The 144,179-nt window shown below is 39.5% G+C and overlaps 4 protein-coding genes across 4 annotated transcripts; 2 read left to right on the plus strand and 2 right to left on the minus strand.

Annotated features, from left to right (window-relative positions):
* Positions 1-10,037: 10,037 nt before the first annotated feature.
* On the minus strand, positions 10,038-90,548 carry ctnna1 (catenin (cadherin-associated protein), alpha 1). The gene is made up of 18 exons (XM_085290364.1): positions 90,237-90,548; positions 88,616-88,733; positions 88,181-88,376; positions 76,850-77,016; positions 76,368-76,487; positions 74,023-74,292; positions 67,854-68,057; positions 50,523-50,603; positions 50,081-50,233; positions 44,242-44,334; positions 43,564-43,720; positions 42,496-42,696; positions 39,140-39,291; positions 34,276-34,386; positions 29,917-30,098; positions 24,133-24,238; positions 12,861-12,995; positions 10,038-11,845 (listed from the first exon to the last, which is right to left on the minus strand). Exons 2-18 carry the CDS (start codon positions 88,718-88,720, stop codon positions 11,555-11,557), a joined length of 2,724 nt encoding a protein of 907 aa, XP_085146490.1. The 5' UTR covers positions 88,721-88,733; positions 90,237-90,548; the 3' UTR covers positions 10,038-11,554.
* Positions 53,926-65,934, plus strand: lrrtm2 (leucine rich repeat transmembrane neuronal 2). The gene is made up of 2 exons (XM_085290372.1): positions 53,926-54,617; positions 55,301-65,934. The coding sequence occupies exons 1-2, from the start codon at positions 54,614-54,616 to the stop codon at positions 56,935-56,937; spliced, it is 1,641 nt and encodes a 546-aa protein (XP_085146498.1). The 5' UTR covers positions 53,926-54,613; the 3' UTR covers positions 56,938-65,934.
* A 21,621-nt stretch (positions 90,549-112,169) lies between the features above and the next one.
* Positions 112,170-114,176, minus strand: LOC146582055 (uncharacterized). Its single transcript, XM_085247962.1, has 3 exons — positions 113,596-114,176; positions 113,134-113,450; positions 112,170-112,925 (listed from the first exon to the last, which is right to left on the minus strand). The coding sequence occupies exons 1-3, from the start codon at positions 114,150-114,152 to the stop codon at positions 112,570-112,572; spliced, it is 1,230 nt and encodes a 409-aa protein (XP_085104088.1). The 5' UTR covers positions 114,153-114,176; the 3' UTR covers positions 112,170-112,569.
* A 22,290-nt stretch (positions 114,177-136,466) lies between these two features.
* On the plus strand, positions 136,467-140,466 carry mchr2b (melanin concentrating hormone receptor 2b). Its single transcript, XM_085290384.1, has 2 exons — positions 136,467-137,206; positions 139,256-140,466. Exons 1-2 carry the CDS (start codon positions 136,803-136,805, stop codon positions 139,893-139,895), a joined length of 1,044 nt encoding a protein of 347 aa, XP_085146510.1. The 5' UTR covers positions 136,467-136,802; the 3' UTR covers positions 139,896-140,466.
* Positions 140,467-144,179: the final 3,713 nt, after the last annotated feature.

Here is a 144,179-nt window from a genome sequence, read left to right on the forward strand (position 1 = left end):
TATTTCCACTTGGTTTGTATCCAACACCACAGAGTTATAATAAAAACGAACCTTTTTAACAGCCAAAAAAGTAATAGCATTGGTTTGTGTGAAGTAACCCCATCCCTCACTATTACTACCAATATCCCAAAGAGGAAAAACAAACAAATGAAGAAAGAATTTCCTCTTTTACTCAAATTTTGTGCAGTCGATTCATTTCAGTGCCGTGTGCGAGTCTCTAGTGCATTCTGCAAGCATTTATGCCTGTGCTAGTTTCCTTCCACTGCTGTCACTGTGTGTGTGTGTGTGTGTGTGTGTGTGTGTGTGTGTGTGGGGGGGGCACAAAGCACAGCACAAAGCAAATTAGAAGACAGACAGAAGAGAGAATAGCTCGTTAGTCTACAGTAAGCGCATCAAAATTTTTCCAACAAATGCTAATCCATCTAAAACCGAAGATGGACCAATTTCAGCCAACCACAGACATCTGCAAGTCCAGCGGTCCCCAACCCCCGGGCCGCGAGAGTTGAGGCTTGGGTGTGAAATGTATGGTTTTCAGGGTTTTTATCGGTTTTCAGCGTTATTTTGTTATCGTTTTTATCGTTAACTCGGTTTTCCTGGGTCTTTTCACGTGTGTTATGAATAAATCTTCTTTTTTTCGGTACTGGTATTGGTTTTATTTTGTTGTATTTATCCACGACACCTTAAAGGCCGGACCATGAAAATATTGTCGGGCATAAACCGGTCCGTGGCGCAAAAAAGGTTGGGGAGCGCTGTGCAAGACTGATAATAGAGATGCACTGACACACACACCTTCATACATCAAGGTACTTTTTGCACAACTCACCATCATTGTTGCACTTTTCTATTGCACTGTTGCGTCTGCACTGTCTTGTGGCTGTTTCTTTTGTAATTTTTGCACACTTGCACTTTATATAGTCCTATGTTGATTGTCTGTTATATGAAGCACCATTGTTGCCTTGCTTCACTGTACCATTGCACATAGTTGAAATGACAATAAAGCCACTTGATTTGACTTGACAAGTCCTGGTTATAGTTCCCCATTGTGGACCTTGTACCTATGGCTTAATTTGCGAGCTCTGGATACAATACCGGCTGTATTTACTTAAAATTTAAGAATTACAAGGTAGAGTAAATAATCTATCATATCAATCCAGTGGTTTGCTCCCCAGCTCCTTCAGTCTGCATCTCAAATCCTTCGTAAGCGACTGAACCCCGAGCTACCCCAAATGCATCCACTGGAGTGTGAATGTTAGACAGGGTGCTTAGGTATGGACAAAAAGCACTTGTATCAATACGTGTATGATTGGGAGAATGAGGCTGGCGGTAAAAAGGGCTTTGAGTGCTTAGTCAGAGTAGGAAAGCGTTATGTAAGTACCAGTCCATTTAATAAATCACTACGAATATCAGTGCTTAAAGGCACTTCCCAAAGCCTGCAATATTTCACATTGTAGCCCAGTCTTTACCATTTTAAGCAATCCTGAGGGGCTGAGATGTAGTGATGCCTGGCATGGTGATGGTGAACCCCTTCTTGTTTTTGGCTAAAACAGCTGCAGACTGTAAAAAAATAAAAGACTCAGCTCAGCAATCACAATAAAACCTCTGACCAGCCAGTAGATGAATGCTGAGGAGACTGAAAGCCCCATGCGCCATCACTAATTACACTTCCACGAGGAAAAGAAAAATGAAATCCCCTGTAGGACAATACTTATATTAAACATGACAAGTGGGTTACTGTGCTACTATAAACCTGACACAGAAGGCCAAAATACAATGCGGTAACTTACAATAGCTACAGTTTCTCCTGCTGGCCCTTGGGTGATTAATATTCTTTCAGATTCCCCTCTTTCCCAGCCTGTACGTGTGGTTTAGGTGAACTTGCGGTGCCCTTTTTTGTGTCATCTTATTAATGCGAGAGCGTCAGTATTAATGATGCTCTTAGAAGGTTGAGCTCGTGAGGTCAGGATCACTGATGGAAGACCTTGAAACTAGATTAAACACATCCCGTTTGTTTCCAGAGTTTTGACTTTGCTCGGTTACCCCCACAGCTTAACAGAGAGGAGATCTGTCACTGCTCTAACTGTTGAGAGGCGTGTTTGAATAAACAGACTGTGATCCCTCGTGGTTTTAGAGTGTACAACTGAAACCTTCACCTGTCAAATTATCCCACTACAAAGTAGCCTGGCACTAAATAAAAGAGCCTCTCGGTGTGTTTGCTGGCATTGGAGAGCATTCACAAGTTCAGAGTGAATGACCGTCTCCCCAGGTGTCCCTGCTGGACTCAGTGGGCTACTGAATTCTGTGTAAGGCTATTGACATTTAGCCGGGTTAGCCGAGACTACCTTATTTGACATGATTGTACACTGGCATCTGGATGATGGGGTTCACAGGCCCTTTCAGCCAGTCATACATTTAACATTTATACTCCAGATAACAGAGCCAAATCTGAGACATCCACTGACAGACTGACAGCCCAGCATCCTGTGTTTATTGCCAGTTCTCTCCCACTTGGTTCAGGGCTAATACTTCAGAAGTCCCTCTGTTCCTTTGTTTATGTACTGCATCGCTCGACAGCAATAAGTTCAACTCAACCATTCCCCAACAATCTGCTACCCCCCTCCTCCTTCACTCTGCCTCTCCACACCCCCACAGCGCCTTTCCTCTGGTTTTAAAATAATGCGAATCTCTCGGAAAACGTACCCTATTGATTAAACTGTCATACCTGACCGCCGTGATTGATAAAAGTTCATTCACACATGTCATGCAATGACAGCAGCCTGAATGATACAGCAAATGGGGGGGAAACTAGCAGCAGGGGGTTTTGACATGACGAGCTGCTCAGCGGTGTCACCTTTGCATCATATCTGCATTCAAATGCCTCATGAAAAAGAAACATCCTGCACTGTTTCACTTTACAAGGCCTCGGCAGATTTAGGTGTCCTCCTTCACGTCAGAGGAGAATCCGTTCTCCTATTAACTGTCAACGCTCAGTCTCTGGAAAATGGGCGGCCATATTTACAGAAATATATTTGCCTGGGTTAACAGCAATGAAACCCTAGACAAGGCTTAGATGGATGACTGGCTGAGCTTAACCTCAAACCAAAATGCTTAAGATTCAGTCTAAATTACATTAAAGATAATCATACTTTGTTCTGACCAGGGGCGTAATTTCCAGGGGTGTTAGGGGGGCTATGACCCCCCCAATAATCAGACCCAGCCAATATAACCCTCACAATAAAATTATAAATTATCTTGCATAGATAGGCTGTTAATTTTTTTTACTCATTTCAGTTATTACCAGCAAAACAGTTGCATGTTTAATCATCTGATTTATTTATTTACTTAGACAGAGATCTTGACCCACCCCAGTGTTAAGCACAACGTTACGCCCATGGTTCTGACCGATCATATTTAGTAGAATTTAGTAGAACATGTTAAGGAGACTGCTGCAGCTCACCTGGAAACCAGGAAATCATAATATAAATAAATATGTAACTGCACATACTTGTAATACAGACCTTGCACACCTTTAATATCGGCACATCCTCCACAAAGAAAATAACTGTCAGTTATATAATGTATAATATATGATGAGAGGGGCACCTCAACTTCAACTTTATTTCATATTTAATTTTCTGTAATATTTTGCAATATATTGTATTATTTAATATTCTCATTAACTCTGACTACATTATTTCCTCTGGAATTAATAAATTATTCTGACTCTGATTCTGATTCATTTCAAACGGAATTTTCGTTATTACTACGACCTGCCTGCAGTAACTTAGTGGCCCATCAAGAAGCTCCGGCACACACTTTGGAAATCACTGATCTAAGGTTTGAAACTATGTGTGAGAATAGTTTTAAAAGGTATTAATTTTGAGTCTAGATGGAGACAGCCTCGACCTCCTAGTGCATTGAGTTTTTCCATCTTTCCACCTGTTTGTTTCACTGTTCTCTCGGACCTCCACACCTGTATCAGTGTCACACTGGCTCTCCGTCAGCTTACCCGCTGTACGGCTGATGATCCAGTATCTTTTATTTAGAGTGAGTAAGGATGAACACTGTGTATCCTTTGGTCTGGTTCTATGCACAAAAACACTGAAGACTGCTGATGTCACAGTTATCCAGACGTTCCCTGCTGAAAAAGCTGGCTGTTCACATGCACACTGCTGTATTCAAAGTGTGTTAATAGAAAGTTGATGGTAGGGAAGCAAAAGGGATGATGTTAGCGTTAGGGTTAGGAGAGGATTGCCAAGAAAAGTCAATTCGAGGAGTGGACTGAGGCTCGTGTGCATCAAGAGTCAGCACACACGGGCTTCTTCAGGAAGGGAGCTATGAATGTCGCATTCCTAATATCAACTAGAGGTGGGAATCACCATACATCCCACGATACGATATTATCGCAATACTTAACGCACGATACGATATTATTGCAATTTTTTAAAATATCTGCGATATTCAGATTCTGTACATAAAGGTAAACTTTATCAATATTCATTTTATCTAATATCAAAGTCTCACACTCAGTCTTTCTCTCATTTCAGTCAGTTTTAATGTTGACAAACTGAACGGTTTGTATTACAGTCTAGTCCAACTTAACTGAATGCAACCATCTGGTACAATTATAGCTGTTCTGAACTATGCAATTTATGAAAACTACGCAGCCCATTCAGCAACTGAAGAATTTGAAAGTAAATTAAAACAAAATATAATTTTACATTAAATAAAAAAAGTTTTAAACTTAATTAAAATAAAACATGTCTTAAATTAAAATAAGTAAGCTGTCATGTTTATTGCTGCCAAAAAAAAAGTTAAACACATTTGGGCAGTGAAGGAATGTCAGGATTCTTGCTCAGAAAAAGGATCAACATGCTCTGAAGTCAGAGCACAAAACCTTTTTTTGTAACAAAATATCGATTTCTGCTGTCCCTGTATCGATACATTATTAGCAAACAAAATATCACGATACTACACAGTATCGATTTTTCCCCCACCCCTAATATCAACCCACTCATCAACATCAGAAGCATCCTAGGTAGGATGGAAGGAAGGAGACTTTGTGCTCAGTTTGCTCAGCCGGTGGTGTTTGGTCCACTGTGTTTTATCAAGTCAAGAGTCAAAGCAGCATCTACCAGGAGATTTTAGACCGTCATGCTTCCATCAGCTGACTGGCTTTGTGGAGATGCTGATTTGCTTTCCTGGACTCAGAACCTGCTCACACGGCCAAAAATACAATTAAATGGCTTGATAACCATATTATTATTGAACTTGATTGGCCGGCAAACTTGCTTGAACGGAACATCGTAGACAAGTTCAGTGAAACGCTCGACCCAAAACTGCAGACGAGCTGAAGGCCACTATAGACCTCAAAGCACTACTGTATTTTATGGTAAAGCACTTATATATATGTGTGTGTGGAAAAATGCATACAGAAAGTCATGTTTAACCTCCTGAAGATGATGAATTTTCCTCCACTTAATGTATTTAATTACTTTGAACATTCAGGTTTTCAGTGAAGACATAAGAACACCTGTATCAGTTTAAGGTCCTGCATCCTGCTTTGTGGAGAAACACAGGTGGAAATACCACCCTAATGCAGTGTGATGCATAAGGCAACATCAGCACAGGACTGATGTGAGGTTTATTATTACCAATAACTGATGTTTACGGTTTCAAAATTTACTGCTTCTTCCTACAGCCTGGCTAATTCAGGCTGCCCTGGATCTTTTAACATTAAGGGAGCAGATTTATTCCTCATAGCTCCTCATAATAGTGCGGGTTTATTTTAATATAAAGAGGAAGATTTATACTTTAAGTACTTCTTACAATGAACTTAGGGTGCAGGCCCAAACTCCAATGAGAAATGTAACCCTCTGTGAAAACCAAGGCTGCCAAGACAGTTTTCCTCCTACTCATTATTATGTGCAAGGGACGGCATACTTTATGACATGGAAGTTCCCCTGAAGATGCCAGTGAGTCGGATAGATTCAAATTTATTCATTTATTTTCAGATACTTTAGTGAAAGTAGCAACACAAAAGCGTGATAAAGTTCTGCACTGAAAGTCTTGCAAGTCAAAATTCTACCCAAAGCTACCCTTTGACTACCAAAAAGGATTTAAGCCTTACAAAAAATAATAATAATAATAATAATAAAATAATAATACGACCCAGCTCTCATTCAGGTGACATGGCTCATGTCGTCATGACTCACGTCGTCATGGCTCCCATTGTGGCCCATTTGGATGGACAGAAAGGTTCAACCTTGATGGTTTCAAGGCCAAAAGTACAAAAACATAACTGTATGAAGAAAGGCAGAAAGTAGCACGTGCACAGTGAGCAGGATAATAGCGGAACTGAACAGAAGCAGAATAAAACCGCGGGGTAAGAATAAATAAGTTTCACTCACCATTAGATAAAGTTGAAAGTGTTGAACCGTCTCTGGATAATATCCCTCCAGTCATTAGTGCACTTGGCAGGTAATGCTTCTCTCAAAGGTCAGATGGACTCCCAGCGAGGCTTCTAACTGGTCTTTCAGTGTGTAAAGCATGACTTGCCGCTAACACTTGAGTGCCATTTACCATTGTGAATCTCACTAGGTGTTGCCACACATTGGTTTGATAGTCCTCCCTCCCTGACTGCCACAGAACAGCAGAAATGAGCAGGAGAAGAGAGAAGATGGTGGCTAACATGCTGCACCCGACCAGAGTCAGCTGGCAAAGTCAGCTGGTGTTAACGGGTTCATCGTTTGGGTTATTGCATGAAAAGCAATCGCTAACACGAAATTCGATTAAGTCTGCGGCTGCAGTAAAAGCCAGGCAAACTATCAAGGGAGGAAATGTAGCAGTTGGTGACATCCATGATTCCCAGATTGTAGGCAAAGCATTTACACCCAAGTATTAAAATCAATTCTTGTGTTTCTAATTGTGAAACTTAGTCCAATTATATTTGGGCCTGTGAACATGGCAGCACTACATTAAATGCTATCTTTTTTGCTTCATAAGGGGGCTGCACTTGCAGGATGTTCGGCCAGTACATTTAAAACTAGGCTCAAAGCAGTTATCGGATGGCAATTATACACCTGGTCTGGGTTGACTATACTGTTGGCCACTGTCTTTGTCCACTATGACTCTGCTGAAGCAACAACAGCATGCAGAGGTTACCCTTTGCGCACGCTTGAAGCTGGAAACGAATCAGCGCTCTTCAGTTCCTGTCCTCTGAAGGAGACTGTGTAAAAATCCTGCATTTGCAAAATGGTTAATTCACTATTTTTTCCTTAAACCACTGCTGACTTTCACAAGTTGGGAGCATCGTGTCATTGCTCAACTTATGGAGGGGACTGTATTTCACTTTGACGCAGCTGCCCACAGTGGGGTATTCGCAGCCATTATTGTGACAGTTTGTAGTCTTCTTTTCACCAAGTGGGAGATATATCACAGCTACCAAAAATGAACGATGGCTATCTTCAGTTGGAATAGCTTTGCTGGGACGCTTAATGGAACTGGGCTGTCATTACTCTCATTAATTCCACCTATGCTTCTCCCCGATCTGAAGCGAATATGTCTGCTGTGACAAAAGCTCATTATATCCTTATTCCATATCTGCTGTTCTTTGTTGTACCTTTCAGAAAGTTCCAGGTACAAATGTGTGAAGCACTGACCCAATTTGCTGGGTCCTCCTGCACCCTTTCAATTCACTATCCTCTTGCGCTTTTTTCCCTGCAGCTGTATGTATATCATGTTGTTGTCTGCAGTGAGATGAAATACCGTAATTGTAAATTTAACACGTCACACGGTCACGAGGGATTATATGACCTATAATCTTGCCCAGGGGGTCTTTTTTCCCAAAAGACCTTTAATTCCAACCCATGCGGAAAAATGTGTGTCAGTAGATACACAGCAGCGGCCCCACTTTAAGTCTTACTCTGGCTTTATGCTGACTTAGACACTTTTTATATAGTTACATTTATAACTTTTTAACTGAGATGTACACTCACTGCCCACTTCATCAGTTATCCATTGCTAGTTTCATATTGGACCCCCGTTTTCTCTCAGAACTGCCTTAATTTTAATGGCATAGATTGCTTGATTGTTGTTTTGAACAGGTGCGCCAAATGATTTTTTTAAAATTTATTTTCCAGCTATCACCATGCATCAACCTTTTTAGTCTTTCTATTTAATGTTCCATGTTTGCCAATGTTTTTTTTTTTTAAGTAAATGTATTCACATCAAATCGTATACAAGGAGCTGGAAAATATGTATTCTTTCCTAATGCAGCTTTCAAAAACAGTATAATTACAGCCATCAGTGATATGGAAATCTTTTACTGCATCCATTTTTGTGTGGGTTTTTTCTAAGCGATTCTGGGAAACTATATATTTTATTAAGTCGATTTAAATGAGGTACAGTAAAAAAACAAAAAAACTGACGGACACACACAATCTTGCAAATCACCATACTTAAACTGACTTTCATATTTAAAAATTTAAAAAAAAAGGTGGTTTTGTCTTCTCAGTGTCCTTACAATGACCCAAATATACTCTGATGTGCGATTACTGCAGCAATATAAATTCTTGGCTGCTTCACATATTGCAGTCCAACTTCACTGGCTATTGTTTAATAAGCACCAGCACCAGGCTAAATATAGTGTTTGTTAAAAGCTGCACTTTTAATAAACAACAGCAGCAGGACCCAATGTATGTTGCAAAATAATGAAGTCTATATGGGAGGCGTACAACATAATTATACAGAGCAGCACATTAGGCGGCATGCTAAAGCTTGTTTTGAGAGCAAACATTACTCTTCTGGGCTTTCCCCCCCCACATACTATAATGTGTTACTACAAAACAAATTAAAAGTGGTACAACAGGGGGGGAAAGTATGTAAGCATGGTTCAAGTGAGGGGAGAAATAAAAATAAATTAAAGGAACGTGTTAATCAGAGTGTAGCATCATGTCAGTTAAACTTTGTAATTGATAGGTCAGTTAAATATCAGAGGGCGTAATCAGTTTCAGCTGCTTTGTTGTTAATGAAATTAACAACAGGTACACTAGAGGAGCAACAATGACAACCCCCAAAAAGGAATGGTTTCACAGGTGGAGGCCCCTCACATTTTTCCCCACTAGTTTTGGTTAGGGTCAGTATCATTATTGGTGGCATGATGCAAAACCTGGACCGTCGTCCCTACAGAGGTTGCACAGGTAGTCCAGGATGGGACATCTATATGTACCAGAAGGTTCACTGTGTCTTCCAGCAAAGCCTCAAACATGGAAGAGATTCCAGTAGACAGATCGTTAATCAAGCAGAGCTGGACAGGAACATAGGTCCATAACTCATTGGCAGGACTGATATCTGGTCTTTTGTGCAAGTAGGAACAAGATGAGTACTTTGAGCTACAAAATGACCTCCAACAAAACACTGGTGTGAAAGTCTCTGACCAAACAATCAGAGGGACAGTAATGGTCTGATGAGGCTAATCCATTTGAAGCATGTACAGCCTAGGCAACAACACCCCGACTTCCATTAGTTATCGAGGATGAAATTGTCAGACCCTATGCTGGCGCAGTGGTTCCTGGGTTCCTCCTAGTGCACAACAAAACCAAGCCTCACATGTTGAGTCAGTGGGCACCTCCTGGAGGATAAAGGACCCCGTCCTCACCTGACTAATTCAGTAGAACACCTCTGGGATATGTTTCGGTCCATCAATGCTATCAACTGGCAACTTAGAGTATCCAGGGGCTCTGGCCCAGATGTGGGAGACCAGGACACAGTTTGATAAAGAGTGTGCATTCAAGCATGTGGGGATCCTGCAAATGACTCTACCAATTTGTAATTCTGCAATAGTAATTTCAGCAAAATGGACTGGCTTCATATTCTTCCACTTTGATTTTTGGGGTGTCTTTGAGTTCAGCCATCTGCAGGTTGGTAATTTTAATTTCCATCAAATGATGATTTGTTTTCAAAGTGTTTATTTAATTGTTTTGAGCAGTGCACATTACTTTAGTCGGCAGTGGTACAAAGACAAATTACAAAATAACAGATTAGATTCACTTTAAAGTTTATTAAGATATAAAGCAGACACATTACATTTATCAAGTGTCCACTAATATGTCAGCTCTCAATAACAAAACAATCCACAGCAATGTAGTTTGATATCCACTCAAGACTCAAATACAGCAAAAGGTTAACAGTAGGGAGGGAAAAAAAACCCTAAATAACAAAAACGTTCAAAATGCTCAGTTCCCTAAAAAACATGCATGCCCATCCTGCTATGGTTTACAGATGTCAAATGAGCAAAACAAATTCAGTTCCAAGATCAAAACAGCAAGATTTAAAAGCCTTGCTGCAAACCAATGCACCACCATACATGTCTGCAAACCACGCTGCTAACAACTTCTGCTTTTATTTGAACTCTGTAAAGTCTAACAAGCAGTTTGCGTGTTTTCTTAAAGACTGTGCATTAAACTAATTAAGATTTTATATATAAAGGACAAGCAACACAATAAGAGTTAAGAGGCAGATAATCATTTCCATACCTTGCCAACTTCTAAGATGTGAAGAGAAAAACATTGATCCCTCAGTTTGGACATGTTGAGAATGTAGTGGTGTTTGGTCTCATTGACAGCTAATGAAAGCTTGTGGGCTTTGGACAGTACCAACAACTGTGTATTCATTCTTTAGCCCACTGGCTTCTCTTAAACACAGAGGAGTTATTGCTAATTAACAAAGTTTGACTCAACTGCTGGAGACCTGTGCCTTAAAGTGTAGGTTCACACAAGTAGATCAGTTATGTAGCAAAAGAGAAGGGTAAGAATAAACCGTCACCTTTGGTTTCTGAAGACAATACAATAACAACAATAAAACTCATTCAAATACAATTTGAGATGGTTAAATTAAAAGGAAAATATCCTTTGACAATCAAGGGGTACAAATGGATCAAATTGTATGGTGCTGACAATAAAGTTTAAAGTTGGTCTGATTTTTTTTTTTTTTATAGTGTCATAACAAAATACATAATGGCATAAAGAAAAACGCAGGCACACATGGAAATATCTCGACTTGGCTGAACCAAAACATGTTTAAATCCTACCAGTTAGACTCCCACATCCAAATTAACTGCAGTTATGCCTAAAGGTAAAAATAAGGCAGTTGAAATTTTGCATAGCTGATATCTGCAGTACAGAACGCATTTTGCCGTAATCAAGCCTTACACCCTGGAGACCCCACAGTTTTATTCTGAAACTGGTTAGGATACAAAATAACCACAAGCCCATATCCATTAAATTCACCTACTGAATAACTTTGTCCAGTTGATTTCCCTTTCTGAAGAATAGACACTTGATACTAGACAAGAGTACATTTGAGCTGGTGGAATAAAAATGAGGCAGTGGAGGAATATATTGGGTCAAACAGACAAGCGGTCTATGGAAAGATAGAAGAAATATGCTAAAAGCTTCTCTCTTTGATAGAGTGACATGCTCAATCTATAGAAAAACTCATTGGTCAAAATCCTTTGTTATTTTTAAACAATAAATGTGTGGGGTTGGAGGTCAGGGGTCTAGATGCTATCCATAGCTTTGAATTCACTCAAAGCCTGCACAGGGTTCACGTGCTTCCTTTGAGAAGATCTCTTGACTCTGTTGGTCTGGCCATCATCCTGCTTCTCTCTTTTCACCAGAGGCTTCTTCTCAGGAGCTTTCATCTTCCAGGAAACAGCGGGCATATTGAGTGCCTCCATGCCCTTGTTCTTCTGGTACTTGGTAGACGCCACATACGACGCCTTGACAGTGGACACCACGGCATTCATCAGGTTCTTTGCTGCTTGAATGAGTGACATGGCGCTGTCCAACTGATACAGTGGAGGAGATGTTGGAGGGGGGGGGGGGGGGGGGGGGGGGGGGGAGAGAGAGAGAACAGGGTCAGCTTTGTAAAATGATAAAAGTAAAGGCTGATTAAATCGTCTTTAAGCTCATATCAAGTTAAAAATGAACTAAATCCATCTTTACAGCTTTGTGGAGAAGAGTTCAGACTAAAGCATTAACAACCAGTCCCTTGTCTGAAATACAAACACGTGTGACAAAATTTTGAATATGTAAAAAGGTCACACCAATTTAATCCCCACACTTAACAGCCCCAGAGACGCCACTCACACTTGACTCAAAGTAGTAGAAGGATATTCTCATTTCTGCCCAACAGAAAGGAGGAAGTAATTCATTATTCCCTGCACAGATATTTAAATGAATTTAACTGGCAAGTAAGTGGTTAATTAGTGCTTAAAGGACTTGTAATTTTTTTTTATTGCAAAGTGCTATCTGAGGTAGTAAAAAGGTTAGGAAACATCAGGGCAACATTAGTCCTTTCCAGCACAGAGAAAGCCACTAAATGCTGTTATGTGTTTATTCAATTAAAATTTAAAATTTAAGCTGCAACTTATAGTTCAGAGAATAAATCATTAAGTAATCACAACCAGCAGCCGGTGTCATTAAGCCTCTGTATTTTTAATTTATTTGGGCAACAACAGATAAAACTTTTAAAAGTAGCTGTGGGATTCTATTGATTTAAGAACTGTTGTAGAAATTAAAGGCATTCCTCTGAGATTTCACTATACACAAGTGCAGTTCTGTTTACATTGATTATCCCATGAAGCTGACAACAAAGCAGCTCAAGTTTCCTGAAACCTGCACAGTTTGCACCACTACTCAGTCTCTTCATTCTTCTCAATTACTGCCACTTTGCCCACATTTGAAGCTGCATCACTGTCACCAAGTTTTACCAGCCTGCAATCTTCAAAACAAAAATCCGATCTCAAACTCAAACTATACAACTTAAAGTGCTTGAGGATAAAATGAAAAGGCTAAACTTACCCCAGAGACAACCAGCTCTCCTCCCAGGTTCTGAACTTCGGCCTTGACTTTACTGCAGATGTTAAGCTGGTGGCAATACAAGGCAATACGCTGCAGGTAGGCGTGCAGGTCCTGCTTACAGCTGGAGTCAGGACACTATGAGAGAAAGACACACACACACACACACACACACACACACACACACCCTTGTTATGCACAGCTTTCTATCAATAATATTACCTGTTTGCATGTAGCTGCTAATCAGTTAAGTCACTTGCTGGCACTGTTAAATTTACTATGAATGCAATTATGTTCAGCTTTATCAGGATGAGATGGTAGCATGTCTGTGAAGGTTCTCAGTCATCCAGGTCATCATACTCTAAGGAGCTTGGAAAGAAAAGCGTCTGGACTTCTTTGAGTTGCTTGAAGACGTTTCACCTCTCATTCGAGTCCAGACGTTTTTCTTTCCAAGCTCCTTAGAATAAGATAGTAGCAGTGTGACAGGTAAGGTAGACACGCACAAAATCAAAGTGCTCTGAGCAAAAATGAAAAACACACGCCCACAACCTGGTAGATAACTCATTTTCACAAGGTTAAATATGATCAAGTCACACAGAATGCAAATTCTAGGAGGCGGCAAACATTGCTGTCAGTCAATTAGTGTTGATATGAATGTTGTGTGAAGTCTTTTTTTTTTTACTGAAAAAGTGTAAACCCAAGCACAGTTCATTGATTGTTTTCAAAATGCCTTCAGTAATTTGAATTCTTAGAAGAAAAGAGTTTGAAAAGACCTTCATGCCAACAACTTAAGCAGTGACCTTGGGCGTGAAAGTGCAAATAAACTTCTCAGGGCTGGAAAAGCACTCAAACAGGCTTCGGTAAATACAGTCTAATATGTGAGTGAGCATGTAATAGTGCAGAGAAACCTTAAAATGCACAGTTAAGCAATTTGAAGACCATAGGTTCATGTAGGTTAAAAAAAAAAAAAAAAAAGTCTTACTTTTGTTCCCAAGGCCTATCAAAAGCCAACCAAAAGCACACACACACACAAAAAAAAAAAGAATACACTGAAGCATTAAAGTTATAAACGCTATTTCGAAGTGAAGAGCTTCAAAAACTGTATTCTGTTTAGCACTGGCAACCTTTTTGAAGTATAGCATCGTAATTACACTTGCGCTCTACCTGGTTTGCTAAACAAGCCCCCTGCTACCAGAGTAATTAGGCCACAGTACTCTTAGCTGCTCATCAAGTGAAGGATCTAAGCAGTCTGATGGGGCTCCGATGCTTTACATCAGATCATTACAGTGACTTGAGTCACAGCTAGCATGTCAGCGACAATCAGACTGGCTATGCTATACGATCAAAGGCTGGCAATTGTCAACATCACCTAGCAAACACAAAATATCTATGAAAATATTTGGGATGACCATGTCTGTGAAAAATGTCAGAGGGAGGAGTCCTTTGGTCCTGTTAATTTTGAGTGCACAGAAAAGGTGAAATGGAGATAATTAGGGCCAATCTTTTAATTGATAAAAGCTCTCTGGGACAGAGCTTGTGAGGTCAGTGCTAAAGAACACGAGTGTAAACGAGTGCTTGCTTGTCTTGGGATAAACAAGAAACACTGTATATAAGCATGTAAATGACACAGCGGGGCATAGGGGTATCTCCCACTTGGCTATAATGGCTTTTACTCCTCTTCAAGTGCGTCAACCTAACCAAAGGCAACAAAACCCCGTTTTCGTTTCTGTATCAAAGGAGGGAGGAAGAGGAAACATAAGTAGGATCCTGATTTTTGGACACTTCAAACAGACTAGGACTTATGATGCGTCTAATCCTGCTGAGCGCATCAGTATCCCTAGTGGGAGAACAGAGTGCACGGCTGAGTATAGTGCACTCACTCCCAGCCATACAGCCATGCATGCATGAATTTAAACACCATCCCACCCAGTACAACTGTACTCATTCATACGTGATGGGTCACCACAGCAGAATAGAACATACAACCAACGCATCCTTTAACTACTCAAATAGACCTCATCTACATATAGGACACAATCCTAAAGCATCTACAATTACAATTTATTGACAGTTCTTTAGATATTCCATGTACATTTTAATAACAACATTCCCATTTCCTGTATTATCACCATCTACTGCTGACTAATAGGACAGGCTAAGCAGAGAGGACAAATTAAGTGTTGACATTCTATTAAAAACTGTATGGAAAAAGATGATGATCATTGTACAGCAGAGGACTAATACAAGGCTGTGAGACCACAGAAAATGGTAGAAAGAGGAAGGTTTAAAAAAAGAAGAAGCAAAGGGGGAAAAAAAGAAAAATAAGTAGGAGAAAAGACAGGGATGAAGAGTGAGCCAGAGGGGGAACAGAGTGGAGGAGTAAATAAGAAGTAGAAATCCAACTGGGGAAAAGGAAGGTAGACGAAAGGATTCAACTGTAGTTGGGAGGGGCATTTAAGTCAGAGAGAAACAGAGAGAGAGAGATGCAAACGCAAAGACCTGGGATGAGGCTGAATGCAGCAGCCATGCTAATGAAGGCTTGGGGAAGTATTCAGATGGCTGGAAGCAGGGCACTGTGAAAGCATCACTTGTGCTCATACTCAGCTCAGCTGCTGGCTTCACTTAGCACTCAGGAAACTCTGCAACGCTGCTCTGACTGTGACATGTGAATACATAAGTTGCAAAAAGAAGAGACAAGAGCACCTTGAATTGTTTAGGTGCTGCAAATGGAAATAGAAGTGCAATAAATGCAGGTGGCAAAACTAAGGTAGCTCAATAACTACCCGCACTGTTACGTCAACGCTTCCCTAAAACCAGGTGGATCAAAGGGCAACATCTCTGCTTTTAGACTTTATGCTATAAATAATTAATACTTCAGGTGTAGTTTTACAACCTAAATGTTATTGCATCTGCAGGCTGTGCAAGCACTTTCCCTCGGTAGTCAAGTTAATAATCTAGCCTGTTATTGAAACGGTTCACTCAAAATCTGCTCTTGCGTGAGTTTTTAACTATTAGAACACACCACTGCCTATTTTTGTCTCGTCTGTGTGCTGCTCTAAAATTGCATACAAGCCTTTTTATGTAAACTTTATGGCAAGGATCTTGCAAAACTTTAGAATTATAAAAAAAACTTAAGGATTTTTATGTACCACTCACTGGATGTAGTGGATTAATGTTATTCTTAGGAGATTTAGTGATTCGGGTTAGTAAGACAATGTAATGTTGGGAATGAGTGTATATTATCTGGTGTTTGGGAACAAACTTATAAGCTGTGGGTAGTCATTTGTCAAATTGAGCTGCGCAAAAGCCATCTTGTACATGATCATATTGGAATTTGTATTTTAATTTATTAGTGAATAAACTGAAATTAAAAACAGTTGTTTAATAGGACAGTCAACTTTGCCTTGCCAGCTACTGTGGAGAGATGGCAAATCAAGAATAGGTGCACTAGAGAAGGACAAATCTTTTCAAAAGCAGCCAGACAAATCTTTTCAAAAGCAGCCAGCAGTACAGGCAGAAATGTCAAAGATTCTAGTGTAGTTTTGCCTCCCCTTCACTTCTTGAAGTACCTTTTAAAGAAAAAGAAAGGTGAAACAATGGATGACATGGGGACAATGGGTACCAGATCAGTATTCTAGTTTGCTAATTGAATCTCTTCAGTAACAATGCCTTACAAGACTTTTAGTGTACTACACATTTATGTGGGTCTGAAAAGAGTGGGTAGCTATTTCTTTCCTTTGCATCAAAGCTGTAGCTCTAGAGAAGCTCACATCACAATCCAATCAAAAGCAAAATGTATTTCTTTCCAATCCACTGCACACAAAAAACAGGAAATGTGGCAATAAGAATGACAGTGCAGGATGCTGAACAAAGCTCTCTCTGTTACTCAACACAAAGCACACAATCTATGATTTAAATAATGATCGGATGGTGAGGTCCCATCATTGGCGAGTGCTATTCAGTTCTATTATACAGAGCAGAGGCAGAGCCACAGAGCTGCCACCGCCCAGCGCTGACCTTTCCGGACGCATCACCCAGAGGAAATGCCAATTTCCAATATTTACTCACGGTGCGGCATTCTAATGTGTCTGCCAGCAACCTGTTGGGGCGAGCCATGCAACAATGGGACCCAAGAAGCGTTTTCTGTTATGTTTGCTTTTCAGTCATGAGAAAATCTAGTCTCCACTGTCCTCAGGCAATTGAGTGTTTTCTCTTACTGTATTTATTGGAGGGACCTGTTGCTCTAGTCTCTAAATTTGGACTGCTTCCTGAAGTCTTCCTTCCAGTTATCTTGTTTACTCAAAAAGACCCATTTATACATTCATTTAGATCAGATGACTTAGTTGTAGGTGCAATTAGAAAGTTAAACAAGAAAAAAAAACTGTACTGATAAAGCATCTTTCAACCCTATAAAAAAAAAAATAAAATAAAATAACAAAAAATAAATAAATACAATAAAACACCAATAGGTAATTTGTTCTCCAACAGTTGAAAGGCAGGCTTAAACACTCAAACATTTATTCAAGTGAGTTTGACAGTCTGGTGTTGTGGATGCATTTTAATAGCTTCAATGGGGAAAAAATAAATAATACAATACAGAACCTTGCCTGTTGGTATGCTTGTCTATAAAGAATTACTGCTCAGATATACTGGAGACAAAGGTTAAGTCTGTCCAGGCTAAATTCAGTTAGCTTTTTAAGTCAAAATAACAAGCTTTGCTGCAAAAATGTTTATGCACTACCAGTGTATACTTTAAATTTCATATACAATTAGCAAACTTTTGCATACAAGTGTAAAAAATGGTAAATGGCCTGTATTTGTATAGCGCTTTACTAGTCCATAAGGACCCCAAAGCGCTTTACACATCCAGACACACACACACAGGTGATGGCAAGCTACATTGTAGCCACAGCCACCCTGGGGCGCACTGACAGAGGCGAGCAACTACTCCTGGGTGGAGGAGAAAAAGAAAAAAAAAAAAAAAAAAAAGACCAAGTCTGTCTGGTAGAAGCTTCTGGATAATTAACTATGCCTAACATAACAAAGGACCTTCAGGACAACCAGCCGCTGGGCACCTTTATCTGCGATTACACCTCAAAACTGCCACAGGGGTTGCAAGAAGAGATGAAAGAGATAGAATGTGCTTATAGCCACGGGAAAACAACAAAAAAAGGGGGAAAAAAAGATTCATGGCAAACTCTTCTGGAGATACAGGAAACAAAGCGCTGAAAAGACCATTCTGTTTTCTTTAGGGGAGAACTAAAGTACGAGATATGGCTAAGCAATGACGGGAAGTGATCAATTTCCAGCTATAGTCTGTGTAGACATCTCAAGATAACGCAACAACATAAACAATGCTTAGTATATGATATGGGGTTTAAAACTTAACAAAACAGCAGCAAAATGTACAATAGTGAAAAAAATGGGATGGCTTCAAAAGCATACAAACTGAAAAACCTCAGCAGTAAGAAATTCAAAGCAGCTTTACTTGTGGATAAAAACTAGATGGATTAAAACTTCCCAGGACTCTAAAGTGTAACCATTTAGGTCTCGCAACCATACAACCATAAACGTGCCATGTAAGACAAAGATGAGATATGCATTTTCCCATTGGTATGCCTGACTTGTTGTGACATAATACACTACAGAGGTTTCACCAACCTTATAAACAACACATTTGCATAACATTGCACCAATGACAAACAATGGGCTGTGAGATCAGTTTCATGATCATTACTATCCAATTGTCATGACCATTGATCAACAACCACTGATCAAAGTCCATTTGTCAGTGGTGCTAGTTTCAGTCATTATGTTTATAGGGCTGGGAAACATTCAGTCAGCTGACTGAAGAAGTCACTTGGATGAGTGATGAAACGTTTCTCCCACTGAAAACGCTACGTCCAGATGAACAGAATCAACTTTTTGGGATTTAATTACCTGGATGATTGAGCACTAGGGATGGGCATTGATAAAATTTTCATGATTCCGATTCCATTTTCGATTCTGTTTAACGATTCGATTCTTTATCGATTCTCTTACCGATTCTTTTTAAAAAAAGGAGAACACTATGGTCGAATAGCTTAAAACTTTGTTTTATATCTTCTCTTTGAACAAGATAGAAATTTAGGAGTAACATGGCCTTACAAACCCAACAGTGAGATCTTAAGAGATCCAGCCTATGGCTCTTCAATGGGGTGTCACAGGGTCCCCAGGAAAAAAAAATTGTAAGTGTAAAATAATAAAAGAAATATTCTTCTGTAGCAATAACAAAGTATAACATAAATTATTCTGTAGCAATTACACAAGAATATCCAGTAATGTCCCTGCCTACAATTAAACACATTCACTTACCGAAAATTGGGGGCATCTGCTGTGGCAAATGGGTGCAAGCCTTTTACCACAAACTTAGTCACTGCTCGGTGACATTCGTCTATCCTGGCCTGAAAGGAGACGCTACCGGTAGACTGCAGCGAGAACTACCAGCATCTGAGCCAGCCAGACTCTGTCTCTCTCATCATGGTCACCTAAATGCAGCGCACAGTCATGGCAGGTTTTGTAATAAGGCAGATTGTATTAACGGGAGAGGACGTGCAAACGTTACCGCTGCTGCTGGGTTGAGATTCACGAGTCCGGAGCAGAATTAAAAACACGACATTCATTTAAGGTTATCGTGTGTTTTGTGAGCAAATGCTTTTGCATATTCGTAGTGTTTCCTCCCTTAAATGAAATCTCTACTTTGCAAGTATTGCAAGTTGCCCTGCTGTCATCCGTTCTCGTAAAGTATAATCAAACTTTTGAGCGTTTGAGCTGCCATGTTTACTGCCAGGTAAATGACGCTCCGCAACGTGGTGACGTCATTCGGGGCGACTGGAATCGATAAGGGAATCGTTTGCAAAAAATGGCAAACAATTCCAAGGAATTGAAACAGTGGTTCTCAACAAGAAACTGTTTTCGATACCCATCCCTATTGAGCACGTATCAAGATAAACGAACACCATGAAAAACAAATTAAAACACTGGACTCCATCAGTATACTGGTGGTGTATTATCCTGCAGCCCTGCATCTTCTTTGCAAGACCTCTGATCAAGTGGATATTCCTTTGCTTTCTGTTCACAGAAATCTTTCCAGTAAAGGTTAATTGTAATGCCCATTCTTTTTTACTTTACCAAGCTAGTGCTGATTCTATTACTAATGAGGGTCAAGAATAAATCTTCCATGGGCAACCAACAGTTCATTTTAAACTATGTGATGATAGCTACATTTCTTAACTGCAGCTGCTAAAAAGAAGCTCCGTATTTGGTTTGGGCTGATTCAATCACACTGGCACTTGGGAATGTTAATGTGACATTGAAGCAGACAGGAGAACATCAAGCTGGGAGCACACCAGGAAGAGGAAAAACAAACAAACAAACAAAAAAAAAAACAAAACAAAACAAAAAAAAAAAAAAACCTGTCGAGGTAACCACAGGGACCAATTAAAAGGTCCTCATCAATTTTTAATGTTCACACTTCACCTGTCAGTCAGGCATTTTACTGTCGGACTTGTAAGCAAAACTGATAACTTAGCACGGCCAGAGAGAGTCATGTTAAAACACTTACATTTAACGTTGACGCTCTAAAGCAAATAGTTTCTGGCTCTGAATTCACAATAGGTGTGAATTCAAGTGTGAATGGTTGACCGTTTTTTCCTGTGTCGGCCATGCAACCTGTCCTCGATGTACCCCACCTCTTGCCCTATGGTAGCTGGGGAGCAACCCTGGGAACTCTGAAATGGACAAGTGCAACATATGGATGGATGAAAATAATAAAATGCAACTGAATGGGAGCTGATGGTGCTTGGTTAGAAAAAAAGAAATCCAAAAAAGAAATCTTCATTTGGTGGTTGAGTTGAGAATTTGTGGGCTCTCTGGGCGACTTTCCTTCTTCTCTGCAGTAGGTAATTTATAACCCTGCCTGAGTACAGTGTCTAGGACCGGAGCCTGGATCAGACTGTGACCAGCGACAGAGCCAGTGGATCACCATAAATCTTTACTGATTGAATGCAAATTGGAAAAGTACATTATGTATGTCAGTAAACATCAGGAGAATAAAGCTTGCGCAACAAATGCATACAGCATGTGCATGCCTATTCTCCAAATATGTAAGCCTTATTTTATGTGCTCGTGTTTGCATGTGTACATGCAAGTGTTGGTAAGAAGGCAAGCAGCTGCAATTTATAGGCTACATAGCGGCTAACACATTTGCATTATAAATCTCAATTACATAGCATTATTTGCTTACTGGCCCCTCAGATGTAATTCTCATAAGGTGCCCTGCAGAGGAGGGTCATAAATTCTTAATAAACTGCAGTGCAGACCTTTGTACAGCAATGACCTAAATCCTGCAGCTCATCTCAGCACTACACTCATTTCTTTAAATTTTAATAAGGCTCCATTACACATATTTAACAGTTTCTCAAAAACCCCAACCTAGACCATGTCCACCTGCACAGTTCTTTTGAACACAGCACTCGTGTACCAAGCATATCATGACACAGTTGTACAAAGAAGAAATGTGGGGTGAGATGCTGTGCTATCAGTCTGGGACCATCTGCCAATGTGTTTTATATGAGGAGCAAACCCTCACAGGCCCTGCAGGCCAGAGGCACAGAGCGCAAGTGATTAATATGCCTAGGTTAATGAGCAGTCCCAGCTTTGCCTTTGCTTCTCAGACTCTGTCAGTCTATGTGCATCCTGGTAGTGATTCATTTAACCACTGCTGATGGAGTATGCAGACCATCCTATAGCGCACTGCCTTTGCTGCAAGTGGGCCTGTGGCATCTCCTGCTTTGTTAAAGATATGGCCCTAAAAATAAACAGCCTGCGTGAATAAATTTTTAAAAATGGCCACCTGGCAATTATGCTGCTAATTAAAAGGCGAAGCACTCTTAATAGATTCATCTCTCAGGAGAGACATACCTCTCTCAACGCAAATGCAATGCCCCCTTTCTCTCTCTCCCCCATCTCCATCATTCCCCTCGTCTCTACCCCATGTCCATCCCTGGGAGCCTTGGCTGATGTGTTATGGGAGAGTGTCGCCTGATCTGCGAGTGTTTTGGTCTCTGCTGAGAGAGAAAGGCTAAGAGGGACAGCTGGATGGGTTCAGAGGCTGAAGGGGTCCTCACTCTTGGCAAAGACTTCTGTTTCAACAGCCAAAGCTCTTCATTTATTCATACTTTGAGTGCCTCCAACCCCAAAATCCTCTCATAGTGTGTACACATAACCAAAACACACATACACAGAAAAGAAAGAAACAAGTACCTACAATGAGTTTAGTACATAAATGCAAAATAGGTACCTGAATCTATTACATCCACACACACAGACTGCCAAATGGAGAAGCATGTCAGTCAACAGACATGATTGCATGCAGGCATGCACACACAGATATGCACACTCACACCTGCACAGTTACCCATCTGTTTTCTTTGGGGGATAGCGCTGTTTTCCTTAAAGTGAATAAGCATCTTTAAAAGCAGCACTGAGGCATATAAAAGTCACTTTCCAGAGCTTATTCCCTATTCAGATGATTCAAATGCAATTAGGTCAGTACAGGTAGTACTGTTACTTTTTGATAGACGTGGGGTTGTAATATTAAGGATCTGAGGCCATCTTAAATAAAACATCAGATATGCAGGGTATTAGGAGGCCAGCAGCTCATTATGTCAGACCATAGGGGGGTGGAATCTGCTTAAAGCTGAATGCAGATGTTTCTGCTACAAGAAGGAATAACCACGACCTCTCCCTGTGCAGGAAATATGGAAAGGATACTTGAAAAACCTCTTCCCATTTGAATCAGGGAAATAAAGGTTACAGGAATTGGCAGTTCGCCACTTAAAGTACATGTATAGTAAGTAATTAGAAACGGATAAATCCCAAATCAGCTTGTAAACTTATTGCCCTGAAGTATTTAATTTAAACTCTAAAAGAAACAAACAGGCTTCTACCTTTTGCAGCATTTCACCTATATTATCAGCTGTAAAAGAAGTGTTAAAGTTTTGATAAAACTCGTTGGCTTCGACATCTAAAATGAGTGAGTGCCTTTCTGAGTGACTGTGTTCTTGAATACAAGTTGACAAAACCCACAGCTATTATAGTCAAACCACAAAGAGCAAGTGATGTATTTAAGGGAGAAAGCCTCAAACTGACAACTGTGTCTTGTTAAAAACATAACTAAACTCTTCCATGATTTCACACCAAAATGTATACATGTTGGAGAGAAAAAGGTAAGCCCCAGCGTTAGAGACGGCACATGAATAAGTTGGGGGATAAATCATGTAACATGTCTCCCTGTGGAGCGCTACAGTGCAAGTATTTAAGTGAAATATGAGGCCATGGATAATTGAATGTGTGTTTCCTGATGTCAAGGACCATAGTCACTGGGGCAGGGAATAGATGTGAACAAGTGATGGAAGTGGGAGGGGGGAGATGGAAGAATGAGGGTTTAACACTGAAAGAAATGGTAAATACTGGTAAGGATTGCATCACAGTCACACAACACTTTGCAGTTAATGTCTGAAAGGACCCCACAGCGCAAGCCTGTTTCTTTGATTTGCTTCTAAATAGACAAAAGAACAAATAAAAGAAAGAAGTATTGGGGGGGGGGGGGGGGGGGGGGGGGAGTAATTCATGTAGTGGATGTTTTCTGTTTTTGTCTGTTAAAGTTTTGTCAAAGGAAAAAAAAAAAAGAAAAGCTTTGCAAATTCAGGTAATGAAAACCTTGACAGTACACCACCATGTAACTTGAAACACGAATTGTTATGTACTACTGTTATTTATTTATTTTTTTGAACAAAACAAAAAAAATAACTTTAGAAGACCTGATCACAGGGTGCCAAAGGAACTCTTCGGGGAGGGGTTTGAATTGCCAAATGTTGTAATGCACGGAAAGATGTGGTGATATGAATGAATAGGACTTTAGAGAAACTAAACAAGAGTATTCCAATGCCAGCAGGCAGACCTTTACCATTTTCAATTAAAATTGTGTGTGTTTGTCTTTAAATTATGAACATCTAATCTAATTTGTAGCATTAGACAAACTAATCAAAATGTTAATAATTTTCCATGTAGTCTGAAACATGTGCCACTGATCTGAGATTGGTCCCATTTTACATTATGTATGAGTTAAAATGTTCTGAAACAGAACAAAATCTTTTATGTTACTACCTTACGAAGCTAAACATACTCTGATGTTAAGAATGAAGCTGTAGTCTACAGATTAATATTAACTTACATGGTCAGCGATGGTGCGGCCCAGCTTGTCCATTCTTGATCCTGCCTCAGCAATTTTCTTGGCAGCGCTAATGACATCAGACGTATTCTTCAGCGGCCCTTTTCCCCTGAGGAGAAGACGTGGAAAGATCAGTGACTGTTTTTGATATATTGCAAGCTCATTCAATATGCAGGAGCAGCTGTTTGTTTTAGAGACCTCTTTTTCGGTCAGAAGCAAGAATGTATCGTGAACCGGGAACACCTCAGGGAAACTGCACCAAATTCAAAGTGCACGCTGGTACACACATGTCCATACACATAAAACACTCTGGCATCATGCTGTTCTGTCAGGGATGAGAATGTGTTATAGTCCTTTAAAGTCAGAGGTTAGACTTTAAGTTTATTCTCAAAGAACTGGACTATAACACTGCACCATCAAACTCTTGTAGCACCTACATGACTTCTTATAAGATCAAGTTTTCAACTCATTTTTCCTTTGTGTTCAGTCTAATAAAACGCATATTAGCTTGAAAAAATATGCATAAAATTTACTGATGAACTGACAACACTTTGTTTCTCCACAAACTGCTTGGAAATAAACTGTCTAGAGGCGATTATATAGCACCACATGCCTTCTATCACAACAGAAAATATAAGAAAAATCTACTTAGAAACTTTTAAGCAACTTTGAAGTGTTTATCACAGTGCTAAGACACAGGACAAAGGTCGATAACACAGGGGCAAGAGACTTTTTGGATAAAGATTGCGCAATAGTGCAATAAGTTAAATATTTTTAGGTTGCCGAGGTAGTTCTGTGCTTCTGGTCACTTGGCTCCATACTTGGTACGGTAAGCTGCCACTGTTCGTCTCTAGTTGCTGGAAGACTTTCTCATCTTCACTTCTAGAGAAGTGTAACAGTTTTTAATAAACAAATAATTGTGTTACCCTGTTAAATTAACAATCTCCATTTATATTACACATGGACGCAACTGATTACATTTGCTGCAACACTCCCACATTGTTGTTTTATTATTTGCCATTGCAAGCCTTAACGTAATGATAACTTGAAGACAGCTAATGTGGCTATCGGACAAAGTACTTTAGACTACTCCCTTATTTCCCAAGGGAATGTCACACTGGATGGACAAGCATACTTGATTTGGCAGACTTCACACCGGATACCATTCCTGATGCAACCCTCCCATTTATCCGAGCCTGGCACTAGCACTAACAGGACACTAGCCTGTGAGCCCCTGAGGTTGGGTTTGTTTATATTGGGTAATTCTTAAGCCAGGTTGATAACTTTTTAATATTGCTCAAATGGAAACTTTACTGACTTCTTCCAGGGTTTGTCTGCCCGCCTGCATGCAGCACTGCCATGTAAAGTTGTCAACATACTACTGAATTAGTCTTAAATCCAATTTATTTGTTTTTGCGCGATCAATTAGTATCCAAGGCTACGTTCACACTGCAGGCGAAAGCGCATCAAATCCGATTTTTTTGACCCTATGCGACCCATATCCGATCATGCTATGACAGTGTGAACGGCGCAAATCCGATATTTTCAAATACGATCTGGGTCACTTTCGTATGTGGTACTGAATCCGATACATATCCGATGTTTTAGAAAGCGACTGCTGTTTGAACGGTCAAGTCGCATTAAATCCGCCTTTTACGTCACCGACACAAGACTGAAGCCAATTATCAGCGCCAGAGAAGCGCCCGAGAAGACATCGCGAACGCTTCCTGGCCATCCAGTGTAGATGTCAGTGAAACTGTTGGGAAGACAATGTGAACATTTTATTTGTACTGTATAATCTGCAGATTCTGACAGAAATCTGCAGCTATCCTTTGAAGCACCGCCCCTCTCTTAAACAGCAAAAAGGATCATTATTAGGTTATTTACATTATTATGTAAATAACAAAACAACTTAAAGCAAAAATTGGGAAACGTGAAGTCCGAAGTCTTTATATTAAGGGCCATCAGTCAAACAATACTGTTGCTCTGGGTCTAAACAGAGCGCGTTGTGTGTGACATCTTCTTTTGCGCATGCGGGCCGCTTTGAGCATTCACACTAGAGCACGTTTGCTGTCGCATTTTATTTGTAGTGTGAACGAGCAGACAAAAAAAATTGGATTTGATCAAAAAATCGGAATTGAGCATTAAGACCTGCAGTGTGAACGTAGCCCAAGTTTTTCTTTCACACACCAACTTCTCTCTCTTTTTTCCCCATCCAAGTTGGAGACAAAGAAGGCAGGAAGAGAAGGCAAGAGAATTGAAAGCAGCAAAATTGGAATCCAATTCAATTTAAGGCCTTTGGTCATTGCCACAGTATTACACATCCATTTCTGACCCGTCCTGAGCCAAACAAAGCCCATCCCAGCACAGGTCAATCCAGCCCTGACCTGACCCACTGTAAAGCTTATCAGCCATTTGCCACTTTTCTGCCCCCCCAAGGGACTCTGGGACACAGTTGGCAAGAGGCACAAATTGGATTCAAAGCTTCTCTCTTCAGGCTAAAAAAATGAGCCATCCAACCCAGAACAGATGGAATTTTGTGTTCTGTTCTCTTGCTTCCTCTTCCCTCTCCTCTCATCTCCAACCCTTCCCTTCTCATGCTCTCCCTCTGCTGCTCTGATGTAAAGCAAGCCAGAGTCCTAGTGGAAAAGGCCACGCGTCAGTGCACATACTGGAAGCTCCCTGGGGACAAGTCAACCCCTGGAGAGAGCTAACGGTGCTGTGACGATATTTAGAAAAAGATTTGTAGGTTGGTAATATAATACAGAAGTTTGCCCCCAAAAAACACAGAATACATAAACATGGTAATCATTTTTATACTGCGAATATATACCTATGATGTCCTCCTTAAAAAAAATTGTTTAAAGCAAAAGAATTAAAGCATCATTTTCCATATCTGTCCACACAGCTGTCCGTGTGTCAATGTGAAGCATTCTACATCAAAAGACTGTGACAGGTGGCTTTCAAATATGTTGCATGTTCTCAAGCTATACACATATGCCTTATTCATGAGAGCTGCCATACAGCCATAAGCGATGCAGAGTCAACAAGGATCTCAGTCACTCTCTGCAGATTTGTCAGGAGGGAGGTCTGGATCAATTACCTCATACAGCATTAACCTTGGCAGTGCTTTGTGCCAGCTCAAGGTTGTGGGGGCAATAATTTGGACGCGGGCTGAATTAGCCAACTACTGACCTTCCATGTGCTACCACTGCATGTGAGAGTGAAGGCATAATGTGAAGATATGTATTCTGCCTGACAAATGACCATGCGTGTTCCCTCAGTCGACCAACCCGCGCGCACACATACACGGACGCATGTGAGACAAGCGTACACAGAGTCAACTCCAAACTCCCTGACAGTGCCAAATAAGAAAAGCCACAATGCTAAAGTTATGGGATTAAATGAACAACTTCCACACAGTTACTATGTGGACTGTTAAAACTATTTGTAAAGCATCATTTTCAATTTATTTCAAATGGCAGTAACATAGCAGAGAGGATATAATGTGCTAATTGGAAGAAGTATGACTTATATGTATAAATTCAATTCAAATATTCAAAGGATAAATAAATAAATTGCATATAAGGTCAGCAGCTCATCACATTGATGAAGGTGCCTCATTTTCTATCTAATAGAACACAGCATTTCTCTTTTATTACTCACATAAAAATAGTCCATGAGTTACCATTCACTGAAGTTTAACTGGGTTAATAAATTGACTTTGTGATTTCATTTTGCAAACTGTAAGAGAGGTGAAAGGCTACAAACAAAGCAACTCATCAAATGTTCACTCACATTCATACTGCAAATTCTCAAAGATTTATTAGTCATGCTTATTTTTATTATAGCTTTGTCAATCTTTGGCTGAAAACTTATAACTAAAATATTTTCGAATGATAAAATGCATTTGTTAGATAAATAATGAAAGCTGAAGTAGGCATGTGGCTGTCCGAGTTCACTAAAAAGCACTGATTTTAGTCCAGGATGAGCAGTATCATCTGCATGTCATGTAAAAAATTCTCTTAATCCTCTGCATGAATAAGAAGTACTGCAAGCAAACATGACTGGTTCCTATTTAACCCTGGTCAGATTGCTGGTTATGTCAGTATTTCAAATCCTCTACAGCTTTCCAGCAATTCACTTTTTTTGGCCAAGGAGACAGGATCTTTGACCCATTCAGAAGATTAAGATAGAGAGGCAGCATTTCATCATCATTACGGAGGTGACTCAGAGTTAGACATACAAAGTCCTCTGAGTAATTCACTTGAAAATTTAAAAAGGCACAGCCATACAAATATAGTCAGACGCAAATACAGGCAGCCAGTCAAAATGTCCACTTGTGCATGCCAACATACAAATGCACTCACACTGTAAGCTAGAAGGTAATGTAGAGATGGTGATGTTGGTGAACCATAATCAGTAATCCCTTTGGACAAGCCCCCACTGTGTACTTGGCAAGGGTCACGATTTACACTTTTCTATCATCAGCGGGTGAGAGAAAAAGCCAGTATCACATCCTTTGTGAATTTTCAAGGTCCTGAACTTACTTGTATATCCAACAATGAAACAACAATAAAGAAAGCCGTCACATGCAGCACTGAGAACTTCATCACTGAATTTGTTGTTTATGGTTTGATGCGTTTTGATGTGAAGTGAAAGCCAACAAATCTGTTAGCAAATGGCAAAGACCAGGATGAACTGAAAAAGAGCCAAATTTCTAATGAGGCCTTTGGAGGGTACTGGCTGCTACTTCTGTACAAAGGTGTGTATGTTGCTGCAGAGTCAGAGCCAAGAGTGGCGAGATCTCTTATGTCAACAGGTTCACTAAAACAGACTTGATGAAAATTTCAGGATAAGGCCATGTTTAACTACATTTGCTACCATCTGTCCACAAGACTATCTGGGCTCAACACACTAAGGTCAATCTTTTCTCATTTTGCTGCTGATACAGAGTTTGCACATAGAAGTTTAGCAAATTTAGGCACTATTCACCATCTATAGCATAAAAACGCATGTCCCAAATGTGCACAAAAAAGACCGTGTACAGGTAAAAAAAACAAAACAAAAAAAACACTGGGAATCTACTACTTACTTCAAGCTCACTTCCACTTCCAAGTAGTTTGCATATTGACAAAAAATGCTGATTTAGACAGTAATTACACGTGGCTGACCAGCTTATAACATTAAATCATGACATTTAACAGGTCTTTATTTTACTTTCCTTAGACCCATAGCTCAAATGTAGTCTCTCTTTTTTGGTGTAAAATGTCTCACCTGTCCCTGCTGAGCTCTTCACCTCTTGAACCATTTACCAAGAGTGAATACAGCCACTTTAGAGCAGCTCTGTGGATGGAGAATCCCCACTTCCAGAGCTTTATTCATGTACCAGGAGAGAGGGAGATCTGACACACTGCTTATGGCTGTGCATATTAAGATTAAAGGAGGACTGAAAAATAATCAAGCACAAAATCCTACCAACAGTGCTGCTCAAGGAAAAGGGCACTGATGCATGAATGGTACTGCTAAACTAGGTGCACAGCATTGTGCAGATATGGGCAAATGTTGGGAAAACAAATGTAGGCTTACTGGCTGATTGTATTTGACACAGGCTTAAGTTAAATATGCAATCTGACTTGGAAGGCATTTTGCCTGAAGTGCACAACAACAGAATATTAATGCGAGCAAGAGGGAAGTTGACATGCAGCACGTATTTTGTCCCCGTGCAAGTACAAGAAAGTAATTACCAATCAAAGGTATTCTTTAAAGCAGTCCACTAACACTAACCTGGTGAAGTCTGTCATCTCCATCATGATCATGCACATCTGCTTGGCCAACACAATGATGTCATTGCCACTGTCGTCCCACTTGGATACCTCTGCATCCAGCTTGCTCTTCTCTTCCTGGAAGCTGGCCACCTGCTCAGCAATCTTTGCCTTCTGCTCCTGGGGCAACTGAGCCATGATAGCCTGAAGGAGGATTTATGAAAAGCATGGATGGTTAGCAAACTAGACCCAAACATACTGTTGCTGATACCATGAACATAAGTTTGGCGGCCATAATCAATGAGTGAGTCTTGTTCGAAACCACGCCTGAGAATATCAAGGCAGCAAGATATCCTACACAACTGTGTGACCCTTTATTTAGAATTTAAACACATGCATAATTGTTCACTATTTGGTGTGTAACTTGCTTTTCAGCAATGTGCCTGAATAACGGTTGCCTGAAGTATCCTCTGAATAAATAAGTAAATAATATTGTTCTCTCATCCCCAAAATTCAAAGCTGGGTTCAAAATTATGTTCAGAGCAAGTGAGTCATATGTAACATATCTTGGAAAAATATGAAGTCACCACCTCTGGCCACTGAAGACCAGTATAAGGGGAGTTAGTTACAACTACTTTATTCACGTTAAGATGTATTTATCACCATATTTATCCATCCTTTTGGACTGGAGAGTAAGAGGGCAGCTTCCAAAAAAGGCAATCAGACATCAGCCATTCAGTGAATGAGCCTGTCAGGCCAAAGTAGGCAGACACTTAAGAGCAGGAAATCCAATATCATCACACAAGTGTTCATTCTATTGCTGATAAATGGGACCCTCTCTCTAGAGGCACATAAGCTTCAAAAGAGCTGTTTATGCAGTGCACAGATGGAAAGACTGTACCTAACAAAATAGATCATATTTGGCGATTTAAAAACAACAACAACAAAAACACTTGAAATGTACCAATGGAGCCATGAGGGATTCTTGAGATCAAGACATGTACAATCTCTCTATATTCTTAAAATATAAAGTTACAAGTAAGTTTAACCTTAAATTTAACAAATTTGGTGCGTAGTACAAATACTGTAGAACTGCAGTTCTGTCCTATCCAAGTGAATGTTGTATTGAAGTAATCTCATGACAAAAGAACACACAAAGCTGGTGTCCAGAGGCACAAAAGATTGGATTCGCAGTGTGTTACACCACGCAGGGAAAACAAAATAACTAGCTGCTCAGTCTTTTTTGGGTAGTTCACAGAGTGCAGACTGCTCAGTCAACAAACATTCACTGGTTCCGTCTGTGACATGGTATCTAAGAGCCAGATGGCATGGATGACTGAAGGAAAGCAAACTGGAGGACATAATTCACACAATAAGTCAACTTTAAAGTACTGACTTCAAAGTTGACTTATTATCATCATTTCTTAAAAATTTATTCCAACTCATCTGCATACATGTGTTGTTGCTGAGCTTTATATTTGTCTGCTTTTATTACATTTCCAATCTATGCTTAAAGGTAAGTGAAGAATGTCTCTGTTGCCATGAATACTGTTAAAAAGGTCATTTGCAGTGAAAAACCTCTATTTTTAAAACAGCTAAAATGAGTGAGCAAAAGATTCTGGAGTCACCAACTGTCTTCGGGTAATTAATATAGCTTATAAACAGGTTTACGTGTGCACAAGAGCTTGCATGACTCAGAATAAAAAAAAAATTAAAAAAAAAAAAAGCTGCTTGGCTACTATGACACTTTTCTTCAATAACATTTTAATGATAGATTAATGGGGCCAAATATTAAGAAAAATATCTTAAAGATGCCAGTTTCCTTAAAACTCATGTAAAGTTTTGATCCTCCATCATTGCTCTGTATCAATAGAACAGCTCATCTTTTAGCATTAGCCAAAAAGAGTCCTACTCATCTATAGCCATGCATTCTTTGAGAAACAGAAAAAGTAAGTAAAAGCATAACAGGTCCATTTTAAGTTGAATATAAGAGCTCTATATGGTTAAACCTTTTTCCCCCCATAACTTGAGCTATTGAGAAGACAAGCCATCATCACCAAGTACGTGGGTGAAGTGTTTGAAAAATAAACAATGGCTGGGACAGCATTAATATTAGAATACTGTTAAAAAAGACTAAATATTTCCTGCAAATATAGAAAGACTAATTTATTGGTTCTACTTTTCTCATCTTCAAATTTCATTAGAGATATAAAATTGCTCTTCAAATAAACTATTCCAATTGATGTTATTGCACCAGTCAAGTGATATTTGTCTCATCAAGTATATTTTTAAACCTACCACACATATACACACACACACACACACACACACACACACACACACATATATATTAGGGGTGCAACGATATTCGTATCGATATTGAACCGTTCGATACAGTGCTTTCGCTTCGGTACGCATATGTATCGAACAATACAACATTTGTAATTTATTTTATCAACTTTCCTTCTGACGATGCTGTCTGTGTTGAGCGCTCAGTGAATCTGCGTTTGACTACTCCGCCTAGGCTGCACTGTCGAGCGCAGATCCACTGAGTGCTCAACACAGACAGCATAGTCAGAAGGAAGAGCGCAGGGCAAGCTAGCAAGACAGAAGTTAAGCTCTCCAGATCTGGCGTTTGGAATTATTTTGGTTTTCATGTGACGTATGACCCTGAAGGTAAGCGAGTCATGGACTAAAGTAAAACAGTATGTTGGATGTGCCATGCAATGCTCAATTACATGGGTGGGAGCTAGTGTGTTAGCGCAGTTAGCTCGTTAACGTGTTGGCCGTCTAGCCCCATGCACGGGGCGATCGGCAGTAGCTCGTTAACGGAGATTTGCCGTGTTGTGGCGTTAAGGTCATTTCAACGAGATTAACCTGAAATCACTAGTGGGAACACAACGAATATGACTGCACATTTACGCCGACATCATCCTAGTGCAAAGACAAAAACAACAAGCATGCTACTAACTTTAGCCGAGTCATTTAGACAGCTGTTAGCACATGATTCTCCTTATGCTGCTGAGAATATAGCCCAGAAGAAGCAGATAGTATAGCTTTTATTTTGGAAAGAGACATTTCTCTGTAATAAACTCTCTTTTCCAAAGATGAGTGATTCCTCAATCAGATACAGGGCTTGCAATATCGCTAGCCCAACGTCCTGGGGCTAGCGATTTTTTTCAGTCGGGCTACCAAAATCCATCTCTTCCCTGCCCGTCGGGCTATTGTAGGAAAAATATATGTCAATGCTTTTGCATTCTTTCGGAAATGTAGCTGGGTAATTGTGTCATTGGCATCGGTGAGCCACTGTCAATATGTGACATATTGAAATCGCGTTTGAATTTGCGCTTGTTTTTTTGCTTTCACTTTGCAATCGTGCGAACTGTGTATAGAGAGCGACAGCACTGATCTGTGAGTGATGAAAATTTGTGCACCAATTCCTCTGACATCGTCTTATTAATCGTTAGCTCACTATGCAAACATGACAAGTGAAATCTCCCGCAGCAAGCTTAAACATGTGAGAGGTTGATCGCGCAGAGAATCGCTGAGCTTATGTGAGTGCGTGTGTAAAAGCAGGAGGATATACATTTCATTTCTTCTGAGCCAAATAAGACAGGTCAGGGTGAAGAAGTGACAGCCAAAGAAAAGCTTACCACAAAACGGAGAAGTTATGACAAATCAGACTATAAGGCAAAAAGAAAGTGCAGCTTTATGGTTTCATGGACAAAAGAATTTCTGTGGCTGCAATATGACGAGCTAAATAACCAGGGCTGCACATAAGTGGTCCGCAGGTGCGCATTCGCTGTCAAAATAAAAAACGCGCACAAGGGTTAGGGTTAAATTTAAAAACTGTACTTTTGAGTTAAAATATATATTTATAATTTTAATAAATGACAAATTAAAAAGGCATGAACATTTTTTTTTGTATCGAAAAAATATCGAACCGTGACACCAAAGTATCGAACCGAACCGTGAATTTTGTGTATCGTTGCACCCCAAATAAAAAAAAAAAAAAAAAAAAAAAAACATATATATACACATATATATACATATATATACACACACACACACACACACACACACACACACACACACACACACACACACACACACACACACATAAAAAATATTATAGAGTTGGATGACAATATTCAACTGTGATACTGAAATATGCAGTATCACAGCTAATATTTAACCATGTAAAAATACAGTTAAGCCGCACACTGAAGCAACCCATTTTCTCATAGGAAAATACATTTTTGAGATGCGTTTCTTTCTGGGATATTTCACAATTTTTCCCCAAAGTATTGTTGCAATTTGATGACCCTTCGTTTTAGAGGAAGAGGAGTAAATACAGAATCAGAACCTCTGAACAACATACCCGTGCACTTTGGCCAGCAATAAGCTGGTCATCCTCTGTCTGCACACTGGTCCTGCTGCGAACATCAAAGTCTTCAGTCTCAAAGTCAGAGTCATCCAATTCCTCTGGAGTCTGTAACAGGACAACAGAGCATGAGAAGATGTCAAAAGAAAGACAAACATCCCAAAAAAAAAAAAAAAAAAGTCCAGGAGGAGGGGAGAAAAGAAAAATGGGAGATGAAGTGGAATAAGGTAAGAAAAAGCTGTTTGTACATAAGTGGGGAACATAAAATAATATTGGCATACTACAGCATTGTGAACACTATTAAATAGCAAAACTGCTTACCATCTATGAGAAATGCCTTAGTGCTGCCAGACAGGGCAGCATGAGATAAATGTCTACCCTCTCCACAGCTTGGTAGAGAAACTGTAAACTCCAAATGAATTTGTAAATCAAGTGTAATGTGCTGCCTGTGCATCTTGAGAGGGAAAATGAAGGTATGAGCTGGTACGAAACATATTGGGAGCAAAACACTTTAGAGGCCCATCTGTCGCTATCTGCAGAAAGGCGAGTGAGGCATGAATTGTGTTTTTCCAGAATTTTGCCACTTCATCTCAGATCCTTTACCTCTTGCCCTGAATGCAAAACAAGCCACAGGGGAACAATTTGCCATATTATTAATATATAAAATGAACTTTATCTTTGCCGGTTATGCTTCAGGCAAGATACAATATTAAGTGATAGGCAAAAGTTAGTTGATATGTAGGAACAGGGGAGATGATGTGGACAGATAAAGGGACATTAGGATGCAGACGCCCTGGCTTGTGCTTATCCGGCTTTCTCACTACCTCCTTTCTGTAATGAAAAAATAGTTGAAAGTCTCTGAACTAGGGCTGGGCGATATGACCCAAAATTCATATCTCGATATTTTTTAGCTGGATGGCGATATAAGATATATATCTCGATATATATTTTTTTAAAGCCATAAAGTAAGAACAAAAAGAGAGTTCTTAGTCAAAGCTGTGTCCCAGATGTCACACAGGCACTTTTATTAACATAGAGCAGATGTACATAAAATTTACTCAAAAATAAATTATGAGCATTTATTAAATAATGCTCCATAAATAAAAGAAAACAATGTTGTTTTTGTGCATAACAAAAAGCTCACAAATGTGCAGTCAAAATGTAAACTAAAAGACGAGCACTATAACAAGGACAGATTTCACAGCTGCTCTGTTCCCAACTTGTACTGCGTGACTGACAACCTGGAGTTTGAAATCCGCTTCGCAACCACGTCTCTTAACAGGTGCCATTTATGGTCCTTATACACAGTAGGGTAATATTACGTTGAAGCACAGTACGTATCACTCCGCGAGGCTCAGCCGTAATGCTCCGACAATCCATCAAGCGCTGCAGCTCCGTAGCTTACCAAAGTCGTACTAAAACATTTTTTGACAGATTGCTGAGCGCCGTGTTCCACATAAAATCGGTGCGCGGCCATCAAGCACAACCAGAATTCATACATAAGGCGCGCTGTCAACTTTTGAGAAAATGAAAGGATTTTAGTCCGTGCAGCACCTCTGGGCTGCATGGCGTTAGCGTGGTTAGCTCGTTAGCGTGGTTAGCTAGCTAACACGTTGACGCCGTCCAGCCCCACGCACGGGGCGATGCGCAGTAACTCGTTAACGGATTTGCCGTGTCCATCTTGTCGCTTCCTGCAGGTGAAGCGATGGGGGAGGAGGGGGAGTTGTGTTCAGTGAAGGAGAGGCGAGGCCGAGTAACGTTGCGTAAAGACGAAAGTGGACGAAAGAGAGGCAAACTTGCGGCTCCGCAAGTATAATTATAACGTAACATAGACTATATCGATATAAAGGATATTGTCACATCTTATATCTCGTATAAAAATATATCGATATTTTTTAAAAACTCGATATATCGCCCAGCTCTACTCTGAACAATCTTACTCTGCTTTAGGGAATGTAGAGATGTTCTTGTACTCAAGGGAATATGGGTATGGTTTCAGATACAAAAGCTGTAGTGACTCATCGGCATCGCTTTCAACTCAGACAATGCTGTTCAGTGGGGCAGAGATATCACCTGCTGCGGCCTGTGCAACAGATAACCTGTGAACGTGGGAGGCTCAGAAATCATAACTCATGGTGGGCACCCAGTGGGAAACTACTGTGAGAAGTGACAACAATAGCCTGCAGTCTAAAAAAAGACAACATATTAAAAACCTGCTGTCAAGGTAAATGAAGTTAAAACCCACTTTTTCCACATTGTGGGAAAATATGTTAATCAGGTTTTTAGGTGATAATTCTCTGTATTTCTACCGTGTCTGAAAGCTGCAATTATCCATGTCACCTGTAACGCCTTCATGACGCATACATGTACAGATGATATCTGAAATGCAATAATTACAAGTGTACAGGGCAAGAGGTGAAATTATAGCATTATGACAGAGCTGGAAAACAGACATAGCCTTAACCAGAATTTTTTTCCCTCCTGTTGTAAATATGAATGAGACAGTTCAACACTGAAATAACCCCAGTTTTATTCTTTTTGTGACATTCTGCTCATAGCCTCTGTGGGTCGAGACAATTTTTTCTTCTTTTAGGACAGAGGCAGCAAAATCACTTTGGGCTGTGATGCACCGCACAAATCATACGGTAACAGCTGCCCTCTGTATCTAACTGTCAGTGGCTCGCTGACTTCGAGACCGTTTCATGTCTAGGAGGCATATTCTCTGATGTCACTGGAGGTTGGGAGAGGGGTCTGTCTGCCTGTCAAATATTCAAGGGACATCTAACAGACTGTCTGTGCACTACTTATAGAGGTTAAAGATGAGTCTATCTTAAGCAGCCCCAACCACACTCTTGTCTGTTTTGATTTAAGACTAGGGCCTTGCATGTGGGGATTTTTAGAAAGACAGCAAGTGAGTGGACATGCCCTGAAGAGAAGCTGTCTCGTGGCCATCTCAGCGCAGCCGTTAGGAGGATTTCATATTTCTTTGGACTCAGAATTGAACGTGCCCACAGAAAAACCCTTGAATGACAGTTTAGCCTGCAATTGAATCAGTCTAGATCAATGCTTTTGATACGCCTTTAATCTTATTATAACAAACAGTAATTAAGACTAAGATTAAAGAGTGTGCTGTGTAGATGCTGCTTGAAATAACATAAATGCAGAGATAACACTAATCCATTTTTTTCCTTTGCCTTCTCTAGAAAGTGGTGGGTGAAGGTTCAATCTCATCAGTCTCTCCAGCTGGCACTTAAAGGCAGAATAAAGCTAACAGATACATTATGAGCAAAGCTGCTTAATAAGTCCCGTTAACAGTCACACACGCCAAATTACACCTGCCCACAAATCTACCAGGTAGTGTTCAGCCCAAACCATAAGCCCAATGTTCACCGCTGGGTCTGAAACAAAAAGGGTAAGAAGAGTGGAGCTAGGGCAGATGGAAATTAGTCTTAAAATATAGTTCTTTGGCCTGCAATTCAATTAAGGAAAGCCAATTAAACCCTCCATCTTAAATCATTCACTTATTAAAATGCAAAAGCAGGATAATGTTCCTCTTTTCATTTGTTATTGCTTTTTTGTTTGTGGTTGAGCAGGATTATTAATAAGAGTTAAGGACCACTGTCAAAACAAAATGTGCTCTCAAGGCTAGTGTTTTCAATTTTAAAAAAGTGTTGAAAATAATAGAAGACAGCAACCAGCACTTTGTATCTTAGTGTGATAAATACATAATTTGGTACTGTTAAACATGACAAGTGGTTCAAAGAAATTTGCTCCCTACTGAGAAATCAAATTTGGCAGTTTCAGGTACTTTAGCTACAGGGGGTAATATGTTGAAAGACAAAAAAAAAAAAACAAAAAAAAAAAAACTTTCCCCCAGAATCTTATTTCCTACAGGCTGTGTGGGTTTCCCCCCTTCACTTTTCTTCATTTTAGAGGAAATATGGATTGAGTCCATTTGTGATTGAATGCCCAAACTGTTCTTAGTGATCCTATGATGAAACGTTTTACCCTGATGGAAATGTTTTCTTCATCCATGGGACACAACTAAAAGGCATTATGCCACAGACAACTAAACCCATTGTTATCCGAAATTGTATAACTGTATAGCTCTGTAATAATCATTCTGTACATACGATAATTTTTAACCCTACAACTGTTTACAACTTGCATAGTTCCCATTTCTGTATAGCTGTATATCTCAGATTCCTGTAAAGTTATTTATTTCATATTCTGTATAGTTTTTCATATTTATATCCTGTCCATATCCTGTACATAGCTTGTACTCACTACAGCCTGTACATACTTATAGTTATAGAATATTCACAACATACTTCATACCGTGTACATTATAACATACCATAATAGACCCATTTCTGTAATATACTTACATATCTATATTATTGCTAATATATATTGTAATATATCTATATCACTAAGCACTTCTGGATGGATGCAAACTGCATTTCGTTGCCCTGTACCTGTGCATGTGCAATGACAATAAAGTTGAATTCTAATTCTAATTTGCAAGTCTGGTCAATTAGGTTGGCCACTGCCTGAGACAAGTTAATCATAGGTTCCCAAGACTGCATGTGTACAGGTTCTCACAATTATAGATAAAAAGCTAATCTGGATATTACTACTCATATGGCAACAATAGAGCAACTCCAAGCATATGACTTCTGTTCAAAAGCTGTTAAAAACCACATCAAAAATCCTCCATCAGAACTCTCACTGTCACAATTTGAAAGAGAAAAATAGATGACAATATGAAGCCTTACTTTGCATTAGAAATAATAAATTCGATTTTAAAAAAAGAAAGAAAAAAAAAACATGCAAACAAAAACAAAACTGTGCAACTCACTCTGATCATGAGGACAGCCTTACGGATGTCACGAATGCCATCATACACCAGGCGCGATGCATCAATGAATTCGTTCTCATCCACAGGCTGTGAGGGGTTTGCACTCAAGGCTTCCACTGCAGACTCCACTTGCTCTGTAAACCGTGGCATGACTACAGGAAGCAGAGATGAAGTTGATCAGTTCCTTTATCAATCTGATGTGGCTTTTCCTGACAGCTGTATGTTGAATGAATTGTGTCGGCAGTGTAAACCGTACACAACTCACTAACATGTAAGCCTCATTTCTACCGTTTCTGTACTGTCAGAAACAAATAATAAAGCAGCTGTATTGATGCTGAAAACCTCTGTAGGTCTTTTTTTCCTACAGTAAAAACTGATCAGATAGCGTTCCATAAGCAGAACTGACAATGTTGTTAGATACACTTCTGTAAATATTTATCCTTATATCAGAGTAATTTACCTTGGGCCTATTTTTCATTTTACATCCATCACATTTCTCTCAGTGTAACTTGGGTTATAAAGCTACTTGACACATACTGTTAGTCTAGTAAGGAAATTACATTAATCGACTTATCAGTATCAATCGCCCCAGTGATAATATTGAACAATAGTTCTGGTCTGATGTTGAATTAAAATTAAATGCAAACGAAGATAGTGGTGTCAGAATTCATAATTACAAAGTGTTATATTAAACCTAATGAAATTTGCACTGGTGTCTACTCAATGCCTTAAATGAATGCACAGAATGCTCTGGAGGACTCACCAGGACATATGCAGAGACACCACTTAAAGCACTGCATTAAGAGAGTTGCATTTTGCTGCAACTTCATGAGAACATCATGGGTGTCAAGATGCAAATGTTGAGGGAGGGAGCAGCAGGATTAAAAAGCAGATTTGGTTTTGTGTTTACAACCTCCAGGCTTTTTCAGTCACAGTGATTACTCTCCTTAAACTATCATAACTGACTCTTTCAAGTAAGTTCCCATTTAAAAAAAAAAAAAAAAAGTGTTAATAAATAACTGTATTGTTAGTGAATCCATAGATAATGAACTTTAAACATTCTTACTAACTGGTGGAAAACATTGTATAAATGCACCTCAACATTCAGACAAACTGAAAATAGAGGCTAATAAAGATTTTTTTTGCCCTGGTGAATATTGTCCCCCCTCTCTCTATTGCATTGCAAAATATTTTTTGGAATTTGTCCTTTGAAGGACAAAAAACCTCCACACATTAAACTGCAATATAATAGCACAGGTGGAAGGAACTGTAATATGACTCAGTCTTTGAACCTATGACAGATTGATTACGTCATAATTTGGATTAAAACAGAATACTACTGAAGGGTTAACAGTGACCGTCATGTCATACTGACTAGTAATGCAAGCTGTGTGAGAGACCATATCACACAATGCACCATAATGAATTGTGGAAGAGCTCAAAATGTCTCAGGCTCATTCAACAGAAAATTGCATTTCACAAGCCAATTCTAGATTCATACAAGTTGCCTTTTAAAATGCCACCAGCACTCAAATGCTCAAAAACATCCAAAGCAAAGACAAATCAAATAAAGGGCAGACTTCTGAGAAACAACTTTGCAGGCAGATACTAGTGTGGTTTTAGCACCAGGCAATGTACCAAAGATAAAGTGGATGGAGCAGGGTCTCTCCACCTTTTTAAAAATAAAAAGTAAAGATTTTAGAGGCTTTTTGATCAAATTAAATTAAAGGAAATTCTTTATACATGTGTATGACTACTAATTTGTACACAAATACTCCAACAGTACAGTGCACCACATTACAGACAACCTGTCTAAACATGCATACCTCTGGTTCTGTTTGTAAAAAGTGCTGCGTTTGTATTGTACTAGTACTACCACCACCTATAATAAATATATAAGCATAACCAAAATAAGCTCATTCTTGAAAGCAACTAAAGCTATTCTCAAAATAAAAATAAAATCTTAGGAAAGAACAAACAAACAAGTGATCTACAGATTCTCCTAGTCTGCAAGAGCTTAACTGGGGGACCCTATTATCTTAAAGCCCTTTAGTAGTTAATCTTTTTATACTCTTGTCAACCGTTTTTACACAAAAACAAGACAGACATCAAAGAAAGACTATCACACTCATGCCATTATGGCCCCTAGTGTGTCAGTCCATGTAAGTAGATCATAAATACCATATTTTTCGGACCATAAGGTGCACAGGATTATAAGGCCCACTGTCGACAAATGGGTCTGTTTTCATACATAAGGCACACTGGATTATAAGGCGCATTAATCGAAACAAAACAGTCAGATAAGTCAAACTTTACTCAACTCATTCCTCTTGCTTCCTCCACTTCCTTACAATTGATTCATTAATGTTGAATTCGCTGGTAGCTGCTCTATAAACACTGGAACAACAGTATGTTGTTCCAGTGTTTTTCTAACTTTTGCTATGTAACTTTGCACTGTCCACTTTCTGCTGTAACAAAACAAATTCCCCACATGTGGGACTAATAGAGGTTCTTATATTAATGACTAACCTCATATTGTGGCTGGATTATCTCAGTTGTTCTCCCCTACTGAAGTTTGGTCCATTTACAGTAATTTTCCATGCAATTGCATTTGTCAAAAAAACCACATTGGGAACTTTTATCAAGTGGAAAAAAGTTAGTGTTCATTCTCCAGGTTCACTGTGTTATGCTTTGGTATGCTAACATAAATGTGTCACTAGAAATCTCTCAGTCAGAACATAATATATCGTGTTTAGTTAACTAGCAAAACTAGCGAGCTAACTTTCTGCTAACTTCTAACTCCGTTAAATTTAATATATTCTGTTTTCATGGATGCCTGGATGTTAAACTTAATTGTTACACCTGGTAAAGCAGCAACACTGATTATTTTATTAAAGATGAAAGAATTTACAGTGTTCGTTTGACTTTGGGGCCTGACGCGGAATACGGTAGCCATAACGCTCAGACAATCCATCAAGCGGTGCGGCTTCGTAGCTCAGCAAAGTCCTACTAAAACATTTCGACAGATTTTTGAGCGGCGTGTACCACATAAAACCGGCTCGAAGTCAGTAAACAGCCAGAATTCATAGATAAGCTGCACCAGATAAGGCACACTGCCGAGTTGAGAACATTAAAGGATTTTAAGTGCACCTTATAGTGCGGAAAATATGGTATAAGTGTTAACCACACAATGTATATAAAATATGGACACAGCAACCATGACGCCATCCATGCCCATGGACCCACTGCCTTCTCATTTAACTTTGAGTAACCTACATTAGCAAGTGTTACCGTGTCTACCCTCTCAGTATTTGTCTAAATTTATTTAGTAGTAAACTTATTTGTTTCTGTGGTACCTGTATCAGTAAGGAGCTTTGTTGCCTCCAAAACCTTCTCTGTGTAGACTCCAGGTTCATAATTGTCCATCTCTGAAGTAACCACATGGACAACTCTGGCAGCACGGCCTCGAATAGCCCCGGCGGTACGGTCCAAACCATCAACATCTTTCTCTTGCAGAGCAATGACACACTTATTCACATCCTCCAGGATGTGGTTCTCTGGGGACATAAAGCAGTGTGAAATTATTAGTGTACAGCCCGGACGGACAGTCAGACCTCTCCACACACACCCACACTTTTTTTTTATTTTAATCAAAACGACTACAGTATAATATGACACATAATGTGACAGTCTAAAAAAAAATTATTAGGAAGTTCTCATTCCTGAGTTAGTCCTGAAATTAAAAGCCACTGAAAAACTCAAGTACATAATATGCGTTTGTTGGAAGGTATGGGTTTGAAAACCAATTCTTAGAATACTTATTAATGAGCCGCCTATAAAATGCAAATGTCCACTGTGTAAATTACAGTCTGTCCTTGGCTGGAGGTCAGAGAAGCCACTCTGCTTAATGCTTAATGAGGACTCTAAACCATTTGTGTGCTTCAACATACATGACAGGATGTCAAATATAGATGTAGTTCTGTTCATGCTTCTGGGTTTTTCTCTATAGCGCATAATGATACCTTGGAGAGTGAACCGATGCTTGTTGTTGGACAAAGGGAGAATTAAGATGGCTTATGCATCTTACATACATACATTATATTTTAAATCAAATAACAGTGGTTAGTACTGCACTACAATCTCAATCACTCTGTTGTGTGGATAATGGTGACAAATATGGTCTTCTACGTTTAAACATTTTGCTAAGGCCACGTCAGATATATATATATATCTGAGAAGTGTACAGCGTGACTGCGACTCACGAGGAAACACTACTACCACAGACCGTATAAAAAGGTTTTTCCTCCGTTATGCACTGCGTTTAGTCTATAAGCATCACGAATAATAAAATCCAGACCATTACAACTATTTGGAAAAACTTATTGTTTCCTCATGGCTATGACATGCAAATGAACAAGACTTACCAGACACACAAAGGAAGTCATCAATGGAGGTTATGTCATCGACAGCATCAGTGAGGACACGAACCTGCTTCTCCCACTGCTCCTTGAACAAATCCATATTGTCCTGGGCCACCTTACTGTTGGGCTTGGCAGCAAGGGCTAACGCTGCATTAATCACCTGTAATCACCCAATTACAACCATTAAAGCTCAATTACAACATAGCCTTGAGCCACAACATTAGCATAGGTTGATTGCACGAAGACCCCATTCCCTAGCTCAATGTTAGGATTGAATTAGGAAGAAAATTAATTTCTAGAGGTGATTACAGGGAGTGTTTTTAGATACTGACTAGGGCAAAAATAATAGATTGTTTGTTTTGGACTAAGAAACATCTGTGGATATCATAGCTCAGGATGAATGGGACTCATTAGATGAGCTTAAAAAGAGCGTTAGCAGCAGGTGTGTGGAAAAAATGGACTCAATGGTCAAAAGATTGACAAGCAAAACAAACGTGTTATTTGCGCGCGCGCGCACACACACACACACACACACACACACACACACACAAAAGGGAGGTTAGAGACGTAAACAGATTTCAACTGTTGTTTGCTGAAGACAGTATGTGCTTGCAATTAAATTTATTGACTTTTGGATGTGCTCCAAGACCTGAGCTGGGTGACAGCTGGGGGCAAACATACCTGGGGGCAAAGACTTTCTAGTTGAGATGCAGCCATACGGACCAGTTTTACCCCTTCCTCATTGTTGGAAATGGAGCATGCCAGATTTGCCACCTACAATGAACAAAAAACAAAATTGTTAACCAAAGGCAAGAAATCTCACAAAAAAAAAAAAACAACAAAAAACAACATGTGTGATTACCCTGCTTCAAAAAACAAAAACAAGAAAAACCTTCCAGTGTTGTGTCCATTGATTCTTGATAATTATTTAAGGTGTGTGAAGTTGCTAAAACTACTCATATGCAAACTAGTATAGATGTTTGTTTTCAGTACAAAGCTTTGTATCACGCTTGGCTGAGGCGTGGAGCTATAAATTATTCAAATAAAAAGGAAGAAAACCACAGTCAAAACTAAATTGTTCATATTCAGTGGTGGTCTTTTTTTGTTTATAACCCTCAATCAATATAACATTTGTTAAGACAATTTCAGTTTGTTTTAATATACTTTCAGCACATTTTCACAGCAAGTAACAAAACCGATAGCTGTGATAAATATTGATATTTGTGATAAGAAAATAATCACAATATGAAAATTTAAACACTTAATTGCTAGTGTCTGTCTTTCCATTGCTTGAAATGGTCCCTCTAACTCACAGGAACCAATAAGTGCAGTGTTGGCTCAAGCAGAGTGGGTGTTAGCAACCCAAATCATTTATCCATTTTGTTACCATTCCTCTCACCACAAATCTCAGATGCTGTGAGCCTGTTCTGAATAAAGGCAGCACTTTGAACGGGGAACTGCACTAATTTTGAGAAAAAACAGAAACAAACGCCATACATACTGTAGATACATAATTAAACTTGGATAAGTTCATTATGGTAGCCTGGTTTAGGGATTCTTCCGTCAGAAATGGAGCAGCTCTGCAATACAACTAATCCCTGTGGAATACAAACCCACTGCTGTGGATTAATTTATAAAGCTGCTAAAAAGGATACAATATGATGACACAGAGGGAGAAACCAAAAAAAGTAGGAAGAAAAACAAAAGCAGAGCTGTTGGGAAAGTTCTGTATTCAATTCCCAGAATAAAAGTAAATTTCACCAAATGGAAATCTAAGTTGTAGCTGGTTAACTCAAGGATATCGTTATTCTCAGTGACTGAATCACAAGACTGCCAGATTGCCATTACGCTCCTGGAGAGGCAAATATTAATGACACTTTCAAAAAGTGAGCAGTAGAGTGAGAACAGGAGTGCTAAACTAAGCAAATCTTGCCTGCAGCTGCTAACATCAGTAATTTTTTTCTGTCTTGACTAAAATAAAGCTCTCCTACAATTATCTCTAAATAGTCTTTCATACTCAAGTTTTACATTAGACATCTACTTATAGCGACATAAATTTAGGTCAAAGGCTTTGGAGATTCCCATTTTGGTTGGCATATACTGGCAGCAATGCTGTAACAGAATGCCTGGGATGTGAGGAACTGCGCCAAAATGGGATTATTCAACAGATAGAAAATGTGCTGAAACATAATCAATTACAAAGGACTAAACCAACTCATGACAGCAAAAGCACTAGGAGTCCAACAGCTTTGCTCTTATTTTTGTATTCCCACACATAAATCTGTTAAAGTTTGGTCACTAATTTACTACTTTACTGACGTCTGGGTCAAAAAGCACAACAAAACTGTCAGCCAAGGTGACACACTGAATTTTAAAACGTACATTAATAATATGTCTGATTGGAGCAAAAACACGAGGTTGGAAAAGGAATGAACAAAGCTCAGCTTAGGCATTCAATTTATCTTTTTCCTTTAATCAACTTCTATTCAAAAACAGGTTTCTGTGATGATATTCTTCCTCTGGTACCATTAACAGACAGGGAAATAATACTTATTAGAAAATAATACTTATTAGAAAAAACAAAAAACATCTTATTTGATGGGCTGGTGCATCACTGGCTGCCAAAGTATTGCATTGAGGAGCCCCTTTCAAACCTTAAAATGTCTGAGTAATTTGCTGATGAGAAGCACTTTCTTCACTGTGTAGCTAAAGCACTGAAACATTGATATAAACATATTCTACATCGTTATTCAAACATACTGGAACCAGAGGGAGAACATTTAGTAATCCATGAGGACGAATGAAGAGTGGTTACATGAAGAAAAACTGGAAAGACCTGTGTTTTTACTTGCACGATCTTTCACAAAAGCTTTTGATGACGCCCCCTGTGAACCACTGGGAAAGGAGATGTTTCTGCATAGAGAGATGCCATTCCACTTGCAACACTGTACCATACCATTTAAAGTATCAGGGGAGCCCGACTTTACAGTCTATGCAAACAATTACAAAAGTGCACCCGTTTTCTTACCTTCCTGTCCTACAGAGCTATTCCTTAATACACAACCCCTTGTTAAAGAAGTACTCTGTCATCAACAATACGTACAAACCCAACTCCAAGAAAGCTGAGACATTGTGTAAAATGTAAAAGTGAAGAAAAAAAAAAAGCAATGATTTACAAATCTCAAACCCATATTTCTCACAGTGAACATACCAAACATATGTTAAAGCTGAGACACTGGGGTTGCATTTATTTGAAATAACTATGGCCCTGTAACAGTTATCCCAATCAAGCAGTTGCACTAAGGACAGATAATCCAACAAACTACAAACTTATGCTAATATCATGGATAATATATTTAGCATAAAATATCTTAATCACTGCAGTGGTTTAGTATCAGTGCTATTGAGCCAAGTATACAACTGCAGTGTGACCGTCCATACATCAAGCTTAAAAAAAAAAGTTATTGATGTTCAGGTCTAATGGATAAGGTATTCAGACACCAAATCTTTTTAAAATAAAAGGGTGTACAACTGGTCATTCACATGTCAATGACATAATACCACTGACAGGTAAGATTAAATACACTGATTAACTCCATGCACTCATGGAAAAGCTGATTACCAAGAGTTGTTTTACTGACATGAGGGAACACAATATTTAGTGACCGGTTTTAGAGTTATGGATAATGGGTGCAAGTTTGTTGTTGTTGTTTTTTTTAAACATTAAAAAAAGCAAGCTTTAGGGCAATGCTTAATTTTTTTTTCTTAAACAAAAGAAATCCTTAGGTGGGGTTTACCAGTAAATTCACTTTCCACTGCTGATTATACCATCAGTAATGCACATCTCTGCATCTCAACCTGCTATGTAGCACATCTTTATGACTTATAGTGGCTTCACACTCCAAAGCTTATATTTCAGAACTGAGTGTGCACTCAAAAACAAACAACTTATCTAAATGAGGTAAATAAGTAACCCTCTGCATAATGTGACAACCATCCCTTTGCCTGGATGAGAGCCTTACACAGCTTGGTGCATGCCAAATTGAATGCAGTTTTTTGTATCCCCCTCATTCTCTAAATATGGGTCAGTCATAATGTAGCTTTCATAAAAATGTGTGTAATGTAATAGGCCATTTGCCTTACGGCAGACTACAATTGCGCAACCTGTGATGTCATACAAAACACAGCCAGAGACTGGTTGCTCTTTGCTATTCCTGCTACTGAACAGAGGACATTCTACATTTAAAGCATTTTTGTTCCATATGTTATAAAGAAACAAACATGTTTCAACTTCTCTCTCTAGTCTTTCCAGCTCTATTGATTTGCATATATATTGTTTGGCAAAGGCTCTAATCTAGAGCGGCCCACAGCACAGTTCAATACCTACTTCCTACCATGCATTTGAAGGTAAATGTCAACCATTTTTATTTAAAGGTGAAAGCCAAGAGGTCTACTGTGAACTGCTTACTGTTCAGCCGATTGTATTGATGTTGGCTTACAGGAATAATTTTCCTGAGAAGTGAGATAATACTTGACTGTGTGCTTTTGCCAATCATATTAACCAGGGATGGGATACATAAAAAAATAATTAAAAAGGTTAATGTAAAAATGACAAAATGCAATGTTGGCAGCTTCTACAAAGGCAGAAATCTTTAGCCAAAATGAAGAGTAACGTATGCAACTTCTGTCGAGGCTGTTGCAAAACATGATTTATAATTCCCAGGTCCTAGTTAGAGCTGGGCTCTCTCTCAGTTTGAAGGCATACATCAACTTAGGTTGTGAACGCTTGTGTTGCAGCAGTTGATGTTTGTCGTTTTTTGGAAGGAACACACTAAAGAAAGTATGTGGAGGATAAACTGCTAGATTACACTGAATATCTCCTAATGTAGATTTTGAAATGGGAATTTATGGCAACTGGCTCCCTTTTAGAAAATGCGTAATGAGCAAGAAAGTTACTTTGCCCAGTGCTTAAAACTCTACCATAATGATGCCCATCAACTCAGTGCCAAGATGCTGTTCAGTGGCTTTACTACACTACTAGCATTCCTAATTTATGTATGACAAAAACATATTTTGCTGATAAATATTTTAGTACAACTAGACTGATGTAGGAGCTCAGTTCAACTGCAGATATGGAGACTTTGGAAGTAAAATATTCTAGTTAAAGTCATGATAGCAACAATTACCACAACGAACCCCAGCTTTAAAATAGACAGCATTTGGAGTTTACATTCTTTAAACATCATTTGTACAGTTTTTCTTTTGTGCTGCTGATAAGCGGTTTTTACAGATGCACCTTCTATTCTTAGATTGATATCATACAACATGTATATTCAAATGAAAATGAAAACTGTAAGCAAAAATTACTAAAAGAAATTTCTCCATAAAGTTCATAACAAATTTAAACCAAAACTACTTTGGTTTAAATGTAATTTTTTTTTTTTTTTAAATTACACACTCCCCCCTTGTGTTTCTAAGTGTTACAAGCACAAATAGTAACCATGCATTAGCAAGGTCTAGTGCTCTAATGCCACATATGACACTCAGGCCTTCGGGTGCTACTTAAGGGGTTACTCCCCAGTGTTGTTGCCCACTCCCCCTTTCCTTCTGATGCTTCAATGGTTTCCCTGGTGAATATGCATGCTGCTTGTCCTGGCTAGTCTAACATATCCAGCTATACTCATGGCAATATGCCCATAGACAGAAGTCACTTTCAAATGTCATATGATGCTCTACACAGGCATTAGAGGAACAGAAGGAAAGACCACTAATGAGCCTGGCTGAATGTTCTGTTAGTTTCTTGCCTATCGAGTCCATTACTTTGCTTTTCTCCTTGCATCTTGAATTTTTTTTTTAACCATGTATTGCATTCTCGTCTGTTAGTGGAAGGTTATGGACTCAAAACTAGATTTTAAAGATTACTCACGTGACTACTATGACAGCCTGAAACAGTTTCATAATGATCTAAATATATTTTTTGTTTCTCATACTCCACCAGTGTGTGAATGCGAGAGTGAATCAATAGTGGCATTGTAAAGCGCTTTGGGTGCATTGAAAAGCGCTATATAAATCCAATCCATTATTATATAATAAAGAGAGCAATTTTGATGTCTTTGGCCACATAGCAATTTTTTATTATTTTTCATTTTAGGGGGAAAAGGATCCAGGATCTGCAATAGAGCTCCTTAAATATTAAGTTTAATAATTATCATTTCTTTATTTAATGTTTGTGTGCGAGAGTGTGACCAACATCAGACTGAATTGACCAAAGACCTTTAAAGAAGCCTTTTAAAAGGGACAATAATGCTATAGTCTTATCACAAGTTTTATCTCAGAGAACAGAAACAATAAAAATTAAATATGCAATACTAATGGGATAGAGTTGAAGCATTTGAGTGTTATGATCTGGGGGTGGGTCAGGTTCTGACTGCAAATGCACTGGAGAGAGAGAGGAAGGGGAAGGGAAAACAAAAAAAAAACAAAAACAAAACACACAAACAAAAAGAAAAACATACAATACCTCAATCAGTTTGTTGGCATGCTCACGGAACACCTGAGCATATTCCTTAACTTCTTTCTCATTGCCATTCTTAGCAGCTTCAATGAGGACCAGGAGGGGAACATTAGTCTCCAGGAAAGAGTCGGAGACATGGTCCATCACAGCTTTGCGCAGCTGTGAAATAAGATGATTTTTTGAAAAAGTGTTAGAATGCCCTTGGTGCATATCCTTTACATACAGACTGATGTCTACCACAGCTTTTTTGAACTACAGATTACATCCTGACATTATGAGAGACAAGAGTCTCCTGAGGTTTGCTGGTAAACTTCAAAAGGCTGAAGTAAAGAAAAAAAATATTTGATTTGTTTTTTTCCAATAAAAGTTCACTGAGCGCAAACACTACAGTTTAAAGTTGAAGACCTAGTGGAAAGAGGGAAAAGGAAGTTCACAAAAAAAAAAGTACCTGTCTGCGAAGGTCTCTAGTCTTCTTTGTCATTCTATCAATGGCAGTGTTCAGAGCATCGCTTCTGTCCTTTCTTCCCGCCTGAAACATGGAAAAAAGTAGTAATTAGTGAGTAGAATAACGGTGACCAGCTCATGTGTCAAAAATCCTGAAAAGTCTTGGGATCAGATCAAATTAAATCAATATCAAACCTAAAATATTAAACAGTCTTGAGTAAATAAAAGGCAAAATGACAAAAATATTCATATCTGTAAATCATCCCTTGCATCTTTTCATTTTTAAACCAACAGGGTAGTTATACAATTTATACTTTAACGTCACCCAAACTCTTCTAGAGCAGACTTGGGTCACCCTGTAGGTGTTACTCTGAAATGAAATGTAATTTTCAACAAGCTTGAGCTATTCTGCTTCGTGGAGCTAATGTTTGGAGATACCAAGTCCAGTTCATTTCTGAAGCCTCCAGTTATTGTTCATTTTGTTCTCCAATAAACAATGACATCCTCCACCGACTCACAGCAAGTAATGCACCGACAGAATACCAGCTAACAATTTAAATTAATAATGTATACACACTGAAAGTAAACAGGGCAACAGCCACCACATTTTTTTTTTTTTTTTTTTTTTAAATAAAAGCCAAAGATTCTTTGCATTATATCAGTGTCATATTTAATGTGCAATGCATCCTCTTACGTGTTTCTGTTGGTTGCAAACTGCTTTTAAAATCCAAAATTTTATTGAAGAGGGGGGGGGGGGGGGGGGAAGCTACCCAAATCCTTTCAAAGCCTCTCTACCACCACAGCGCTCTTCATGGATATGCTATAAAGACCTGCGCACAACATTAAAAGTAGTCTGGTAACAGCCAACGTTTCTAAATCCAATGGGCTGTCAAACTTGGAACTGTTGTAAATCATTTTATATTTGTCACATTTGTGATTCTAATTTGATTCAGGGTTAATAATATTACAAGTGCTCATTTTGTTTCATTATTCCCCCTCACTAATTTTTATTACAATGCTGCCCAAGTCCTTTGGTCATTTTGTATTAGAATAAGCCATTTATCTTCAAGCTTTAAAGGCCAACATTAGCTCCCAACTGTGGAAACTATTGAGAACAAAGTAAGGACTGGATTGGCTATCATAAGGTGACGTAAGTAGAGGTGACTTGTTGCTACACAAGCACTGACCAACTTTGGGAAAGTCATAAAGGCCCAAAATCATATCAGTCTTATACATTTAAACCTATGCATCCATTTCTCGTTTAAATAAGTTCTTAGTTGTATCCACACAAGTACTCAGGGGCTGCCTTGCAGTGAACACATTCGTAACTACTGAGTAGTTTTAGTAGAGAGATGTTTGATCACATTCTGCAAAGTACAAAAGAAAAACACTGAAAACTTTTAGAAACGCTTGAGAAGATAAAGTGAGAAAGAGTGAAAATTCCCAGATAGTGGAGAGCCATAAAATTAGAGCAAAATTAGATGGACAGGAAAGGTCTGAGTAAAGGCAAAGGACCAGTTGGACTCTGGGCTCTTCTTTTCCTTTATAATGCTTAAATCAACTGCAACGTAACACCATGGATGGCGGTAGCATTGACCTACCCCATCCCCCACTGCCTTATGCCCGTTGGGGGCTTGTGCACACAGTTAGGGGCCATGGAGCTCCACAGCACTAATCCCCTGTGATTTTGTGCTGGCTGGATACAGTGCTGTGGTAGTGCTTTAGCCTGCTTTGCCCCAACACTTTCAATCCTATTTCATTCATGCCTAGCCTATATTTCATTTCCACGCCAAGGGGTTCTAAAGCACTTCTTCAGGTGCTCATTATGGAAGCAGTTTCTCTGTAGAATCTTTTATGATAGCCAGGTGAGTATATCCATCTCCTTTAGGACAGATTTAGGAACATCCCGTTCAACAAAAACCCACTAGTGTTTCAATGTAAGCAAGAGTCTGCTCTAAGAGTCAAATAATATGCAGTCAATATTATTGCTTTTCAACAATTCAACATTATTGCTTTTCAAAGTTCATCTTAGTTGGATTAGTTATAAGTTATACATTTATTGAACTTTAAGTACAAATTAAGTATAATTTAATGTTTTCCCCCTTTTAAAATTTACGTTTGCAACACGCCAAATTGCCACTAAGCAGACGACACACAGACAGATGGAACATTCCTGTAAGGTCTTAGTATTTTTACATGTTTTCTCCCATTTTGAGGATGCAGGCTAAAATAGATGTGGAAAAATACAGCAACATGCAGGACAAATGACCTGCAAATTCACCGCCAGATAATGACGGGGCTTACTTTTTCTGTGTTCCAACTTAAATTGTGAAAAAACAGAAAATATGGAATTCACCATCACCAATCAGTGTGCATTGTTACGTGCTTTCATTAAATAACAATGTTTAAAATCCAGATCAGATAAATTTAAGGAGACTGGGGCCGAAGAACCAACTCTGAGCAGGATACTATCTGTTCTTCATACCATTTCTGCTAAGTAGTCTGCCTGATTGCAATTTAATTTGATGCATATACCCCAAAACGCACCTCAACCAAACATTAAATAATGAAGAACTATAGGGACAAGGGATTAAGGAATTTCTCATCACCACGGTTCATTTCACACCTCGACTTTTCAGCTACCTCAGTTTTTCTACCAAAAGGGATGAACAGCAAAACAACAATAAACAATAATAATAATTTTTTTTATTTTTTATTTTTTTTTAAAAAGGGGGATTCAAAAAAAAATTTATTAAAAAAAAACCTCTGAAATGCAAACATTTTTCCAACAGAAAATAAAAAAAATAAAAAAATAATCACAAAATAGCTTAAGGTCAAGTAGATACATGTTAGCATTAGTAAATTTCAAATCCTTTTAATGCATCACATGAATAACCCAGTATTTTTCCTTGACCTTTACATTTTAAAAGCTAGCCTAACTTAACTTCAAAGGAGCTGGCAATTGATCACATGCCTGTCCTCAAAAGTTAAAGAACTGCAACCAGGATATGTAAATTTGACACCCTATGTTAGCACTGATGTAGTAAAATCTGTTTTGCTGCGTTCTCTCTTTTTATTTTTTTTATTTTTTTTAAGGTTTATGTCCTGTGTATACATTTATACATACAGTCTGCAGAACAGCAGCAATGCGAGACTGAGATTTACAGCTGTGGTTAATTTCAACAGCATGCTGCCGCAACACGTTCAAGATATCAATATTCTGAAGGTGACGAGCCAGTGGGAGGGAAGGGAAATGCAAGAGGGAGGTGGAGGAAGACTAAGGTGCACAAGCACTGTGTATGAGGCAGAGAGCAAGTGACTGAGCAGGAGAGTGAGAGGGTGTTTGTGTGTGTGTGTGTGTGTGTGTGTGTGTGTGTGTGTGTGTGTGGGAGAGAAAAAGAGAGAGAGAAACAGTAGTGATGATCGACGCCAGGCTGCCACCACTCTGTAGCAGTGAGTGGCTGCAACAAAAAAGCACAGAATAACATCCCTGACTCCCTGCTCTGCTTTTTTCTCTCTCTCCCTGCGTCTCAGCTAGCAGACGAGGGCTCCGCTCACAGCTCTGCAGAGGCTATGCTGAGACTGAGCCGGCGTCAGAAGCAAGATCTCTGGCTGCCATCAACAAGTTAGGGTTGGAGGACCACGGCAATGAAAGAGAAGCGCTTGATCTTCAATTAACGGTCTGAGCTGACACCATTGCGGAGGAAAGGAAACAAAAGGGTAAAAAAAAGAAAAAGAAGAAAAAGGGAGAGGGGGGGGGTCTGATCACTGGAGTCGCTCTGGATGCAACTGATCAACTTAAAAAAAATAATAATTTCTTCAAGGATTCGTGGGCTGGAAGAAAAAGACTCACTCTTCTATGAGCCTGGATTTTAAAGGACTAACAAAATAAAAGGAATAAACATCTAGTCGGGACATGGAATTTCATATTTTGTTTGAATTGGGTGGGTTCAGAATTGCTTTATTTCCCAAGAGGCTGATTCCTTTTGTGCTTAATCAAAAGGGCTTTTTCCCTTTGGATTTTTCTTCCATCTGGTTGCTCCAAGAGTCTGCGGAAAAGGACAGTTGAATGCAGCCTCCGATGTGCACAAAAGAATGGGTAAGTTAGCCCCTTTATATGACAGGTCTGGACATGAATAGGGAATACAAGTAAGAGTGAGGGAGGCTGAAGACTAAAAGCTCTTCTGCCTAGTCTATTTACTGCAATGGTCCTTCATGTTTCCTCCTTCAGACAGAAGAGTTGGGAAGACATACATTTTTAACATTTGAATCTTCTAGAAGATCTCATAAGTGATGAAAAAAAGATTTTTTTTTAAATTATTATTTTTTCCTGAACAGATAAGAGATCTATGTTTTTTCCCTCCCCTAGGAAAAAAAAAAGAAGCATAGAGCACTTAATTAAAAAAAAAAAAAAAAAAAAAAAAAGAATGACAATATTAAGAAAATTATGCTCGAATGAATAGCACAAAATGTGGACCAAAACAGGCTTAATATAAATGGTAAGGGAGAGGAGAAAAAAAAAAAAGGTCTGCCTTATGTATGCAGCTGATCATTAGAAGCCTTGCTGAGAAAATGACATCTCCATTAAACCGAATCTCAAGGGTATCATGTTTACATACACTGTTAAAGTTGCCAATGTAAAATACCTTAGCAGCTATATGTAAGGACAAGACAGAGCGTACACAAAAAAGCATAACTGCCAGCATGAATTAGTAATAAGTACTCTGCAGAGATTAGCTTTCCCGCCCCACAGTTCATTTTCTTGTCTTTGAACCCACCCAGGTTTCCATTCAAGGTGGCCATTGGTGGGACCTGCACCAGCGGCTCTGTCTGTGATCAGCATGCTCCTAGCGTGCCTGCTGTCTCCTGCGTTGTGCACAACCTGCCCTCAAAAATGCCGCTGTGAGGACCTGCAGTTTTACTGCGACACCCAGGGGCTTAAGGCACCTCCAGATGGTGTGGACAAGGGAGCCCTGGGGCTGTCATTACGACACAATAGTATCACTGAGCTCAGTCCTGATCAATTCTATGGTTTCAGCCAGCTCACTTGGCTACATCTAGACCACAACCAGATTACCACAGTACAAGAGGATGCCTTTCAAGGGCTCTATAAACTGAAGGACCTCAATTTGAGCTCCAATCGTATCACCAAGTTGCCCAACACAACCTTCATCCACCTCATCAATCTTCAGATACTGGACCTGTCCTTCAATCAGATGACTGCTTTGGAGCCAGAACTGTTTCACGGACTGAGGAAGCTCCAGATACTCCACCTCCGCTCTAATTTACTTCGCACCACACCTGTTCGGGCATTTTGGGACTGCCGTAGCCTGGAATATCTGGGCCTAAGCAGCAACCGTCTCCGAAGCCTGGCACGAAATGGATTTGCTGGGCTCATCAAGCTTAAAGAGCTCCACTTGGAGCACAATCAACTGACCAAGATAAACTTGGCCCATTTCCCTCGCCTTGTTGCCCTTCAATTTCTATACCTGCAATGGAATAAGATCAGCAACGTAACATGTGGCATGGAATGGATCTGGACCACGCTGGAGAAGCTGGACCTCACAGGAAATGAAATTCGTGTCCTGACCCCTGATGTATTTCAAACGCTGCCAAATTTAAAAGTTTTGCTGCTGGATAACAACAAACTGAGCAGCCTGGATCCCCAAGTCTTGGATATGTGGCAGTCTTTGGGTATGATTGGGCTGTCCAGCAACCTTTGGGAATGTACCAAAAGGATTTGCTCTCTTGCCACTTGGCTAAGCACCTTTAAGGGAAGGTGGGAGCATTCTATCCTCTGCCACAGTCCTGAATATGCCCAAGGTGAGGAGATACTAGATGCCGTTTATGGATTCCAACTTTGTCAGAATTTTTCAGTACCAGTCGTTCAGACCATTAGTACAACAACAGACGCTACTACAGCTGCAGAGATCACAAGCTCCTTGTTTGGAATTATGCAGCCGACCCCCACACCAGACTATGCAGAGGATTTTGGGAGCTTTACCACAGTCACTACCACAACAATCATAACACAAACATCACGCACTGCTCAAGCTACTACTGCTCCATTGGAAGAGGCAGCTGTAACAGATGACTTCGCAACTGCAGACAACACTGTTATGACTCAAAGGGTTATCATGGGAACTATGGCCCTTCTTTTTTCATTCTTTTTCATCATTTTTGTTGTCTATATCTCACGGAAGTGCTGCCCTCCTACCCTGCGCCGGATACGCCACTGTTCGGCTATTCAGAACCGCAGACAGATGAGGACCCAGCAACGACAGCCTATGGCAGACCTAGCTACGCAGGTACCCTATAATGAGTATGAGCCCAGCCATGAAGAAGGGGCACTCGTAATCATCAACGGCTACGGGCAGTGCAAGTGTCAGCAGCTGCCTTACAAAGAGTGTGAAGTATGAACTCTTATTTATTCCTAGAGCATATGGTTTGTCATTTGACCATTTCAGATGATACAGGGTTTGATTTTTTTTCCCAGTTTATGTAAAAAGCATAATTTCTACAAGTGAGATTTGAGAATATGTGAGAATGCTACAATGGCAGAGGTTGGGCAGTTACAGGACGTTGTAGAGATAGTCACAAATTTATTTTTATATGAATGCAAGGTTGTTCATATCAGGCAGGGGCAATCATTTTAAAGAAGAAAATTGTAAACTGTGAGATCTGTCTCCACCACTGTCTCTATATTCTGCAGCACAGAGAAACTACTTTGCCAAGTGGCCCTCTGCTAACAGAATACATTAAGGGAAGATGTGATTTATGTATTTTCTTTTAAAAAGTAAATATTTGAAATGCTGTTTCTAACTACACCATAGGCAGTCCAAGCCAAACATTCAATCACTGGGGCAAATGAACAGAACCAATTATCAGAACATTTTGTTTTGTAGCTTTGTTTTGAGAGAACTATAATACATTAAAGGGCACTAAGACCAAACTCAAATTATGAATTATAACTGTAAAGTAAATGTCATTATTGTTATGTTATGAATAAAGAAATCATCTGTTACGGATAGAAGAATCCTGAAATTCTATTGAGTAATCACTTATGACATTACGTTTAGCAAATCTGACATGGTTCCACGGTTTCCCACCAAGAATACATTTGGGTTGCCAAATTCAAATAACAGAAAACAAAAAGAAGAAGAGAGGCTGTATTTAGTAAGAATGAGATTGTTTTATTTCTAAAAAAAATAAATAAATTTGGATTTCCTCCAAAGAAACATTTGTGTGGAAATGCAACTGAAAGTGTGGACTGAGAATGGAGAATTTATGTTCAATTATATAAATTGGAAAAATTACCTCTTTAATCAGACGTTACCCCCGTAAATGAAAAGCTGTTTTGCAGCTGACTCAAGTTAATGGATGTTTTAGCTCCCACCCACAAGGGCTCAACACCACAAATAAATTCTCAATCTGTGGGACAGACTGAACAACTGTGATTAACTTCCAACACACTACACTGCTTAGAAGGAAAAAAAAAAAAAACTCATGGATGTCAGCCTCACCCTAGACATGGAAAATGATCTACAATGATCTGTACATGGATTCTCCATTTTCAACTGCCATACAAACTGTGACCATAATATTTCCAACAGCTTTAGGTGTTGATTACAATTAACTGATGAGCTATATTATACCAGGATCAATATACAGACAAGCTAGAGTGAGGGTAGCAAGTGACAAACTGTAACAAACAGCTCAAATGCCAGACAGGAGCGCATTTTATTCTGAATACAAAACCCCAGTAGCCTGTGCTCTTTACTGCTTACACACTAATAAGTCCTGACAGGCTCAAGATTGAACCAATTAAAGCAAGGCAAAATGAACTTAATATTCTATCACCCACACCAGTGATCTAGAAACATTTAGTCATGCTACCACTGAAAAATAATACAGTATATTAATCCTTGTGACCAAAAATCATGTGCGAATATATTTTTAAGGTTTTGTTCTTGTTAGCGAAAAATGAATTTCAGGTCCTAGGTTAGCACTCGAACGTGTCAAGTTAAACTGCGGTCAATACCCTGAGAGCAAATGGAGATCCAGTGATAAGCAAACAGCAAGCCTGGGTCAGGACACATTTGTATGCAGCAGGGGGAGGATGTGCATTAGCATCAGACTAAAGCTGCTGCAGTAGCTTCGCACTTCTTTGTGTTCAATTTAGTAGTGGGGGTAGGGTGAAAGAGTGGGGCTGAGAGGAATAGATAGGACGATGAAGACAGAGTTTAACAATGGGGTTATGTCTTTTTCTTAACAATTCCGAGCATCCTTTTGGGCAAGTAAAAGTAGTAGAGAATGGAATGACAGAATGACAGCACCTTAGGCATGAAATGTACACTGACCAGAGTAGCAGCAACTTCACAGCTAATCAAGTGTTGAGCAGTCCAATGTTTGAACACTGTAAAATTCAAGTACTCAGCGATTTTACGATATTCTTATCAATTCCTAGGACTAGTATTTTAACTCGTGTTTACTAAAGTCTGCAATTAGTGATGACAAGATGCAGCACTTTTAAGTGAGATGCCTGGTTTTCAACAATTAGGGTGAAGTTCATTGGCTGATGCCCCCTATAGGTAAGGAGGAGGTACCATTTGTGGCTTTGTCTTTATATTGAGCTTGTCAAAATTTGGCTTCACACTCAAATGAATGCTTACGTGTCAACATGTCTCAGCACATGCTCATAGGATGCCTAAAACAAGAAAGTGCTTTTGTAAACCAAAAATTGTTACACTTCATGTCTGAATTGAATGAAAGCATTGCATACACTGATCAGTCAAGCACCTCCATTTTCTAATTTAAGTTGTTTCCAGCTTAGCACTGCTTTAACTATTGCCCTTCTAATCTGTCTTGCATGTTCAAGAGTCAAAATTCAGTTGAATATTTCCTAATCTCATTCAGCAAACTTTATGGGGAGACTTTGTTTTTGATAACACCAAGTATGGGGATGTATATGGAATTCCTATAAAGTTCTGTCCATCATTAGACATTTCACTGTTTAATACTACAGTTGTACCAAGTGACTGAAAATCCACAAATTTGTAGAAATATGCATCCCTTTGCACTTTGTAATCTGTTTTTGTTTCCTCTTGTCATCCTCTAGCCCTTGTTCCCACCCTGCCTAAAAAAAAAAAAAGAAAGAAAAAAAAAAAAAAAGGAAAATAGGGAGAAAAAAAAAAAGAAAAAAAAAAAAGCAGCACCAATCCCCTCTCTAACCCAACCTCTTTGTGCAAAATGAATGCTTTTCTCTTCCCATTTTCCTTTTGTATTGTAATATGTACAATTTCATATCTGTATAGTGGATAAGCTGTGCCAAACTGAAGAAAAAAAAAAAAAAAAAAACATTGTCCCCTCAAAACATATATTTTTTAAATAAAATGATTATAATTTACAAGGTGTTTGCCAACTGATGGATGCTCACAACTTGGTTTGGTCTGTAATTGCACTTTAGTACAGTGTATAAATCATGATACTGCAAAACTCTGAACATCAACAAAGTGAAATTCAACACTTGTTGACATTCAAGAAGGATAGTTTAAATATTTATGATTTTAAAAATTCAATTTTTTTTGCTATGAGGATTCATGTTTATGGGTACATTCAAAAGTTAATTAACTTTTACTTTACCACAAGCTATAGGTTGTTGTTTAATAGAAGAGCAAATAGTGAAAAATCTACAAACTAACACTGCAATGAATAACCAGTAATTAAGCTATTAAAGCATTTCCAGTCTTATGTAAGACTGAATTGTTGAGAATATTAACTGCACCAAATTCGTGATTTTGCATCGACACTGGTCCTATGTGATTAAATGCCCAAAATTAAATGACCGATATACAAGCACTGCAGTTACAGATAATGATCATCAGATAACACCAGTAACATCCAGCATTGTCCATTTTTCTTGGATGTCAGAGCAAAAAACTAGAGATTAAACTTTGGAATTAGAAACTCTGTGACAATGTGATATTTACTTACATGGAGAAAATCAAAACCAAAACCACAAATTAAGACTTCACATTTCGTGTGGGCTAATAGATTGTAGGCAACATTAATGGCATGGGTGTTTCCTTTTTCTTAGTTTTTACAAGTGACATTTATAAACAGTACTGTCTTTGAGTCTAGTTTCAGATTCAACTTTCAGATGAAAAGGAAAAAAAAAAAAAAAAAAAAAAAAAAGTAGTAGATATAATTCATCAACGCAAAAAAAAAAAGTCTTAAGCTTCTATGTGCAAAATATAAAAGAAACAAACTATCAAAGTGAAACATTCACACAAGACAGTAAAGCAATTTACATAAAAACTAAAACAACAGAAAAGACTTCGTTTTATCATTTCAGTGTCCATATTTTTTTTTCTACAGTTGTATAACACTCCAGTAAATACAGTTATTGGCTATCTAACCTCTGGATTTTCGAGCCACTCTCTAAATCTCTGCTTAGTGCAAGTATTACTGCCACTGCAAACAACAAATCCAATATTGTTTTGATTTTAGACAGACTGAGTACTTGAATCCAGACAACTTCCACATTTTTGGATGATTAAACAGAGTACAAACTTAACTCTACCATGTTTGTTCTCACTCACTGACTGCTCTAAAACAGCTAACTGAAAACAAAATAATATCAAAATAAACACCTGACAGGTATTTGTTCAAGAAACTTTCCATAATTTACATATTTCTAATCATATTTTTAGTGCGCACTTGTGTTATATTAAGTAGAAATTATAAAGGCACAGAAACTTGTTAAGCCATTTTCTTCATGTAACTATTTCATCTGAGGATTGAAACAAAAAAACAAAAAACAAAAAAAAAACACCACACCCCTCTAACCTATGATCTTACATTTGTCAGAAGGTTCAGATAATAAATAACTACAAGAGCCACTTCAATTTTACCTGCTCTTTTCTGATGAGGTCTACAAAAAGCAAGCTTCCGTAATTAACCTGGAGGGTGTACCCAAGTGAGCAAGGCACAAAACTGACGAGTCTGACAGCACGGCTTCGGCAGTGTGGTTCAAGGACTCAGAACCCATGTATGTTTCAGGTACTCATTATAAGACCTCCAATAAATCTAGAAAATGCTTACTAGGAGAGACACATTGATCAGGACTCTCATCAGCATATAACCCCTAATGTATCTATTGCTTAAATTTAAAGCCATTCTCCAAGGATATCACTGGTGAGTCCTAGCACAAACAATTGAGAATTACAAACCAATAGACATGCTTGAATATTTAGCCTAATAAATTAAAATCTAATTCAAACTTAGAACAGCACTTTTATTCACAAAAACCTATGGCCGTCATGTTACCATATTACAAAATATTCCAGACCCAGCAAGTCTGCCACTGCTGTCTCATAACCAGAGAGAAATGGTCCAACATCAGGCCTGCTTTAAGTAAACAGCAAAAATTCCAACTCGAGCCTAATCAAACCATGTTTTCTACAAAACAAACACCAACGTTGCTTACACCACTTAAACCATCTGGTACTTAACTGAGGGATAAGCTTTGTTTTCTGAAAGGTACCTAAGCCCTTAGTTTTAAAGCTATAACTTTTTCTGTATGCAATATACATGTTCTTCGCAGTCTGTTTAGGTTTTAGATTCAACTATAGTTCCAAGATACAGGAACTCAAAGACAATGGCCTTACCTGGCTAATAACTGGATTCCACATTCTCAGTTGAATCCATTTTAAGATGTGCCACTTTGGCTCTGAGGCAGCCACCTCTCTACGTAGACGGACACCAGTCCTTCTCAATCTCAACAGTAAAGGAATATTAGTGTTATATTTGAAAGTGTTTGAAACTTAGAACAAGGAAAGAAATGAAGGCTTCTTAGTTTGATCTTGTCACTTAACAGTGTATTCACAGTGTTGTAACTGTAAAAAAAAAAAAAAAAAAAAAAAAGAAAATGCAGTATTGAAAGAAAACATTTAAACTGATGTACATTCAATGAAAATGTTATGGTGCTAAATATGAGTCTACCTTAAGGACAACTACCATCAGAAGGACCATCTGCATGCTTAAGCTGTTGCATCGGTATTTTTCAGTATATTACACTTATAAATTGTTTCCTCAGCTCTCAAGTGACCAAGAAAGGGACATGGCAAAAGGTCAAAAGTTGACACAGAAATTTGTAATCTGAATTAATACAAATATATTAATATACAGACAAAGCTTGCCACAGCTGCCAGCAAATTATTTAAAACAAGCCGTCTAATGCAGTTCACAACACACCCTGTTAAAGAAAGGGTGTACCTCATTTACCTGACAGCAAAGCTAATCAAAAAGCTTGGAATTCACCAGCAAAAGATCACCCCATCAATGAAATGTAGCCTGAAGGGCTTTTACTGACAGACCAGTGTTTTATGGAGGCTGTAAATACAGAAAAACCTTTGGGACTCTAAAGCTTTCCCCGTTACATTGTGTGGAGTGCAATTTGTTTTAATTATCCATTGAGATTACAAATAGACAAATTTAAAATAAAATAAATAAAATCAAAAACCCTGTCACTCTCCCACCCCAATATTTTTGGTAAAAACAGTTTATAATAATCACAACCTCTGGGTACAATATCAAACACAATCTTTGTTTGTTTCTTTGTTTGTGTTTTAAATATGTCCAAACAAAATCCTCATGTAAAATGTCAATCAATATCCTCATTAGCGTTGTGAACTTGTTATTAACACACACACACACACACACACACACACACACACACACACACACACACACACACACACACACACACACACACACACACACACACTATAAGGGTACCAGGTAAGGCGGGTACATGGCACAAGATACAAACCTAAAAAGTATTTAAAATGAGAGGCACGCACAGTGTAAGAATAAAATTCATTTTAGATGCCCAAGGCAAGAAAACAGCAAGACTTAAGAAAAGAGTGAGGCACTAAGAAAAGAGGGCACAAGCAGGAAGACTGAAACCGCAAAAGAAAGTGAAACAGAACTCAGCAAGGAGAAGGCAGAGTGTGGGAAGAGAACTACACCAAAAACCACAAGCAAGGAGGACAAGTTGGGTTCCACTACATTGGCCAGGTATGTCTTTTTTGCCTAAGGTGAAAATGATAATATATCCTATCCGGTTGAAGAAATTTAAATGTCAGTAGCTGTGTATGTCAAAACAAGCAAGTGTCACTCTCCAATGTGAAATGAAACCCTGACAGATGCCGAGAACAAGGGATGCATTATTAATAAAAAGTGGCAGAAACAGTTGCACTCGACACGTGCCATGCCAAACTGTCATGACAATATGGAATAATTGAGGTCACACTATGTGGCAGTGCTGGGGCGACATTCCCCCCACCCACCTTTCCACTTCACTGGCTGAGTAGACAAGCTCTAGTCTTATTAAATGATCATCATTAGCATTGCCCTTACATTTTCTACTCTGGGAACACGAAAAAAGAAAGACACTTGGACATATCCAAGTGATTCATCCGCATAATGTGCTTGATACATTTAGACATCTGTAGCTAGTGCATCCCAACTTTTCTATTCACTTAGTTCCATTGAATGAATGAATATCTATCTATCTATCTCAAAGCTCAAATTTATAAAAGTCAATACAACTTGTATAAAGTGTCTGCTGTATACAAGATAAACAAATATTAAATGGTGTTCAAATCAGCTCATAATTTCAACTGCTCCTCGAATAACTCATGGTTGAACAAACAAATGAAACAAGCAATAAATCACCTGCTGTGAATGTGTATAAAAAGGCAGTTTGAAAAGCTCAAAAACAGACCTAAACAGAACATTTAAAAAAAAAAAAAAAAAAAAAAAAATGCTTATCAAAACAACTTTAATATAAACCAAGCTGGCTTTGAAACAAAATGTAACACAAAAAAAACAAAAACCTGATTTCTAGACAACATACCAATTGTCATTATCTATCCAGCCCTTTTCCATATAAAAATGATCAAGAGATTTTTAAGAGGGTATTCAAAGGACTTTTTTTTTTTTTAATTATCGCTTTAATATATTGTTGCAGCATGCCGCAGCCAGATCATTTGTATATTACTACTGGGGGTTGTACAACTTGTAATATGCCTAATTAAACAAACCTACACAAAACTTAATGAAAAAGATTAACAAAAGCATTTTTGTTTCATGGCCTAAGGGATGAGGAACACACTAGCACATAAATGCAAGCTCCAGAATTTGATTCTTGGCCACTGCTGTTAGCACATTTTAAGCTCAAAGCAACTCAAGTCGTACAACATAAAGTATAGTACAACAACCCTACACTGAACAATTAATTATACTCCAAGTTAAATCCTTTCAACAAAACCTAAGATTCAATGCTTGAGTTTTACTATACGGAGGAGTGCAGGAAAAATGGAGAAGGGGGGTAAACAAGTTGTAGCTAGAGGGTATGAAGAAACATAAGGGATGGGAATGAATGAGTTAGGAGTCTTTCCAACACCATGAGCTGTGAGTGTAAACCCATATGCTGTAATGGCTACATACCGTTTATTGACTTTCACTGCTTCATCTGCATTCAAAATGATCTACAGTTAAAAATCAAGGACATCATGTAGCAAGGTTGTGCCAAGCATAGGCCTACACTGGTTTAGGCAAGAAAAAGACTGCCTCCCTGAAAGACATCACATATATTATTATCTCTCTGTCTTGGAATAATTTGACACATCCTCAAACAAGTGTGGTTTGTTTAGATGCTTAAGATTCATAACAAACATCTACCACAGCTTTAAAGGCACCATTCTTAGAGGCTAAACTACGCCATTAAAGCACACTGTGGACAATGACACATTATGCTTCTCATCTGTTGTTTTCATTTGGCCAAATGAGTGGTCATACACCTATCATGTCCACTTATCATCACCATGCTGATGAGTGGTATTTCGCTGTAAATCTAACATCTCAAGTCATACAGGGTAACATGGCTGGCATGGAAAAGTCATTTTGAAGCAAATCAGAGATGCTTCATGAGTGTCTTGAACCTTAAAATAAACTGAACATGTTGTGGATGGACAACGAGTGCAAACCATGACTGCAATTCTTGAGGCTAGAATAAGAGAAAATGACATTCAAACTTAGTTGACCCACAACTGCTAATTTTGTCAATGTCCAATGAAAACAAATTTTGAGGCAAACCTGATCTGCAATCAAATAATTTTATAAGCATTCACTGGTATGGTGCTTTTATGCTCTGAGCGCCCCGTGCCGAGTTGGACATCACATCATCTGGGGGCACGCCATAACATTTGTGACACCCTAGCCGGTCATGCAGTTTTGTAATCTGATGCTTTGCGCTAGGGCTGCACGATTAATCGTTAGAAAATCGCGATCTCGATTCATACTTATGTGCGATCTCATTTCCAAAAGACAACGACGAAAAAAGAAAGAAAGAAAGAAAGAAAGAAAAAAAAAAGACGACTGTACCGCATTTTGATCCGGGACGTACTCTGCATGAAAACAAGCGCTCACTCTTCCTGCTCAACAAATGACAAAGGCGGAGCCTTATACCACGTGATACAGAAGCTGTGCCGTGTGATGCTAAAATTAGCAGGGAAAAAACAACTGAGAACATGTCAGGGATGAAGAGAAAGTGACAGGAGAAAATCCGTTCCGGTCAACCACCCAAACATCAATAACGGGAACCTTATACAGCGCTTCCCTATACACGTCGAACTCCCGCAGGCACAAAGAAATTACGGAGGCTATTTTTCTATTGTAGCATTACCTGCTCTATACACGCAGTGTTGAGCAAAGGTGGAGACAGAATTTCAAGCAGTACAACATTTTGCGGCAACAACAGAACGTGAGACATTTGTTGTTTTTATGTTTATTTATTGTTTTTATGTTCAGTCTCAACTGTTACGAAGTTGATGTGCAGTTAATAAGTGCAATAAATATTTATACTGGAAAAGAAAATCGTGAGAGAATCGTGATCTCAATTCCAAGCCCAAAAAAAAAAAAAAAAAAATCGTGATTCTCATTTTATGCAAAATCGTGCAGCCCTACTTTGCGCCGTGGCCACCACAGCTGGGTCGAACAGTGTACCCTCGTGTCGGTTTTTACCGCCACTTTAATGATATGCCAGTGCAGCAGCTCAGAGATATCTCTCTCTCTATCTATATTTGTTTGTTGTTTTTTTGTTTTGTTTTTGGGACAAAACAAAATCCAACAAATGGGAGCAGATTTGCATCTACATACAAAACATGTCACATTAATCCAGTGATAAGACATCAGCACTTGTGGAAAAATTTTCCTTTTGAAGGATAAAAATCAACAGTTTTTGCCATTAAGTCATCTTTTTTTTTTTTTTTTAATATTAGATACTTCCCCAAAGGCAAGTGAACTCTAAAAAAGGTTGTGCTCTTGGTCTTTATATGTCCACTGAATCCTTAAAATTCTAAACAGATTTCACAGGCATGGCATGCAGGGCCAAGGCCAGGAATAAATATTACTTTTTGTTACAGACAGAATAGTAATTTTAGCATTTAATAAATCAGCAGGCTCAGTTCTGACATCCAGCAATGGTGGGTGAAGTAACTGCTGGTAATGGCTGAAAAATCAACTTCTCAACTTTGAGGCAAGCAACTAAAGCAGCTACCAATGAGAGCACAGGATACAGTAGATTGACATGACAAGGTAGTAAATATATTAGGGGGTCACCAAGGCAACTTGGAGCTTGGAATGTCCACTAATGACCAACCATCAGTGACCAAGAAATGACCATCAAACAAATAGTTTCCTGTGTGGACTGGGCTTAATTGTCTCTAGCTTGGTCATTATGCTCTGCAATATTTAGTATTGTAATTTTTCTCATCTTTTCTATATGTGTATAGACTTTCCTAAGTCTTTTCTTTCCGCTGAATTTCAGAAACAAACTAGTACTTCAGTTTAAAAAGTTGTTCACAACAAGAAATATTGAGTAAGACCACATTTCGCAATTTAGTTTATATATTGAGTACTATGGGCAGCACGGTGGCATGGTGGTTAGCACTGTTGATATTGAGTACTATACTTTATGACATTAAGCAAGGTCAAGGATTAGCTATGTAATCACTTACATAATCGAATTAATTGTCACTGACAGTTATGTGTTGGTATTGGTGTGCCTGCAAGTGGAACAGATTATGTAAAGACTCGCATATTACACTCACATAAAGTCAAATGTTAAGAGTTTAACTCAATCCATGCCAGAATGAATTGTGTTTGTAGTCTGTTGCACAACCTTTGACCTTAGAAAATTGTTCTGCCTACAATAAAGAAGATGGGACGAGATAACATGACAAGAAAACAAAACTGAAAAGAGACTTACATTGCCCATATACTCAGACAGAAGGTCCTGGAGAGCCTGGCGCACAGAATTGCATTCGGCCACAATGCGCTCCCTGCGGTCATCACGTGTGCATGAAGAGTCAGCCATGAGGGCAGCACCACTGATGATGCTCTCAAGGCGCTCCTCCAGGGAAGGGCGGAAGCGCTCCTCGCTGAACGCCAGGGGGTCCACAATGATTTGTTTCTGTAAAGAAAGGGTCAGAGGGAAAATTACACAGGGAGCAAAAAAAAAAAAAAAAAAAAATGCACAATCATGGTACACTGATCTCTCCTTCACAAAGCCCAGAGTAACAAGAAAGGAAATGACTGAACTGACTGACTCTGAGGTGAGGTGGAAAACCAGAAGGGAGGAAAGTGCCATGTTGTCTTTTTTTTTTTCGTCTCTGTACACCCTGAACAACAACAACTTCCTTTTTTAGCGCCTTTCAAAGGCAGTGTTACAAAGTGCTTTCCACATGGCAAAGAATAAAACAGATGTGTCCAACCAGTAAAGTTCATGGAATGTGTGTAGTGATTAAATTCCTCTATCTACACCAATTTACGCCAGTATTCCCCACAACGCCAAATTCTATCCCGACTTTATGGCTTGAATAACGGCCACAAAAGTGTTTTTGCAGAACATTATGAGCCAATAATATTTTTATGTTAAGCTCTTATATCTGGCTGAAGCCTGTTGAGTGATTTTTGATTTACACCTGACACAAGTTCACCTCAGTGGTCCCTGTTAAGGTGTTTACAGTTCAAAAAAAGGAAACTGGTCAAACATTTAAAGTACTAAACCTTGGGGTAAAGAAGGATGCAGTCTCCAATTGAACAAATACAAACCAGCGAGTATATACAAAGCTGCATATACTCGCTGAGCAAAATTCAAATCTCTTCATCACGACCCACTCTATAAGACGCTGAAATAAATTAATGTAAACTGAAAACAGTAGTTTCCAGCAGTAATACAATAAGAGGCCTGGTGTGACTGAGGCTTTTTATAGAGCTTGTCTGGAACTGTTGTTATCTGAGTGTATCCAGAAATTGTAATGAGACTGGCAATTCTAAGATTTTTGGCAACGGGCAGTTATTTGTAAAATGGTCTGTAGTCCATGAAAGCATGGCTAAGTTTTTGGGGGTTTTTTCTTCACTGACAGTCCACCCTCCTGCATTGTCTCTCAAACTCAAAGATGGTTTATTTTTGTTGTGGTGGAAGGGCAGCAGTATCAAAGGTAACGTTAAAGCCACTAAAGGCAAAACCCTGTATTAAACTTCAGAAATTGTAAAACAAATCTTCAGGGTTAATTGATTATCCGGGACAAAGTGAAAGTAACTTTTGCTGTCAATTTAAATACACTGCTTCAAGTTAAGCAGGTAATAATGATAAAGTCTAATATACATTCTCTTTCTCTCTCCCCAAAGCAACATGTCCTGGTTTAAAATGGTCCTACCACAAATGGTGAAGAAAATAAATTCTCAGAAAAGGCCACACTTCACATAGTTAACACACTCTGCTAAAAAGCCATTAGGTTCCCACACAGAAAAATAAAATGGCTTATATATAAAAAAAATAAACACAAAATTAATTTAGGGATAAAGAATTTAAGAAAATAAGGCCCTGGCAAGGAAAATGGTTTAAATGGTGTAATTTAAGGCATTTAAAACAGGCTGAGCCTCCACTGTACAGTTTGACCCTGGGGCGGATATACCTTTTGCAGGTTCTTCATGGGAAAACCAAGTTACAAAATGTAACCCAAATGTTGTTTCTAGTGTAATAAAAACAGTAACAGTAGAGTTTGTGATTGAGAACCCCATTAATTTATTAGCTAAAAAATTGAATACAGTAGCAGATGAACCTGAACACATGGTGACGACTTAAACCTTAGTAAGCTTGAGAACTGCTGCAAGGTGCCTTGTTTTGAGTATTTTCTCTCCTTTCAAGTTCAAACCATGCAGCAACCATTTGTGCATTACTGAAGGGAGCATAGTCATCCTGGAAGAAATCACTTTCATCATAGTTTAAATGCTCCTCCAGTTAATTTTGTTTAGGCACTGCTCGTTTTTCTTAATTTAAGCTTGATTATGTTCAAGTAAGGTTTCAAGTTTTTGTTTTTTGTTTTTTTTTAAATCAAACAGCAGTTGAAAAACAGTTTCCAGCTGTTTTAGGCATGTGCCCTGCTTGCCCAAAAATATCTCAGAAAAGGGTGTGGCAAAGAAAGTTCCTTGACAAAGAAGAAGGAAAACAAAAACTGCTGTGATATGTGCCTATAGACCAATTTCCACAGGCTGTATTTTTTTGCCGTCTCAGTATATATTTTCTATACAAGTCCAATGAACGTCAGCACTTACAAAGTCCTTAGTGCAAAAAGGCCGTCAGCATAGGGATTTCTTTTTCCCCTCCTCACTGTGCTCACAGCGTTCTTTGTTATAAATAGTTCAATTTTTGAAACACTGCTGCCCTCAACAATGTCACTTGCCTCTCAACCAAAGTCAAGAAGGTTTACAATATTAACACTGTAAATATTGATGAAGGACTGAACTCAAGAAGTAACCAAAAACAGGACACCATCGATACTTCCAGCGCAAAAAAGACAAACAAAAAATATATATATTTTCTTTTTAATTAAATCAGATATTCTTCAGGGGTCTCCATACTTTTCCATGCAACTGTACAACTTTCTTTTCTTTCAAGTATTAGTTGGGTAGTATTTATCGCTCATCTCAGTCTAAGAGGTGCTCCAGCAACCCACACTTTTTTCCATATATCTGTAGGACAAGGGAGCCAACTTAAACGTTTCACTTCACACGGGTAAATCTGCTGAGAAAGGCTGCTGGTGGTGACTGCGGAGGGTTAAGGTATCAATACAACGTTTGTGACAGTCTAAGACAGCCAACTTACTCGGGGAGAAATGAACTCTGCAATACTGCTGCAGATGCCCTATTGCTGAAAAATATTCAACAATTCAGCTGTTACAATCGTGGTTTATTAGGCAGCCCGCCCTCTATCACTGCCACCTCCAGCCCCCCTCCGTTATGTCTCATCTGACCTCCTCTGCTTGCGTGTCATATCACCATGGCAACAGGCACACGAGAGAGACATGGAGGAGGAAAAAAAAGAGAGAGGGAGAGAGATGGCGGGGGTTGACTCATTTGCTAATTTTGCCTTGCACTTGAAAGTGGGCACCACAACTAGGTATTCTGGAAAAGGCCTGCATTCCAGTTTATTTAGAGTGTGTGTAATTACCTGTAAAATAATCACTGATGCAACAGATACAAGGGCTTTTTTTTGTCACCTGATCAATATTGATTAATCACTCAGAAATGATGCCGTTAGGCAGAAAAGCTTTCATACTAATGATCTTTTTATTCTAGAGTGAAAAAAAAATATTTTAAACACAAAAAAAAGGGCTTGACGCAAGCCAACTATGATATCATCAAACTCTTTTCTTTCAGCCATCAGCCTACCCTTGCCCTAAAAATACACATTTGTTCAATGCACAAACGGCATTGTGTTATATTCCCAAGTGGGACTACTTTGAGAAGTAATGCTTAGTTGATGAAGGACACTCAAAGAAGACTGTCTTACATAACACATGTACTACCTTAAGTATAGTTTTAGTCAAGCGTTTTGTTTTTTTCTCCTATTCTAGCGGGTACTGAATCAAACGGAGAGCATCTTGCCTTTTGGCTTATTGAGTCCACCACCTCCAAAAAAGAAAAGCAACAAATCCTTTAAACATTGGAATTCTCAGGCACCCTAACCGTGACAAAATTTGAAAGCCTTTAATGGTTTTGTCCAGGGGTCATCTAATACATCAAGACACTAGCAGCAATATAGAAATCAGGGAATAGAATGCCGCTGAATTTTGGCGGCCTACAGTCATGGCAGGCGAAATAAGCATTAACAACCAAGTGAGTAGATCCTGAGTTATTTCTCTCAACTTTCAGGTGAGTATTTCAAACAACTACCCTTCAACAGGAGTGAAGGGTAGTGCTGACATATGAGGGTGAAGTAAATACATTAGAGGGTTACCTAGTAGCGTTAGCAACTGCCTGTGACCAATTCGCTAGTTATAGGACCCAAAACAAGATAAATAAACAGCAAAAAGACTAAAAACTGTAACAAAACCACTTAAGGGCCTTCCGAAACCAATTCTTCACTAAAATACAAAATGTATCACATCACACATAAGATTGCACACACGCACAAAAAGCTAAATAAATAAAAACCTGATTATTAGCCTGCAGAGTGTGGTTGACATTAGCAGGCGCCTTCTTTTCCCCACACGTTAGTGTAGGTTCACATTTCTCCACTAACAACCACACCAGATTACACCCTACATAGAGCCATTCATTTTCTATATCAAAGTTCTGAAACATGCTGGTTCACATGTCTGTCTTTCAGGTTTCTCGTTTACATCTCCCCTGAGAGAAAGTGCACAAGGGGGGCACTGCAGCCTGGTGCATGGCATAAGATCTCAGAAACAACAATTAACTGGTGTTATACATTAAAAGTAAAATAAATCAAAAAAAGGTTGTTTAACCAAAGATGTCCATCTTTGTTGGTACAAATCTTTTAACTGTCAAATTGACTACTAATTTCAGAGAGATACAAATAAGTATCTCCCAGCTCTAGATGAAATAAATAGGTGCTTTGGCCATTACCAAATAATTTTTAGAAAACAAATTTTGTTTAGCAAATTCAGTTAACTCGAGTTTCATTTACTGAGGAAAAAGCACTGCTTTCTTTTACTAATGGCAACACAGACTCATTACCTTTGCATGCAGATCTTGCTTACGCGCAGTCACCCTTCCCACGGGTCACATTCTAGGCCGGGAATAACTGTGCAAGCAACTCCCAAACCTCCCATGTCAACCAGCAGAAATACCATGGTCTGCAATAACTATGAGTAATTAAACAATGCATCATACAGCCACTGGCTAATAAAACATGAGCATGCGAATTGCATCAATCACACGAATACACAGTGTCTCAGTATGAGCAACACATCAAGACACTGCTACTTGCGAAATGACTTAATAACCAATACAAGATGAATAATTCATTGAGCAAAAGAGGACACAACAGAAACCTGTACTTCTGTGGAGCTTAATTTGTCTCGTGGATTTGTTGAATGTCTTTGGACTTTATCTTAACATGAAAAATCTCTTGTAAACAATAAGTTACTTTGCAAGTGTGACAGAATAAGTGGCAATGGAAGAGAAATCAGGTTAATCTTCTCTGCATTTATCACCCCAGGCTGCATTAAGTTGATTAGCTTTGTGTTTTCCAGCTGTTATCCTGATGTTGTTTCCTATAAATATTATGAGTACATTATCACACGTTTTATATACCTTTCAAGTTCATTTTTCTTAAGCAATACATTTTGTAAAACCTGACCCATCACACATCCTCATCACAGGTAAAAAAAAAAAAAAAAAAAACTTTTCCATTTTATGCGACAATAATGTGAAGCTCTAAGACTCATGTTACTTTAGTCATTTTTAAAAGCATATGGCAGTTATACTTTTACTTTCGTGGTTAAATTTGACTGATGCTGTGTCACTACCTCTGCACTGTAATGTTGCTGTTGGCAACTTGTTTCAATAAATACGCACTTCAGATTAGGCAGTGCGTCATCAGTGACAGTAGCTCATTGGAAAAGGACAGAAGATGACCTTTATTTTCTTTGCTCTACATGTTGATGCCTGCAAACTGCAATAACTGATTTATTTTATTTATTTTATTATTTATGTCATATATCGTCAGAAATTTAGCACATTTCCATTGAATGTTGTGATACAGCTTTGAGGCTATATCTCCACCCCCTCTCCGCCCCCCTCCTTATGATGCGTTCATAAAGACGGACTAATCTATGTCCTTCAAAGAATGGAGTAGTAGTGAGTCAAGCATGTGCCTTAAAGCCATGTCCCAAGTTTGTCCATGTACCTCACTAACTTTGGGGGGTTTTCGTCATTTCATGAGTCAGTTTGGTTAGCTCTATATACTAGCATTCTGACCCAAGTCTAATGTTTCGTCCTAGTCAGGCCTTTGTTGTTAGACTTAGGAAAAATGTCATTTTAAATGTCATGCTTTTCTAGATTAAGCAGATACCTGGAAGTGTGACAAGTCAGGTTGTGACTTGTAAGCCACTCATTTGACTTACATCAAAATTGTTGAGGGCATCGGCAAGCTCTCCACCCCCTCCTGACTGACTGAGTGCTGAATCTCCGGTGGGAGTGGCCTGGGCAGCATTGGAGATGCCGGACACTGCAGACTGCAGCTGCTTGTAGATCAGGTCACGGTTGGCCTTGTATGCTGCCACGTCAGGATGCTGCAGGCAGGCACGGGATGCTGTGTACAGCAATGGGATGTTCCTCTGTAGCACCCCACGGGCAGCAGCCATTTGGTCCTTGTGCTGAACGTCCTTTAGTTCCTAGAATTAAGAAGAATTAAAAAAAATTTTAAAAAAAGATCAGAAAAAAAAATGATAAAAATGTTCAACTTTGAGGAGGAACAGCTATGGGAGGTAGTGTGGTAATATACTTTATATTCAAAATGGACTTGTCATGCCCTTACAAAGACACCAAGTGTAGCAGTTTATTGTAGATGACCCAGATTTTTTTCCGTCCCTTGCAGAAAATACAGTCATAATCAGGTCAATATAAAGTGCCTTTGCGATTTAATACATCACTATTCAGACCATAGCATTGTACTCTAGTTACAGATTCACAGGAGGAGGAGAGGAGATAGCGATCACTACCCCATTGTAGATTTATTATATATTTACAACGAAAAAAAAAAAAACAACAACTAGCTTACATACACCAACTACTTCAGCTCCAACTGGACTACTCCCAAGGCTTTTATCTCTACTACTCGTTTGCAATTAAGCCCTATTACTTCCTGATTTCACTTTTGTTAAACATTTCCATCCACACCCAAATGTTGTAGTTAAAAAAGTAATTTTCTCTCAAAACTATTATCAGTTAGATGACTCGATGGCCAAGAAGGAGAACATACTACTGATCACCAATTCCCAAAGCAGTGAGTCCACTATTCAAATTCCAGCACGCTGGGACATTGGCAAAAGGTCACAACCCACTTCCTCTCCTCCATCTCCATCAGCAAAGTCACATAAATGTCCAAAAGCAAGTTTCAACACATTACACCATTAAATAAAAAAAAATAAAAAAATGTTATAGTATGATGTGCTAAGTAGCTTAAGATAATAAATGTCGGAGGGCAATTGACATTTTGGTCTGTTTGACCTTCATTTTCAATTGCAAACAAGGTTTCACTTTTATATTATATTCACAGCCCTATGACAGCTGGAATAGACTCTAGTGACTCTGAACTGAGTAATGCTGGGCAGACACTGTGCGATTTTTGGCCCATTTTGAGCCGATTTTTGAGTCGTTCGACCGTTTTGGCGATCGGCCCGATTTTGGCCTTCATCGTGCGTCATGCATCGTGTAGTATACGTGGGGTAACGAGAAGCGATTGACACCTCACAACCAGCTCCCGATCATCAATCGCTTGGTCGTGAGGGTGTCACCGCAGTTTCTCACACTGCGCACGCGCAAACACAAATGTCAGCGAAAAAGACGGCGCAGCACGGCAGTGCAGCGTGTGATCTGGAAACAAGCGATGGAGGTACAACTTGTAGAACTATGGCAAGCTCATCCGAGCCTTTTCGATGTGGCCTCACAAAATTATCACGACCACAACAACCGTGAAAATAGTTGGATCTACACTGCTGCTCAATCACAGCTGCCTGATCAATGTTTTTCATTAGCAATTTAACAAAGTTGATGATGGTGGTGTGCGTGTCTGTGTGAGTGAAAGACAGAGAGGGAGAACGAGCGACAGAATTTCTGTTATAACCTTCATTTTATGGAGGCACAGTGTGAGCACTCGGGTCGCATCAGAGCATCGGGTCGTATAGTGTGAGACCCTGCATCATGACCTATGAACTTCTAACCCCTGCGAGTCAATCGTACAGTTTGAGCAGGAGCTCAATCGCGCGACTGGGAAAAAAAAAAAAAAAGGAAAAAAAAAAAAAATAAAAAATCAGTGTCTGCCCAGCTTTAGTGGAATAAAATTGATGGATGAATGATTTGGGAGTGTACAATATTTGTGTAGATTTTAGCATCATTTTATTGATGCTAAAATCTAAAGTTTTGATTTTGGAGACAAGCTAGTAACAGATTTATAAAAAATAAAAAAAAAAAGCCCATTATAATCATATATAGCTATATAGCCCAGCTATAATCATTTTAAAAACACAAATCACTCCGATACTTGTATACTAATTAGAAGGCTGAATTTAATGTAAATTTTGGGACATGTTTCTTTCTCACTCAAGACTTTTATAGTCACTTGTCACTGTGCTGTTTGGAGCACGTTTTTGGTTACAAGTACTGAAGTCACTCAAAAAATTTCCAACCGTGTTCAAGCTATAATACAGATTCTGTAACTCTGCTCCTGTCTATCACTTTTTTCAATTACCTGCTGTCTCTTGGCAGCCATGGCATTCAGCTTGTCCACTTCTGGTTTCAAGGCCTTGTATTGGATTCCCAAATCCTGTTCTGTACCTGCGTTGCGCACTTTGGCCAGACTGTCCTCCACCTGAGCCACACAGATAGAAAGAGTTGCTGCAATACTGAAGACAGTAATTGAAACACAAGCAGTACTTGACTGAATTAGCAGTTTGCATAACATTAAGTGTTAACTTAGATTAGTAATGTCTATGCTTGCTTTTAAAATTCAAGTATGAGTTAGGATTGATCAATTAAGACATCAAGCTGTTCCCAAAAGTTTGAGAGAATGCAAGATTTCAATTTGCACTTGAATGAAGAGGTTGAGGCAATTACTGACAAATAGAAATATTAAATCAAACTGATTCTACCAACTCTGCATTCACTTCATTGTTAGTGACACTTTAATTAGAATTATCAATGTATGTTATGCATGAGAATTCAACATCTCACCAGTTTAAGTTGCACGAGAAGTTTGTAGACATCAGACATGTCTGCCAGCACCAACAAGTGCGTAACTGCTGACAGGAGGGCCCTGGCTGCACGAACCATATTGCCTCTCTTCATAGATGAACAGGGGTCTTCTGCAAATTCTCCAGAGGCCTGACGCATTGACTCACCTTCAGGTAGAGAAACAAAGCACAAAAAAAAAAAAAAAAATCAAAAAAAAAAAAATCAGCTCCATATCCAAGATTTAAACAGAAACCTTACATGAGAAACCTGTTCAAAACATTTTTACAAGCATTTGTCCAAAAGCAACCATTTTAAACCATTATGACCTTTTCTTTCTGAACCCCCAGGCATCTGTGACTGGGAAAGAGTTTTCACATCTTTCACAGTAACAAAAAGAAAAATAAATAAAAGAAAACATGCTACTGAGCTGTTAACATTGATATCACATTTATTATGGGAAAAAATAGTGAGTATTATTTGGGACAATATTTTATTTTATTTATTTATATTTGTGCTTAAAATGTAGATACTTTTAAATATAATTCTATTGAGAATTGTAAAGTTACATGACAAAAATATTTTTTTAAAAATGAAATGGACAACAGCAGCTCATCCAGTGAGGAGTAAGGCCCTGACTAGTGATTATAAAGTCTGTCTCGCATGGGCAACTGCCAAGTCTCTACCGGCCTGTATTTACTGCAGAATGTCTGCAGGTGCAGAAGGGTGCAAAGGGAGCCACAGAAAGCAGCGGACTAGTGAGCCCCGTGAGACTTGCACAACAACCATACGGTGAATGACAGAGAGACGAAGCCAACAGCCAACTGTCATCTGCTACTGCAAGCAGACTAGGCGAGAGACCCTGAGCAATCCAGAGAAAAGACAGCTGTAGACAACTGATAATCCTTCCAAGGATTGAACTACATAAATGTCCCGAGTTCTGCTTCCTCTAAATGGATACTGTTGACCGAAGGTTCTCCTTTAGTCAGCAGATGAGCTGAACCTTTTAGGAAGGGGGAAAAAAAAGTGCACCACTGTGTTTAAAACAAGGACAGTGTAGCATCCAGTCGAACTGAGAAGGCCAGAACTGATGGTTGTTGAATGACCTTTATTATTCCTTGCCGTGTATCAGACAACGAACCAATGTAAGAGCTAGACAAACAAACAATTACCATATTATTCATGTAACACCATCTTAATCGCTCATTACGCTGGTCTAACGTTTTTTATTAAACTATATAATACATATTATGCATTTCAGATTGCTCAAATTAAATCATATACATTACAAACCTTGTTCCCCTGTCGACTGTAGCTAGAACCATTCGTTACCAAAATAAAAGCACAAACGTTATATTACGTGAATATGAGCTAGCTTTACATATCCGCCGTTACAGACAGCATAGCAAAAATGAAAACAGAAGAATAACCACTGTATACCAATTATTTTGTTTTCATAAAATGCCAGAAGCCCATATGACAACCAAGATGAAAATCTGATTACTTGCCCAGCTCTACCTGGCACATGCCTCATGAAGGCAGTGATTTAGAGATATGAGACACACATTCGTACACAGCAAGCCATGTATCACAAAATCTGCATAAAATGCTTTTCAGTGGGACTTCCAGTTGAGCTTTGATGGAGTAGGAAGAGAGTCTGGGAGCTCGCGCCAATTTTGATTAAATTGTTATTTATTCGCGCGTTTTGGCCATATTTCCAGTCCTGTTTTGGTTTGTGGATTGTCTTGTTGAGAAGTTTTACTCGGGCCGGCGTAAAATGGCAGCAAAAAAAAAATGTTAAAACCCGCAGTACTATTCAAACACAACTGAGGCCTAGTTTGCAAACCGCGACCACACCCTCGAGTGAGCCGTCGTCTCCTGCAAAGCCCCCCCCCAACATGTCAAGCTAATCCTGATATTGAGGCTCTCAAGGTCGAGTTGCTGGCTTCACTGAGGAAAGATATCGCCGACATCTTTAAAAAGGAACTTCAGGATACTCTTGGTGATGCTTTGTCTACCATTAAGTTCGACCTGCAGGCGGTGAAGATGCAGCTGGCGATCGATAAAGCTGCCAATGGAGGTACTGGTCTGTCACACACGGACCAGTACCTCCTGTTCAACTCCCATCACCCTCTGGAACACAAACTTGGAGTAATTAGGACCCTACACCACCGGGCAGAACATGTTCCCTCTAAGCCTGAAGGAAAAAAAGAAGGAACACACGTGTAAAGGAAGCACTTAAAACATGCGGCTATCCTAAATGGGCGTTCTAAAAGTCAGCAAAGAGGCACAGAAAAGAAGATCAGACACCAGCGAGGAGGATAAGAAAGACAGACGCAACAACATTGTCATCCCCTATGTAGCCGGTGTATCAGAGAAACACAGGAGAGTTTTCTCCAAGCACGACATCCCAGTGTATTTCAGACCCAGCAACACGCTCAGACAAAAACTGGTTCACTCGAAAGACAAAACGCCAAAACACAGACTTAACAATGTGGTGTATGCTGTACAGTGCAGCGAGGAATGCCCAGACCTCTACATTGGAGAGACCAAACAGCCACTTCACAAGCACATGGCACAACACAGAAGAGCCACCTCCACAGGACAAGACTCAGCAGTCCATCTGCATCTTAAGGACAAAGGACACTCTTTCGAGGATGCCAATGTTCACATTTTGGACAGAGAGGACAGATGGTTTGAAAGAGGAGTGAAAGAAGCCATCTATGTCCACTGTGAGCGACCATCTTTGAACAGAGGCGGTGGTTTACGACACCAACTCTCTGCCATCTATAATCCAGTTTTGAGATCCCTTCCCAGACGCCTTAACGCCCACTCACATCCTGGGCCATCTGATCTCAGGAATTCGCATGATAAGGTGGGGCCAGGTTTCACCATGAACTCACCTGAAACTCTGGCTGATTGGGACCCACGCCCAGTTTCACACCTTGGCTCAGGGGATTAGAGGATCATCAGGGGGTCCTTTTGTCCCTCTGTGGGGGGTCACTCCCACTAGGTTTATATCTGGGACTCTCCACCATTTGACCTTAGAACTGAAGAAGCTTCTCGGATGAGAGGTGAAACATCTTCAAGCAACTTAAAGAAGTCCAGACACTTTTCTTTGCAAGCTCCTTTGACTACGATGACCTGGATGACTGAGAATCTTCACAGACGTTTTTCTCTCAGGTCCACCAGTCTTATTCCAGGATTGATTTTTTTTCCATCGACAGAACTCTTAATTCATGTGTTAATTCTTCTGACTATTCTGGTATTGTAATATCTGATCATTCTCCTCTGCTATTGGATGTTCAGCTTTCTACCCATAAACATAGTCCTCCACTTTGGAGATTTAGCTCTCTCCTTCTGGTGGATAAAGAATTTTGTGAATTTCAAGCTCTATTGAGGAGTTCTTGTCCTTCAATCAGGATGATTCTGTTTCATATTCTCTGCTATGGGAGACTCTTAAATGCTACCTGAGAGGTCAAATTATTTCTTACTCTGGCCGTGCTAATAAAAAGATTAATGCCAGGCTTAAAGAACTTATAGCTGCAATTAGTAACCTTGATCAAAGTTATACACTGAACCCTTCTCCAGAATTACTGAAGCAGCGCCTTGATTTGCAAGCAGAATTTGATCTTATGTCAACCAAAGAGGCTGAGCACTTATTACTACGCAGTCGTGGCTCATATTACGAATATGGTTACAAGGCTAGTCGCTTGTTGGCACATCAGTTACGACGTCAGGCCTCCTCGCCTGGTTGCCCCTTGTCTCCCTTACTCTTTTTGCCATTGCCATCGAGCCTCTGTCTATTACACTGAGATCTTCTTCTGTATTCAGGGGAATCATCCGTAATGGAATTACACATAAAGTATCATTGTATGCGGATGACTTGTTATTATATATGACTGACCCTGCATGCTCCATCCCTGCTGTTTTAAGTATTCTGGAGAACTTCCGTTCGTTTTCAGGTTATAAATTAAATTTGGGGAAAAGTGAGTGTTTTCCTGTTAATACGGCAGCACGTCAACTTCAACAGTCCGATCTAACCTTTCGTCTCAGTCCATCTGGGTTTAAGTACTTAGGGATTAACGTGACTCGCTCTTTAGCTGGCCCTAAATCAGCAAATTTGTCTCCTCTTATATCAAGGATCACATCTGATATTCAAAGATGAGGTAATCTCCCCCTTTCTTTAATCGGTAAGATTAATGTTGTTAAAATGAACATCTTACCAAAATTTTTTATTTCAGTCAATTCCCTTATTTTTGCCAAAACATTTTTTTGTTTCACTGGACAAGATTATTTGTTCTTTCATTTGGGGAGGGAAGCCACCTAGGGTCTCTAAAACTTTGCTGCAGCGATGCAGATTTAGTGGAGGACTTGCATTACCTAATTTTTTAGCCTACTACTGGGCCGCTCAAATCCATAAACTTTGCTACTGGCTAAAATCTTCTGGTTCCTCGTGGTGTAAATTGGAGCTATCGTCACGTAAGGGCTCTTCTTTACCGGCTTTGCTCTATTCCTCTTTACCCGTAAAACCCTCTGTACACTGATAATCAGGTGGTTCTTAACACACTCAAAATCTAGTTTCAGTTTAGACATCACTTTAATTTTGTAATGCCGTCTTCCTCGGGTCCTCTAAGCGACAACCATTTGTTTCCCCCTTCACTTTTGGACTCGACATTCTCAGTGTGGTGTGACAAGGGTATAAAACAGGTCAAACATTTATATGTGGATGGTGTTTTCGATAGTTTTCCCAACTTGTCTTCTCGTTATAATCTCCCTATTACCCATTTGTTTCGCTATTTTCAAATTCGAAATTTTGTTGCCAAGTGTTTCCCAAATTTCCCGTCTTTACCTCCAGAACAGCAGTGGGAAACTACGTTATCATTTATTCCTCATCACAGAGGAACCATTTCGAAACTATGATGCTATTCTGTCTTTTAGCAACCACTCTAATGTTAAGCTTAAGTGTACATGGGAAGGAGAACTAGGAATTCGAATACATGAGGAGTCTTGGGAACAGGCTATAGCGAGGGTACGATCTTCCACGTCCTGTGCTCGTCTTGGACTCATTCAATTTAAGGTCATACACAGGGTGCATTTCTTTAAGTCTAGACTTTCTGAATTGTATCCAGAAGTGGAAAATAAATGTGATAAATGCCATGGTTCTCCTTGTCACCTTAGCCACATGTTTTTTCTGTGTCCTGAGCTACAAGGTTTCTGGACAGGGGATTTTGCTATTATGTCAACTGTTCTTGGGGTAACTCTTCATCCTTGTCCTCCAATTGCTGTATTTGGGATTCCTGTTCGCTCACTTACACTTGATTCCACACAAGAGGATATTATAGCCTTCACATGCCTATTAGCGAGACGTCTAATATTGTTGCATTGGAAGTCTGTTAAGTATCCTACTATTTCCCGGTTGCTTACCATTTCCCGGTGGCTTAAAGATGTTTTTTTTTTTAAACTTGAAAAAATTAAATATACGTTGAGAGGTTGCACAGCCAAATTTTTTCACAAGTGGCAACCCATTATGCTCTTATTTTGCTAGTCTAGAGGTGTTGTCTGTTTAAATCTACTTCTGTTACTGTTATATTCCTCTAATATGTTTGATGGTTGTGTTGATCTGTGTGGGACTGGGGGGGGGGGGGGGGGGGGGGTTGTTTTTTTTTTTCATATATATTAAGTTTATTTACTTAGGTTGATTGTATTTCGGTAACTGCAAGTACTGTTTTCTTTTTTCAATAAAAATATTTTCAAAAAAAAATGCTTTTCAGTGCAATGAATCACTTTTTTGTGGTTCATTAAAAGACAAAAAAAAGAAGAGTAAAAACACAATCATTAATAGTAGTTGCCGCCTACAGGGAGTGACCAATGACTGAACACATTTTGTTTTTGAAATCTTCATCTGAGATATAGGCATTTGTCAGCGTTTCTGGTTATACATGGATACACACACACACACACACACACACACACACACACACACACACACACACACACACAAAAAAGGGAGGTCAAAACCACAACAAAAGGCTCGGTGTCTGCTCTGTCCAGCACCATGCTTTGTTCTACATTGGATGGGTTTGCACAGTTGACTGGGCACATAAATAAATTCTGTAGTCATGAACAAAGCAGGAAATCAGTAGTTTACTTCAGTGGAGACAAATTTAACCTCAAACTCTGAAAAAGACCGTAAAACCACCATCGTTGCCCCAGAAATGCGCAGCCACAAAAAGAAAAGAGAGAAAACCTGTTGTGTCTACCTTTCTAGCATGTGGTGCAGCTTTATAGAAACTGGAGAGGAGATATGACAAGCAGAATGAATAATTTTCTTTGGCCAGTGTGATGTGGAATAAAGATGAATGAAAATTAATTTAGCTGTTAATGTTTACCTTCAGTTATTAGGATCTTGCCAAACACTTCACATATCTCAACCTGATTATTTAGATAGCAGATCTATTTTTTATTTTTTTTTGGGGGGGGGGGGGCAGTGAAATATAGAAGTGCTAACACAGAAGCCATTTTCCTAGCTTGCCTGATGCATTCTGGAACTAACTGACTAGTTCTGAACAGTATCTATACTGTGGTGTACGTTATTGCATGGAAGCTTTCAAATTATTTACACAAAATGTAAATAAAGGCCATTATTACACTGTCACACATTTTACTATACAAGTGATTGTTTAACAAAAAAAACAATTCTAGGACAAAATCCTGCTTGAATTAAACCTAATGAATAAACCAAGAAAAAATTTTTTTAAAAGGCATCTTCCCCCAAACTGTCAAAATTTCATGTTAAATTTCCATTTTGACAGAAACATAAAGGCAGTTAAAATGACTAATTTTACTCACCGTCTTCTAAAATTTCACTGTTCAAAGAAATTAACAAACAAATAAGCAGAAATGGACAGATTTAACACTTTGGGATCCAACGTGTCCCTTCTAGCTTGTAAAGGAAGATAGAACGTTGGAAGCAAAGCAGCTTGGCTGCTGTGTTCACACTAGATCCACGCTGCCAAAATACTGCTTTGTGGTTTGTTCAGAGAACCAGTTTTAAAAAGTTTATATAAACACTACAACGTCAAACAGACAAGCAAATAGACTTCCTCCCAGAAATGATACATTTTTTACTGTATGTGGCAAATGTAGAAAGCTTCAGTCATTCAAAGGCGCGTGTATCTCAACGGACAACACTGCTGTGACCATCTGTGAGCCAGAAGTGGCTGTGGCTTTAGCAGCACCACATCAGCAGCAACTGTCATATCATCAACTGGCTTCAAAACAAATCTACAGTTACAATAACTCAGTCTCCAATATACCACCAACAGTCCAAAAGATTCATTAAATAATCCCTGCAGATCTAAAATAGAGCAATACTACAAATACCTAAGAAAAGTGAGTCATAAATAGGGATGGGTACTGGTATCCGGTTCTGACATAAACGGTAGTAACCAGACTGAAAAGCAGCGCACATTTCGGTGCTTTATTTCAGTGCTTTTTTTTTTCTCCCTGAGATGTCATACACTTTGAATTCTAGCCAATCATTTTACGTTTCCGAGGATAGTAGGCAGGTCCAGGTACATACGTTCTTTTAGAGCAGAGCTACAGATTAAAAATGCCCAAGGCCAAGCAGTCAAAAGTCTGGCTGTACTTCACAGCAAAATTTGCAAACTCAGCAGCCTGCAACAAGTGCTTTAAAGTGATACTGTGCAAAGGAGGTAAAACCTCAAATCCGATGAAACACCTGGCGACGCATAGCGTTTTTTTTAAAAGCCGAAAAATGCGCCGTATTTGATAGCTTGCTGCGAGACCTCACACCGAGCGCATCTACTGCGGGTGGGTTGCCTGTTATCGAACCCGGAGTTAGCAACATCCCCCAAAAACACGAAGAGGAGAGTCCTGGCCCCTAGCCCTGCCAGTGTAGCAGAAAAGATGACGGATGATGATGGCAGCAGCAGCCGTTCTTCTCTGTGTGAGTAGCTTAATGCTGTCCGTGTGTAATTTACGTTGAGTAGGCTAACCACGTTATTACATTAATGCATGTAAGGTGAACTAGCAAACACTGTTGTAGTTACATGCAGCTGTCTTCTTGTTTGATGGCAGATGCTCCCTTCGCCCTGGCCAAAAAGGCTAAAATGACCAAAGAAAAAGTGGAAAACAGTTAAACATGAGAGGTTTTTGGACAAAGTTTGTGTTTTTTCCCCCATTGATTAAGCACTGCTTCCAGCCAAGAGTGATATCATATATGCCCCATAGCTGCAGAAAAGGTTAACATTTTTTTCTTTTTACAAAAAAATAAAACCACACAAACCCAGCTGAACATGAGGTTTTTGGATCAATTTTGTGTTCTCCATTCTTTAAGCACCGGTTTGAGCACCGTTTAAGCACCGGCACCGTTTCAAAAGTACCAGTTTGGCACCAGTATCGGATAAAACCTAAACGATACCCATCCCTAGTTAAAGAAATTATTGAAACCTCAGATTAACACAAAGATGTTAATGTTTCCTGGGACATTTACTGAGACACTACTTGCTACCAATAATAACTTTTTAATTAAATTTAACAAAATCAACCATTTCTCTTGTAACTTTACAGTAATGAAGGTATTTTTAAAATGCACATTTGGAGTTTTTCTTCCTACTTCAGTGAAGCATTGTTTACTTAACTAAAAGTTGCACCACTAAAGGCATAACACACCACTCGCGCAGATTCTGCCCATTTTAGTCTGACAGAGCGAAAGCAGTTTGTGCAAATGATCGACAACACAAACCTCAAACACAGTCTGCTACACCCTTAGGATGTTACTCCCCCCTGAACAAAATCAATAAGGCCATTTTCAGGGGACAGATAGTGATCAGTGCTCCTTTAATAAACTTCCATCTGTTTAATGCTCACCTGCGGCCCACCAAGTGCATGATGAAATGATTAAAATGTATATCACACAGTAAGGCTCCAAAACAGCAGGACAACAAAGACACAGAGGGAAGGGCAACAGAGATGGAACAAGGACAAGAGCAGACAGAAAGGACCGAGTAAACAAAAAGTCTTTAAAAGGGAAAAGAGGGCATAATTGCTGCAACAACCACTTGAACATGCAATATATACAGAGTTTTTATTTATTATTATGTCAGTGATTTCTTTGCGTTTCCTTTTAAACAGCTGGTAATCCACAGCTGGGTAGAAAATGCTTTCTGAATCCAGGGTGGTTTTACCCTACTCAATGGCTATATTATCAGTCTAGGCACGCTCCACTGAGCAGCATGGCATAGCTGACAGCCAGGCCTAGGCACCAGCTAACAGTCACTGAATTCCAGCCCAGTGACAGCTTACCATAACTACAGTAACATTCCTGGGCACTGAGCACAGCACAGGCTATCTAGCAACATGTCTTCTACCTCCCAAATACTCAGAGCTGAGCTTGAGCAGGGGACATCTAACTCACTGGGCATCAAGGGGAAGGGGGGCAGAGGAAAAAAAAAGAAGAAAAAAAAGAAAAGAAAAAAGGACAGAGCTACAAAGATGTCACTTCAGAAGGTGATAACAGCCACCCTCCAGTCATAGCTCCTTGGTCTCAATGGTCTCCTAGCGTGTCAAAAGACGGATATGATATACGGAAAAAGAGAGAGTCAATGAGACTTGCTGTGTGGTTGTTAAGATGATGGAACCTGCTATCGCAAGACAAATTGTAATTGCATTGGCTGGTGATTTTTATGGTGGATTCCTGTCTTGAGACTTGAGGAAGTCATGAAATTGAATTTGAAATGGACTGTGCGTGGGAGGCCTCCCACCAGGCAGGTGGATATAGCCATTTAAATAAATTTGACATCACTGGTGACATCTGCAAACTTTTTTTCCTTCTCTGGTCTCCGTGGCAACAACTAAGAAGGGAAGCATTCTGATTAAAAAGCAGGAACAACAGTGCACAGCTCATGTGTCACTTCTGCCATATGAGTTTGTATACCACTAATCACCCCAGTAAGATGACTAATTACACAGAATAACAGACCTCTCCACCAACACAAGCCTCCACGGATCACTTTTGACGTTATCTGCAATATCAGGGTTTATTCTGTAACAAAAAAAAAAACGTTTTGGCCTTAGATAAAAGGAAAATGATCAGGGCTGTGATTTTGAAGTTTTTCCAAGCTAAAATGCATTTTGTTTATCAAAACAGTCCAAACCACAGGAAGTGTATTGACCTCTGTTAAGGCTGCTAACACACTCTTTGGCTATGTGAATCAATCAGACTTGTATACAGAGTCAAATCCAAAGACCTATTCTGAGCCAGGAAAAATCTTGAATACCGCCAACTTTGGGTACAAATAAACCTTACAGACTTGTACGCAGATCCAGGTGTAGGTGCAAACTTGTGCCCTGTCTCGGTTCTAACAGTGGGCTGTTAACGGGTACAGAAACCTTCCTCAACCCACTGTGCTAATCATAAAACCCCAGTTCCGCAGAGATGAGCACAATAATGTAGGGCCCAGATAGTGTGTGTGATATCACTCCAATGTTAGAAGAAATATAATAAAACTGTAAATCGGCATCAATCTTTTTGATGCTAACCATAACATAAATCTTCTAAATTTTCTATCATACAAAACCTCTTTTTTTTTTTTTCACAACTGTTGATATTTGGCAATCAGTACAGAACGTGCAATTACTACATGTTACACCCTAATTTGTATACATTTTATGATTTCTGGCAAACACAAGATTTAAATTGGAATTTAGTTCTTCGTGTGAGTACTGCATAGTTTATAGTAGACTGCTCAGTAAGGATTTTTAAAAGCCAAGAATACCCCACACACTACCCAAAAATAAGTTCTGAACATTAAGAAACAAGTAAAATAATACTGATTTGATGTTATGCAAACCTCTATAATATAACCACATCTTGGTATCCTTCTATAACAAAAACAAAGGACAAGAAACGGGAGGAAGCACAGAAAATACAACACTGAATATGGTGAGGTTGATTCTCAAGTTCAGATAACTGGGGAGTATCCTAACACTGCGCTAAGAGAACACGCAGGCTTCTCTGGGAAAAGTGGTTAAATTTGATCCCCACAGAAGGTACGGGAATGACACCATCTAGCATGAAATGAATCTGAACCATGTGCATGCTTAAACTGAAAGTCTATTAATGGCCTCATTGAAAAACCCATTTCTAAAAGAAATCTATCAGACTCAAACCATATTCTTATTTCAAGGATTTTTGCTGGAGTAGATGATGTATACATAGCTTATGGTTTATTTTTCATCCGTCCTATCTTAAGAGGCACTCTGTACAAGCATGAAGCCACACTGCTGCAATTCGTATTTTCAATATACCTTGCTTGCGGACATCTTCCACAGCAGCAGTCAGCTCATCCTTGAGGAACTGACTTTCCTTTGCAATCTTTTCGCCTTTTTCAAGGAAGTTCTCGGTAGCAGTCTCCACTGATGCAGCCAAAACATGGGCCTTCTTAGAGCGTCCCTTCCTCTTGTTAGATGGGCCTTTATTGCTGGTGTTTACCAAAGTGGTGACCTATGGCAGAGATTATTAGGATATTATATACCTGCCTACAGTTAATAAATTGTGATAAGTCTAAAAAAAACAAAACAAACAACATATGACATAGTAAGGCAAAATAACAGTTCTAAAATGGTGAAATGCAAGAATGAACCACAGGGGGGAAAAAACACCACATTTTTTCACTTTGCTGTTTTGTGAAATAAGATGTGTAAGGTGCCTCATTTTAATAATACTAATACTTGTTGTATTACCTGTGTGACCAGAGGCTCCAGTAGCCTTTCTACTGCCAGAGTACGGATCTCCAGGCTCTTCGGGTCCCATTTAAAGTTGATGTTTGGTGCGGTGTTGCTAGTCATGATGTCTAGTTTACTGGGTTTCAAAAAAAATAAATAAAATAAAACAAAAAACAAAAACAAATGACAAATTAATTCTTCTGAAGCAGAAAATGTAGACTACAGAAAAAAATGGACATCTCTGTCCTTTGATTACTCAATATTTGCTTCCCTGAATGACTTAAAAGTTATAATTTCTCTTCACAAATCAAGATTTCTGTCAGATTATCAGACTAGTGTCTAGAACTTGGTGCATTAAAGAAATTATTAAAGTCCTTGTTAGAGCCAGCAGTGCTCCATTGCTTTCAGAATGAATGCCAACGGCAGAGCACAGCAACACAGTGGCCCAATTTCAATTTCTCTTTTCAGGCAGTGGCTGTGACTCCATTGATTAGCTATCAAACATGGAGGGGCAGGGATAATCAGGATGGCCCGAGGGCTGAGAGGCTTCAACTGAAAAGTTGGTCAGCTGTATTATGTGAGGAATTACAACACTAGCTATTAGCCTACATTACCAACAAAAGTACAAAAATATTAAGAGGGGAACATGGCAACCATGGCTTTCTAATTTTATAGTGAATCGTTATATATTAGAGCTATTTTCAGTTCTACTGTATTATTAACCACTTTTCTTCTTTCTAATATACACAGAGTTTCTACCCATGAGTTAACACGCAGTGAAACTGATAATGTTGTATTGAAAGAAAAAGTGTATTGGGGAAAAAAAAAAAAAAAAAAAAAAAAAATTCTTTAAAGGTTGTTTGAGGAAGACGTCTGTTTGTCCAGACAACATGACGCATTTCCACTGAAAGCAACATTAAAATGCTAGTCATGAGACGAAGGTTAATCTGGGCCAGCGTGGGAGAAACTGCGTTCGACTGCTCTGTATGGGCGTGGTACATGTCGCAAAGTGATATCTACAAATCTCTGCAAATTAAATCGAAACCGTCTAGCAGGTTTGGGGGGGGTTTATGTACGCGACTTAGGCAAAAAATAATAATATTAACGGTTTAAAACTGTCAAACTAAGCCATGTGTAGGTACCAAGAAGTGTATATAATGTATCCAAACAGGAAAAATTACGTAACAAAACAGAAACATGTTAACACTTGCTGAGAAGCACTAGGGTGGGTCAATCACCTGGTGTGCTAACATTAGCTCAACTTCCACCTGTTGCAAAAACTACCTAAACAAACGTCGGTTTTACCCCGTCAAAAAGCGTTAAGCGAGAATATACAAAGCAGAAGATACTCGTGTACACATTTAACAGCCAATAACTGTCCACCTCAAGTCATTTTCAATACTTTATTAACAGCAGGCTACAGGTAACAGGTAACCAGCTTAGCTTAGCGTAATGCAGGTTGCCTGCTGTAACACGGAGCTCTCCAAACACAGCGATGAGCTAAAGCTAATGCTAAGCGACAAACAACTGTTAGCCTGCTTTCTGCGAGAAACTTTACCGACGGCCCAAACAACTAGTCCACTCATTTTGTTTAAGTATTCATTGTATGTAAAGTAAGAAAGACTCGTTATATACTCACCGACAACAGTCCGCTAGACAAAGTGAAGTTTAAAAGTTCAAAATGGAGGAATGGGAATTACGGAATTCCTTGCGTCAAAAGTTCTCCTCCCGTTTCCTCGCCCCACGGACTTAGTTTAACTGCGCCGCTCACTCACGATAAACACTCCCTCCGCTCGACGGCTATACAGAAAAGTATCACAAGAGCTCCAGCAAGTCAGCTGAAAAGTTTCGGTTAAGAGAATTTCGATGGCGTAACGTATTGCCCAACAATAGATGAGGTAAAAGGAGGAGGAGGGGGGGGGCGCTGGGCGGTGACCAAGTTCCTGAACTTCCAGGCAGCGGGGAAGGGAGGACACGGGCCACAGCAAGTCCGTAAAACCAGGAGGTGTTTTAGGCGTGGCGCTCGCTGTGTATGTCCATATATGGATTAATTACTGCTTCCATAAAGGCAGGAGTAGGGAAGAGCTATTTAAACTGTTGGGCGAAAAAACAGACTTCTGACAGAGGATGGAAAATAAACTGCAAGTAGTTATTATGAAGAAATCTGATTTTTAAATATGACATTTGATTTGAGGGGATTTTCAGACGTGACATTTTGTTGTAATAGTTTTTGTTTTGTTTTTTCTGCCAGGATTTCTTCGACATTCAATCGTAACGGCTAAACTAGAAAGCCATAAAAAGATTTACTCTTCTTAAGTCTGTCACAACAGAAAAAATAATCATTAAAAACAGTGAAATTCTCCGTGAGCAAATCAGTTCATTATCTCGTATTATTGCTAACTCGTGTATTGGACCTTTGTCTCCTGTCTTTACTTTCCTCTCTGCACTGCACCACTCAGTGATAGCAATGAGGCGGTGTCGATAACAAACTCCAAGGTTTAAGGTTATTACCACAGGCAGTGGCTCTTTTGTCTGTTGCTTATTTTCTTACTGTCTCTCTGTGTGTGCGTCGCTAGCAGAATGTAAAACAGAGCCTTTTCAAACTGAAACCTTCTTTTTGTGAAGTATCACGAAGACTCACAAATAGCTATTTGCGTTATATAGTGCTGTGCAAAAGTCATTAGAATTCTGCAAACTCTGTTTTTTCCTTATTTACTGTACTTCTATTTATCTTAGCACATATTTCATAAAACATAAATATGCAAAACTAGACGGGTGAATCAAAACTTTTGCACATTTTGTACCTTCTGTTAACTTGCTGATTATCTTCCTTTCAGTTGATTTAATTTTTAATTTTAACTCAATTTAGAGCAGCTCGATTTGTTTTAAACTAAAATTATGTTTATCTTTTGTTAATGCTAATGGGTTTTACATGTTAGCAACTCTGTATAACAGAATCCCCTAGGGAAAGCCAGCTGATGTGGCATCAGGTGCACAGACACAATGGGCACATTGAAGCGCCATTTATTCATTTATTATTAATAAATAAACATCATATGGAAACACTGCAGGCATTCAAGACAAGTAAATTAACCAGCATATCTATATCTAGAAATGCTTTGTGGATACGCAAACATGTGCAAATTCAACTCTTACAAGGTCAAGAGCAAATATATCTCACATATGTCGTGGACTGAGACATTTGATAAACATATTCAAGTGCTGGGTATTTTGGTTCAGGCTTGATGAAGTGTGAAAGACATAAATAGATTATCTAAAGAGGCCAGGTGCCACCCCTCTAGCCTCACTTTTCTAATTCACACATACACGCACACACGTATAGCAGTGGTAGCTTCAGTGCTTGGTTCTTGGTTGTATAGAACTAGCTGCAGAGCTGGCAATTAATAGTTTATTAATTAAGTTCAATCTGTATCCTCCTAATGTTATGTGTGTTTATGGCACAAGACACCTCTTAAAGAAATACAGTACTGTGAAAAAGTCTTGAGTTACCCCTCATTTTGTAACATTTTGCTTCCAAGGAGCCAGACTTTCTTGCAATATTGCAAAGTGTTTGTAAGTAAAAGTCCTCCAGGCTTTTCTTCTGCCATTGTTTGCTTTTTAGCCATTTTTAGTCCAGTCCTTGTACCTGACCACTTTCAGAGGAATGTGTTTTTGTGTTTGTTAAGCTACTTAACATGGACCTGTGAAAATCATGTGCTTGAGAAAGGGGGGGGAATCCAGCAAAGACCTGACCTGAGAGGTACAACTGGCCTACTGTTCAGGAAAGCCACTAAAGGCTAACAGAGGAATAAAAAGACTGAAGTATGCCATATTAGATAAGAGCTGGACTAAATAATCTCTTATCTCTGTGCTGGTGTTGTTAATGTTGGTCAGCATTGCTACTGACCAGTCATATTGTTGTGACGTGATAGCTTTGGAATATTGAGAAAAAAGAAAACAAATTACTTTGTTTATATTAAACTCTTATGGAACAAATGGTAAGTGGTTCATTTTTTAAAAGTTATTTTATTTAACAAACATATGATCAAGTTAGCATTTCTTTTAGCCAAATTTAGATTACTTGTGTTGGTTTGCTCAGACAGCGTGACTGGTCAGTTGCAATGTTGAGCCAACATTGTTATGATGATGTTGTACACACAAAACCAACACTGGGGTGTCAGTTCAGACCTAAAAAGGAGTCGCAGCAGGTCTTTTGGAGCGATTAATCCAAGTTTGACATTGTGGGTTTTAATTTTTATGAGAATGTATGGAGTAGCTCAGAAGAGAGGAACAACAGTGAGTGTCCACAGCCATGTGGAGAATACAGTGGAGGCTCTGTCGTGGTTTGAGGCTGAATTTAATCCAGTGGTGTTGGATATCTTGTCTAAACTGACTGAATTATGATTGCAGAAAAGTACCATGAGATTTTGATCCATCATGCAATACCAAGTCTGATTGGCAACAGCTTCATATTCAAGCATAACAATGATCCCAAACACACTGCCACTGCAGTGAAAGCATAACTGAATAGAAAAACACACAATGGAACACTATCAGTCGTTGACTGGCACCCACAGAGCCTGGACCTCAACATTATTGAAGCAGTGTGGTTCAATGAAGCTTCAAAACTGTTAGAATCGCACAAACTATACATGTTTGCATGTTTCAATAGATCTCTGCACAATGGATCTGTATTGTCTAGAGATGGCACGATACCACTTTTTTATGTCCGATACCGATACCGATATCATAAATTTGGATATCTGCCAATACCGATATGAATCCGATATAGTGTTTTTTAATCAACAAAACTGTTTTTTAAAATATCTTGCTGCATTTTGCAAGTCTGCAAGTTCATACTCAAGTTTAAAACAACAACTACACTAAAGCTATTCTGTTATACCTGTATACAAAAAAAATATTTCATAGTTCAGCAATACTGATCAATCTAATAAACTTAGACCTACACCATCCTCCCTATTCTGGTATTTTAAAGAGTACTTAGCGTAAATATTAAGCAACCTAACTAATAGGGTTCCAACTCCCAGCAACAACAAAAAGAAATAAATAAAAAATAAGGAACCACCCCTCACGCTCCACCTCATGATGCTTAATCAACGTAATCAACCTTAATTTGATGCAGTGTGAAAAAAAATGCACAGAAATCAATTATTTTTCAAGAAATATTAAATAGATTCAGCATCTTTCTTCAACAAAATTGCAGACTGCACAGATGGTACCTTCCCAAAGTAAAAAGTACTATAGCTTACTAGGGTATATATTAGACTTAATAGTCACTATATACAGTAATTGACTTCTATTCATTTTACATCAAATTAAAACTTTGGGTGTCAGATAATTATTTATTAAAAGCTCGACATTTTAAATGAGAATAAGAAAGAAAAATATGTCTTTGTGCCCCCTTTTCCCTGTTAATGCTCTATCGGCCCCCCTGGCTAAACTTTGCTAGATCCGCCCCTGCACAGTTACCAGGTCAGCTACATAAAAAAAGATCCTGGTGTAGAAAGAAATATTAAATAAATTCTAACAACAGCTTATCAAGCTTAAACGTTCTGCTGTTGTTCAGCCGCTGGTTTCCTCTTTCTGGTGCAAAGTGGGCCAAAAACAAACAAGAGACACGGACTCGCGACAGAAAAGCCGATCAGCTGATCATTAAGCAGTTTCATGATTGAAGTAGCAGCCGGTATGGAGTTAAATCAGGGCCATAATGTTTGTGTAGTTAAAAGAAAAATTTGAAATCGAAAATATGTAAACTGAAAGCAAAAGTCACATTTTTAGAGTGAACTTCGAAAAAGAAAGAGTTGGATTTAAAATAAAATCAAACGTTTTGAATATTTGTATTAACTGAAAACCCAATGGTTCTTTTATCTATAATTTCTCTAAGTAAACTTTATTTAAAATTTTTCAGTAATCTTTTTTTCATTATTATTATTTTTAAAAAATCTATTCAGTCTCAGATTACATTTTTTCAGATTCAGATCTTTTAAATTAATGTACAAAAAAAAATCTTCAGGTTCGGATTTTTCTCTCAGCTTCAATTTTTTTTTATTCACTTTCAGATCTCTATTTTTCAGTTACAGACTTTTGGCCCTGTTTTGGCCTGGTGGGCGTGGCTACACAGAGAGGGGCGGGGAATCATGAGTGACAGCAGACCGCTGCAGGCTCAAGATGGTCCATTTTTCATGTTGCCTTCAGGAAACCTGGGAATGAACATAATTTATCAAACACCTCCTGCACTGTATTATTTGATAATGTTTAGAAAACATGTCATGCATAACTGCTAAAACTCAGTTACTAAAGCTCTTTCAAGCAGTAATGTGTACAAATTACGCCGTAACTGATCAATTATGAGACGTTTTCCCAGCCACTACGTGAGAAGTGGTCATTTCCCATGCTCTCAAAGTAGCGCGCATTGTATCGGGTGGGGGCTGCTTTTAACTTGTCCCTCAGTGAACGATGGCGTCGTCTTCCAACAACACTGCTGGCGCGAACAATCAGGTGAGTGTTTAAGTTCGGAACAATTACACTGCAGTCTGTGAATACTACGAATTTAAGAAGTGGCTTAGCTGCTCCTAAATTAAATACAAAGAATTTTACGTTACTTCACTAACTTTGTTGTTCTCCAAGCTTACAGATCAACTAGGACGTAAGTTTCAGCCGAAAATGATAGCGAGGCGTTTCTGTTGAGCTAGCATTTCAGCAAAAAACGTTATAAAATAAAAAAACAGAATAGCCGAAAAATTAACCGTAACAATAGCCACTTCTTAAATTCGTAGTATTCACAGACTGCAGTGTAATTGTTCCAAACTTAAACACTCACCTGATTGTTCGCGCCAGCAGTGTTGTTGGAAGACGACGCCATCGTTCACTGAGGTACAAGTTAAAAGCAGCCCCCACCCGATACAATGCGCGCTACTTTGAGAGCATGGGAAATGACCACTTCTCACGTAGTGGCTGGGAAAACGTCTCATAATTGATCAGTTACGGCGTAATTTGTACACATTACTGCTTGAAAGAGCTTTAGTAACTGAGTTTTAGCAGTTATGCATGACATGTTTTCTAAACATTATCAAATAATACAGTGCAGGTGTTTGATAAATTATGTTCATTCCCAGGTTTCCTGAAGACAACATGAAAGAAAAATGGACCATCTTGAGCCTGCAGTGGTCTGCTGTCACTCATGATTCCCCGCCCCTCTCTGTGTAGCCACGCCCACCAGGCCAAAACAGGGCCAAAAGTCTGTAACTGAAAAATAGAGATCTGAAAGTGAAAAAAAAAAAATTGAAGCTGAGAGAAAAATCCGAACCTGAAGAATTTTTTTTGTACATTAATTTAAAAGATCTGAATCTGAAAAAATGTAATCTGAGACTGAATAGATTTAAAAAAAAAAAAATAATGAAAAAAAGATTACTGAAAATTTTTAAATAAAGTTTACTTAGAGAAATTATAGATAAAAGAACCATTGGGTTTTCAGTTAATACAAATATTCAAAACGTTTGATTTTATTTTAAATCCAACTCTTTCTTTTTCAAAGTTCACTCTAAAACTGTGACTTTTGCTTTCAGTTTACATATTTTCGATTTCAAATTTTTCTTTTAACTACACAAACATTATGGCCTTGATTTAACTCCATAGCCGGAGAGCGAGAGGCAGTCGCTTGTTAAGCTTAACGTGGGAATGCTTTACAAACATTCAGAGATGGACTTACACACTTGCTTTACTTCTCTCGGGGATAACTTTGTCGGAGATGAAATGCCAGGTTGCTAGCGAAGCTCCACATGCTATCCAGACCACCGACAGGTCCCGCATGCCACAGCTGCTCTATCACGTGATGCATACTGCTCCGACTGCTAACGTTCTGAGGTGAGTTACGGCGTGTTGCAAGTTTTGTGAGGTGCTTTCGTGATATTTAATGGATCGGATTACATTTTTTATTTTTCTCCGATATCCGATCCAGTAATTTAGGTCAGTATCAGACCGATACCGATACGTAATATCGGATCGGTCCATCTCTAGTATTGTCCAAGCAAAATATGAAGAACTGATGGGTGAGATAAGACTTTTCTACAGTGCTTCACGTCATGGTTCCAAAAAGAGAGGACAGTCATCAGTAATTCAAAGCAGTGGACACACAGAACACTACAATCAACAATGCTGTCTTGTCCTGCAGCCAAGCACAACTAACACACTTCTATTTGTTGGCTTGAGTAGGTGTTAATTAAGAAGCTCCACCAGTGCAGCATGAATTACGGTCTTGGAGAGAATGAGCTTACAAATGTACTTATCAAGCTCTTAATGAAGGCCTCGGAATATAATTATCTTTCAGAAAGACACTCCTTAATGTTTTTTGGGGTTTTTGTGCAATAATAATTTGTGAAGTAATTGTTTTCGCCATAGAGTTTTGACCATGTTAAAACTTAAGGAGTAATGGATTCAATTTCCATATTAAATTCTTTGGGATGGAGATACAGCAGTGAACTATCTTGTGTACATTATTAATTTCAGTGTAGAACAGAGAAAACCGGCATGTACATAGTGTAACAGAGATCTGTTTATCCAATTAATACTCCGTAGAGAAGACGGTTTAGATGTGGTGTAATTGTGTTCTTGAATGATGAATGTTTGTCTAAGTAACAGCTTGCTGGGAGGACAAGTTTGGGTGTCCTTGAACTTCATCTTTTTGTACCTGTTGGGCCCGACAAATGATAAGAGCGCAGCATGCTATAAATAATTCCTTCTCATTATGTGGAAGTGCACATGTTTGTCACATACTGAATGTATAATTGAGTGCATGCAAATCTTCAGAGTGTGGCACTAGAAAAATAGAAAATGCGGCAATATTATTTTGTGCTACGTCAGGTGAATATTACAAAAATCAAAATACAAAAATGGTATTTATGCTATCTTTCCTCTTAGCTTTCATGGATTCTATAGATTAGCTCTACATTTCTATTCAGGGGACACTGTATGTTACAGCTTCCTGTCAAAGTAGTTACTCATGCTTTGACGGTGACTGAACTGGAAGCTGCCTCGTTGCTGGAGGAATTTTGTTCCCTGACATAAGGAACACAGCGACTATCAGTCTGCCTAGGACCACCTGACTCATTCTGACAGCTGTCCATGGAGCTGCATGATGTCATCTGCAGGCTTTCCCTTTCCTAAGCAAAACCCTGTACCTTGATTAGAAATGAGTGTGTGGTGATGCATGGCATCAGAGAGAAGTCAGCCGACTAGTGACGCTAATGATAATCAGTCATTCATCGAGACAGTCCAGCAAAGCGGAACAGAAACGCACATTATTCCAGTGGACAAACAATAAGCCCTTATGACATATCAGACATGCCTACAGGTAGGTGTTAGGACGGTGATGTCATAATATCAGAGGTCTGCCTTGCTTGTCTGACTGGACATATCGGAAGGTCACAGTGACCTGCTGAGCTCCACCTGCTGGTTTAGGCTTTTTGATCACACTCTTCCCTGCTGTCCCAGTGGAGCTGCTTTGACAGAACCTCTCCTTGACTTACAAAAAAAGCAAGGAACTAACGAAATAACCCTTTTTCTGTTTCTGGGTCAAGTATAACAAGTATAGCTATGAACTGATCTGAACGTGCCTCCTTTTCACTCTTCACACGTTTCTTACTGTTTATTCAGTAGTCTGGCATTTGGCTAGGGTCAGTGTCACTACTGGTAACACGAGCAAGGGTTGCACAGGTAGTCCAACTCCTCCAGGATGTCACATCAATACTTGCCATTGCCAGAAGGCTGGCTGTGTCCCCCAGTGCAGTCTAAAGAGCATGAAGGAGATTACAAGGAGCTGAGAACAGGCTCGCTGAGAGCAGACTCACTCTGAGCACATGTGACAGACTGAAATGGTCTGGAGAAACTGTGGAGAACATTTTGCTGTAACATCGTTTAGTATGACCAGTTTGGTGGTGTGTCAGTGATGGTCTGGGGAGACATATCCATGGAGGGACACACAAGCCTGCTATTAGGTATCTTAGGATGAAATCCTTGGCTCCACTGTCAGACACTGATGCAGCAGGCCTTGGATTCCTTCTGATGGACAACAGTGCCCAGCCTCATGTGATGAGAAATGCAGGCAGTTCCTGGAGGATAAAGGAACCACTGACTGGATCCCAGTGCTCACCTGAGCTATAACCAACAGAAGACCTCTAGAACATTATGTTTCAGCCCATGCAATGCTGTCAGGTTGCACCTCAGACTGTTCCAGAGCCTAGCAATACCTTGGTCCAGGGTTAGGGGTTAGGAAGGAGACCCCAGGACACCATCCATTATCTTTTTTTTTTTTTTTTTTTTTTTTTTTTTTTCTAAATGACATCAGAAACAGCAGTATGCGACATTACGTGATGGCAGAGCTTCAGTTCATCCTTTGTCATTTTTTTTTTTTAATAAATAGGACAGGGGGAATGAATGAGAGAAAGAGGGGGAGAGAAAGAAAGAAAACCAAAGGGGAGAAGAGACGGTGAGAAGGGGGGGGGAAGAGAGAGAAAAAAAAAAAAAAAAAAAGAACTCCTGGGTCACCTGTATGGAGAAAAAAAAAAAACAAACAAAAAAAACAAACAGAGGAGACAGCAAACAACAAAGAGCAACATAATAATAGAGAAAACAAAGCACCATCACAATAAACTAGCTAGTCATAGATATCAATATTTACTAAATAATAAACGATATTGTGCAGCACGCAAGATAGACAGCGCACAGTGTGCTTTGAGGCAGCAGCCAAGAAAGCTTTAGTCCGCGTCTGTGAATACCCATGTGTGCATACCTGTGTGGATCAGCATGCTTGCATTCCAAAGGTTTCTCCATGTAATGATCTGCTAGGAAGTGTGGGGGGGCCACAGCCCCGTCCTCCAGGGTGTGAAGTGGGTATGGAGGAGATCAAAACTCCAGACATCCAGAGGCCCCCAGAACACAAGAGACCATGGAAGACCAACAGAGGGGCAGCCGCGCCACTGTTCCAGTAAGAGCTGAGGAGAGTCCCAGATGAGGGCTCGCCCAGCAGCCGTGGAGCAGAAGTCAGGGGGAGTTGCAGTGACGCGCCCGTGAGCTCCGCCGGCCCCCAGCTGTGCCTGAGTGACCGAGCCCCAGGCCGAGAGGCCGGGGGCACCCCACCTCCAAAGGGGCCCGAGCGAGCCCCAGGCCCCAGGCCCCGACAAGCGGCCGCCAAGGAGTGAGCCGGTGTGTACCCGGACGCCCACCCCCAGATACAAAGAACCACCAACACACCGACACCTGAGGGAGTCCGCCACCGGCAGGGGAAGTGGTGGTGGGTGGAGATAGGCCTCCAAACCTTGGAGGGCCTGAGATGTCCCCAGAGAGGTGGCGTCTGATACCCAACCTGACATATAGACACAGACATACAGGCACACACAGACACAAACATCCATTCCCACCCTCATGCTCTCATATGCACTCACTCCACACTCAACCAACGTGGAGACAGACATAAAGAGACGCTGTACACACAATCACACTCCCCAAGCGTACTCTACGAACCGGGTCTAGGTACCCTTGCCCCTGGAGGGGGGAATTGCACCCAGACCCAGGTGGTGTTACCCTTTTCCCTGCGGTGGGGAGAGGCAGACCACCCCGACTCCGCAGCAGCAGGGAGGCCCCACACCCCAGACCGCAGTCGGACGGCCAACTCCTCCTACTAGCCCTCCCGCTCCAGCAGGCCACAGAGAATGGGGGTGGGAGAAGACTCCAAACCTCCCTCCACCCGCTCATTGTAGTGTTGATGCATATGTGTTCTAAGGTGCAATTAAAACCCAGGAGGGCATGGAGCTACCTGCCAAGGAGCAGCAGGTAAGCGCACCATCCATTATCACACTAGGAGCATATTGTCAGGCATGTATACAAGCATGTGGGGGGCATAAATACTACTGAGTAACACTCACAGTAAGCACTTTCAGCATTTTCAGGGTTTCGTTGCATTCAGTTTTCTGGAGATTGATCATTTTCATTTTCAACAAATGATTTGGCATCCTTTCATGTCTAACATATTTCCCAGTCCAAACGAGTGTAGATATCCAGCATGATTCACACACCCCCCCCCCCCCCCCCTCCATTGAGATCTGATGTGTTTTCAAAGTGTTCCTCTAATTTTTTCAAGCAGTGCATTTCAAACAAATGTTTTTTGCAGAGGTTCTACTTGCGAAGGTGGTGTTAATATTAGGTGATGTTGATGATAGGTGATGTTAATAGGAAAACAGTGATGCAGACTATACTATACAAGCATCTCTATTTTTTTTCTCTCTCCCTCTTACTTGTATTCATCATGTTACCTCTATTGCCAGATGGGTTTCGCTGATTAGAAGACAATCGTGTGTTTATAATCACTTTCACATAAACAGTGATTACTGACTGGTATGCAATTACCACCAGGCCACCAACCACGAAATCACTTGTCATTCACAGTACAAAGAACTATTCTAGAAACCTTGTTTTATTCCAAAAGTCTCTTGAGACCCGCTGCCCTAATTTCTCATTTTCCAAGTGGGATTCAGGCTAAAAGGAAGGTGAAGTGTGTGATAGAAGCCACAGAATGAAACATAATGAATTTCAAAGCGATAATGAGTCACAGGTTTAAGCAGCTGCCAAAGTGTTTGAACTAAGCACATTCGCGAGCTTCAAAAATACAGTAGGATGCAAGCTTTGTTTTGCATTGAAGCACTAATCGTGTACACACATACACACTCATAGCATTACCAGCAGTGAAATGACTGAAGACAGCTTATATAATGTCAGACTCTACCTTACAGAAGAGATGTTTTTTTGTTTTTTTAATAAGGGACGCTCGGGAAATGTCTGCGCCACAGGCTGTTTATATTATAATCTGTGACTTCTGATAGAACATTTTATACACAAAGCGTGTATATATTTATACATATGTGTTTATAGGTAGAAATGTATTTCAAGTCACATGTGTCACATAACCAGGCGTGATTTTAGGTGGAACTTGAAGAGAAATGGGTAAAAAGAGAATCCACAAAAGGATTTGGGCTGATGGAAAATAAGACTTCTTTGAAGTTCAGAAACTAATCATAAAAGTACCACAGTAACCTAAGGGCCTTATTAAAACAGCCAAAAGAAAAAAGAAAGAATATGTTTTTGCTTGCGACTTCTAATGCGCTGAAAGAGCTGAAGCAGTCTATGTAGGAAATAAAACAATAAAACAAGCAATAAATAGATGTTTGTGAATAAAATAAAAATGGATACTTAGTCATATTATTAAAGCCTGAAATCCAATGTGGATTTGGTGTGTGTATAGTTATGAGTATGACTCACTAAATATTCATTTCATAGAAAATAATAAAATGCCACTCTGAGTCAATGGCTCTATAAGCAGAATAGAGGAAATAGAATTTTACAACACTGTGAGGTGGCGTTCTCTCAAATATACAGTAAGAAAGACCTCGAGAGTTGTGTGGCAAATTGGAAATTGAATCCGGCCTGTGATAGAGACAACTTCCAAGCTGGGGAAATGACCTTTCAATATTAATGATGCAGAGAGCTATGACATCATCAGGACCTGATTGGGTCCATGTGATGTGTAGACAGGCCTGTAGAGAATATCAGCTCTCCCCGGCTCCACTCATGCCATATTTATTATAATAAAAATTTATCAAACCAACTGCTCGAAGCGTCACTCAGTGCAGCAGCAGAAATGTGGCAATTCAGCCGGCACTACCTACCATTTTCCACACAGCTGATAATAAGTCAGATGATGTCATTTTTTTCTGGCTGTAGCTCGGGCAGAACTGAAGCTCAAACATTTGTTTGCTCATGGCCCGTTTAAAAGGTGCCTCACACAGTGTATTGTAAAATCAAATTACTTCCACATATAACGAAATGTAATCACCGTCACAGATTTACAGAAGTCTTCCTAAGGCAGTGAAACAATGGAAAAGAGGGGAAGTAATGCTCTTTCTGTGTAGTCGGCCATGACTTGTTTTTGCTGTGCTGCAAAGCACGGGTCATTGAAAGCATAAAATTCTCGCACATTGCAGAAAGAGCAGCGAAGGAAAGCGAACCGCCGCCGTTCTGACGTTGATTCTTTCCGATGTGAGGACTTCTGGTGGAGGAGGTTGTCACCAGAATCGTCGTTTATGTGTAGTCAGTCACTTTCACTTGATATGGCACTATGCTGTTTGAATGGATGATGGATAAAGTTTTCAGAAGCACCTGATAGTGTTTGTTTGTTTGTTTGTTTTTTGAATAATGAATAGAAGATTGAAGAGCTGATCTACTGATATGCAAAAACCTTTTACGAAGAGAAAAAGCACACAAACTACAACTGCAACGGAAATGGTTATGCATTTAGTGTTGACATTTCTGCCGTTTTGCCAAAACTAACATGGCAAACAGCAGTTTTCATTCCTCCAAGAGTACTTACAAACCTGAAGGGAATTCAGCAGACGTGTTGAATGTCAGAACGCGTATGGATAATTACCCATAAATTATCCAAAATGACAGTTTTTTTTACCCGGTCTGTAAAAGCAATACCTGCAGGTGAAAACATCAGTGTGAAGAGGTGATAGCACAGGTAAACACGGCAGGGATGTGCTGCGGTTTGGAAACAAACTGGTACTTGGAAGCGTGTGGTTGCTGTGTAGCTGCTTGCTGATAGCTCTAAATAGTGAGATACAATGTTGAAATACTGCAGGACCAGACAGCAATAAACACCCAGTCGTATCCAGGGTCCACCACAGTAAACAATCGCCGGGTATCTGTCAGCTGGATGTCTAATCAATCACCAGGATGTGTCCAATTTAATGCGCTGTCAAGAGAGGTTTATGGATTTCTATTTTGACGCGTCAGTGTTGCCAAGCGGGAATCCCGCACGTCCATTATCAAAATTCTGTAATATATGAGGAAATAAATTCTGGAGTAGCAGAAATCAGAGTGCAAATTTCTTAGAAGGAACGTATTAATTGACTGATTTGGAACATGAACTGTGCATCACATAAGCAAAAGAAACGTTTGTTACTTTTTATTCCTTATAGAGGGTGCATACTGTAGCAGTTTGTGTCAGATGCTGGAGTCAGGAGAAGTTCAGAAATCATACTGATCCATGAAAGAAAAAAAACAACTAGTGAAAAGCAACTGCTTGATAACCTCAAAACAAGCACAAAGAAGAGTTGCAGATCTAAATTATTAACATTCGCTTGATAAAGATGAAAAGTAGTATAAATAAAATATTTAAGAAATATGCAGAAGCCCTGGTGTGTCCAATTAAGAAGACTACAAACAGCAACTGAGGTAGTCAGACACTTGGTGAGGCATTCCTATATTTTATGTGATCTTAAAATTGTTGAGGATCTGTTTTATTTTGTGCTTATTTGTACCGTGTTTTTTTTTAAGCAGTCAAAGAATAAAAATTTTACATTGGTTATCTATAGACATGACATTTAGAGATTTCTTTCTTTTTTTTTTTAAATCAGAGGAGCCAAGAGAGTACACATCCACCTATCCATCCATTTCCACAACTTCTTATCAAACGTAATGTCACAGGAGGGTGGCTGGACTGTCCCAGCTCTCATATAGCGAGAGGTGCAGTATGTCCTGGTCCAACGTCTTGGGCATGCACTGTATACATTATAATGTCTGCACTGAAAATAAAAAAGGCTGATGTGTTACACCCTCTTAGGATTAATCAACGCGCTGTCTTATATTAGATTACTTTACAGAGCTGTGTGCTTAAATCAGATACTTTCAGTTTGGGTCTGTGCTATTTCAGTAGCTAATAAGAGACGGTTTATGCAGACAGGGGGTTGAACCTCTAATTGGCTGTCTGAAAAGTGACATCATTATCACAGGGCCATCAGTAATTGCTGTCTCGCTTGTCCACACCCACAATTAACTTTATGGCCCAGCACTCACCTCAGCATCTCATTAGTTTGCTGGTGCTACAGTTTAAGTGTTCGCTATCTATCTATCTATCTATCTATCTATCTATCTATCTATCTATCTATCTATCTATCTATCTATCTATCTATCTATCTATCTATCTATCTATCTATCTATCTATCTATCTATCTGGGCTCAAGAGGTAAAGCAAGTCATCCACCAATCAGAAGGTTGGTGGCTCGATCCCTGACTCCCCCAGAATGCTAAAAAGCACTTAGTCACAGATAAAAGCGCTGTGTGACTGTATGAATGTGTTCAAGTGATCTGATTGATTTTGTGATACAAAAGTGCACATTGCAGTATAATGTGATTCAATATTTCTTTAATGCGGTGACATAATAGTCCCATCCATATTTTAGTAACTCAAATCTAAGGGAAATAAACACTTTCATTATTATTCTGATAAAAGAATATACATACATTACACAAAACACACTTCCTTCAAGAGTGCATTACGAAAATGTCTTGTGGATAGGATGAGTCTTCATCTAATTATTTAATAATTATTTTAAGCAGCTCAGTGTGTGATTGTGTCAGCTTGAAATTAACATATTTACTCTGGGTTATTTCTTTAATTTTTTGGGTCAGTTTGTCCACTTCTTGGCGATATTAGCAGATATTTGGCAGAACTTGGTGTATCTGGAATGCCATGGCAGACAGTGTCACTCCCCCACCCCCAAAGCCTTGAGAACTAATGTGTGCGCCTTTAGCTTATGTTTAAATATCTGTTTACTTGGCTGTGAAAACAAGTTAGAAGAAAAATTCTCCTTTTTTCAAAATGTATTGTTGTCCAATGTCTCATAAAGCCACAAAGAAAAAATTAGCACAAACTGTGCTTTGCTTGCAGTGGCTTCACTTCTCTGTTGCACTGGGACCCATGGTTGCTATGAAAATAGCACAAATACATTCAAAAGCATTATTGCTATGTCCTTGCCTTCTGACTGGATCGGAAACAATCAGATTGAACAGCTTAATTCGTGTGCTAGCATCTGTGGTATTTCAAATCTATGCTACGTGTTCAACTTTAAACACCATTCCTAACACATTTATTATTTTTCTTGATGTTTCAGTAATGGAGCTTTCATTGAAAATTCTTCTAATTACACTTTAATATGTACATGTAAGAACCTAAGAGAAAGAGAATGACTTATGTCCAGAAAAGGATCCCACCCTGTCAGTTTGAGTGACACAGCTGAAATGCACTCTGTAGCGGCACATCAACAGCGAGATAAAGCCCATGGCGGAGAAAACTAATCCGAGGGTTAAACCACTGTTGACTATTGCACTGACGCGTCTTTGAAGAAAGACAAAGACAAGACAAAGCGATAATGAAAGGCGTCACATTGCAGTTTCATCTGGGGAAGAACTGTAGCTGCTCCATTTAACATACCAAGGTTATCTAGTGACAGCAGACAAGCCTGAAAAAAAAATACAACAAGCCTGTGACAAATATAATGCAGCCTATCCAAAAAATGTGTCATCTCTTAAGTATAATGAAACCATTAGGCATGAAGCATGAAGAGATGAGAATAACAAGTGCAACGGGAAGAATGACCCAGCTGTGTTTTATAAAGAATCCGAGAGTTTGGAGGAGCAGAATAAAAGGGAAACAGAAAGGAGGGGAATGGACCTGGTTAAGAAGAAGCAATGATCAAAGCACAGGAATATGGAAGAAGTCCTCGTCCAGTGTCGGTGTTGCAGGATCAGGAAACCACATTGCATGTATGTCAGAGAGCTGCGTCCTGCTACAGTTAGCACCTTCAACCAATTTCTCGGTGATTTCTCGACTTATTTTCACAGATTGTGGTAAATGTTTCACACATTATTGAAGGGAATATGGCCACAAGTAGGACTTCCTTATAAAAAATGTATCCCGACAGATGTGCACTTCTGGCTTCCCCCTGCTATGTAATTCACCAGGCAACAGAATTGAGTGTAAAGCTATCTGTGCTCAAGTGCATCAAAAGCTGCCTTGCACCTGGTCGTATTGGAACAATACGCTGACTCTGACAAAAAACTAAATTACGGCTGGGAACGAGCCATTAACATCAATATAATTGAGTCCCTTTATTGTGTTGCAGTGTGTATGCAAAACATTCACTGGAGTGGAATTATGCATACATGCAATTTTAAATAGCGTTTGGAATGAAGAAAATGTTCTGCTTGTGAGGAAAATTGAGCAGCGGGCAGTTAGAAACAGATATTTTTCTCAGGGCTTGATGAAGCTTATAAACAGAACTAAACTAAGAGGAATATTTGTTGCACCAAATCAAGACCACTACTTAACCGTGCCTCCTCGGTTTGTACCTTCTTGCATGTCTGTTTTTCTCGGTTGATTTGGTTCAATTGTCGGGTGATGACAGTTGACTTTTTCAAAGCTGTTCGTAATGGTGCGCGTCAGAAAAAGCATTTCTCGTTGCTCATTATTTTAAAAAAAAACATAACCTCCACCAAGGAGGTTGTGTTTTTTTTAAAAGATCCTTTTTTGTAGCATTTTTGCCTTTCACTGTTTAGCAGTGAAAATAGGAAACTAGACACACAACAAGGGGCTGCAGGTCAGACTCAAACCCAGCTCACTGCCCCCCAGCCATCTAACATGTGATCGCCTGCTCACCCACTGAGCTAAAGTGGCACCTAGAAGGTTATGGTTATGGTTTTTGCATGCATGTCATTCTGTCTGCAAACACGACAGCTCAAAAAGCCTTGAATGTGTTTTGATTAAATTTTGTAGGTGTATAGAGTGGGGTCATGTTAACATGACCAAGGTCTTCATAGTCAGCTTAGTTTTTATTGGTCAGCAATGGACCAAAAGCCTTATAACTTAAAAATTATGAATCCTACAAGTGTGGTGTGTTTTGTTAACATATAGAAAGTACCACACATAAAGATTTTAAATATCACACCTGACCTCCGACCTCTCCTTCAAGGTCAATAGAATGATCTCAAGGTTAAAGTAATAAAAATGCTATATTGATCTATTTAAAACTATGTTTCTTACTTCCATTGTTTGTATTGATGACATATAGGCATATAGGGAATGATATTGGGGATTACATAAATAATGCTAATTTAGACCTCTGACCTCTTTTTTAAAATCAAATAAGGTCAAACTTTCATTAAATGCATTTTATTTTTCAGAGAAGTGATGCTTGTCTACAGTTTTTCTTCTATGTTGATCTCAGAGTGTGTTATTTTTTACTGCACTGTTTACAACGAACAAAGAAAACAAAATGAATCTATGCAAAAGAAATACAAGACTGTTCTCTCTAAAGTAAATATTGCTGAGAGAGTGACCAGGCTTCGTGAAGGTTTGCTTTCTCTGAGCGCTTTGTGTTATACATGTTTTAGGAAATGGAGGCAAATAGGATTGAGTACAATTATCTAAAGTCCATCCATCCATCTTCTTCTGCTCATCTACTTCAGGGTCATAGCTTGGCTGGAGCCTATCGTAGCTGTGATAGGGCAGAGGCGGGGTACAGTCCAGACAGATCACCAAAATATCACATTGCTACCACAGAAAGGTCCCATCCAGCTGATGGATTAGAACCCAGAGCCTGCTTGCTGTGTGGCGATGGCACTAACCTCCACACTACCAAGTATCTACAAATTAAACAAATATTGGTTGTGTATCTATTTAAGTCAGCTGAATAGTTTTAGTCCTGTTTAAATAGTTTCACTGTGTCGTGAGTCAAAACATGCAGAATAGTTCATCTAATCAAGGATCAGCCTCAGCATGAGTGTTTTCACCTCTGCCAGTTTGGTGATTTGAACTTGATTTGAGCAGTGATAGGTGGATGTGACTGACTCATTGGTGAACAACTTGTGACTGACAAATCATTAGCCAGTGAGCTTGGTAATCCTCCTTTCTGACTCTTAGAATGACCATAAATTGCAAAATGGACGTAATGTTCTCTTTCAATGAGAGACTGAACCCAATTACGCCATCACACAACAAAAGGGCCTAGGGTGTTTTCCCCACATAAACCTCTATACAACCAGAAGTCATTTTGGAGGAGGAGGAGGAGGAGGAGTCGCCCCCCCATCCCCATAACGATTTAAAGACCTCAGCTCTACAACTCTTCTGCAACACTTCACTTTCCGACCTAAGTCACAAGTATGAGCGCTGTAAACTGTCTGTAAAGAACTCGAGCGAAAGGAAGTTGCAACTATTTGTGAACATGGAGAAAATAAACATTTCACAGGGCCAGCATGTCAGCAGAAGACGAGCAGGGATATGTTGCGGCATGGCGATGAAAAGACAAAACACACAGAATGATGTGGAAGATGGAAAAGGACGCTTGGATTAGTAATCCAAGGTGTCTGGTTTGTACTGTCGACAAAGCTACACACATGCTTAAATCCAGCTTCATAGAAAGTGTTAAATCTATGACGGCTCCATGATGTAAATTAGCCCTAATACATGTAGTGTTTCGCGTCCACTTTCAAAGACTGAGAAACTGAGAAAAACAGCATCTTGTTTTTATGCTTCTGCTGCCTGCCTGAAAATCATCATGTATGCTTGTTAAATTGATTGATGGCTTTGATGTCCTTTCAGCCTAATTTGTGTTTTGCATTCCATTAACATTCATTCATATTTGTAAAGCACACTGCCATTGTATTAATTACTTTTAACGGCTCTGATGGCAGCACCTTTAATATATGTTTGTGCAAGTTTGCACGGAGTGCTGTGAAGGCTGATAGTCTGACTCATTGCATTTTCAATAATAAATGTCCTTTGCTCGTCAGCAGATGTCGTTCTGTATAGATAAATGAGCCATTTCTTAATCCCTTAATGACTACAGTTTCTTAAGTAATTTAATTATTTCAGCAAATTTGTCCTTTCATGCTGTATAAACTTTCAAACTTAACAAAATATTGGGATAGTTTCGAAAACTCAAAGTATGACATCAGTTTTATCTTCTCAGGGAGAGACATTATCAGTGGGTGGTGATTCAAGATCAGCCTCAGCTGCTGCAAATCCAAGTTTTATGACCAGCACGTATAGCATCATTAGTATTGTTTCCACCCTGTGAGTCTGTCAGTGTGCGTCATCGTGGCAAAACACACTTCTGGAGAAACATACTGTAGGACATGAGCATTGCAATCACGCAGCATGCAGACAAGAAATGTTACAGCAATGCAGTTCAGACCAAAATGAAGATGGTAGGGTGTAATCTATAAGTATGGAGTAAAGGGAAGCTGAAGTGGGAGGGTCAAGGGGCCATTGAACATAAGAGACATAATAATCTACTTGCAGCATCACAGAGTTGAACAGTTAGAGGAACGCTGGGCAGGCGCGCACTGGAGTTCTTGAGTATGACCTTAAAGTACAATTAACCTCTCTGCCTGATGCTTTCAGAAACCAAATGCGCTAACTAACTATTTTACACTTATGACACTCGGTGGCCTCTTTGCTGCTCCTGAATCTGATGCTTGATGTTCATAAATGGTCCGCTCCCCAGCTTTGAGAATAAAGTTGTCAGACAGGTTTCCAGGCTTAATTCTTTCTGTGCAGTTTGTATCATCGTTGGAGCGGTTTGTCACAATATAATTTGATTTCCTCTCACAGCACACAGACCTGTCATGTTGCATTCATGCTGGGGAGTGATTCCAAGGTGCAGATGTGACATGTTACTTTAACATCATCTCATAATTAGAGTCCGCTGAGCTCTATTCTGATACGGGAAGGCGATTGCTATCAATCAGCGCCGCCGGGATCCTCATGATGTTCATTCTCATTCTCTTTCCGTTGAGATCGACTTTACACCCAGGCTGGAAATGCTGTTTACTTTCACTGTAGTGTGGTCAGAGTACGCAGTTAGCACAAGTGTCTCAGGGCCTCATAGTTAACATTAGGTCAGGCTCTTGCTGATTGGAATTGATTTTCCCTTTTCTGGTTGTGTTTCTCTGGACTTCAATTTAATCATGTCTGTGCAAATGAAGCTAAATGCACCTTCTCTATGTGTGGCTGCCCACAAACCATTCATGTATTAATTATGGTGCAGTGCTATTAACCATGGATAAACAATTCTGACTTAATAATAAATGAGTAGCCATTGAGTAAACTGAGGTTTTGGGCTTTTAATAAACCTTTAAGCCTTATGTATGTACTTTCACAGTACAAAACCCCTTCCTTCTAAAAACATTTTATTTTTTTACATACACACCAATCTATTTTACATTCTCTCATTTCAGATTATATTTTTAGATGCTCAACACTAATTTTGAAAACAAGACTGGCCCAAATCGTTGACACAGGTTTGCTCATTGATAGGCTTACACAGTGTTCTTCCTCTGACCTTCCTCTCTGCACTGCACTAAGATGCAAATTTGTTAAAGGCAGAGTGGATAGGAATGTTGAGCAGCAGAAGACCAAGAGTTCAAATGCAGATATGATAGCCAGAGGTATCAGTGGGAGAAAGCAATATCATTGTCAGCACTTGTGCTAACAGTGTTGAAACAACGTGTTGATCTGCCGGTGGATTCAGCTAATCAGTTACATTCACAAGTGTGGGACAAACGAGTGTGATTAAAGTATTAGGTGATTGGTATGAGAGGTGTGGATTTTCTATTGTCAACAAAGAAAATACTTTTTTTTTTTTTTTTTTTACAGTGAAAACCACACGGCTTATGTAAAGGTGATAATATATCAGTGGATTTTCAATCAACACAACATGGTCTGTTGTGAAATCTGTCAGGAGCCCGGCATGAATGTGCTATATGAAAGCAATGAATGTGAAAAGAAACTGCTACTTTTTCCCTTTACTCTCTCCTCCTGTGTGTGTTGCTGTACGTGTGGAGAGTAACAGAAGAAGCTTTCCTGTCTCACACGTAGTTGGACACCAAGTAATACCACGTCTGCTATTGTGACTCCTGATTCTGAGAGTAATTTAAAGTTATATTAAAACTTTTCTCAGCTAAAAATTCCCAATCATTGTCAATCAACCTCGCTTCTACTGCAAATCACAGTGTGCGGGTTAGCAGTTTCTTAATGAAATATCCACGGCTTTCCCTGAGAAAGATGTTGTTTGGATTGGAGCAAATGTTACTCTAAAGCATATATACATACAGTACACTATATAGCCAAAAGTATTAATTCACTTTCCATATGTGCACGCAGACAATTCTATAGGCACAAATGCACCTCCATATATCATTGAATGCTGATAACAAGGCAGATACTCTTCGTATATCTGCATCAATGACACCCCCCCCCCCCCCCAAAAAAAAAAAAAATTAACCTACATTTGTCAATGGCTTTGTGTCCTCGCCCATACAGTGGTTTCCATGAAAGAATCCTTACTGTTTTTATTGCATCAAGGACCCAAAGATCATGATCATCATTGACTTTTAAACTTCTACCATGTGCACATAGATTTCTCCAGATTTTTGTAATCATTTAAAGATATTGTGTACTGTAGATGATAATTATGTTGAATTATTTTATTTTGAAATTACTTCACAAATTGTAGACACAATGTTTTGCAGATCGGTGAACCTCTGCTCATCTTTACTTCTGAGTAACTCTCTGTGCCTCTCTAAGTTGCTCTTTTTATGCCCAATTATGCCAAATAACATAACCAGTTGCCAGAGGTGGAAAGAGTACTCAAAATTTGTACTCAAGTACAAGTACTGTTACACTGGTTAAATTGTACTCAATTACAAGTAAAAGTACTGGTGTTAAAAAAATACTTGAGTAAAAGTACAAAGTACTGTTCTCAAAAACTACTCAGAGTATTAATTACTTTTTAACAGACTGATGTTTTATTCTGTTGTCAATAGCAGGCATTCAACTCGATTCACCAGTATAAATATTTATGTTCAAAGCACATTTTTCAGATGAACAAGGTATAGAAAGGTAACTTGTTTTGTAAATAAATGTAGATATAAAAGGAGGAATTTTGTTTGTTAAAACAATGACAAAAATGTTTCTGAACATGCGTAGAACCATTTAAACTTTTCCCCATACACTGAACAACAGGCAGGTGAGTGTCTTAAAGTCTTAGCATTTCTTTCACACTTTACTTTCTGAACCTTTTGTTCAGTTTCAGCAAGAGCTGGTTTTCTAAATTAACAGAGGCAATCCGACTTCGTTTGGCAGTGAAGAGTAGACCAGCACAGCTAAAAAGTCGTTCACACGCAGCAGAAGCAGGCAGAGCTGTTTTTAGTTTAAGAGAGAGGTTTTTGATGGCTGAGAAGGAGTGCAGCAGCTCCATGGTGTCTGTGGCACAAGCAAGATAACCATCAAGCTCAACTGCACTTTGCAGCCTTCTGGAGATTGGTCTGGAGAAGAATTCATCTTCATCAGATGACTCTCTTTGCTGATCCTCACTCTCATGCTCTGTCGTTTCAAGATGTTGTTTGATGTATGTCAAGGCTGTAATTGCAAGTAGATAACACAATTTTGTTATTTAAATTTCAGTGATTATTCCTGAACACAAATTTAAAATCGGCAAATTCTCAAAAAGGATTGTTTAGTATTCAGGACAGACCATCAATAACTTACAATGTATTAGGTGAAATACTCACTTAAGCATGTGTTCAAATGTAAAAATACACAAAAATGGGATCACATGAATCCTTACCAGCCTCTGTTACATCTGCTCTGTCAGTCCAGGAAGTCTTGAACTTGGGTAAGAGGACTGCAGCTGCAGCCAACTCTGGATCCTCCATCATCGCTCCAAAACGCTTTTGAAGGCCATTTTGCAGGGCTCTGATGAGTGGCACGCATGTCTTGCTTGATGTCTCCAGCCTGCTAAGTTTGGACAGTAGTTGTTGGATTACTGGCAGGAGCCATCCCATAAAGGAAGTGGACTCAGACTGAAGGATGTTTGAAGCTTTCACCAGTGGCTTCATGGTGGTACAGTACTCCCTAAGGAATGCAACTTCTGCAGGACTCAACCTGTAAGACACAACAACAAAACCCACCATGACTATAATAGGGATCTTCTGATTTAATATTAAGAGTCTGCTCACGTTTTTAACCATCCATTAAGGAAAATTCACAAAATTTGAAACCATATTGGTAGGTGTCCAATTTTACTCACATTTTCACCTTGAACTCCTCACAAATGCTCCTGATGGCATCTTCCCCCTTCTCATCAATGATGCGTATTATCCTTTCAATGGCAAGGTAGGTTGAATTCCATCGTGTTGCATTGGGACGAATGATCTGTAGCTCACACTTGTCCTCTACCACTTCATTAGCCAAATGAGATCGGCCAGTTTTGTTCCAAATGGCCTGGCATTTTGCAAAGGTTGCACGGGAGAGCCTCTTGTAGGTTTCATTCATGCTCTCTGCTAGGGCAGCATCAGTTGTTGCCACAAGGTTTAGCAGGTGACATGCACATCGCTGATGAGGCGGAGGTTGATACTCCAAACCAGAGTCTTCATCAAGAATTGCACTTGCCTCATGGTAGTCCCTATGGTCAGTCAGGTCAATAGTTTCTGGGTCTGCTTCATCTTCAGCTTCATCTGCATCATTTTGTGCCCCAAACATGTGGAAGGCCTTGACAAAGTTGGATCCACTATCAGTTGTGGTTCTTACAACTTTGCCTCTAATCTTGTATTGGCAATGGATATCATCAAGCGCACCAGCAAGCATGTCAAATGTGTGAGACCCTCTCAATCTTTTGCATGCTGGTGCTGCAGAGCTTCTTTCCAGGGACTCTTCCTCTATCCAATGGCATGTGACTCCAAGGTAACTTTTCTGATGAGCTGACCAACAATCAGTAGTGGTAGCAACAAATTTGACTTTATCCAATGCTGCAACCAAAGTCATCTTCATGTGATCAGCAGCTTCACAGATTCTGGCACGGACAGTGGGTCTGGAGATGACTTTGGCTTGAGGTTGTAATGTGGTAACCAATTCTTTGAAAGATGGCTGTTCTACCACTGCAAATGGCTGTAGACCCTCACATATGAAATTGATGACAAGCTTGTCAACAGTTGCTTGTGGAACATGTTTGTTTGCAGCTCTCAACATCAGGTCTGGTAACTTGGCTTGTGTATTTGCTGAGAGCTTGTTTGGTGTGGCTGTGGTCTTTCGCTGTCGAGATGTTGATGCCACAGTGATATTGTACTGCTCAATCTTCGATGGATGTTTCCTCTGTAGAGATAAATATTATCATACGTCAGGTTCATACATTACTTCATAACATCACTGTGATTAACACTAAAAGAAAACACATTTTTAAAACATTATTCAACTAGACTTGAGCTAATCTTTGATTGTTGAGCATAGTATAAAAGAGTGGTGAATTGGTCAAATTTTGCAGATATATTGCTGTATTTATTCACAAGTGTAAACCAATTTTGAACGATCATTGCAAAAAACATGAATTTCTGTATACATTCTAAGTTCTGTAATATGTATACTATCTGTAAAAAGAGTATCGACCAATGTATCAGTATCTAAATTTTTAACTCCTTTTTATCAGTATCACCCTAAAGTTTTCAGTATTAGTCAGGTCCTAAAAATACTAAGAGAGCAAAATATGTGTATCTAGCAAATCTAATTTAAGAAAAGGGATCACATACACAAAAATGCTGCCCATACAGCTAACAAATAAAACCAATCCACATTATGTTCTTTAAAAAAAGATATCATATTGGGAAACATATAACCCTACTGATTAAGAGCCATGTCACTATGATAGACCTATATCAGGCCAATGATACTGATCAACTGATCCATCAATCGGGCTCTGGTACATGTCAGCTGAGAGCTGGAAGATTAATTTGAGATGCAGCTCAGCACTGTGTTCAAGTTTGTTTGTTTTTTTAAATAGGCCAGCTGATTGTAGGCCTGTGAGTTTTAAATGACTACAAGTTTAATTTATTGTAATGACGGTGGTTATCCAAATAATAAGCTAAAACATTCCTACGAATTGTAGCTCAGTTATGCATGCACACGCACATTAGCTAGCTCCGTCTTATTTTAATATCAGGCTAACCAATGGCGGTGACAATATCTTAGCCAAACTAGTAACCTTAACACACATGAAAAATAAGAAAGCAATATCATACACGTATAGTTGTAAAACCTCTTACCTCAATGTGTTTTTTTAGATTAGATGCTGAAGTCTTGTAAGCTGAAATGACTGTAGAGGTCAAACAAAGTTTGCACTGCATCTGGACGCTGTCTCCTTTTCTTCCTCTGTACACGAAAAATTCCTCCAGGTATAGCCACGGGCACGCGTCCTCCGTCTTTTCTACGTCGTTTTCATGGTTGACAGTGTTGTCCTCTGTCTCCATTTTGGCTTCTTTGTCGCCAAATCTTTCGTCTATAAAGTAGTTTATACTCCACCATTTAGCACCTCCAGACACCTGTGCCTGCTGCTGCAGCGGAGTTTATTCTTTGCTTACGTCTTAAATTGGCGCGGTTGCGATTGCACGGCCTTATTGGCTGCAAAAATGCAGACGAAAGGTTTGAATATTAATTCAAATTGTGGGCGTACTCAGTAGTGACTTTTGATTTTATAAGTAGCGAAGTAGATTACATGGTGTAAGTTGTACTCAAGTATGAGTAAAATTACACACTTGAAAAATTACTCGTAAAAGTACAAGTACCCAAAAAATGTACTTAATTACAGTAACGTGAGTATTTGTAATTCGTTACTTCCACCCCTGCCAGTTGCACAATGTTCCTTTAGCTTTTTATTTTTAGTGCCACTTACTTTCCCAGCCTTTTGTTGCCCATGTTGCTGCCATTATATTTGACATGATATTATTTTTCTACCAAAATGATTTTCTGACTTTAAACATTTGAGATGGTTTTGATGTTCTATTGCGAAGATTTTGTGGTTTTTTGTGATTTTCACATCATTGCATCCTAATCGTATTTACATTGTAAACAGCATCCCAATGCTGCACTGTCAGCACAAGTAAATGTAGTTCCTTGAAGAACATTTCAACAACCTAATTTTATGCAACGCTAACCGAACCTTGGGCTATATTAATGTAATAATAAAATATTATTAGTAGATAGGACTATAAACTTAATTTCAGTCTAATTTTTAATTCTAATAAAGGAATCACAACTCACAATGTTTGTCTATTGAAAGCATCAGTAGACTTTTTTTAATTCAACGAAGTGTAAGCAGATGTTTTTATCAGTTGTCCTGGCTGAATTCCATCCTCTACACTGACAGTTCAATGCCTATCCCGTCTTTATATTATACACTACACAATCATCATCAGCTTAGCTTCAAATTCATCTCTACTACCCTTTAGTAGAAGTACAGATATTTGTTTAAAAATGTAGGGAATAAAAGTAAAAAGTTGACAAAAAATACTCAAAAAGTACAGATACCTGAAAATTCTAGTATTTGTACTTACTTAAATATTTCCTACCTCTGACTGCCAATGATAGATGGACGTTTTGCCAGCTAATGCACAACAGGTCATGGTGCAATACTGTTGCATATTTTTTTTATTTGCCTCCAAACACTGCATCATAAAAACTGCTAGAGCGAAGATCTCACCAAAAATCATCTTGATGGCGAATCATCCATCATGATTTGGGCAAGGTTATTGTACAAGGCCACTGAATTTGTTTATGATGGTGCACTGAGAGCGAGCTAATGTCAGCTGTACTTCATGCCTCCTACTTGGAGGTTGTAAATGCATATGCAATGGGCTGTGATCATCCTGTAAGTAGTTGAGGACATGATGGCAGCTTCAGTCGTGCCATTCACACTAATGTGCTGGGTTATAGGAAGTGAACGACTGGCCATAGATACGTGAACCCATTTGATCTTAAGAAGACACAACACAGGTGAGGAACCGCTAAAGCAATCATGCAAACAAGTAAAACATTAGGAGGCTTTTCTTCCGTTTTCATTTCTTGGTGCCTCACAAACAACTCGAGCATTTTATTGTAATGTTCTGGCCTAACAAAGCTGAGATTGGAGATTTATTTTCTTTCCCATTATCTGCCTCTTGATAACAACAAGGTAAATTATTTGGTGATTATGGCGGATGGGGATGCACTGAGTCAATCAGTTTCCAAATGGAAACTGGATGGAACAAACACAAATTTAAAATGGGGAATCTGTCTCCAGGGACTCAGGCGATAGATAGACGCGTGGCCAGACTCTCAGCGCGCTAAACAACTCCTGGATGATTTTAATTCACACAGCCCACCCAGTGGATGGCACCAGCCAATTCAGCGGATAGTAAAAACAGCAGAGGTTAAAGCTATACTGAGGACCAATATAGCTGGGGAGAATTTTCATTAAAAAGGCAACAGAAAACGAACAACTTTGCATGGAGCCTGGCTATAGTCATGGCTGAATTTCCCTCACAAAACCTTCATCATAACGCTCTGCTGATTTTGATGAATTTCAATCCACATAACTTGAACCCCCTGATGCACCAACAGCCTCCTGTGCACAAACACACACGAGTATTGTATGCACAATCATGTGTGCACAAAAGAGAAAAAGAAACACTTAAATTTGATGCTTTCAGAATGAATCCAAGAATCTATACTTGCAGTTTCATCACCACTTCGTGTGCGGCATTTCACCCTCACCTGCAGGAACCCTGTTCTCCAGGACACAATACCGTCTGTCTCATATTATAGCTTTTTAATAACTGATAGGGATCTGTGATCTCTGCACGGTTATGTGGTAAGTTTTCACTATTAGCATGTTCTTGGGTGAAACCTCCTCTTTCACCCGTTCTTCTAAACCCTTCTGAGGCGCTGGCATGCCATAACTCATCCAGGCACCCATGCTTTGCAGCCAAGCCCCGAAGCTTTCTCGGAGGAGATTAAAGAAGAAAATTCTGAACGCATGGGGAAACATTTGCCATGCTGAACACTTGTCTTCGCTGTCACAAAAAAAATAAAACCCCACATGCACACAGACAGATGTGAAGGTAGAGGAAAGTGATCATAGGTACACAAATGCAAACAATGCAAAGCTCTACAGTAATCACTCTGGTTGTCACTGTTGTTATTGTTGTTGTTTTTTTTCATGAAAGTCACACAGAACTCAGTTTTCTAAACCTGGTTCTACTCCGACTTTTTCTCATCGACTGCCGATGTAGAGACTGCTAAATTAAATCTAGCCTGTTGAGAACAGGGCTATTTTTACCAGCATCATGAGACTGAGAGTCAATCCAAGCTGAAGCTGTCTATAAAGAGGAGAGGCAATCTTGGTTTTGAATAGGTCTGAACGCTCAATCAGCAATACACTGCACTCCAAAGGAAATAAGAGATCTACTTCAATTCTGACATGGATTTCTTTCTCTTCTCTCTCAAACATTGTCTTCATGATCACAGCCAGTCGCATAACTCCACATTACGCTCATAAAGGAGAGCGTCTGGGATGTTTTGCTGAGATCAAACATCGGTGCCACCCTTGCACGCACATTTATCTCATGAAATGCAGATTCTTACGCACTGCCCCGGCTCAGACGCAGCCTCGGTGCGGTTATCAAAAAGAAAAAAGAAAAAAGCGCTAATGACTGGGCACAGCTTAAAGCAGTAACTGCACAAACCAATGTAATAATGCATCAAACCACAAGAGGGGGAGGCACCACCTGTTTTTATTCCCAATAGCCGAACAGTCAGAGCAGGTCTGGGTGACAAGCTTAATTTAAAATGCACTGCAATAATGGCTCACGCACTGTGTCATCCTGTTTGAGAGAAAATTTGCAGCTTGGATATCAAAAAAAAAGGGGGTGTGGGGGTGTTCTGGACAAATTACATGCAGGAACACCTGAGAGCAGAGACACAAATCAACTCAGGCCTGAACCAGCCCGCTTTTACAACCTCTATAAACCCCTGAGGCAGCCTGTGATATGCTCCACTGGCTGCAATCTATTACATAAATATGCTCAAATTTTACATGCATGTCTACTATCTGCCCGAATCTCTATTTTGCAGCAGTAATTTAGATTTGTATCACAGACTGACAAATAAGAAGAAAAAAAATGGGGGTGGCGGGGAGATCATGATGTGCAGTGTTATCCCTTGACCAGTAGGTGGAAATGCATGCATATTAAGTGACTGAGTGAGTGCCAAGAGGTTTTGCTGCAGTGCCATCTTCCTCTGATGGATAATGCTCTTCCACGGAACCCTGTGTGTATATCTTTAAGCTGGTAAAATGGGTGTCAGAGAAGAGGAAATCTCTCCTGAGTCGTATTTTATGGCGGCTGAACGCTAGCTGAACCCGGTGCCAACTAGGATGGAATCCAGCTCCACCGCGATCTTTGTTGGATAAGGGGACAAGAAAATGGATCATTGGTTGAAGGCATGAATGGATGGACCATGTGTGATCCCATCCTTCAGCAGTAATGCCAATGAGTTACCCATCCTGGAAAATAGTCCGTATTCATAAACTCTAAATGGGAGTTAAAAATACACACAAAATCTTTCACTGAGCACTCATAGGCCACCCATGACCTCATCCATCTTTGAACTTGGCCTTCACTTCGATCTTTACACACCTGTAAACTTTAGCGTCTGTATCTTGACATTATTACATCATCTAAAGCTGTCCACAGGCAGGAATATAAACAACTGCCAATGAGCTTCAAGAAAAAAAAAACTTTTTGGTTGGCAGGTCCTGCCTTACAGAGTCACAGGGTGAAAATGATGCCAGCTTTGCTATCATGGGCTGGCGACAAAGACAGTTACGTGTCGGGTATAAACCCGGTCTCTCTGGTGTTAAAAAAAAAAAATTTTTTTATTGATTCCTTCTTCTTTGCAGGCTTAGCGCTTGTCCGTATCTCCACAGTGAAATCACTGAACTCCACAGAGGATTATGTATAAAGCGGTGACTGCAAGTCCCGTGTGCACTAAGGCAGTCTCTGCTTCTATAAAGACAGGTAGGGATGAGATGTTATCTGGAATGACACTGTGTTTGATATGTTCATCTTTGATCCACGGGCTGACACGCAGGAACGGGAATGTTCGGATCAATGCTTTTCTAGAGGACGTTCGCAGGATTTGAGGGCTAGCGTGTAACTTTAGAGCGGTATATGTAAAATCTAACGAAATAAACTTGACAATGCTCTCTATCTGCGTCAGCACCTATTCAAATTATTCATTAAGTTTTACAGCTAGAAGGGAAAAAAAAATCTGCGCAGCCCCCAGTTGATTGGAACAACTGCGTTGGTGCCTGTGTATTACTCATAAATATAGCAATAAAGTATAGATCAACAAAGGGGCGGGGTGGGTAGGTGGGGGGCATGCCACAGAGTTATTTGCAGACCTGCAGGCGATGTGTGCCGCATACTGATAGTGCTGGAACCCCACAGACACCGTGTGAATGCTAAGATGCTACAGAGAGGTGAGACAACTCTTTGCGGAGATGGCGAGCTCTAATTCAAAAAGCCCCCGAGGGCGATGAAGGAGCAATACGGTGTTTGTCTCTTTTTATTGTTTTTGTTCTCTCCCGCCACCCCCGAAACTATTTTGAGCCTTTTAGACTTTTGTTTGTTTGCGTAAAGCCGAGTGACGCGCCTCTTCTCTTTTCGAACAGTCATCAAACGAGCAACTGCGCACAGGCATTTTACACCCTCGAATAAAGCCACTTTCATGACTGTCGAGAAAAAGAAAGAAAACACAACATAAATGCCCTCCCTTAAGCCTGGAGAAAAGACTAATTATGCCATTAGAAACTTAAAATCACATCAAAAAGGAAGTTCTTAACTTCAGCGGCGCAGTTTGGCGCTCAGCATGGGGAAGCGGGAAAGGGGATGGCAGGAAGACAAACTGCAGTTTCATACTTTGATTGCAGTTTGCAAGAAAAATGTGTAACCAAGTGTTGCGCACGCGTAGTCTGCAGCATAACTGATTATCCACATCCAACAAATTTTGGCAGACATTTTTAGTAGAAATCTGTTTTGTTTTTTTTTATATCGCTCACTCTCTGTGCTATCAGTGGGTGTTCAGGAACCAGGATGGGAACAGGGGAACCGGTCATTGAGGAAAAAGCAATCTCAAGTTCTCCACCAGTGGCCTTGTTGACACAGTTGTCATGAAAAATGGTCCTTTGAGACGTTGTTTGATACAATAACTTTTCTTTAGCAAACATTTTCGTTCTGGCTTTGCTCCTAAAAAACGTCAAATCTCTAATCCGAACCTTACTTAATTCGTCCCTTTTACTGGAATGACTCCATTTCCAGAGGGAGCTCTGACACAGACTGGCATACAGATGTCCCCTCACAAAACAAGGCATCTTTGTGGCTCAGTTTTCATCCTCTTATTTAAAATCCAATTATGAGAGGCAATGTTTGTTGTGGCTGTGACAGGTCATAAATGGGCAAAAACTATTCCAGAGATTTGATGATTGCGCATGAAGCAAAAAATAAATAAATAAAAATGATGTTTTCACAGTGAGCTATTGTTTTCCTTTTTTCCTCTCTCTGTGCACTGAAGTAGGAGGAGAAGACCTGAAATGACTGCAGTGTCATTGTTAGTCTAGTGGCATCTGGCAAGTATAGTTTGCAAGATGCACTGTTTTTATTGTGCTGCTGCACTTTGAGGTGAGAATAGTGGCGAAATAATTTTTCTAATGCTTAAAAAGAGCTGTGATACTACACGCTAAACTCTTATTTGCATTTCAAATCCGCACAAAAGCAACGTCAATATCCCAAAATAACATCTTGCCCTCTTGTGGTGTTGATAACAGTGCAAATAAATCTAAGAGGACACTGTTGCAGCACACAATCCCTGCTTTCTCCCAAAATATTAAAGCTTCATCTGTTTTATGAAACAGAAATGCTACAGTTTAGACTTGTCAAGTTTCAGGCACAGAAATACCTCAGTTCATTTTTTAAATTAAACTTTAAAATTACAGCTAGGGTACCTTTATTGTCTTGGTTTAAAGAAAGCGAGGGAAGAATTGTGCCCATGACTGAATAAAGCCTTCATTGGGTGTCACTGCTCTCCTATGCTACCACAATGTGGTCAGGCATCCATCCTCCCCATGCAGCCATGTGACAATGGAGGATTTTCTTCTCCTCTGCAGTTCCTATTTTTGAGTGACTCACGATATCAAAGCTGTGATTATGCAAGCAAGATCCAGTGTGGATCCTTGATTAAATCTTGAGCACCCACCATAAGACCACACAAAACATTATGCTTGTCTGCACATGAAATTGGTCGGGTATGACTCACTATTTGCCATGGTTTTCTGTGAGTCTGTGAGGCAAGTAATCAAATAAATCAATACACAATTTTGGGTAAATCAAATACTGCCATCATGGAAATGTGCCACTTCATATGTGCGTGTGAATGCTTTCTTTTTGTCCCCACTGTCCAGTCGCATCCCACAGCCGTTCTTGAATCGCACAGAGGTGTTTCCAGGCTATGTTCGAGGTGTAATCCCTCCGTGTTTGCTCGGAGACTGCCGCAAGTCTCCATCAACTTAGAAATGTCTAACACGTGTTTGCTGACGGTGCTGGTGATGTATTTCGATCACATTTGACCCCTTTTAAACCAATAGCTTTACCCGTGAAGACAATCTAAACTGGATTAAAGCTCAAGTATTCCCATATGGAAAAGATATACGGTATATAAATCTTATAAAGTTTGCATCTGTCTTGTGCGAAACTTGTATGAAAAGCATACAAGAGTGAAAACAGATATAAGATCCCTTGAAAAATTATATAAATGAAACTTGGATGTTTTGGATACTAACTAAAACAATATATGAAAGTAATGAGAAAGTGGCCGCTTTCATGAGTAAATCATATAAGCCTTATATGATTCACTATATGAAGTAGGCCACATCTTATGCAAGTTTTTACTATTTCTTTTCCATATGGGTTGATAGAGAAGACATGCAGAAGAATGGGAAAGTACCAAGCTCCCTTTTTTTAAAATATCTAGTTAAATATAATTTAATTAAACATTTTGCCTGCAGGGGGCAGCACAAGGGGAGGGGTTATGGTTGTGTTGACCAGAGCGTACCCTGCCTTGTAACTGGTGTCTGCTGGTGGAGGCTCCCCTGTGACCTTAAACCGGATAAGCAGTAAACACAATGAACAGAGGAGCAAATTCGTTCATTTTATCTGATTTAAATGGGACAGACACTTAACAATGCTAGGTAAAGACCCCACACTAATAGAGCGACCTCCTATGAGCAAGGGTTAGAGTCACTGAGCCTGCTCTCAGTATGAACCGAGAATCGGCTCTTGTGGTTCGCTGTATAATGAGCACACAAATAACAAAAAAAAAAAAAAAATCATTTGTGCAAATGCAGAATATTCAGAGACAAAACGAGACATAAAAAAACCCACTCCAGTTACAGCTCGAGCCATCCAGTAATGCAATTAGTGACAACAAGGGAGAGCTGCCCCTGTGGAGTGCAATCTGTGGAAAAACAAATTACAATCTGCAATATTTCCTAATAGTTAACAGTTGCATGCACGCTAGTTTCTTTAAAACGCTGGCTGAGAACGGAAGTTTGGAGGTAACACACAGAGCTAAGTGAGGATCTAAAGAATGACCTCTGTGCTCTTCCCAGAGTATGTGGTTTGGTAAAATGTCTTCACGAAAACGGTGTATTGTGAAAAGATCATGCCGGCTTCTGGTGCTTCACTCAGAGCTGTTTTAGGGTTAAAAAAAAAAAGCAGGAAAAATTGTTGTTTCCCTCGAGGCCACTCGAAGCGAGTCAGTCCCCATAGACTCGTTTTAAAATGCCCAAATTCAACCATGAAAATAACATGTTTACAGCCTGGTTGTTTGTTTTTAATCAAATTTTTTAAAAAAGAAGCCTTTATAACTAACCCATCAGGGCTTTGTTATGGCTTAAAGTTACCACTTTAAATGAAAGGCATGCCTGCAGCTGCCGGCGTCCTCAGCCTCCGTCACTGAAACTAAAACCACTTATGCTGCGTTTTATTTAGTTATCATTTTAGAAACGTTTTATCGGCATTTTGTAGTCTGTTTTTTGGCACTGCATTTGTGATGCGGGATTAATGTCTGCTATTAGTAATTAAACATTCTCAGGATTGCTTGAAGCCTTCATTATGAACAAAGAACTATTACCTCTCCTTCGTCTTCTTTTATCTTAGAATATGAAATCAAATAAAGCATCAGGGTGGCATCGGGGAGCTGTGATGAGTTACATGTCACATCAAGGTTCATGGAAAACACTTCCATTAAATACTGGCATTCAACAGTAGATGTGATTATATAAACAGTTCCTTAAGCTGATGCTAAATGTTATCAAGCTGGGTTATTGTCCTTTATTTTTCTTTGTAATTTCTTCAACCTACACCCCGCTGCCATAAGAAGACATCAGGAATATGAAAATATTTGTATTTCCAAACAAACAAAGAAAGAAAAGGAAAGATTAGAAACTGCTGAGAGACTCCTGAGAACTGCCAGGAGGAAGTAAGGAACGAAGGAAGGAAAGGAAGGAGCTTTTTTAAAAGAAATCATAACTTGGCAAGTGTGGCTGATTCTTGTTTTACATCAAATCTATAATCAGATAAGCTGCAGAAAGAGAACTCTGTGCTTTCTAAACCACTGTTTTGAAAGGCATTACGAATCAAACAGGAACCGCATCAGACTGCTGTCAAAGCCCCGCAGTTTGAGGGTAAACAGAGGCGCACGACATAACTGCAGATGGGTGACAAATTAAAGGAAAAATGGCAAATTAAATGAAGGGAGAAACGCTACGAACGCAAACGGTACCACACAGCTGCACTGCGTGGTACAATTAAGCAGTTAACATCCAGCTGTGCTCTGTGGTGTATGAAAGCGCTGAGGAGGCCCAGCGGAGTCTGATTCAGTATTGTGATTTGGGGGTGGGGGAGGGTCACTGCTGTCGTGGATGGAGCATCGGTCGCCGAGATGAGTAGGGTGACTAAAACGTTATAAATAAATAAGTAAATAAGGTAGGAAGCTCTGGATGACACTGGTGGCAGAGCAGAGCATATCCCGGATGAATACACATTTGAGAGAAACCATAGCACTGGTCTGCAGAGATGGGAGAAAGTGATAAAACCAGATAAGTCCTCCTCCAACATGTGTCAAAAACTCTTGATCCCAAGATCTAGTGGCACTGTTATGCTGCAAGAGGAAATTTGCAGACATGGTTTGGCTTCAGTCAGAGCCCTCGAATGGTGAATGTGGGGTCATCGTGTGATTCAGATAGTTCCTGGAAGTGCTTAACAGGCAGCTGGAATATTCAATTTATAAGATTCAATTATATTTATAGACCCTCAAATCACAACAGCAGTTGACTCAAGCTTTATATTATAAGGCAGAGAAACCCCCAACAATCAAGTGAGCAAGCACTTGGCAACAGCGGGAAACTAAAACTCCCATTTAACAGGAAGAACCAGGCACAGGCAGAAGGCAGACAGACAAGACACTGTGGAAGAGCGTAATAGTAACGGCAATTAATAGTCAATAAATTAATCAATCTATAATAATTGTTACCTCACAGTGAAGCATATGTTGCAGCACGCTGCTGGTGGTCATTTTTATTGTTAATATATTGCTAATCAATAACAATTAACTGTGATATAACTAATTGTTATATTTTTATGCAATAAAATTTATATTTCACAATGAATTATTGTCTACCTACCACTTTTTCTTCATTGTGTTTTCAGTAATCTTCATGATTCACATCTCAGAGTGAAAGTAATCTCCAAGACTTGCAGGTGGGACAGAAAGAGACTGTCGGTGATGGCATCACATAAACACGTTACCTGGACAGGTAAATGCATCAGGAGGTGAGTATGGTTTTCATTGGAAAACTCTAATGATAGAACTTTGTGACGAGTTGTGTATTGAATTACACAAATTCACTTATTATGAATTTGTGTAATTCAATACATATTCAATAAATACTAATACTGTAATACAGGATTAGAGTTATATAAGTTTTACGTATTTAGTCTAATTCATCTATTTAGTCTTGAGTATTTGTTTCAGACCTGGTAGCATATTATAAACTTACCTTGTGTTTTCAGTCTCACTGGCTCTCCTTCAGCAGTCAGCTCAGCTGTAATACAGACAGTAACGGTAAACAGGACGACAAAGCTTGAAAACATTGAAAACATTATTTGAGGATAAACAGAGCAGACAGCCGTAGGACATAATGTTTTATTAATGTTATATTTAGCTAATATTTCAATCCAGCAACCCAGCAAAAACTCAAAGTCTTTTTTTAAACATGTCATGATGTCAATGAATGAAATAACATTAGGATAAAATATTTGGTTAATTGATAAATGAATGTGTCGTTCCTCATTGCTTTTACGAGTTTGCTAGCCTAATATGTCCACAGTGTAGTAATTTGTTGCTAGGTAAGCCACAGTTTTGTGTTTCAATACACAGATTAATTTGATTTATGTGCTGATAACATGCAGGCTTGCTCATTCAACAAACAAAAAAACATCTTACCTTTTAAAAATGACCTCAAACATCAGTGCTGCTTTCTATAGTACTCAGCAACCGTATGTCGCTAACTTCCGGGAGCAATTGGTTTTGCTCCAGTCAGGCATACTGAAAAAACTGCTGGTTTTTTTATTTATTAGCACACTTCCACAGTAAATGCCAATGTGCATTAAAACTGTTCTTGGAAAGTGGTGACATTTTCCTGGAGCTCAGCACCTGTCTGCATGTTTTCACTTCACTTGCTGTATCTTAAGAAAATAAAGTTTTCATGCCACTTTTCTTCTGGTCGTTATTACCCAAATTACCAGCATATATAACTTAAATGGCAGCCTATTTAAAATGTCCACAAATCTAAACTTTGTCCCGAGTTCGTAGGAAAATACAATGTTTTGATTGTTAATTCTTGGAAAATGAGATGCTAGTAAAGTGAGTTATTTGTAACACCAGAATAGATGTGTGGGTATTTTATAAGTGGATGCTTTCCCTGCATACAGTATGTGAATTCATCTTGCTCATTCCCCTGAAGGAGATCATATGATGGTCTAAAGAACCTTCACAAGATCTGTGTCATCCAACAACCAGAGAAGAACAAAACAAGCATGGAAGGACAAGTCGTACAATCGGAGTTTCTTAAAAGACATGCGCGTCATTCATTCTGTGATCCAAACACAGACACAGACTGATAAGTTTGTGCTGACATGCGCTGACCTATCGTTCGTTCTTCTTGCCTGGAGTGAGTCATTGACTAATCCGAATGAATGGCACATTAAAATGACAACTCGCGTGGGACGAAACATACAGGGAGCGTCGTTGCTATATGTAAAGAGAAAAAACCCTAAAGCCACAGTATTGTTCTGGATTCATGCTTTGTAATAGTCGCGGAATAACATGTTATTTACATTCAGATCTTTTCTTTGTTCTGGGTGAAATTTCCATGAATATTTCATCAGGCTTAGTCGGAGAAGAAGAAGCCGAACAAAAAGCTTCCTTGTGGCCAGCAGTGTTACACAGCTGAAAACAGCACATAAGGAAGAAACACAAATTCATACTGAATAGCCAGAGGAGACATGTATGTGAGGTGGTGCACCACTGGGAATCCCCCAAAATAATAAGAGATAAAAACATGTGGGGATGCATGATATGAATCCTACCAAGGTCAGATTGACCTCTTGCTTTTATGTATAATTTCTTCATTTTTTGTGCTAAAATAAAAAAAAACACTGAAAAAAAGTTTTGTGCACTCTCGTTATACAGTCACGCAGTATTTCTCCATTTAGACAGAACAGCTTTGATAAACATTGCTTTCATATCCAACACATTATAAATGTGTTCACGGTTCCTTAGTCAACCTCAAACCGTGCATACTGTTCATATTTCATGCCCTCACATTAGACGGCCAAGAACTCCCTCATAATAAATCTCTGTGCCAAGTTTCGAACTACAGATGTATTTAGAATGTATAAATAGCCAACCTGACATTAATACATGAATGATTAAGCCTTAATTTATGTTTCAGAGAGCAGCGAAAGTGTACTTTTACATTTCTACAAAATTTCCTGCACATCCTGCTTTCCCCGAAGCATGAAAACAGCCATGATGATTTAAATATATTTAACGGAAAGTCAAAGTAGCAAGAAAATTCTCAAGTTGCTGAGATTTACAATATATAGATAACCATTGCAGACATTAAACACTGTCCTCACTGAAAAAAGAATAATCTATATGTACCATAAAAGGATTTTACTTTTTTACGACCAGTTTTAAGACTCATGGGTGCTTGTCTCTGTAGAAACCTGTGCAAACTCGGCCATCACTGTCCCATAAAAAACATACAGACGTGGACAGGCATGTAATAAAGTTTTTTTTAAAAACCCTGAAACCATAGATTTCTTGATGTGAGCCACGCCGGTGGATCTAAAGTCCAGCTGAATAGATATTGACAGCCTCAGTAAACAAAACCTTGTAGCACCTGTAGATTTGCATTGAATTTCCAAATACTTTAGCAAATCTGTCACATGCTGTAAGGCTACAATGATTAGGTTCAGATGCAAGATGGTCTTGGTGTTTTAATAAAATTATAAGTTTTTTATTTTATTTTACTATCCTCTACTGTTAATTTTACTAACAGAATTCTCAGATTTTGTTTTGCAAAAGTGGCTTTTTTAATATTACTAATTACTAATTGGCAGATGTGAGCCAGAGGCTGCAAGCATTAGCTGATACCTCAGTACTTCACTCTCTCATCCAAATCCAGCATAGTCTGCCTGCCATGCAGCGCACTTTCATCCAGTGTTGATGTCAAGACCCTGAACCACTTCCATATGAAAGATTGAATTATTAATCATCTCAATTTAAATCTGGTTTCCCACAAAGACAACCAAATATGTAACAATGCAGAAATCCTAGACCTAGAAATGTAGCTTTTAGGTAGGTAGGTATTAACTGATTGTTATCAGTCACAAAATGGTATCAAAATTCCATGAGTCTGTGGTAATCCATGGCAGGGTAGCTACACCGCAAACTACAATTTCATTTAATAAACATAAAACAAAGAAGCTGAAAATATAAAAGGCACATTTCCTTGAATCATGGGATTTGTGGCTCAGAGGAAATCACACACGGGTCTAAAATGAGGTTAGCTTTTACACACCGCAGTCAAGAATGTACCAACTAGCCGCCTCCAAATTCAAGCTTAATGAGATAAATACTTCTCTTATTAAGCTTAATGAGTCTGAATGTGGCCAAGCGGGTCAAGTGTTTCCCATGTGTTTGTTCCAGCTCCCCGTGAACCACAACAAAAACTCTTAGGGACTGTTCAAACTGTGACCTGAAACTACCTTTGGCTGGTAGTCCTCTTGCATCTATTTACACACTAATGCCATAATCAAATGCAGACCGAGTCCTTTTTCCATCACTATTTGAAATATTGCTGTCATCCTGATCAGACTGTGATGCATGGCCACAGTGCTGCACTAGAGGACTGAATAATCTCTTATAAATCCTCTTCCCTACACCGCTCCTTACACTCCTTCCCTTTATCAGCTCTTAATGGCAAAGATGGTTTGTGAATAGCTTTTATCTGTTCCAGCATCTAGTCTCAACTGTGAGGGCAAATTGTTACTAAAGGTCCCATTCTAGGAATTTTCATAGCATTTGATCAACAGGAGAGGCAGCTCTATAAATAAGGTCAGGGGGCTGTGGTGGATGCCTTTTAACCCAGTGACCACAGTATAACAAGGGGCTCATTTTCATCTGAGGGATGTTTGAATGTTACTTTATCTTGTGTGTTTCGTATATCTAATCTGGAATAACGAGCGGCTTCAATGCCCGCTGAAAGCAGATTATTTAACAAAACGTAATGATATTGTAACTTTGGACAAATCTACAAGGATTGCAGCACAGTGTTACTTTTTATGAGCTGAGTTCTTGCTGGTTTAAGGTCTAAAGTATGAATGCTGTCACTGAAGGAAGCTTTGATCATCGAGGAAGTCAAAAACAGACTGGGCAGCTTTGAGAAACTGTAGATCCACAGTTTCTTCTGTCACAAAAGTCACAACCTTTGTGAAGCTGGGTAGTCTTCCATAATGAGGGGATTTTGCCTTTAGTAAGATATAGCATCCATCTGTGAGAACTCTGAGTAAACATCCACTATTAAGGAAGGACTATCAGAGGGAAATTTGTACTAAGCTGAAGTTTTGCCTTCGAAAGCTGGCAAAGATCTGTTATCAGAAATGTCACAAGGGGCAATAAAATCATTATAAGCTTCAGTCATACCCTACTGCCACATTTAATTATGGTGGTAGCAATGTGGAGTACTTACCTCTTAGCTCTGCCTGTCAGCGTTTGGGGTTTTTTTTGGGTTTTTTTCACAGCTCACAAGTTTCTTTTTATTACTTGCGGCCAATGAAAATTCAGTAGAACCAGTAGTTGGATGTATTTCAATTCTATATGTTTTGGAAGTAGAATGAAAGCCAGCCATGGCTGTAGAAAGTGAGGGTTTGAACTGTAGAGGGGACTAAATTTAGTTTCCAGGGACTTTTACTGCATTTGAAAGTAATGAAAAGGACAGACAGTACAGTATCTGACATTTGATTGCATCCAACAGTCTTACAGCTCTGCCGCGGCGTGGCAACCACACTCGGAGAAAAACCACTGTAGGACTGATCGTCATATATTTGCTAATGATCATTTTATACTACAAAACACCATTCTGGTGTTTTGCCCGCAGGAAAACCACATAGGCACAGGGAAAACATGCAAACTCTGTTAAGGCAAACAAATAAACAGATAACTCCACTGTAATACGTTAAAGTAAAAGATTGCATCATGGCTTTGCGGTAAACTAGCTGCAATTCAAAAATACAGGATAAGACTAAAAATCATATTTAAAATCATATTAAAAAAACCTCACAATGTAAGCTGCTTCGGGTACCAACAAATCTGTGCCTGTACTTTTAAAACCATTTGATGTATTTTTTTCCTAAACACACTCTTGGCTGCTTCTCTACATTTACACACCAATAAATAAACCCAGCACACCCACTCCAGCTTCAACTTTGTTGGCAACTTTAAATAATCAATGCACATTTTGCCCTTTTGCCTTAACCTTGCCAAGTCAACCATGTTCTGTCTTGTCTTTATTCTTAAGTAATTACTTTTACTTATGCTACTACTACTGATAATAATGATGATGATCATGATGATCATGATAGTATATATATATATGCATTTATGCATCTTTTCATTGCAGAGTATCATGCGACCTCTCAGGCATGTGATACTGTTAACTGCACAGTGGACAGGCTGGAGTTTCATTTTCTTTGGTTCATGTTTTGCAATTGAATTGCAAACAGACACTTCTACCCTGGTTTAGTTTAGTGTTGAGCACATTATACGTACAGCCCATACGTTACTGTATCTGCTCAGTAAATTGCAGCCTGCTCAGAATGTGCAGGAAATGAAACATGATCCTTCGAAATTAATTTAATTTGAAGTCTCCTTCTATACTATACATTCAGCTTGACGTATAGATACAGTGGCAGTTTCTCTGTGGCGTTTCACATTTTCAGAATTTAATTATCGGCCTAAGGCATAGCACTATATTGCATAAAAGATGTTCCTAGATAAGTTACTCAGACACTACATTATGTTTTGCTACACTTGCCACTCACTGCTTTCAGTTCCATGTCCACAGAGTGTACCACGGGCACAGAGCACAGGATGTACTCAGGTTTGTGTCCTTTGATGTGATGGAGCATGGTTTGCTGTGGAAAGGTATTGATTGGTTTTAGTGTCTGTTTTTGGATTTTGTAAAATAATCCAAGTGAAAGGAGGAATGGGATGTCAAAACAGGTTTACAGTGCATGCTTGTCGAAATGTTTCTTAGTATAAATCTCTGTAGATGCACTCTACTAATACAGATTTATGCTCAATCTGTGTATTTTGCTGCAGTGCGGTTGCGGCCACACTTTTGACACACTTATGATGTCAGGCGATAATCTAGTGCCTATCTGCATGGATATAAATCAACCTGCATGTGATTTACATGCGCATTTGATACTGACTGCGATACCATGAAAACACAGGTAAAAACCTGCTGTGCGCAGCTCAGTGCCAGCTCCCCGATGCTCTTTTGAAACGATTCAATGTCACAGCAATTATACACTTCACCATAATGAGTGCTCATCTGTACTGATGTGAGAAAATTCTGGAGGGCATGAAATGTCAAAAAATAGGACAGGGTAGCATCTAATAATGTCTTTAAACTGTCTGGAGAAGACTTGAAACCACTTCTGTGTTTGCATTGAGGAACTTTCTAAGAAGCATGGGTAATTTCACTGAATGCTGTAAATGGTGTTTGTCACATGGATGGCATTTGGATTACTTTATTTTACTAATTCATTGAAGAGCAAAAAGGGAAATTGCGATTGACAGGCAAATGGTAATTTGCTTTTATCAGGTTAAAAAATAATGTCCGTGTGTAGATCAATATCAGAACGTTCTGTTTCTGAATGTGTTGCTTCTGTTTGTCCCCGACAGAAGCCGTGTACAAAGAACTTCTTTGTAAAGGAATGAAACCCAACATAAAAATGATTAAAGCTGTCTGCTGAAGCCGCTTCTCATCTCTGACTCTTTGTTCTTGATTCTTTGTTTGTTTTCCCTCCTGTTGTCACTAGACTCTGCTGTTGCTGTTCTATTTCCACTTCAAGGCAGCCTACCTGACCTATGGCGTCTGGGCATTGTCTGCAAAGTGTGCAAAGTGTCACTGGCCAGAGGAGACCTGCTGTTTGCGTGCTCAAAGACTGCACCCGAGTGAACCTCCAAAGCATTCACATTGGCTCAATTCCCGTAATCCAGGCTGGAGAAGTAGACAACAACATGAGACCATAATGAAGCCTTTGAGGACACTGGTGGCATAGGTCACATGATCATTACCTAATATACTACAGACTGAGTCACACTAAAGACAATATTTTTGTTTTGTTCACTTCTTTTTTTGCTCACTGTTAGTCTGTGGGGCAGGCATGATACATGTGAGTGAGTTTCCAATTCATGCTGTCACCAAAAAAAAAAAAAAACATTCAACAGTTTGTGTCAGTTCATCCTATAAATGAACTGACAATCCATGCAAGACCAGAGGCTTGCATGGATTGGGATCTGGCAAGTTTGGATATATTGGTGGGATTCTTGATCTAAGACAATGTTCATGTGGGTGTTCTGCATGAATGCCTTGATGCAAAGTTTCTCAAGAGGGTAATGCATGGTAAAGCATTATCTTCCTGTGGTTTTAATACACCTAACCCTTCTGGTTTAATCTGTACCCAGAAACGTGTCGGCACACTCCAAACTTTAACAAGCTGTCAGCTAATCCTAACTTGATCCAGGCTTGGTCTGTCACTCTCTTTTTTTCTGCAGTGTACTTTTTACAGTAACACACTTTCACAATCCATGGGCTAGACCAGGGCGAGCGCCGTCCTCTGCGCTCGACCACTTGAGCAGGTGTGAGGTAAGACCCTACTAACCCTGTCGCGCATCAGCGCTCACAGTGGCAGGTGCCGAAAGAGAGACTCAAACACTGCGCGCCTTTGGAGATTTGTATCAGCCACAAGCCCAGCTCTTAGAGCTTTGGGTATGTTCAGCCCACAGTAGTCTATCATTTATAGCACAAGAAGCGTGCTGCTGCAAACAATGAGATCTGTGTCTTTTTTGTACTATTTTCTACTAGCCTTCTAAGAAACAGATAGTCACATGAGAAACACTGTTATTCTCTAAACAAGCTATTAAAACACACACACACACGTACACACACACCTACACACACACACAGAGCCGCACAGTGTTGTGTAAATGTATTTGGTTGTTATCAATGATGCAGAGCCATCAGGATGTTGCCTGACTGGTCCCAAATTCAGTCTGCAGCTGAACTATCCTCTGTTACAAGAGGAACAATGAGTCCTAAAACAGATGGCACTGCGCCCGTGGACCTTTGATTTCAACATCTTGCAGTCAGTCTAGGATTACACAAGGAGACAAAAGACAGCGAGACTGCCCAAATCCACAGAAGAACCGTGGCAAGCTTGGAACAAACTACCTGCCAAGTGGGCCCGCTAACATTAGCAAATCTGCACTAAACACAATGTGCAGGGCACAAATGGAAATTTTGAAAAGAATGGAAATGGACAGCTTTTGTAGTCACACTAACCGCCTAAAGCCATCTTTCACAACAAGCCAAACTGATCCATTCACACATACATTGATTCTCTGTGCTTTGAGAGCTTGATTCATCTCACACCCACACCTACAGCCGGTATGCCAGTTTAGAAAATTAAACCAACAAACTCTGCCTTTGGACTGTGGAAGAAACCCAGAAGAAACCCACGCAGGCAAAGGCAAAAAAGAAGCTGTCCAATGATGACTCATGACATCACTGATGGTGATATCTGTAAACTATCAGAGGACAATAAAAGTCCTTAGAATTCATTCTAGGGGTAACTTGTGTAGGGGAGCATCCACCCAGTGAGATATACAACGAAGAAATATATCGAAAAGAAATCAGGACCTTCTCAGGGACTCGCACTTCTTATATAATATTCCACAGGAGCCCATGTAGAGAGTATGAAGTTATGCAACACTAAATGAAATAAATGCAAACAATGGATTAGTCCTTGATCTCAAGGATTTGCTCAAAAACATTTAAGCAAAGCAAATGACTTCTGATACTGCGGGGGGACATTATTATGCAAATCCTCTATTTGAAACGTAGTCACATCTCCTGTCCTTGAATTGCTGATATCAAAGTGGAGGGGCCTCAGTCAAAACGCAGCGAACGGCCTTGCTTTTAGTCACTCTGCATGTTTTTGACTTGTAGATAGAATCTGCACAGGTACTCTAGATCACAGCAATTACCTGTCTATCTCTGCACGAAGGAGGGCTGGTGTGGAGGATCAAGATAATTAAATGCAAAACTCATTTCAGAGCTGAGTTTAAAGAGCTCGCTGAGGCAGGTGGGCTGTGTGTTTTGGACAAGAGAGAACTGGCAAAAGTATAATGTATATTTTATGTGAGGACTGTGTGAAAAATAATTATATTATATGCGTCTTTGAATGGTTGGTGGAACAGAAAGAAAGCACTACGGGGAATGAACAAACAGCCCCTGAAACCGGCACGGGGAAACCTCCAATATATATTCCTGCCGGATGACCTGTAAATGGTAAATGGTAAATGGCCTGTATTTATATAGCGCTTTTACTAGTCCCTAAGGACCCCAAAGCGCTTTACATATCCAGTCATCCACCCATTCACACACACATTCACACACTGGTGATGAGATCCCAGCAGAGCCCTCTCTACGTTGAGCTGCTTCAGATTCTGGATCAGCTCCTGTCCTTTATAGCTGCTCCCAGCGATGTCAGAACAAAGCTCCAAAGAAAATCACATCTTTGATAGCAGGGTTAGACAGGAGCCTTTAGGGCTTATTCACCACCGGAAAACTTAATTGCCAGCCTTAATTTGCTGAAGTTGAAGCTAATCATAATTTAGAGAAAGCAAAAGAGAAGAATGTTTAAAGATCGTCTGGAAATCTAGGTAAACCCCCCAAAGGGAGACAGATCTTTTGTTTTATGTAAAAAAATTAAGTGAAACAAGAGAAGTGTGGAAGGGGGGCACGCTACAGCTGTCTGCAGTCTGAACCTCAGATTTGTTTCCAACTTTTTTTTAACGCCTTAAACGATTTGAAAGAACTTGAAGAGAGATTCTTTCAGTTTGCCGTCTTAAAGTTTAAGCAGGAAGTCCTCTTTGATCCACGAAGCTTGAATCTTAACCTACACCCAGAAAGAAGTAGAAGCGTAAAGGCGCACAAACTGTGGGTGTGTCGCCTCGTTTAAATGGGAAAAAATCCTGGAAACGCCCCTATGATCAAAAATGTCTCACTAAATGTTTTTTTACTCCCCCCCCCCCCAAAAAAAAAAAATTCTTGTCATGAGGTTAAAGTGCCGATTTGTGATTTGCTCCTCTCATTACACAACGCGGAGCGTGATCCTCTACAAGGAGGGAACACTGGTGTCCGTTGAAGCTCGCGGCAGAAGCGCACAGTAAACATTTGGATCCTAATTTGCTCCCACATATAAACATCTTCGGAACGATATCTTTGCTAGTGGAGTCAGCCTGGATTGGACACTGCTTTTTTCCCTCCTCTTGTGCTAAATCATATAATCCTTGTAAGTGAAAGCCAGGGCAGAGAAGCGGATACGCGCGTTTGGAGAGAGAGCCAAAGTTTGCCGCCCTAAGTTTGAAGCTCGGGCTTGAGGGGATCCCGGAGCGCACGGTGCGCCACTTAATTACTGGCCACGCCGAGGTGACTGTGAGGACGAGCTGAAGATGAATGACACTGGCATATTGTGCAAAAACAACCAAACAGACAGCTTCGCTGATCAGTCATGTCAGAATTCAACTCCCTCGCCTTACAGTCAGATCGACATCACCACTTTCATGCACATATTCCCTTCCATTTATGGCATCCTGTGCTCAGTTGGAGTTGTTGCCAACGGGCTGGTTATCTACGCGGTGGCAGCGTGCAAGAAGAAAATGGTATCAGACATCTACGTGTTTAACCTGGCAATAGCAGATATGCTCTTCTTGCTTGTGATGCCCTTCAACATTCACCAGCTGGTCAGAGACAGGCAGTGGGTTTTCGGAAACTTCATGTGCAAAGCGGTCGTTGTGGTGGATGTCAGCAACCAGTTCACCACAGTGGGGATTGTCACTGTGTTGTGCATTGATCGGTAAGCGTTGAAATCCACACATCTCACAGAGTTGTTCCCAATCCATGAAGATATTTTAATATTTTATCTTTTAGGAAAAAACAAAACAAAAGATATCCTCCAAACCATGCTAACAACAAATTTTATCTGTATTTATCTGTGCAAAAAATCAAGATAATAACAACCCAATATTACCTGAAAATAAGTAAAAGTAGTTGTCTGGTATCCACTTTGTACTCACTGTCTTTATTTTATTCCACAGTAGGTGTTTTTAAATCTCATTTCCAGAGTTTTCTGTTTGAAAACAGAAATCCATGCTCATGCTCATTTGTTCAGCCTGATACATAGCCAGCCTCAGTGGGTGCAAGTGAAGCTTTCATTTCTTTTGAAAGGCACTCCTTCTAAAAATGTACCACTGAGTGGGTTTTTTCATGCGAGTAACAACCCATGAAAACACAATCTTCCCTATATAAATGTGTCGGGTCTGTGAGCTGAACACATTCAGGACATTAAATGAGCCCTCACGCCAAAGAGCTGAAGTGATAAACATCTCCATTTAGACATAATCTGGATCAGGTGGCTTTGACAGAGGTATGATTGCACACATCTTCAGAATAATACACATAATACATTTCTGCGAGGGGGGTCACTGGACCGGATAAATGTGCTCCGATTTAGCGGCACCACCTCCACAAGAAGAATTCCTCACAGGTTTCTTATTTGCTTTGCCATTTAGGTTGTGAATCATCGGAGCTTTATATCACATCAATTCAGCTTCATCATTTTAAATCACTTCTTTAACGGGGAAAACAAAGACAAAGGCTTAACTGTAGCAAACACTGAGGAAAAGATCAAACAATCCTTTTAAAAAAAATCAAAACTTCTTCCCTTTCAAGGCAAATAATTTTAGTCTGTAGTCTTGAGTCAAATGGCAGTGAAACTCATGGAAACCTAAAACAAAAAGCAGCTGATTTTCCCGAGTTTCCAAATCACATTTTTGATATCTGATTATCTGAGTTTATTTGAGTTGCCCCTTATTTCTGATATCAATGTTACCTTTCAAAGAAAGCATACATTATCTGCTCAACATCTGCTCATACTGTAATTGCATTTTTTTTTTCCCTTAATTTCTTATTAGGTAAAGTCCAAACTGCCATTACGGTGCTTTTCTTTGAATTCGCTGCTGTTTATCCCAACAAAGGCCACTTTATCTCGGGCTGCTGTGTAATTTCATTTCATGGGAGGTTTGTGGATACCAACATGATCGTGTTCCCAATTAACAGAAGACCTAAATAATTGTAAAAACATTTACAGATGAGTGACTCATGTTTTAATGCCCCAATGCTGTTGGATTTATAGGTTTTAGATACGTACAAGTGTTTGTTTATTTGAAACACAATAACCGAAGGGCTGTTGGTTCTTTGCATAGAGGTAAACTGTAGTATTCTTCCTCTATGCAAACCTAAAAATCATCTAGGGACACCTTTTTTGCACATAATATAGTGCAGGGCTATCTAGTGTTTTGACAGTCTGAAGTGGGGGTATTTGGGCATATAGCAAACATATTCAACCTGAGCTCAGGACACGAATGGCTCTGAATGATCAGTATACTAAATTAATGATAAGAGAGCAATGGCAATTTAGCAGCATGTCATGGAGGAAATTACAGGAGTGTTTTTGTGTCCACGCCTGCTAAATCGCAACAGAAAGGTCAGGCGCAAACATGCAGACAGTCCCTGGCTCTACTTAAATGGCAATGATTGCATGTAATGGCAAAATGATTTTTCTGGCTCTTCAAACTGAAGCACAATCCATATGGAAATGTGTTTACATCCTCTTGCTAAATTACTCTTATTAAATTATGCTGATTTATCAGTGCAATCATCACTTTAATGATTGTGTATCTCTGACATAGTACCTTGTATCTCATTGGGTAGCCTGAGCTCATCCAGCATGAAAATGACCATCCAAGCAAAATCCTGCACTTGCATGCACTCTGGCAAAGCTGCTTTTACCATTTGTGTTCAAGAGAGTGGTCATACTCTTTACACAGTGCATTCTCCCTCACAGGTACATAGCTATTGTCCATCCCACCTCAGAAAAGAGGACCGTGCAGTGGACCATCATCATCAATATTCTGGTGTGGCTGGGCAGCTTCCTCCTCTCCGTCCCCGTCATGATGTACGCCAAGGTTGTGAGCAGGCAGCATTTGGAGGTGTGTATGATGTACCTGGACGGGCCTGAAGATATGTACTGGTACACTCTCTACCAGTCTATCCTGGGCTTCATCATCCCCCTCATCATCATCAGCACCTTCTACTCGCTCACCCTCTACCACGTGTTCAGCTCCATACGTCGGGTCAAGCGTAAGCAGTCTGTTTGGGCTAAAAGAGCCACTAAGATGGTCCTCATGGTCATCGCCCTGTTCCTGATCTGCTGGTCGCCCTACCACGTCATCCAGGTGATCAACCTGAGCAACAACAAGCCAACCGTCGCTTTCGTCTATGCCTATAACATCAGCATCTGCCTCAGCTACTCTCACAGCTGCATCAATCCGCTCATGTTGCTCATCTTCGCCCAGAATTACCGTGAGCGTCTGTGCCGAAAGAACGCGCTGCACAGCTCCCAGCACTCCTCCAAGGTGACGGTGGTCAAAACAGATGGCTCCAGCACGACAAACGACCCCAACTACCGCTGTACGGTCATCTAACTTTTTTTTCTATATATACACATATGTACATGTAAATATATTGCTGCTTAACACAGAAGAAAGGAGCTCGGATGGATGGAATCACCATAAACTCATACCACCTAACGTAATGGCACGAGCAGCAAAAGCAACCGCAGCTGAAAAAAACAGGAAAGTGGAAGTACTGTTTTTTTTCTCTTTTAGCCTCAGTGTTTCCATTAGCCTTGATAAACTGTACTTCCAGTCTCTTACTGGTCAGTTGCAACACTGAAGTGCAGCTTGCTGGATAAGCGTTCACATGCTGAGTGTGTGAAATGATGTGATGTTCAGGACTCTTTCTATGGGAGGGTGATAGAAGGAGTCAGCTTTATTATGTGTTTGACGGATAATGTTAACACACATGGTGGCATGTTCATTCTGAGCATTCTGAAACAGTGTTGATACTGTATATTGAGTTGAGATAGTTGATTTAATATTGGTGTTCTTCTCTCCTCCCATGTAATGTATATTTGATATGTGCTTCAGATTGTGCCTCTGACATGTAATTTTGTGATAAGAAGTTGTTTTTTCTCATAAAGGGCTCAGAGTGATATTACAGAGACCGCATACTCATTTCCCTTCAGTGTAACGTTAAAATGCACAATGAAAAGTGAGAACGTTTTATAAGTATAACGCTTCCTGTTAGATCTGTGACGCAGCATAAACACAGAGGAATAAACTGTCACTGTATAGTTTGGAAACAGCTATGACTGCACAGTAGATGATCATCACTGGTTTCTTTCATAAGTTTTTAAGATGAATTCTTTTAATTTTGAGTGTTGTTTATTCATTGTGTGCCAACTGAGGTGAAGGAGCCTAGTGAGTTTTTAAAGAGGAACGCACATTCATTAATTACAGGTCATTCCTGAGTCCTCGCACACTTGCTCCTCAGTAAATAATCACAGTGTGTTTCAGTGTGTTTCTCTCTGCGCTGTGGATTACCAGCTGTGCTTAATTAGGCGACTGGGCCCTGGATGCATACAAGTTGGAAAATTAGTTTGTGGTAATTTAACGACATGTAAATTCGTTTGGAAACTCAAAATACAAACCGAGCTCGAAGTGTTGAAGTGGCTCTCAGAGTCTGACTTCATATCGAGGCCCTGTATTGTGAAAGGGAGCCTTTGTCAATGAGTAAGCTCACATTATCTTTGTCAACGGCCCTCAAGTGATTCCTTGTTGCATTTCAATACAAACTCACAAGAGAAAAACGGGAATATCCCAGTTTCTGTCCATTTTTTTTCATGGCGGCAGCAGCTTAAAATCTCACTAAACACGACACAAGTGTTTTTGGGGGAGACGATAACGTGAAGGAACAGTCGTGGAGTGAACAGTAAACAGGCATCTGTGTCACCGATACCGATGCATCCTCCTCTTCTTCTTTTAAAGCGTGTGTCAGTGGAGTCCTTCTTATATTTTGGCTTCTGTCATATCTGCACTAATGACTCCCCAAAAACACTTCTATTGTGTTTTGTGACATTTTTTTTTCCATTTCCATTGTTATATTTTTACTTCTGCTGTGTTTCGTGTGTTTTTGCAGCATTTTCCTACATGCTGGTGTTTTCTTAAATTACTGTGCATTTGACCTGTCAGGGCCACCGTAGTTACCTTCAAAGGGAATGTGCCCTGGAAGAGATCATTAGTAGATGTCTGAACTACCACATGTAGCTTATTTCAATAGAGTTTGAACATGCAGATTTACCTCTACATGTCCAGATTTGTCACTTTATCTCAGCTCAGCACAGCCACCCAATGGAGGATATGCAATGCATTATTATCAGGTTCTTCTAAAAATTCTCCAGTTGATCCAAAACGCTGCGGTGAGAGCACCAACGGGACCTTTTTCTCTTCATTGGCTCCCTGTTAAACCTAGAATTGATTTTAAAATCCTTGTGTTTGCATGCAAAGTCTTGACTGATCAGGCCCCATCATAGCTTAAAGATCTTATAGTATAATATTATCCCAACAGAGTATTTTGCTTTCAGACTTACTGAGGCTTTGTTGTGGTTCCCAAAGTTTATAAAAGTAGAGCGGGAAGCAGAGCCTGTATCTGTGGAACCAGCTCCCAGTATGAATTTGGGAGATAGACTCCCTCTCTGCTTTTAATAATAGACTTAAAACTTTCCTTTTTGATAAGACTTATAGTTTGGGTTGGATCAGGTGACCCTAAATCCTTTCTTAGTAATGCTGCTATATGCTCAGACTGCTGGAGGACCTCATGCGATGCACTTAGCACATCTCCACTCACCTCTTTTCACTCCCTAGGCGTTTATGAACCCCTGCAGGATGTCGTTACATTTTTCTCTTTTCTCTTCGTTACTCCGTGTTAGTCTGGTTTCCTGCTCCTCTCTTTCTTTTGTCTTCTCTTTCTTTCCTTTTTTTTCTCTTTCCCTTCACTCCCAACTGGTTGTAGCAGATGGCTGCTCCTCCCTGAGCCTGGTTGTGCCGGAGGTTTCTTCCTGTTAAAAGGGAGTTTTTCCTTCCCATTAGTTCAAAGTGTTATCTCGAGGTTTTCTCCAGAATACTGTAATGTCTTTACTGTACAGTATGAAGAACCTCGAGGTGACTGTTGTTGTCATTCAGTGCTATGTAAATAAACGTGAACCGAATGGAAAATGAACTACTCAGTGCTTGTGACTGTTGTAGAAGGTTGGAAAACTGATGGACTGGTAAATGGAAAGCTTTGTCATCTAGCTCGGGTCTGTTTTCACCACAGTGGAATTAATCAATCCACCCATCCATCTCAAACTCGGTGTTAGCATCACTCGGGGATGGTCAAACTCCTTCCCTTGGGATAGCAACTCTCCCCCAATGCTGAAGGAGAACCGTTTTCTCAGACTTGATGGGACAAACCTTGTGTAACTTTCAATGTAAGCAACACTTCCCTCATTTTACAACCTCTGAACTCAACGATTGTTCATAACAATAAAGGGTTTTTTTTCAAGTGAAAGCTAAAAGAAATTGGCTTTAAGCAGCTTGATTCGTCTTAGGGACAGACTATGATTTGGATTAAAATTTGCTGCTTTATTAAGGTAAACAAATCTTCATAACCATGGTTACAGTAAAATCCTTCTACCAGAAATGACCAGAATGGTGCATAAAAGACACTTTGTTGACACAGGAAATGGGAGACCGTCTGCCGTCTCTCACATCTTGTTAGTTTGCTCATCCTCCCCGATCCTCTCTTCCTCTTTGGTACTTGACTCTATAATAGTGACACTAGTTATAAACCACTAGCTTGTTGTAAAAATATTGTTTTGGGAAATTTGCTGGAAGAAGCGCTGCTGTTGTTTCTGCTGGGAGTCTCAATTTCACAGGTTGAACCAGACTAGGGCTCACTACCTGCGTTTAATGTGTGAAACTGGTGGCATTTCCCTTTATTGTTTCTGTTGCCATTGAGCTTACATCCAGAACAAACAAGTTTAAGTGAAATCAAATAATCTAAATAAAAATAAATAAAACTGATTTTTGCCCAGGGACCTCAACATTGGGTTAATCCAGCCCTGACCTTGCTTTGCTGTGGTCTCCTCACTGTCTGTATTGTAAAGTGTTTTTTCTTTATTTTCTTTCATTGCTTTATGCTGAATTACTCAGCCAATGAAAGCTTTAAAAGCCTCTTTAAAGCTTCTGTGGCTTCTCTAGCTTTTGGTATGGCTTACATGTCAATCATATATATGAACTCTGTGAGTTCTTTGTGAATTTCTTGTAAATGTTCAGACCTGCAGCATATTGTACAGTATAACTGCATCCTTCCAAATCATTTCCCAGTAATTCAAGCAGCATTTCATTTAATACATCGGTGCTCTCGATTCTCACTTTAGCAACCATAAAGAGTATCCATGGAGAGTCAAACTTTTAATCAGTAGTTGGTGCAGTGGTAATATTTCAGATTTATCTTTGATTATCTTCAGACGCATCAAGCGAAAACACTTGCCTCTGCTATTTACGGTGAAGCTCGTACAGTAGCTCTTGTGTTATTTAGCACTCCAGCAACATGCCAGTAATGCCAAAGGAACAGTTGAAAGTGCCAGTTTAAAAAAGGAGGTACTGGGGAAGTGTGCTTGGCCCAGGTTAGTCTAGTGTTTTGGGACATGCCTGCATGCCTTCTTCGAAGCAAGAGTCAGAGCGTCAGCAGCCAAAACAGCTTCAAAGTCACACCAGTGCACTGAAATGACCCTGAATTATATATCGACCTCTGTCTTTGCTTTAGTTAAGTGAAGTGAAGTTGCAGAGGATTTCATCAACAACCACCACCCCCACTCCTCTTTT

Source organism: Mchenga conophoros, linkage group LG2 (genome assembly GCF_057382185.1).
Source record: "Mchenga conophoros isolate Kocher_MC1m ecotype Shallow Benthic linkage group LG2, M_conophoros_male_GT1.1, whole genome shotgun sequence".
In the NCBI taxonomy this organism is placed as follows: Eukaryota; Metazoa; Chordata; class Actinopteri; order Cichliformes; family Cichlidae; genus Mchenga; species Mchenga conophoros.

Excerpts from the sequence above, each read along its gene's own strand:
- LOC146582055 (XM_085247962.1), bottom strand. The coding sequence starts at position 114,152 with ATGCTTGCTGGTGCGCTTGATGATATCCATTGCCAATACAAGATTAGA. Across the intron at positions 113,451-113,595 it reads GAGGAGTTCAAGGTGAAAAT|GTTGAGTCCTGCAGAAGTTG; the intron begins GTGAGTAAAATT and ends TGTGTCTTACAG. Across the intron at positions 112,926-113,133 it reads AGCAGATGTAACAGAGGCTG|CCTTGACATACATCAAACAA; the intron begins GTAAGGATTCAT and ends TTGCAATTACAG.
- mchr2b (XM_085290384.1), top strand. The coding sequence starts at position 136,803 with ATGAATGACACTGGCATATTGTGCAAAAACAACCAAACAGACAGCTTC. Across the intron at positions 137,207-139,255 it reads ACTGTGTTGTGCATTGATCG|GTACATAGCTATTGTCCATC; the intron begins GTAAGCGTTGAA and ends TCTCCCTCACAG.
- ctnna1 (XM_085290364.1), bottom strand. The coding sequence starts at position 88,720 with ATGACTAGCAACACCGCACCAAACATCAACTTTAAATGGGACCCGAAG. Across the intron at positions 43,721-44,241 it reads TAGAAAGTCTTTGCCCCCAG|GTGATTAATGCAGCGTTAGC; the intron begins GTATGTTTGCCC and ends GGGTGATTACAG. Across the intron at positions 24,239-29,916 it reads GAGATGACAGACTTCACCAG|GGGAAAAGGGCCGCTGAAGA; the intron begins GTTAGTGTTAGT and ends TCTTCTCCTCAG.